This window comes from Stenella coeruleoalba (assembly GCF_951394435.1).
Source record: "Stenella coeruleoalba genome assembly, chromosome: 21".
In the NCBI taxonomy this organism is placed as follows: domain Eukaryota; kingdom Metazoa; phylum Chordata; class Mammalia; order Artiodactyla; family Delphinidae; genus Stenella; species Stenella coeruleoalba.
The window spans coordinates 3,383,604-3,527,782 of NC_137167.1; the positions used below are offsets into that span (position 1 = coordinate 3,383,604).

The window sequence follows — 144,179 nt, forward strand, 5'->3', positions numbered from 1 at the left end:
TAATTCCAGTTCTCCAGCACCTATTCCTATTCTGTCATTAGAATCAAATAGCCTATAGAGGATGACATATGGCTAGCCCAGTTTGTCCTCCGTAACTGTGTGTTGAACGAATCAGCTGGCTCCCTGTAATATGCTTTGGTCCCTTCTCTCTCTCTTTTATTAAAAAATAAAATTTATTTATTTATTTATTTATTGGCTGTGTTGGGTCTTTGTTGCTGTGCGCAGGCTTTCTCGAGTTGTGGCGAGCGGGGGCTACTCTTCGTGGTGATACGCGGGCTTCTCATTGCGGTGGCTTCTCTTGTTGCAGAGCACAGGCTCTAGGTGCGTGGGCTTCAGTAGTTGTGGCACACGGGCTCAGGAGTTGTGGCTCATGGGCTCTAGAGCGCAGACTCGGTAGTTGTGGCGCATGGGCTTAGGTGCTCCGCAGCATGTGGGATCTTTCCGGACCAGGGCTCGAACCCGTGTCCCCTGCATTGGCAGGCGGATTCTTAATCACTGTGCCATCAGGGAATCCCCCTTCTCCCTTTAATTATATTTTCTAAGATACATTTATTCTTTATAAAAATTTTTATTTTATATTGGAGTATAGTTGATTTACTATGTTGTATTAGTTTCAGGTGTACAGCAAAGCGGTTCAGTTTTACATATACATATATCCATTCTTTTTCAGATTCTTTTCCCACATAAGTTATTACAGAATATGGAGTAGAGTTCCCTGTGCGATACAGTAGGTCCTTGTTGGTTATCTATTTCATATATAGTAGTGTGTATATGTTAAACCCAAACTCCTAACTTATCCTTCCCCCACCCCTTTCCCCTTTGGTAACCGTGTTTGTTTTGTAAATAAGTTCACTTGTATCATTTTTTTAGATTCCACATATAAGTGATATATGAAATTTGTTGATTATTTTATATATAGTACTAAGATACATTTATTCTTAATATCTGAAATTATTTTTATTACCATTTTCTCTCTTATTTTTACTCAATACTTAAATATATTTCTGACAGTACAGCAATTTCACCCTAAACTCTGCATCTCGTTTTCTGCTGAATCCTATCAGGAGCTCCACCTGAAACGGTGTGGGGTCATTAGCAAGCATCTGTGCCCCTTGGAGCAGTGGGCTGGGCCCAGCTGTGCACCCAGGGAGGCTGCCCCTCCATGCTTACCGCAGAGCATCTTATGCAGTTAAAGAGAGAAATGAGGAAACAGAGAACACAAGTGTTACTGACCTGTTTATTAGTCATGCCTTTTTTCTTCCAAAGAAAATAGTTCCATCAAACCCTTGGTGGATTCAGGGGCAGAAGCAGGACAATAACTGGTGTCCCTTTGAAGTGTGGCTGCAGGGCATCCCCTGCTTTCCCAGCTCAGCTGTGGAAGCAGAGAAGAAACTTCAAAGGCGGACTTGCTGTTGATCCTGCTGGTGGAGGCGTGACTCCCATCAGCGGGCTTCAGAGAAGAAATGAGGAATCTTCCTCTCTCACTTGCCAGAGTTCCACTCTCACCAAATGATCTGTGAGGTTTTAGTCGTGACTGTCTCTGTCCAGTGGATGCAAATAAAAAACCATCACCGTCCATTTCGTTGTGATTGATGTTTATTTAGGTACACTGTACAAATCAGCTGAGATAGCCAGTTTTCGTAATTTGTCTAGATCTGTGCCACACATCAGGGACAGCAGGTAAACCGCCCCCGTTCCTGATTACATGAGAGCAAAGCAAAGTTTAAGAAGATTGTCCCCTTGCTGCTCTGCTATCCCCAGGCCATAATTGTAACTGTTTACAATCCTTCAGTCCGAGTATTCATTCTACATACAGGCGGTACGTTCAAACTCATCTGTGAGTTAAGAAATAATTATTCCATTTGGTCAACAATTCACCTTGTACAATATATATATATATTTGAAAAGATTTAAATTTTAAAAGTAAATGCAATTTCCCTGAAATGATTTTATTTGGTCTAAACCTTTTCATTTATATTCTTTACTTCATAATTATAAAGGAAAAGGCAATAATGCTTGAAATATTAACTCTAACTCTTAAAATTATAGTTTTGATTCAAAAACTAATTTATGGACAGTTACATGGACAGTTGAACTTCCCTGCCACTATCCCCAACCGGCTTTTATTTAAATAAATATGAAAAACTGGGTGAAAACATTTCAATGTACAGTACAAAATGGTACAAGATATGAGAGTCTGCAGGGAAGCTTATTATGCTAAAAAAGCCTAAGAAACCATACAGTTACATTAAAGACTGATGGTCACATGACCCCAAAGCAAGCCGCTGACACCAGTCAGAGGTGCCCATGTATTCCGCAGTATAGCCCCAGCACGGCCGAAAGAAGACTCTTCTGGTGGAAGAAACTCCTGGGAATACAATTAAGGGGAACAAACTCCAGTCACAGAAAACTTCTACAGTTAGCAGGGGGGTGCGCATCACAATTTCACAACGCAGAAAAGATAGTTTACTGTGCAAATTCTGAAGTAGCAAAAACGGTTAATTCGGTTAGAGGTAACAAGAGCCATAAGAACATACGTTAGTCTGTTATCCTTATTATATTTATCCCAGAACACAGTCGAAGAGGAAGTTATTCCAATGATTAGATTTTTATTTTTTAAGTTGGCAAAGAAGTTCCAAAGTGGCATCAGCTCCAGACTCTTGCTTCCAAAGATGTGTTTTTATTTCCTGACTGTCTCCTGAAGGGATCAAAGTCTTCACAAGGTACAGTCACCATCTCTGGTGATAGTCTATCTTCCTAGGTACGTGCAGACTCTCTGTGTTCAGGCCTTTTGAGGAATTTCTGATTTGTGGAACAAATGATTTGGAGATGAGGTTTAAAAAAGTGAAACAAAACACACCAAAAAATTGGGGAAAAGTCACAAATAAAATGATTTTATGGAGACAGAAGTTTAAAAAAATTGCTGCTCATGACTTGGCAGCGCGAGGAGACTGCACTCTTGAACAACGATCATTCCTGCTGCTCATTTTCTGAGATTTCATTCCAATGAGAGCTGCACGCTGTCAGCCTGGCTCTGTGGCTGCTGATAATCATACTTTCTGGCTATTGAAAAACAAACAAAACAATAAGCAAGAAAAAAGGAGATATGATTAATAAGATCGCAAAATAATTATGAGCTCACATCATTAAATCACAGTCAAGTCATGATTCTCAGTAAAGAATTAGCTTAGAATTAAACTATTTTTTATTCATTAGAGGAAATTTATTATACTTCATGATCCTCTAATTTCTCAGCAGTGCTGATATCCATTTTCAGATGTTTATTATTATTGTCTTGTACATCAGGATTATTCAGAGCATTGAAATATAGGGTAAACACTAATTAAGCTACTAAACTTAAATTAACATTTTGTAATGTCCTTTCTTATTTCCCATCTCCACCTCAAGATAAGTTAATAATAATGCTTTTGTCCACATCATAAGGAATTTGACTATATTTTAAATGAGAAGCCTAAGAGATTTACTGAACATTGTCATTAATATAAACTAGAAGAAAAAACAGACTTGCAATTCTGTGTTCTTTTTGTGCTTCTGAGAAATATTTATTGAAGGTCTTAAACTGAAACTAGAGAGAGTGCAGGGCTAAAGTCTTTGCAAATGTCGTTCACTGCTTGGCTTTCAAACTTTCAGTCTCTTCATTAAGTTTTTTACCAGCCAAGGAAGAAATACTGTTTGTTTATATACTCAGGGTGGATCCAGATTATTGTGGCTGAAAGCTTTACAATTTTGGGAGTCCTCTTTAAGGAAAAGAATTTTGTTTGCTATTTCCTCTTGAACTTCCAGACTAAGTCAGGACTAGACATGCCATCATCAGCACTAAGAATGATGCAATGTGATGGGACTCTTTATTTTTTAAATAAATTTATTTATTTATTTATTTACTTATGGCTGCATTGGGTCTTCGTTGTTGGGTCTTAGTTGCTGGGCATGGGCTTTCTCTAGTTGCGGCGAGTGGGGGCTACTCTTCATTGCAATGCGCTGCCTTTTCACTGCGGTAGCTTCTCCTGTTTTTGGCTGTGTTGGGTCTTCGTTGCTGCACAGGCTTTCTCTAGTTGCAGCGAGTGGGGGCTACTCTTCGTTGCGGTGCACAGGCTTCTCATTGCAGTGGCATCTCTTGTTGTGGAGCACAGGCTCTAGGCGCGCGGGCTTCAGTAGTTGTGACACGTGGGCTCAGTGGTTGTGGCTCACGGGCTCCAGAGCGCAGGCTCGGTAGCTGTGGCACACGGGCTTAGTTGCTCCGCGGCATGTAGGATCTTCCCGGACCAGGGCTCAAACCCATGTCCCCTGCATTGGCAGGCAGATTCTTAACCACTGCACCACCAGGGAAGCCCCCCCCCCCCACCCCCCACCGCAGGCGGATTCTTAACCACTGTGTCACGAGGGAAGTTCCTGTGATGGGCCTCTTTAAATGTGCAAATACTCACTATTTACAAGAACAATGGTTTCCAAAGATGTCCACATCCTAATCCCCATAATCTGTGAATATGTTACCTTCTGGGGCAGAAGGGACTTTAAAGATGTTTTTAAGGTAAGGACCTTGAGAAGGGGAATTACCCTGGATTATCTGGCCCAACCTGATCATAGGGGCCCTGAAAATCAGAGAACCTTTCCTGGCAGAGTTGAGAGAGAGAGGGAACTATAAAAATGGAAGAACGGTCAGAAAGATGCAGTGCTACTGGCTTTGAGGATGGGCGAATGAAGCCACAAAGCAAGCAGCATGGGTGGTTTCTAGAAGCTGGAAAAGGCAAAGAAACAGCTTCTCCTTTAGAGCATCCAGAAAGAAACAGCAGAACTCTGCCAACACCTTGATTTTAGTCAGTGAATCTGCTGTAGGACTTTTAATCTCTAATTGTAAGATCTGTGTTGTGTTAAGCCACTGAATTTGTGATAATACAGCAGCAACAGAAAGCTACCATGCCTTACAAACACAGGTGTCCTGATAAATTTCATTTTATGCCGTTCTCATCAAAGAAGAACAAGAGCTGTACACTGGCTTTATAATTGTATATGCTATACTACTGAATATTTTTTGATAGGATCTAACTTCTGATTTTTGTTTGTTTGTTTTTTGTATTTGGCTGTGCCTCCAGCCATGTGGGATCTTAGTTCCCTGACCAGGGATCGAACCTGGGCCTCTGCAGTGAAAACACCGAATCCTAACTGCTAGGCCACCAGGGAACACCTACAAACTTCTGTTTTGACTAGGCATCAATGAAAACCTAACTCTTTACTTATAATTTTCTATACAGAGCTTCTGGTTCCCTGTTTTTGTTTTTTAAATACTTAAATTTCCTTAAGGATATATTTTTTTGAAGTGAAATACAAAAACATAAACTTGCCATTTTAACCATTTTTAAGTGTACAGTTCAGGGACATTAACTACATTCACACTGTTGTGCTGCCACCACCACCACGCTTCTTTTGATCACCCCACACTGACCTTTGTCCTCATTCCACAGTAACTCCCCACTCCCTCCCCCACTCCTAGTGACGATTCTGCTTTCTGTCTCTGTGAATTTGCTACACAGAAGAGAAATCACACAATATTTGTTCTTTTGTGACTGGCTTCTTTCACTTCACAATAAAAATAATTACAAAGCATAATGTCTTCAAGGTGCATCCATGTTGTAGCATGTGTCAGAACCTCCTTCCTCTTGGGACTTCCCTGGTGGCGCAGTGGTTAAAAATCCGCCTGCCAATGCAGGGGACATGGGTTCGAGCTCTGGTCCAGGAAGACCCCACATGCCGCAGAGCAACTAAGCCCGTGTGCCACAACTACTGAGCCTGCGCTCTAGAGCCTGCGAGCCACAACTACTGAGCCCACGTGCTGCAACTACTGAGCCCGTGCTCCACGACAAGAGAAGCCATTGCAATGAGAAGCCTGCGCACCACAACGAAGAGTAGCCCCCACTCGCTGAAACTAGAGAAAGCCCGTGTGCAGCAAAGAAAACTCAATGCAACCAAAAAAAAAAAAAAGAATTTCCTTCCTCTTAAAGGCTGAATAACATCCTATTCATGTATAGACCACATTCTGTGGATCCATCAGTCAAGGACACTTGGGTTGTTTCCATCTTTTGGCTACTGTGAATAATGCTACTCTGTAACATTCAGTTTTACTTCTTATTCTGAACTAGTAAAACATGAATGCAAAAGGGACAAAAGAGGAAACAGGGAAGGTGTACCTTCCTCCCACCTGATTAGTCCTGCAGTTCCTTTCCCCAAAGGAACTGCTGTTACTACTTCTCAGGATAAAATTTATGCTGAAGAAATTTCTAGAGGTTCTACTTGTGTAAATATATATATATATATGGTTTTTCTACTTTTCACCTGAAATTCCAGCCCACCCGAGACACATACCAGTAACATCTTGCTGATCACTCTTTCTTGCTTCTTTCTATGCGAGCACGCAAACACACAGACATCTATCTTTCTTTTAAAAATATCCACTCTTTTCCCTCGAGTCCCACAGTGTTCCCATCAAGGTAATGAATGTTAATAATCTGATGTGTATCTTTCCAAGCCTTCCTCCAGACTTGTGTAATTATACAGAACATTTTTAGAAACAACCCAATCAAAAAATGGGCAGATGATCTAAATAGACATTTCTCCAATGAAGACATACAGGCACGTGAAAAGATGCTCAACATTTTTATTAGAGAAATGCAAATCAAAACTACAATGAGGTATCATCTCACACCGGTCAGAATGGCCATCATCAAAAAGTCTATAAATAATAAATGCTGGAGAGGGTGTGAAGAAAAGGGAACCCTCCTACACTGTTGGTGGGAAGGTAAATTGATACAGCCACTATGGAAAACAGTATGGAGGTTCCTTAAAAAATTAAAAATAGAGTTACCATATGATCCAGCAATCACACTCCTGGGCATATATCCAGAGAAAACTAAAATTTGAAAAGATACATGCACCCCAATGTTCATTACAGTGCTGTTTACAATAGCCAAGACATGGAAACAACCTAAATGTCCATATACAGATGACTGGATAAAGAAGAGGAGGTGTGTGTGTGTATATATATATATATACACACACAATGAAATATTACTCAGCCATAAGAAAGAATGAAATAATGCCATTTGCAGCAACATGGATGGACCTAGAGATCGTTGTACTAAGTGAAGTAAGTCAGACAGAGAAAGACAAATACCATGTATCACTTACATGTGGAATCTTAAAAAAAAAAAGATAAAAATGAACTTACTTACAAAACGGAAATAGACCCACAGACATAGAGGACAGACTTGTGGCTGCCAACGGGGAAAGGAGTTGGGGAGGAATGAATTGGGAGGTTGGGATTAACATATGTGTACTACTGTATATAAAGTGGATCACCAACGAGGACCTACTGTATAGCACGGGGAACCATACTCAATATTCTGTGGTGACCTATAGGGAAAAGAATCTGAAAAATAACATACATATATATATATGAATCACTGTGTTGTATACCTGAAACTAATACAACATTGTAAATCAACTATACTTCAATAAAAACAAAATTCTATACTACATTTTTATTACACGTAGATAGGGATGTTTTGGTCATTTGATTTTAAAGGAGCAGTACCCTAGCATATATATAATTACATCTTGCCTTTTCTCATTTAATGATACACCATGGAAACCACACCTCATTTTTTTAAATGGTGGCATCAAAGGCTGTGGCTTGGATGTACAATTCATCCTGGCTCCTTGCCCTTTAACCTTTGTTTCTTCTCCACCACTTACTCACAGGGTTTAGTACCACAGGACATGTTAATAACCTCTGGCCTGGAAGCCGTTCCTATACTGCTATGGCTGCAGCACATAGTAATTTAATTGTCAAGAAGTGGCTGCAAACTCTATAAACACAAAATTTCAAACCTGAACTAAAGTAGGTTCAACTCAATGTCCCCTCAGCCAGATCCCCCAAATGCTCTTGGCCACCTCAACGCCACTGCACATGAGGGAAGTGCAAAGGAGGGAAATTAGAGAAGGATGAGACAGGAGCCTCACCGACTGTTAAGGCATCTAATTTCTGCCAAATTTTCAAAACGTGAAACACGTTGCTAGGGCTCCTCTCAGGGTCTTGGAAGGGCCTCAAATAAGTGAAGTGTCCTGAAACACTAACTTCATGCAAACCGGGTTTGCTGATACTGTGTTGAGCATCTAAAAAAGGCCCTACATTTTCATTACCAGCTATTTCTTTCTTAAAAAAAAAATTTTTTTAAATTGAAGTATAGTTGATTTACAATGTTGTGTTAGTTTCTGGTGTACAGCAAAGTGATTCAGATATACATACATATATTCTTATTCATATTCTTTTCCATTATGGTTTATTACAGGATATTGAATATAGTTCCCTGTGTCATTATCAGCTATTTCTGATAACCTTTGCCAACGAGACTCAACCCCAAAGAGTCTATTTTAAATATGCTTATGTACGTAATTAAGCACAGAATACTTACAAATGGAGTACATTTCCAGTTGCTGTCTTAACCGAATTTTGCTTATTGTGTCATAAAAGTTGGGCTCTGACAGAGTGTCTGTTGGAGGTGGCACACTGAATATCCTCATAATTCTCCTTTTATTTCTAAAACACAAAACCAATGCAGAAAAGAGATTTGTATTCATAGCTGTAGGACTGTAACATTCAAACGATCGTAGTAACCAGAAGCTGCATTAAAAGGACGTAAGTGGCCCTGAGTCCATCTTCTATTTTGTCCCCGTGAGATGCTTCCTGGGCTCAAGTATTCTTTCTTTCACTAGAAGTATGAAGCTGTACATGTACAGTCACAGGGTTATAAGAAAGAAAAGAAAGTAGCTGAACATGCCCACTTCATACAACAAAGCGTCTCCCCTCAATCCCCACAAAAAAAGCCCTGTTGTATGGAAAAATGCTCAGACAAAAAACGTATGACTATTTTTCCCCTCCCTCTCATGTCACGCAAATAAAACTAAGTTATTGCAGGCAGAGAATAAACAGAATGTGAGCAGACCTTAATTTTGAAAAACAATGAATAAACGATTTCTTAAATAGAGTAGCATGGCCTTAGTGGGGTCATATAGTTAAAATTAACAACAGCCTGTCTCTGCCTTTAAAACATTGGGGTGGGGAGGAGACGGTGGCTATTTTTAGGGGAAGGCTGTTACCTGCCAGCGGCTCCCCCATGCTCTGTGGAGGCCTCCTCTCGCCTGCCCCCCCCACCCCCCAGCCCCGCTCCCCCGAGAGTCCAGGCGGCCAGCTGGCCAGCAGCTCAGGGGTCTCAGGGTCGGGAAGGGCGAGCCTGCAGGTCCCGTGGCAAGTGTGGGTCTGAACTTTTCCCCGGGCAGAGCATCAATTATTCTTGGTTGACTAATTATCCTGAACTGTCTAATGCCTTTGACCTTGGTAGAGGACGCCACCGAGCACATGGCTATGGGCAGCAGCAGCTCAATCCAACTACTGCTGTTTTTCCTCTTCAAAGCACGCCCCTCACCGTGCATTTGTTTTTAACTGTACTTGAAGGAAAGGAGCCAGGGAGTGTGGAAAAGAACAGCTGAATTACGCTACAGCATCTGGAATCACAGCAAGAAATATTTATTGAGGATTTACACCATGTGGCACATCAGGGACACAAAGGTTAAATAAAAGTCCTTGTTCTCAGGGGACTGAGTTTTGGGGGACGGACAGACAAGTAATTGGATCATACCAATATTATGCACAAGAAACAGAAGAGAAGGCTTGAAATTTGCGAAGACAGAATTGCTGAACACATAGGAGTTAGAGTTTGTGCATTTCAGGGACATTGGCCCAAAATATGTGCTCATCCAAGGGTGACAGTGAAGCTGGCTGAATGAGAAAACTGAGCTATATCAGAAATGATAGAATAGGAGTATAGAGCATCTGGTCTGGGTGCCAAGAGCTGCACTTAAATCCCCATCTCTCAGAGCAACTGGGTTTTCCAAGCCAAATCCTGGTGTCCGGTAATGTGAGGGCTGACCCGACTAGACAGTGATTTCATAGCAGGAACAAAAATGCTGATGAAATTATTTTTGTGCATTTAACTTAGATCAAACAAACAAACCTACAAAACTTATAAATGGCTGGGTTCTTATCAACCCTGAGAATCTAAAGCCTTTACCTCTTGGCATACATGAAGAGCCCAAAGCTGACAAGGATCACTACCAGGTACACGTTGGTGGCTTCATTCCAGGCCTCGTGAACACTGTAATCGATAGAGCCCTCGTCACCCATCACTCCGTAACCGCCAGGCATGGGACTGTAAGGCAGCAAAGAGGGCAGGGTTTCTTTCAGTTAGTGATGGTGTGACGGCTGGACAAGGGCTGGCAAACAGAGGGCCTGCTGGCCAGTTCCAGCCCCCTGCCTGCCTTTGTATGGCCCAGGAGCCAAGAATGGTTTTACATTTCTAAACGGATACATTTTAAGCAGAGCATCTTCCATTTTTGCCTCACAGCCCTCAAAGCCTAAAATGTTTACCATCTGGCCCGTTAAGAAAATGTTGGCCAACCCTGGTCTAGATCACTAAGGCATGGAACACATTTTCGCCTATTTCTGACTTTGAAACATCACAGTTCCTACATAAAGGTTCAAACTTGGGATTTAAAAATCATATTTCTAAAAGGATATGGGTTGAAATGTCACTGCACAGTTTCCAAACTGTAACTATCACCCAGATGAAAGCAACTGAATACTTAAAACAGAGGTCCACACAAATGGCTGGGATGCTAAGAGAGAAGGACAGCGTTAGACCCGTGACAGCAGTCTGGATGAGATGCGCCAGCCAGGACCGTGCTCTTCCACAGGCCCCTGACACACCTGGAAAACGAAAATGTCTGGAGCTTTATCTAGTTTTGGCCTCCTGGCCCACTGTGGAAGCTATGGGATAAAAAGTTATTTTGCTATTTACACAGCTGTGACTTCTATTCAAGGAAATGCATTCTTTGGACATTCCCACAGAAAATGAATGGTAACAGCAAGTATATCAAGTAGCAAGGGAAAGAGTACTGGTTTCTTATTTGCACTTGGGAAGTTCACTGAATTTTTCCTTAAAGAGAAAGTTCTGCTCTTGTGTTAAATCTAAACTAGGTAAGTCTAAGTAAAATGACCTAATATGTGAAAGAAATTCGGAAGTGTTGTTTTAGATACTCTATCAAAAGGAGAAAAACTGGGCTTCCCTGGTGGCGCAGCGGTTGAGAGTCCGCCTGCCGATGCAGGGGACACGGGTTCGTGCCCCGGTCCGGGAAGATCCCACATGCCACGGAGCGGCTAGGCCCGTGAGCCATGGCTGCTGAGCCTGCGCATCCAGAGCCTGTGCTCCGCAACGGGAGAGGCCACAACAGTGAGAGGCCCGTGTACCGCAAAAAAAAAAAGGAGAAAAACTGAACAAATGACAGGTGATAACTGTACTGTAGTTTCTACTAAGATAGCCATTTTCTAATACCAAGAAAAAAGGTATCTGGAATGTCCAAGAAATTGTTTTGCAATTTTTTCTAGACACCCTATAACAGTGAAGGCATTGCAGAAATTCCTCCACTGAAATATCTTGCAATCTGTCCTGTGAGCCTCCAAAAAAATTTTTTTTTTTTTTAAGGTAAGTGGGCTCCTTAGGTGCCTCTCCAGGGCTCCTTAGTTGCGGCTCACCGGCCCCTTAGCTGTGGCATGCCAACTCTTAGTTGCAGCATGCATGTGGGATCTAGTTCTCTGACCAGGGATCGAACCCAGGCCCCCTGCACTGGGAGCGCAGAGTCTTATCCACTGTGCCACCAGGGAAGTCCTCAAAATGTTCTTTAGTGTAGATTTGGCTCAGTAACTTAATAAGTGTATATTAAGGGCAGAGTCTGTTTTCTTTCTTACAGTTTGCCTCTGCATAAAATGAATGAAATTTCCTTGGGGTCTGCTCCCAGGCCAGGTGGCATGTTGGCCCCATTCTGGCACCTGAAGTCTCTGTCAGACGTTCGCGGACAGACTGTATTAAAGTGAGTATCGTGAATGGCCATTTAACTTACATTCTAGACATTGAGGGCAAGAGTCATTCCTCTGAAACATCTATTGGTGTCTGATGAGCATAAGGATTGGTCTTTTAAAAATTAGACAGAGAATAATAAAAACAGAACTTAAAACTTTATAGATGCAAGATCTAAATATTAAACATACCCAATTCCTACATATTAAAGATTGGCTATGGATTTTTGTTTTTTTTTTAAGAGAGTGGGAGGCGCAGGGGGATTTGGCATTATTCACAGTTTCAATTCTTATTCCTTAAAATTGAACTCCAGAGTTTCTCTGGATGTAACATTATTCATAGTAAGTAATCAGCCTACTTTAGGAATGGAAACTTTTGGAACATCAGAGACTATAATTGTCTTTACAATTTATGGAATCTAGCATTTTTTTCTAGATTTCCGTTGGTGCCAAAACATAAAATAACGATGACTGTTTTTGGCCATAAGAGATGACTTCAGAGGTCTGGTTTGAGGTGCTGTGGAAAGGCCGGCACGGCCATGCAGTGAGGGTGGCAGGTTTCAGGATTGGGAGTTACGAACAAATTGGAAAAGAAAAGGGGAGCAGACTTAACAATGGCTACTGAGACATTTTGCAGGTGCCCTTTATCTGACACACTTTTAAAGTATTTCCTACGTGTTTTCTACCGCCTGACTGGATCTGAGCCAGATGAATTTCTTGCTTTAGTGTTCCACAAAATTCTGTTCATGTGCCACTCAATAAATGGTGTATTCCTACAGAGCTGTCTTCCTCCTCCTACAAATATGCCAGTTTTTCATTATATTTTAGAGAAGGATTCTGAAATTCTGCTGACCAAGAATGGTGAAATTTTACTGTGAATTACACAACTTGATTGGTACGCAGTGACACTACTGTTCTGGGGACACGCACTTGAGTTACTTTTAGTAGTATGGTTGTGAAAGACTTGCACCGGGGGTAGGCCTTTCGTGCCTGGTCCTCCATCATGACCAATGGCATGCCTTTGTAAGACTGCCAGGAATAAGGAGTGGTCCTGTACAAAGTCACAGTACAGACCACAGCTCCCATGTGGCCTGAACTATGACTGGTCCCCACCCAGCTCGCCACAGTCTAACCAAGTGTACACACACACACCTGCTGAGCGGCTACTGCACACCTCACAGCCTCCCTCTAAGTCTGAAGCACAATGCCCAGGGGCGTTACAGTGGTTTGTTCCTGGCAAGTTAATGGATGTTTCAGCAAGACCACCATGTGCTTGGATTGTCATTCAGGGCTTTTCTGAGAAAACTGCACCTTTTCCACATATTTTTCCTGTAAACTAATGCTTGAGCTATTTCAGTAAGGAGTTGCTAGGATGAGCTGAACATAACTATCCAGAGATAAAGTTGGCAAAATGTGACAACTGGCGCTTGATTTCAGTTTGACAAACTTTTAAGTAGAGAACTAGTACTCTTCTTGGAATCAAGCGGCTGTATCATTTTTAAATTATTTTCTGTATTTGGGGTTCCCGATGCCGTGTCTAGGTGGTTCAGTTTTGAGGATCACTTGTCATCGTGTTCTGAATGGTATCCATTTCGTCTCTCACTTAGAGCTTTGCTATTTTGAAACAAGTTCAGATTGGAGTCACTCGCACAGTTCTACGAGCTCCATACAACACAACCCATCGCATCAATGTTGTTTTCCCTCAGTCCTCTGAAACGCTAAAGGCTTGGGTTGCTGAAGCGGGAGGGTACAAGGTCACAGGCCTTCAACCAGCAACACGAAGGCAATTAACATCTGAGGGGCCTGTGCTGGGCAGTCCACATATGCATTTAATTGTTACCATCACCCTGCTGGGAGGCACGAAAGCTCCACCTGGCAGACGACGCGGGGTGGGGGGCTGGGTACACAACTCGCCCAAAACCACCCAGGCTAGCGAGTCGCACGCTGGACTCCCAAACGTGGGCGCTTCCGGCCCTGCCCAGACTCGTGAGACTTGCCAATCCCGGAGAGAGGAGCAGTCTAGCGGGCAGACAATGTAAACCCCCACCCCGGCAGGCGGCAGGGGCCGGAGCCGCCAGGGCTCGGCCGCCGCGGGCTGCGCGCGGTGCGATCCTGAAGCGCGCCCGCTCCACACCCCCATCCCCCCATCCTCCCAGCCCGGGTGCCCTGCGCTGCGCAGGCGGCGGCCTCCGCCTTTCGATCCGCGATTCGGGAGCTGCGGGCCTCACTGTTCCCTCCAGCCTGGGGCGCGGCGGCAGAGGAGCTGGGACGGCCGGGCGCGGGGCTAGGGGCGCCCTCGGGCTCCCTTCCCTCCCTCTCACCCTCCCCCCCGCATGGAGGGGCGGGGCGGGGCGGGGCGGGGCGACTCACGCCGCTAGCTCTGCAGGCGGCACGCGGCCCGGCGGCTCTGCTCCGCGCTCTTTCCCCGGCAGTCGTGGCCGGACGCGCGGAGCCGGTTACCGCACGGACCGGACGACCTCTGCTTCGTCATTTCCTGCCGGCCCGGCGGCTTCCGGATGGAACGAGGAGCCAGGTCTTTCCCCCCCCGCCCCCCCCGCCCCCCTCTCAGTGTGCGAACCGGAGGGACGCCGCGACGGCCCCGGTGCCGCCCCCCGGGCGCGTGAGTGCAGCCCGGCTCCCTTCCCCGGCCTAGCGGCGCGGCGCTGGCCCCGCCCCCGGCCCCTCCCCGCGACCCTGGGCGGCGACCCCGGCGGTGGGTCCGGCCGCCGTCGCCTGGAGTCCACGTGGGTCTGGCCGCGCTGCGTCCGAGCGCGCGGGGAGAGGGGACGGGTCCTCCCGAGAGCGCGAGCAGCCTCCAGCCCCACCTCGGCGCGCCCGGGCGGCGTCTCGGCGTGGGAGGTGGGAGTGTGCATTGGCCCCGGGTCGAGATTAAGCTGGGAACGCGAAGATTTTCCTTTTTCGTAATGAGGGCATAGGGTTATTTTTAATATTTGCTTAGGAAAGCACGTGCTGTCACTGGCTTTGCATTTTCCCTGTCATAATAAATGATGCGTGGCCGAGGCTATTGAAGTGTTCTAAAAACTGGATGTGCCCAGGATGCTGTAGTCTTGTCAGTTTAAGTGACTTTTGGATATTTAAAATTTTTGTAAGGACTTGCAAGATTCTAGCATGAGACAAGTAATGAATTTATGTAGGATTTCAGCATGAGTATTGAAGTAATCAGATTTCAGTGGTTGGCACAGCCTTGCAAATAAATGGCCACTTGTCCACGTGCTTGAGGTCTTAACTATTCATTTTGAGCGAGTTCTCTAGGATCAGCTGACTGCTGATTATAATTCATACTAGGCCATGTAGAGGCTGTATCCTTAATTGATAAGCAGAGATTAGAGGTAACGTTTAACATCCTACCCCTTAGCCAGCTTTCTCTGCTGCTTTGTGGATCATTCTGTTAAAATTAAACTCACCTCTGTCTGGATGAAGAGCATTGCTTGGTACATAACATAAAAGCTTTATTTCTAGTAGTAACACATATTCGTTTATATATATTATATATACATAATCACGTGCATAAATTTGTAACTGTTTAGTATGATTACAGAGTTGGAAAATTAGGAACGATAATAATGTGCAATGTTGAGTACTGATTGCTTGCCAGGCCTTTGCCAAATGGTCTACATGCTTTATCTCATTTAATCTTCCGGATAACTTTTTGCATAAACATAGGTTGCTTAGAAATACTTGAGTACACGAGTTTGATTTGAACGTGTCCAAATGCGGAATATGTACATTAATTGCTTCTGTTTCTGTTTTTTGTAAAATAAGGGTGTGGGCAATATAAAATGACTCATAGAGTAATTTAATGTGTTTTTCAAGTTGGAAGAAGGCTTTGCATTTGCACAGAACTGCAATTAGTCCCTTTATTGGGGTATTCAATAGTTTCCAAAGCCCTGTGTCTCTTTATCAGAGTTCCCATTACATGTCATTGTCACCCAATGAACAGGCTATGCTTGGATGTTGGAAAAAAGTAAATGTTGGGAAAGCCTTGATGGTCCCTTCTGAAAGGTGCCCTTTTTCCATATATAGTTTCTAAGCAACATTCCTAATTAAGGGTTAACGAATGACAGTCAAACAGGAATGTGATTTTCCAGGAAATAAAAAACTGGGTTGGCTGTTACTTTGTTGATGAGTCTAACTTTCATGGGTATGTAGATGTTGAGAATGTTAAGTAATCTACGTTGTAGGGGTTCTACCTTACTTTTCAGTTTGCCTTTACATGTCTTAAACATATTTGAGTCCAGTACTTTGTGCATGAAGAAGTTAAGTTTTTGACTGGATTTAATTGAGTAGTTTTGACTTCCTTAATCAAGAAGTTTATTCTGTGTTTCCAAAGGTACAATGTAATAATTTATGTAGGCGTAACAATGACGAGAATGATGGTGGGATCCAGCAGTTTGCATCTTGGGAGAGTAGGATTGGGTGAGAGGCCTGCAGAGGATGAGCGAAGCGCTTGGAAATGTGTCATATTTGTGATTAGAGCGTATTGGACTTAACGCATCTTCAGATAGTGGTCCATCATCGCAGAAGAAAGGAGTGAGAATGCTTTGCCAGTCGGTATTTATAAGAGGGTTCCTTTACCTGAAGGCGTTCTCTTCTGGGAGGAGATGAGTGGACGGATGTAGGAAGAAAAAGATGCATGTGTTAACACTTCCACCCATCGTGACTAACTGATTCCTGCCAACACATGCATCTTCAGGCACTTTTCTAGTAGATATTTGATATCTGTGGGCAGCCACTAGTAGAAGAAGAAGGGAAAAGGGCGGGAGGAGACAAAGCACAGGGCTTTAATGAATAGGCTTTTATTTGGGCAAGATTGAGCAGCTGGGCCTCCGCAGCCTCTATTACGAAAACTGTTCCAGTAATACTGTGTGTGTCTGAAAATCTCTTATATGTTATTTGTATCCAGAAATATGGAGAATATCTCTTTAATGTGCTTCATAAACAATGGAAGATATTTAGAATACAGTACATGAAAAGTTATTAATTTCTGTATGTTTGCCATTGTTGGAAGCCGGAGTGACTGTAATGCCAGCATTGGCTCCTGTTCACGAGACATTTAAGGGATGTTGTGTTTCATCGGGTTGGAGGACAGGCCCTTCCTCCTTACTTCAGAACTTGGCTCTCACGTGGAGTGAGTGCCCTTTTAGGTCCCAGGGTGCAGGGGCCGTTTCTGGGTCCCTCATGGCCGTATTCCAAGAGCCAAGGACAGAGGCCGGCCTACGGAAGGTGTGCAGTAAATATCTGTGGAATGAGCAGATATGCTGGAATCCTCTCTCTGTTCCCACCTGTCGTGGAAATCCAAGTCACCTCTAGGGGCAGGGCCACTGCAGGCTTGCCCTCTCCAGAGTCCCAGCTCACAGTGAGCCCTTTGAATGGTAGCTGTTTAAACCACATACTTTGGCATTTAATCATTTATGGCTTTATATTGTTGCATGACCATTTCCTGTGTTTTGTTTCCCCACCCAAAATACAGGCTACTCGAGGGCAGGGAATACATGTTTACACAGGTCTGTGTTTGAGAACTTCCTTGTTCATCCAGTATAATAATTTGTACCGAGTAGGTTTATTTTTACCTATTGAGTGAATATTAGGTGCCATGGGGGGAACATCAGAAATATTCAAAATGTGGTCCCAGTCCTCGAGTAGGTAGTATTTCAGTTGGGCAAACATCGTGTACACACGTGGAACAATAAGGGAATTTGGAGTTACATAAAGCACATAATGATAGCTAACGTTGATGTAGTGCTTACAATGTGCTTTTACATGTAAACATATTCGACTCTCACAACAGTCCTTTGACGTAGGTACAGTTATAATCCCACTTTTCACATGAGGAAGCTGAGGCACAGGGAGGTAATTCAGTCACCTGCCCGAGACCACAAAGTGAGTAGTAAGCAGGGAGGTGGCATATGAACCCAGGCAGCCTGGCTCTTGAATCAGTGTGGGTTCTCTGGGGAGTTTTACTTTATCAAAGACAGAAAAGAGAGCTAAAAGTTGACCCTAGTTTCTCAGCTGTAAAGGAAGCTCTTTAAAAATTTCAAAGTAGCATACATGGTGGCAATGACTTTGAGCTGCAGAAACAATGCTGGATTTTCCAGGCAGAAGAGGTTGATAACGAAATGGTTGAGGGGACTGTATTTTGAAATGACTGAAGGCAAGAGGAGAAAAACCAAATTTTGAACCTCAAAGCTGAGGGAGACTAGGACTCTTGGTAGCTGTTGAATTCTAGGACAGTGATTCACCAGGACAAAGGGCAGTGACTGTTTAAGGTACTAATTCTGTGTCAAATAACTCATGTGAAAGAACCCCTAGTGAATGTAATTTACCAGGATGGGAGCATTACTAAAGGCTTCCGGTGCCCATCTGTCCGTTTGCCTTGTCCTTTTGTGAAATCTTGACCCACTTTTTCAGCTTGTCTTGGACAGTAGAACACACTCTTGGGGCCCGGAGGCCTCTTCCAACCAAGTAATATTCATTTGGTGGAAAAAAACTTAACGGCACTGTTGGTTTGGTGACAAACCTGGAGTGAGGTCACTTTGAAGCCATGTGGACTTGGATGAGGGCCTGCAAACAAAATCCAGCAAGATGAAGCAAAGTGGTTTACTCTGAAAGCCCAGTTTTGTATCCCTTTAGTCGGGAGCTGACAATATTATATTGGGGGTGTTGGGCACCAACAGAGCCCATTGAATCCACATGACTCGGCCGATAGGGGAGCACACACGTCACCATACCCGCTGTCCAGGAATCACAGGAGGAGGTGCCCTGGAGTGAAGCCTGGGCCACAGCCCCGGTTAGCAGCTCTGCAGGTACGATGTTCTGCGTGACATGTCGCTTCTGCTGGGGAGGGGGGTGTGACCTTTGTCTTGGGGGCAGCTTTATAACTTGAGTAAGAAATGGCATGTTGCTGCTATCATTTTCACATCAGCTCATGTTTTGGGATGGCCTGTCAGAGCAGCAGCTTATGACTATGAATATCGTCCTGCAGTTGTGTTCTATTTAAATATCTGAGGATATAGTTGGGACAATTTGGGCTAAAAATAATCTCCATTGAAGTGTTTATCCATTTGGCACGTTAGCCTTAATCTTAGTTTTGGCATCTTCTCTGAACGGGGGATTTTTAGGGAAGCAGAAAATGACACAGTGATTTCATTTGTCTTAAACCTGTCAAGCTGGAGTAATGGCATCCCTACTGCCCTGTTTTATGACTCTTAGGGCTGTAGAGCTGCATCCCGAACGTGACCTAGTGTGGTGGTTCTTCAAGTATGAGTGTAGACAGAATGACCCAGGGTTCGTTATACAGTAACAGGAGCAGATGCCTTAGCCTAATCCCAGAGGTTAGAGCTCTTTAGAGCTGGAGCTGGGCAGGCATCTGTATTTTAAGCCATCCTCCGGTGACCCTAGTACCCATCTCCTCATGTAAGAAGAACCAGCCCTGTATTTTAGAGTTTTTTTTTTTTTTTTGCGGTACGCGGGCCTCTCACTGTTGTGGCCTCTCCCATTGCGGAGCACAGGCTCCGGATGCGCAGGCTCAGCGGCCATGGCTCACGGGCCCAGGCGCTCCGTGGCATGTGGGATCTTCCCGGACCGGGGCATGAACCCGCGTCCCCTGCATCCGCAGGCGGACTCTCAACCACTGCGCCACCAGGGAAGCCCCAGCCCTGTATTTTATAGATGAGAAAATCAGGGAAAAGTCAAATGGCTTGCCTACAGCTGATTCAGTGGTGTCAAGATTTTATCACCAGATAGTATGCAATTTCAGAATTTTATGGCTAGAAGAAATTTTCCAGGTCATCAGTTCTGTAGCTCACTTTATAGCTCAGTATAAATCATGCTTGTTCATACCATTTCCAAATAAGATATGAACGCAGAGAAATAGTGTTTTCTCAAAGCCCATCTTCTATCCTGGCCATGGTAAACATCAAAACGTCAGTCACCAGAATTTCTTTACAATTTTAATGGCTATTTTTTGTTAATTTCAGGAACAGTCAATTATTTGCAGTATTTTTAATTGTATAACCTGTGATGCCCTATAAAATTTTTTTGAAAATATATTTAGAGTTGAAGGGAAGGATTGAAATTTTTTATCTGAGTTACTTATTTTTCAGTCTTAGCGAAAATATAACACTATGTGAGAATTTTCAGTACTTTATTAGAGTTTTTTTGTTTTTAAAATCTGATTGATTTTTAGCTTTTTTTTTTTTCAAGGCATCTTACCTTGGAAACAGCACAGCTTGGCTTCCGTGTCATCGCTGAGTTCAGAGAATCCTAGTTTCACCGTGTCCTCAGTAGAGACCAGAGAACCAGGTTTGTTCCTTCAAGAAGTGTCCCAGTGCCTTGGAATTCAGCAGCTGTTTCCAGAAGTAAATAATCATGTCAGATGCCTGTGAATGGACTGTATGGCCAAGTGACCCGTTACGATATTCATGGAAGAATGGTTTAAAAAAAAAAAGAAAAAAACTGAAGAAAAGGCAAATTTCAAGAATTGGCCCAATGCCATTTAGGATTTTTGAGCAGCTGAAAGAAGATAGTTCTGCAAATATGAGCAACAAGACTGTAGCATATTTCTTTACATGTTTCTTACATTGTCTTTGTTACCCCATTGCTTTTATGTATAATATTTGAGTTATTTTTCCCCTGCTGCTAAAGCTGGTAATCTGCTTACGATCAGAGTTTCAATCTGTGTGGATAGAGAAACAGTAGATACAATAGGAGGAATGGGAGCTTATAATAGGATGTTGGCCCTCAGAAATTGACTTTCACTGAAGAATTCCTCAAGGCGCGGGATATTGAGAAACTGCTTCTTCTCAGTGATTGTTCAAAGCTTTGGGGCTTTAGGTTCATCTTCCTTTATCTTCCTCTCAGCCTCTGTGTGTGCCTGCTTTTTTCCTTGCACAGTTTTTTGGACTGAAAATCTGATGACTATATTTTTTCAGCTTAAAAATAAGAGTTATACGAATTACAGCTTCATAAATAGACCTTTGGTACGGTAGCTCTTCTACCCTTGGTTATTTCCTAGGATTAAGAGTAGAATAATTTCCCTTCTTTTTCAGAATAGCTCTTCCTTATTGTTTTTATGTTCTTGTTAAGTGTTTTGTTTTCTTCTATTGTTTCTAGATGGAAATGAAGGATGATCTCTGTGTTCTGTTTTCAGTTATGTAGGAGTCCAGAATAAGGTGGGTCGTAGAAATTTATAGGAAATTTGCATCTTTTCACTGTTATTGTTTTAACCTTGTGTTAAGCTTCCATCAGACTTTTTTTTTTTTTTTTTTTTAGCAGTATTGATGTAAATGTCACCTTCTTACTCTGCCCTTTCTTTTTTAGGGCAGTAGTAAGAAGCAGGGATTTCTCCAAATACTGATAAGCACAGAGGGAGAAAAAGTGAGAGAGAGAGAAAGCTTTTGTGATTAGTAAATGAAGCAGTTGGTCACTAAGGTCATTGATGTGTATGTGTCAGTGTGAAAATTAGTTTGTGGAACAATAAATGCTGGAGAGGGTGTGGAGAAAAGGGAACCCTCTTGTACTGTTGGTGGAAATGTAAATTGATACAACCACTATGGAGAACAGTATGGAGGTTCCTTACAAAACTAAAAATAGAACTACCATATGACCCAGCAATCCCACTACTGGGCATATACCCTGAGAAAACCATAATTCAAAAAGAGTCATGTACCACAATGTTCATTGCAGCTCTATTTACAATAGCCAGGACATGGAAGCAACCTAAGTGTCCATCGACAGATGAATGGATAAAGAAGATGTGGCACATATATACAATGGAATATTACTCAGCCATAAAAGAAACAAAATTGAGTTATTTATAGTGAGGTGGATGGACCTAGAGTCTGTCATACAGAGTGAAGTAAGTCAGAAAGAGAAAAACAAATACCGTATGCTAACACATATATATGGAATCTAAAAAAAAAAGGTTATGAAGAACCTAGGCACAGGACAGGAATAAAGACGCAGATGTAGAGAATGGACTTGAGGACACGGGGAGGGGGAAGGGTAAGCTGGGATGAAGTGAGAGAGTGGTATGGACATATATCCACTACCAAATGTAAAATAGATAGCTAGTGGGAAGCAGCCGCATAGCACAGAGAGATCAGCTTGGTGCTTTGTGACCACCTAGAGGGGTGGGATAGGGAGGGTGGGAGGGAGACACAAGAGGGAGGGGATATGGGGATATATGTATATGTATAACTGATTCACTTTGTTATAAAGCAGAAACTAACACAACACTGTAAAGCAATTATACTCCAATAAAGATGTTAAAAAATAATAGTAATACAGGAGGGAGGAAATAGGTATGGATGAAACAAGTTGACAGAAAAAAAAGAAAGAAAATTAGTTTGTGGGTTAGAGCTAAGATGGTTAACTGACATAAGTAAATTTTATTGTTTTCAGCTCTTCTTAGTTTTGCTACTAAGTCAGTTGATCTCATCAGTACTTTTCTCCTCTGGAGATTGTGGAAACCATTGTTCACAGTCAAGTTTTACCCAGCAGCGAGAAACAGAAACAAAAGAACAGGTTTAAAAATTTAATTTAATATAGTGAAATTCCAGAAACCATTTGTCTTTTTTTAATATTTCCTTTCCCAGAGGTTTCTTTTACTTTATCCTTTTTTTTGCCTTTCTACCCTACCTATTTATCACCTGGTCTCACTTTTACATTTTTCCTCATTTGTCCAGAATTTCTTGTTTGGTATCTTTGCATTTTGCCTCCTTCCTTCCTTTTTCTATGACTCAGTCTCCCATTAAAAATGCTGTCTGTTCCTTGGGCATGCCTCCTTCCGCGCCGGCCCCACCGTTCTTTCTTGTCCCCTCTTGTAATTTAGTTCCTGTCCTCTCACCCCTGCCTGGTTCCTCCTCGCCTCTGCTCACTTCTGTCACCTTCCGTCAGTGACGACCTCTCCTCCACCACCTCCCGTCCGCTTCTGTCTGTAGAGCTCACTGATCTGTCACGGTTTCATCGTGACAGATGAAACAACATTTATGCTGTTTTCTTCCTGTACCTTTTGTGCATTTGCTCCGTGAGCTCTTTTTCTATTTTCCTTGTCCCTGGGTGGCAGGTATTACTAGATGCATTTGTTGTCTGTACTTGCATAGAACACAGGTCCTTGCTGTGTATTTCCTGGGTAGCCAGGATGAATCAATTATTATTAACTTTTCTTGGAACATTGAGCTTCCTGTGTTTTCTGCTTCTAAGAATTAGATTGGTATTCTAGAAGACTAATACTACTTTAAAGAGAGGAGAGTCATATGATTTTAACATTTTTAACTCTTTATTCAAGAGTTCATGCCATTTCACTTCACTGCCTTGTCTTGAAAAATTAAAGAAGACAGATATCCAAAGCAGGTTTGGGGGTAGGGGCGGGTGGAGGATGAGAAGAGAAAGATAAATACCACAAAAGGGCTCGCAATCAATTTCTATAGATGGAAAACGGAAACCACAAACCGCAGACTCTAAGATTTAGTAGGTAAAAGGTCCCCTAAAAGAATAAAAAGTATCAGTAATTCCGTTAACTAATCTGAGTACTAAGTCATCTATATTTTTATATGTTCCTTGAAGTTCCAGGACTTTAATAACAAAACAGAAACTTAATCTTGTAAATATTCATTTTATTTTGAGAGACTTGATGTCTCCTTAAGTATTAACCTGTGTCATTTTGTAATTATACCGTACCAGTCTCCAAATGTCATGAATAACCAACCCTGTTAGTTTCTTGTGTGGGAAAGCGTATAAATTGTGTGGTCTTGCCCCTCTGGACTCTGGAGTCATGTTGTAATGAAAAGGTAGCTTTTTGGGAAAATCTTAACGTTCTGCTGTTGATGGTTTACCTTGTTGTAGATTTTTCCTTCATTCTTGCATGCACTATGCGTGTCGTGCTGTCCTGTAATTGCGTTTTGTGCAGTGAACTACTGGAGGTGGACTAATGTGAGTGCAGATGCAGCTTTATTAAACGTGAAAAAGAAAAACCCTATATACCGCATAATGTAGTGTCTAAATGCTATGGTAAGAACAGCCCTACAGATTCAAGCTGATCATGTTGGATCTCCTTTCTGCCTGCGTCTGCCCTCCTTGAGGTGGTGGTTGGCAGGTATCTTGAAGCTGGTTCTGTAATGTTCACCACCCGTGAGCAGCTAGCAGAATCAACATCAGAACCGCTGTTAAGTACTAACAAGAAATGCATGCAGATGTGCTAAATACAGGACTGTGTTCTGGGATTACAGAGATGAGCAGGGTGTGAGCCGTTCTCTCTGGAAGCTCATCGTTGAGTAGGGAATGTTGATAAGTGACAACTGCAACACAGTAGGGCAGATGCAAAAATATACGTAAGTAGCTGCTGTCATAGGAAGAGATTAATTGGGAGAGTCAGAAAGTAGAGGTCAAAAGCCTCAAAAAGTCAGATGTAATGTGTAGGTAATGGGGGATGTGCGTGTGTGTGTATTGCGATTATGAAGTAATTGCTGGTCTCTCCTTATTACCTGTGTGAACTGGGCAAGTTACTGAAAGCACTCAGGCTCAGTGTCTTCACTTTGAAATGGTGATAATTGTCTAGTAATGTTACATGGATTCAATGAGGTAATATATACGAGGTGCCAGTATGGTCCATTATTCAGTTATCATTTAAAAATTGGAGAAGGAAACACCCGGTAGAGAACATGGCAGATGAACATACTCTTATTATGTAGATAATGTTGCTGCCCCACATGCCTGGAATTCCCATTTCAAATTTGGTTTTATAGTTTTTAGGAAAACTTAACCTTAGTAAAAACCTTGTAGTCAATCCCCTTTTTTTTTTTAACCAAAAGAAGTTTATTTCGCTTAGTCTACTTGCCAGGTGTAGTTGTCAGTGACGGTGATTTCTTCCCATACATCACATCCATTCTCAAATTTAAAATTTGCTACAGTTAAGCATATTTGACAGAAATATGCCACAGGTTTTAAAGTGTTCAGCTAGAATGACATCACTGGGCTAGGTCTCCGTAACAACTGCTCTCAGGAAAATTAGAGTAAGATTTACTGGATGCAGACACTTTGGAGTGTATTATAAAATCAGTCTTTGTAGAGTTGTAATCACAACACTGGGTTATATATACGAACCTAAATTTAGTTCCTAGATTATATCTATGTTTTTGTTATTTTAAAAGCGTTTAAATTAACTTCTTTTAACAGAACCATACTGAACAGTCTGCATTTTCTAGTGTAGTAGAAAAAATTGGCACAGTGATTTAATATTATTTTGCTTATATTATGGTTGATTGATTTCTTTAAAATCTGGGTCTATGTCCTAGACCATAGGATAACCCTGCCGGGTAAATTTCTCACTTGAAACAAATGATTCTTCTGTTCTGTGTTGTTGAGTCTTGTTATAAAAGTCCACTAATTCATAGCATGATTAGACTTGTCTATTCTGTCGTGATTTTGTGTATTATAAGTGTTGTATTTGGGGTAATTTTTAAATATCAGTATTGGGCTAGAACTACCAGCCCAGAATTTTGATGAAAATATATGTCTTGTCTAAAGCATCTTTAAAGTTCCTTATTTACAGTCAAGGGATTTAAATCCGTTTCATTTGTATTTTATGGCTGGTGTTAATTTGTATTGATGTTACATTCATTTCCACAGCAAGGGAGACTTGGTGCATTAATATTCCAAAGTTTAGTTTAAGCCGGCTGTGATTAGACAAGTGGCTTTCACTTGTATTCTCTGGAAATTCTCCACAGCAGTCCTCTGGGCATGTTAACATGTTTAATCACCCTAATGAATGTCTAGTTAAGTTAGCAGAGGGCTTTGGGACATCACAGCAGATGGTGTAGGACGAGCTGAGGTGTTGGTTTTGTCTTTCAGTGCTCCTTATTATATACTTTGAGAAATGAAATTTTTTTCTGATAGTGTTTTATTTTTTCTTGGATTTTAATAATCAATATTATTATTATTAATAACAACAACAGTTACCATTATGGAGCCTCAGTAGGGCCAGGCTCTTGACATACATCGAACTCTTTGCTTCTAGTCAGGTAATTTTCTAATAAAATTTGAGGTTATGAAATACATTTATGTATTATGTGCAATATGTGTTTATATTGATAAATAAATAGGCAGATAAATGTTAGGGCAGTTCTGCAGATGCATAGGTTTGTGGTGAGCGTTACATCTCCCCGCTGTGAAAGTAAGGATGTTGAGGGAGGTTTTTGAGCTGCCCAAGGTCACACAGACAGCAAATGGTGAAACCAGGATTGTACTCCAGGTCTGATGAAATCCCATGCTTTCAATCACTTTCCTGTTCCGCCTTTAAAATATTTCCCCTTGAAAAAGTAAAGTTTAGCTGTTTTATAAATGCATCTTATTTTGAGCTAAGGTGGTTTCTATTAATTCTATGCTGTACAGCTACTTTTTCCCCAAAAATAAAACAACTGTGTTCTTGACCTGGGAATAATGAGGCTCAATGTTAAAAGTAACCAATGCTTAGTGGAAAAACAAAACCAAATACTATGGAAAAGTATAAAGGAGGTGGTGAAAATCACTAGGTATGTGGTTTGATGTATAGTTGGTCTTCCAGACTTTTTGGTGTATAAATACACATATGTATATTTTTAAAGCAAAAATAGATCCATAACATTCACGTTGTTTAGTAATTCTTCTTTCATTTATTATATATTGGCCATCCTTCCACAGCATTATAAGTTTACATCTTCATGAAAATTTTTCTTTTTTTAAAAATAATCCTTTTATTTTAGAACAGTTTTGGGTTTATGGAAAATCGCAGAGCTGGTGCCAAGAGTTCCCTGTTTCCCTGATCATTAACGTCTTACCTTAGTGTGGTGTGTTTGTCAGAACTAATGAGCCAATATTGATACATCGTTATTAACCGAAGTCCATGCTTCCTCAGATTTCCGTAGCTTTTTTACCTCCTGTCTTTTTGTGTTCCAGGATCCCGTCCAGGATTCCATACTTCAGCCCTCAGGTCTCCTTCGGCTCTCCATGCCTGTGACAGTTTCTTATAGACTTTTCTTGTTTTTTATGACTTGGACAGTTTGGGGGCGTACTAGTCAGGTGTTGTAGGGTGCCCCTCAACTGGGGCTTCGCAGATGTTCTTCTCATGGTTCCACTGGGGTTGTGTGTTTGGGGGAGAGAAACCCCTGGGGCCAAGAGCCGTTTTCATCCCATCGTTTCTAGGGTGCCTTCTGTCTGTGTGACGTTGACCTTGGTATCCTGACTGAGGCGGTGCTTGTCAGGTGTCGGTACTGCGGAGTTACTCTCTTTCTCCCCTTCGCATCTGTGCTCTTGGGAAGAAGGCAGCACCCGTGTCAGGAGTCGGGGGCCATGCTCCACTTCTTTGGGGCAGGGCAGGGGACCTACCTACAGTATTTGGAATTCTGCAGCACAGGAGCTTTGTCTGTTCTCCGCAGGTATTCATTTATCCAGTCTGTTTACTTATATCAGTGTAGACCAGTGGGTATTTATACTTGTGTTATAATCTGACACAACACTACTGTCTGGCTCAAATTGTTCCAGCTTTGGCCATCTGGAGAGCTTTCAGCTGGTTCCTGCCTCCCTTTGCCATACCCTGTTATTGTGGGTTAATGTCTTCCTTTTTTTACATAGCTCCTTGGTATTCCATTGTAAGAGTACACCATAATATATTTAATCCCTCTTTAATGATAATTTAGGTATCAGATTTCTCACCATTGTAAACAAGCTGGTGATGAACAGTCTTCAAAAACTGTATTTAGAAAATATTCTTTGATCCTTCAGGAAAAGTTGCAGTGTTAAAAGGACTGCCCATTTTACATTTTAGGTGTCCCTGACTCTTTCTTAAGGATATTTAAGCAGATTTCTGAGGAGTGAGCATTTCCACCTGACCTGGGAAAACAGTGGTGTGTTTATCACTGTAGCTGCCTCCCTTCTTTTTTGCTTTTTTTCATGTGATCAGGGCTGGTGGTGCAGGTGGCACCAGTGGCCCGAAAAGCTGCTTTGAGAATTAATCTCCGTGTCCCTATCACCCAGCTTTATCTGTCAGCTTGTGGCCAATCTTGTTTAAAACTGCCACCCACTACCCCCCCACACTTATTATTTGCATTGAATTTACGGATGGAGTGATAAAGGGCAGAAAGTTTCCTTTTGCTTTTTCTAAGCCATACTGAAGCCAACCTTAACTGCATTACTGCATTTAAAACTATTTTATTGCAAATAAATATTCATCCTGCTAGCCCCTGTTGTTCATTGTATGAGGATTCTGGTTTTATTCTAGCCTCATTCAGACTGTCCTGCCTGGCATTTGACGAGGTTGCAAGCTTTCCCTTTTCTTTCCTGAATGGGCTTTGTGACAGTCGATCAGCTCTACTTCCCCCACCTTGAGTGCCTCGTTTGTATTATTTCCGAATTTTGGCTCCCTCTAATCTACCTGTTTCCATTCAGCGAGCACCTTTTAAAGAGGAGAAATCAATGTTACTCTTCTTCTCAATTCTAAGCAAAAGTTTAAAAGATAAAAAAATAACCACACTTTCAAATACATCTCTGGTCACGTGCATTCAGTTATCCAGGGCTGATGTGTATTGTGGATTTAAGTTCTTGGAAGACACACTGTTCAGCAGGTATGCTGTGGGCGTATTTAAGATTTTACATCTGTAGTATTTCACCTACTCTGCCTATATTAAGCTACTTCTTAAACCCTTCTTGATACAGTAATCATCCTCTTTGCTTTGAGATGGTCTTTGACATCATTGCTACTTGCCAGCTGTGTGACCTTGACTGAATTTCTTACCTTTCCGTTTACTCATCTGAAAAGTGAGGCTGTTTAGCAGCCACCACCTCACTGGACTGAGTGTTGAGTTGAATGAGATCAGCTGTAGTGCCTGGTGCGTGATAAATGCTCAGTAAATACTATTCGTCATCTTTTCCTCTCCAGCCATCTGGTATATCTCCCCTTACTTGTTTATACCTTCACTTAGATGAAGAAAAACGGTTTATTGTAAGTAAGTCACCACCTTCATGTTTCCCTCAAACTTGTTTTAAACTTTTTGTTTTGAAATGGTTACAGATTCACAGGAAGTTGTAAAAATACAGAGAGTTCCCGTGTATCCTTCACCCAGTTTCCCCCAGAGGCAGCTAGTACCAGAGCAAAAGTGGAAAATAGACCTCGGTACAATCCACAGAGCTTATTCAGATTTCTCCAGTTTTACATGCACTGTGTTTGTGTGTGTGTGTGTGTGTGTGTGTGTGTGTGTATATGTGGGGGTGTGTGTGTGACTATGTGTGGGTGTGTATGTATATGTGGTGTGTGTGTGTGACTGTGGGTGTGACTGTGGGTGTGTGTGTATTATATGTGGGGTGTGGGTGTGTGTATATGTGGTGTGTGTGGGTGTGTGTGACTATGGGTGTGTATGTGTATGTGGTGTGTGTGGGTGTGTGATTGTGTGTGTGTGTGTGACTGGTGTATATGTGGTGTGTGTGTGTGTGTGTGACTATGTGTGTGTGTGTGTATATGTGTGGGGGTGTGTGACCATGTGTGGGTGTGTGTATATGTGGGGTGTGTGTGTGTGACTGTGTGGGTGTGTGTGTATATGTGGTGTGTGTGTGACTATGTGTGGGTATGTATGTATATGTGGTGTGTGTTTGTGTGTGTGTGTGTGTGTGTGTGTGCAGTTCTATCGCGTGTAGATCTGTGTAGCCACCACCACAACCAGGACACACAACTGACCCATCAACTCAAGGCTTCTGCTTGCTACCTCTTTATATCCTTCCCTCTACCCACCAACCCTTGGTAACCACTAACGTGTTCTCCAGCTTTATAATTTCGTCATTTTGAGACTCTTATATAAATGGAATCATGCAGCCTGTGACCTTTTGAGATTGGCTTTTTTAACTCGGCATAATGCCCTGGAGATCCCTTCACGCTGCTGCGTGTATCAAGTTTGTTCCCTTTTATTGCTGAGTACTGGCATGGTATGGATGTATCACAGTTTAACCTTTTGTCTTTTGGAAGGACATTTGGGTGGTTTCCAGTTTGGGGCTATTGCAGATAAAGCTGTTGTGAGCATTTGTATACAGGTGTTTTGTGTGGACCTGAGTTTTCATTTCACTAGGATAAATGCTTAGGAGTGCAATTCCTGGATCAAAACTCATGTGATGGACCGTTGTAAGCTTCTTTGAAAATATATGCTAATGCCGTCCACACTTGTAGATACATATATATATATATATATATATATATATATATATATAGGCAATTATTTGTTAATACCAGCCATTATAAATCATATAAATAATATACATTGTCCTTTGTTTTAACTATCTTTCTGTATAAATTGTGGCATGCGTCCAAGTATAGAATTCTGTCTTTTTTGTACTGTAATGTAATATGTACTAAATAAATATTTCATTTTGTTAATGAATCCCCTTTCACACTTTATTAAAAATTTTCTTGGACATATAATTGTTCTCAGATACTGAATTTGAATGGGGGAAATAGTTCATGCAATGGTTTTTCTTTTTATCAATTTTCTACGATGTGGTAGAGCTGAATTTTTAAAAATACTTAGATTAGCGCAAAAAACCAGGAAGTCCATTAATTGACTAATATGTGGCAAAATTTCAGATAATCGGTAGAATAGTGCTGGCACTTTTGCTTTCCAACATAATGTTTGGCATCCTAAGATGTTTCATAAAATCATTGTCTCCAAAGTTTATAATAAATGATGTTATTATTCAGATGAAGCTACAAATACTCTTTTGACATGTGAAGGGTCCTTAATTGTGGTAGCCATGGATTTACGTAACTTTATTTAATTTGGGCATCAAAAGTCCACATAAGGACGATGTGAATTATAGACGGTGGACAGGGTCAGCTGGTTAATCGGTTTTGGCTTTCCCAAATGTAGCCTTGAAATAACCGATAAAGAAAAAGCTCTTTGTAAAAGATTGGGAGAAAGGAAGGAAGAGGATGAACTGTAAAAAGCAGTGGTTCTTAACTCTGTCTGAATTATCTAGTTAGCTTTAAAAATGAAACAAGTACCTACACCCAAGCCAGTTAACTTAGAATCTCCGGAAGTGGCGCCCAGGCACTGGTATTTTTAAAAAATGCTTCCAGGTAATTCTGATGTTTAGCCAAGGTTCAGAACCCCTGAACCAACAGGAATGGCGTCTCTGCTCATATGTCTTCACCTTAGAATTTGCTAGTGTTTGTGCTTCATGCGTCCATCTCCTGCATATTGGACTAACGTGGATTCCGCATACCTTTTATTTACGGCTCTGCTGAGGTGCGTATTTTCCTAAGGGGGGAAATAATCACACTTGTGAATTGTGGACACATTTAATCTACAAAACACAGCTTTACTCTGTATTACAGAAGAGTGCCTGTGACATGGAATCAAGTACCCCAAACAGTAAAAAACTCAGAATCACTGAAAAGTCAAAAAGGAAGTTAGATTTCGTCCAAGGTATACCGTGGGTGGGAACCTTTGGGAGAAATTAGGCATTTAGAAAACCTGCCTGGGACTTCACTGGCGGTCCAGTGGTTAAGACTCCATGCTTCCACTGTGCGGGGCACGGGTTCAATCCGTGGTCCGGGAACTAAAATCCTGCATGCCGTGGGGTGCAGCCAAAGAAAAAGAAAACCTGCCTGGAGTGCTGGGATGAGAGAGCTGAGTCTATTTATAGATCCTATTGTCGGCTTTATTTAGTTTCTTTTCTTTTTAGAATTTATGACTTTGCAAAAGCAGCATTAGCTTGTAACAAGTGAAAGTATACAAGGATGAACAAAGAAAAAAAGAATTCATCCCCCACCCATGTTCACAGATGTGAATTCTTCCACACCTTTTCCTGTATTCAGAAAAGTATGTCTAAGGATGTAGGGTTTGTCGGGTTTTTTTGCTTTTTAAGTAGGATCATACTCAATAAATTATTCTGAAGCTTGCTTTTCCTCCTTAATATATCATGGGTATCTCTCCAAGTCAATAGATCAGCTCTAACTCTTGTTTCCAAAAAATGAATTAAAATTTTCAACACACCATAATTTATTCAACCATTGCCCTGCAGATGGATATTCAGGATGTTTCTCCCCACACACGTTTTTTTTGTCACTACAAACAGTGATGCTACACGTATCTTTGTATGTATAACTTTAGGTGCTTGTGCTTTTGTGTCTAAAGTATTCTTAAAACCTGTGGTTTGGTTTTGGGCAGATTTCTTAGTTTCTGGATATCTTCTCTGATAGAATTAGTGAGTTAAGGTCTGTTGAATTCCAGTTGATTGGCTTCTTCTGGGTATTAAGTTGGGCATTAGATAGGAGAATCAATTATTTTAGAAATGGATCTGAATGAATTCCAGTGACCGTAGGTGTTTTTCATAGGTCCTAGAATTCCTAAGGTTTCACCTTAAACAGGCCAATGGATGGGCTTCATGGGGGTCCAAGAATCATTTGATATTGATTGCAAAACTGTGTACATTTTATGGCTTTCATCAGATTTTCAACAGGGCTGTTTCCTCAAGGAAGGCTGACAGCAACCTAGGAGAGATGACTAATACCACACATAGCAGACTGGATTCAGAATAATCTGAACAGGTTGTGGTAATGTTCTAAAACCAGCAAGATGAAGTGGCCTCAGGAGGAACCATCTGCAGGAGTTGAGGACTGCCCCACATGCATCTGAGACAAAAACGAGCTATGAGTTTATTTGGCCACAGGCTTCTGTGAGCCTCTCTGTGATGCGGCTGCTGAAAATAGATGTTAGACCACACCTGGTGAATGTGTTTACTCCTGTGACCCATGCTTAGGTGAGACATTAGCAGGGGAGGGAGACCGGTGGTGGGCTGAGAAAAGAAGTCGCGGGAGGAACCACCGGAGGAGGAGTTGGGTCGTTGGAGCAGGAGAGGGTGTTGAAGAGCAACGTGCATTAGGGACTGGCAGGACCGGAAGGTGGTGTGGAGAGCTTGTGCGCGTGGACACACAAGTGCTCAGTAAATACCTGACGGAGTGGACATCACAAGGCAAAGGATTGTGACCTGCTCTGAGCTCTGGTGAGAGTTCTCCAGTGATGGGGTGGGCGCCCTGGAGAGTAATGACTTCAAGCCTATGATGGGGGGACCAGGACAGGGGCTGTAGGAAGGAATTCCTGCTCTAAGTGAAAGATTGTACCATAGGACTTCAAAACCCTTTTAATTGGATTGTCATATTTCTTCTCTCAGGTGCTTAAATTCCAAAACAGGAGAGAATTCTAGGATAATATTGTCGGCTCTTTTAAAGTGCTTTTATAGAGGCGATGGTTTTAACTCAAAGGCTACATGATTGCCAGTACAGGTGTTTGAAAGGTGCTGAAATGTTGAAATATAACAGGTTTTTATCTGAAACTTGCGGCGCGTAAGTTATTCCACTGCTAAACCTGAAGTAACTAGTCTAGGCCTGTAGTGTGTGGTTTAAGACTTTATTTTTGTTTCTTTAGAGAGGAGAAAAGCCACATTCTTTTCATGCTGCAAAAAGAGAGTAAAAAAGGAAATTTCACCACTTCCTGGCTTCATTGTGGCCTCCGGAAACATAGGACACTATCTTCATTAGACTAATTGTTCGGAATCCTGACTCAGATGATAATAATACTGCCTGGAATTTGTGTCTTGCTTGTTGTCTGCACAGGCCTGCATCCAGGTCTGCATACCGCCCTGTGCAGATGTAGCTCTGATATTTCACTTGGGTGAGACACAGATATCTCTTATCGCCCCTCAATAACTGAAACAATATAAAAATCCTTTAGGTTGTGGAAATGGATGAATACTGTCAAGTTTTTTTTTTTTTTTTTTAATTATAAAGCTTTAAAAAAAAAGAAAAACCCTGTATCTCACACTAGTGGTCTTAGAACAGCTTGGGGGCTGCTGCCACTTCCGACCATGGGTTCCATTCCTTTTTATGGTGCCAGAGAGGTTTAGGTCAGGGCTTAAGGAGATGGGCTCCACCACGCGCTGGCTTTGGGACCTGATCTCCCAGTCTGTTTCCTTGTAGAGGGAAGGTAACGATAGTACTTACACCCCAATAGAAGCACTTAGCATGGTGCCCGGCTCATGGAGAGGACTCCCTAAACATTCTGCTGCTATGTTCTGCTGTCCCCTCTTGAGCTCCTTTCTATTTTTTTCCTGATGTAGCAGATAGTGCCACTGATATGTCTTATACTATCTGGAACACAGCATGTCTAAAACTAATTTGTGTGTTCCCTCCCCTCCCCCTTCCTCCTCTCATCCTAAATCTACTTCTGCTCTGTCCTGTCTCCTCTCCACCCTCCAGAGGTGCTGGGGGCACCGCAGGCTCTGGAGGATTGAATTCCTGCTCCACCACTTAATGCCGCATGACCTTGGACAAGCGCCTTAATGTCTCTAAATCTCAGTTTCTTCAGTGATCAACCTGATTGCAATCTGTCTTCTAGAATTGGGAAGATTCCCTGAGAGGAGTACACGTTAAGTGCTTAGTGTCATTCCTGACACTTAAGTAAGTGCACAAATACATGTTTATCACTAACAATTCTAAAGCTAGAAGTGGTGGTGTCAGCCTGAATCCCTCTTCCTTCCCCTCACCTGGGAATCATCAGTGCTATTGATTCTACCTCAGAAGTCCCTCTCTCCTCTTTCTATTCACTGCTTTTAGGTCAGGGTTTCTTCACTTGAGTCCACTGCTCAAAGAGGTTCATAATCCCCTGAAATTTTGACATAGGTGCATTTTTCTTGAGGAGAAGGCATCTAACCTTTATCATTGACTTTCACACAGGTCAGTGACGCAGGAAAGGTTACTACTAACTACTGGCTTAGACTCTTACCTCTCGACTGTATTTGGTAACCTGTCCATTGACATTCCTCCCCTGGTCTCTGTGCCTCTGATCTACTCTTCCCACTGTTGCCCAGTTATTTATTTATTTATTTAGTGTTCTTACACCCCCATCCTATGCATACAGTTGTGTTGACTCTCTGTTGCCTGTAGTGGCTGTTCTCACCCCAGCCACATAACAGAGTCACATGGGAAGACTGTTAAAAAACACCAATGCCCAATCCCCATCCTGGACCAATTAATTGATACTAACAAATACCAGACATCAATATTTTGTTTTAAACCTTCCCAGGAGACTTTAACGTGTAGCCAGAGTTGAGAGCCTCAGCGGTACAAGACAGTGGACCACCGCGTTAGCATGGCACATAGGGACCGCAGCAGTCGACTTTTTCAGCCTAATCTTCTGCCTCTTCCCCCATTCACATCCTGTCACTTACACTCTGGGCACATAGTTTTTGCTATTCTCAGAACATGCTCCAAGCTTTTGCCTGGACTGATCGCTCTGCCTCAAATGCCTTTCGCTCTTTCTCTGCCTGGTCATTTCCGTCGCAGACCCTCCCCAAGTCCCAAAGACAGTTGCAACCTTCCTTTTGTGCAGACTTCTATTATAGGCCTTACACTGTATTACAATTATTTGTGTCTGTCTTCCATACCACACTGAACTCCTAGAAGGTAAGATCCTTATTTATTTCACCTTTCTCGTGCTTGGCACCAGCTTAACAAGTTCCCTGAAAGTCTGATGAATAAGTAAATGAGAGGGGAAAGCAGCCTACTCTGGGGAATCAGAAAGCCCATGGGGTTGGAGCGTATAAGTAAATATGCTGTACCAGATGTGGTGAGGAAGGCTCGGCAGAAGTTCATCCTCTACTGTTGCTTTTTTGTACTTTTATAAAAAGGAAAGATGGAAGTATATGAGTTTCTCACCTGGGACTAGGAAAGTCGAGACCAGCTTTGACAATAGCTCCAAACATTGTTGAGCTTACAGTCATGTGACGTTTGGCTCCTGAGATGGTGCCGAGGTTTCTGAACGAGAGACGAAGAATCAGCCACTCCGATGGTGGCAGCTGTTTGTTTTGCCCAGTGGACTATCCTAACTTAGTTACTGATTTAAAGATACCCTTATATGGACGGTTCTCCAGACATTATATGTTTCTAATTTTGATCTCATCTCTGACCCTTAAGTTTTAGCCGCCGTCTTCTCTTGGCTGTTGTTAATACTTTTTTTCTCAGTGTGTCTCAGAATTGTCCAACACATTCTAAAGAATCGTAACTTAAATGTGACTGATTCCTCCTTTTCTTCAGTGCCCAGGATTAAATCTTGAAAGAGATTGCTTTAGTGAATGATCTGAGAGATTCTTTTGGGTATTGTTTGGGGCTTTATCTTAATCATTCTTCCTGTGCACTGGCCTGCCACTACACTCTTAGGAGAAGGTGTGGCTTATTTAACACTTTCATACAAAGAACAGTAAGTACGAGTCTGACATCATGATTTGCATGTTTTTCTGATAGGCTGTGTATGAACAACTAGAATACCCTTTGTCTAACTGGCTGTTTATTATCCTATAATCCAATATCATATCTTATCCTTATTCAAAATCAAAGTGTTAGTTGGACTTTATTAATATGCTACTCTTTTACATGTCCATCATCTTATTTAAAAAGAGGGTTTTTTTTTTTTACTTTTTAAAATTGAAGTATAGTTGTACAGTGTTTTATAAGTTACAGGTCTACTATGTGGTGATTCACAATTTTTAAAGGTTATGCTTCATTTATAGTTATTATAAAATATTGGCTGTATTCCCCACGTTAAGCCTTAAAGAAATCTGGATTTGTCAAGAACTCCTCCTTTCAGTGTAGTTGACATGAAAGGATCTTAATTAGTGAAACTAAAAAGAATAATTTTTAGTTATTTTTTAGGAACACGTTTTTAAAAACAGATCTGACTCAAAGAACTGGGAGCCGGGCGCGGTGGCGCGCGCCTGTAGTCCCAGCTACTTGGGAGGCTGAGGCAGGAGGATCGCTTGAGCCCAGGAGTTCTGGGCTGTAGTGCGCTATGCCGATTGGGTGTGTGTCCGCACTAAGTTCGGCATCAATACGGTGACCTCCTGGGAGCGGGGGACCACCAGGTTGCCTAAGGAGGGGTGAACCGGCCCAGGTCGGAAACGGAGCAGGTCAAAACTCCCGTACTGATCAGTAGTGGGATCGCGCCTGTGAATAGCCACTGCACTCCAGCCTGGGCAACATAGCGAGACCCCGTCTCTAAAAAAAAAAGAACTGGGAAATGCACCCTTTCCTGGCAATTAGAGAGACAGGAAGAGAATGTCAAGAAAAAGAAGAAACCGAGTCTTACAATGTGAGCGCTAAGGTCTAAAATGGGTAATTGTTTCCTGTTTCACAGTCTACAATCAACCCCAATACCCCGGTACCATTTGTCCACGCTTCTTTTTGTGAACCAGGGTCTGTGTAAAGGAGCTGGTCTCTATGTTTCTGAGAATGGCCTCTTGGATTATTATAATTTCTGGGCTATTACAGTTTTAAGAGCTGAGTTGTTAATCCTTCTGTTTTTTTGTTTATTGCTGATATTCTGAAAAATGAGCCCTCATTGGAGCACTTTTTAAAATGAAATATACAGTACTTAAGAGATAGAATCATGTACATTTATCTCAAGAGACTAGGCTCTTTCCCCCCCATTGAAACCAGCCACCTACTGGATTCTTGTAGCTAAGTGAAGTTAGAATCTCTTATGAATATTTCAGCTCTTCTAATTTGAGGTTGATTTTGAACTGCTTACCCCCGAAGTGACCACTTCTCAGTGTGTCTGGTTGAGAACAGACCACATCCATTTACAAAAAACCTGTTAAAAGTTAGAAAGCAAATCCTTGATTTCCCAACTGTTTTGGTAAACTGGTACCAAGTGTCGTGTTTTCCCACACACTTAGGCATCTTACAAATGCTCGGCGACTTGAGAATGGAACACAGGAGCCATGAGAACTTACTTGAAATTATTATTAGTAAAACTGGCAGCCTTGGGCTGCTATTATGAGGGTCCTTTCAGATTTACCCTGCAAGTTTCCTGTAAAAACCCAGAGCCCCAAAGTAGATTCTCTACTATGTACAGGTGGTTCAAACAGGAATTCCCCTTCATCATTATTTTACATAGGTAAAATAAACATTTTTTAAAAAAATCCATGCCAAGTACTGTTCTGAGTGTTGTATGTCCATTGACTCATTTTTACAAGTCTGTTAACTTGCCTGTGGTTGCTAAGCTAGTAGGCAGTGAAGTTGGGATTCGAATGAACCCAGCAGCACGGCTCTATTAAAGAGCTCACCTACAGCCCTCTTTTAGTCCTTACCCTGAAAAGAGATTGTAGGAGCTGTTGAAGTTGGCTTAATTGCTTGTGAAACAGTGTGGCTGAAATAACAGAAATGAATACTGAATGCTAATGTGCCAGAAGGTTTTGGAGGTTAATAGCTTGTTGTCTGATTCTTAATAGTTTTCCTATAATTGGATGGAGTCAACTGAGAAGTGGGCATTTACGATTAGCAGTTCAGCATAACTTGTTAATTCACATTCTGTTCACCAGTGCAGAATTGACAATACAGTTTGATCTGTGGTGGGTGAAATTTTCACTGCTGCATTATCTATGAAAAAGAGGTTTTGAAACAATAGTGTAAGATTGCAGGACATTTTTACTTATTTCAACACGACAGAATATTTTCAAGTACTTTTAGCAGTATTTTTTTAATATAATCTGTATTTTCATCTTAAAAACAGAGGGAACTCAGTTTAATATTTGTTAATAGGTTCAAGTAATACAGCTGCATTTAAAAGTGTTTTCAGTTTGGATATATAACTACTTGAAGCCAAATTAGACTAGAATTAGTAAGATTTCATTAACCTACCTTTTGAATCATGTGGCTTTGTCTACTTTTTTCCGCCTGAAATCTCAAATTACAGTACATTTAAGGCTTCTTGTTTTAGATTAGCTTGAATACTAATAAATTATAGAGGTTTCGATTGTACTTAATGAGCCTATGCTTATTTTTCCAATGAAGGTACATTTATTACATGAGACATTACTACAGCTTTGTTTGAATCTGGCAGCCGTGCTGTGTCTGTCTAGCAGTTTAAACCTAGCATCTCACGTGCACAACGGTTGCCCCAAGAGAGAAGGGGAGGGACAGTCTCTGATCTTCTGAGTGGAGGCTCATGTTGAGGCACGGGAAAACATGGCTGACCCTCGTGTTCTAGTACAGTGCTCTGTGAACTTCAGACAAAGGAAAAAATTAAATATATCTAGCACCTACTACATACATGTTCTGTCCTTGGTGATATAGCTATATCTGTATCTCTGTATTGATACACATCTGTCTACTGGTCTAGCTATCTAACTATCTATCTTGCTATGTATGCATAAACATGAGTTTGTTTATTTAACAAACTATTTATATATTAAGCACCAGGCACTGTTCTGCATGCTTTACAAATATAAACTTACTTAATCTTCATAATCACCCTATGAAATTTGTATATTGTTATGCCCATTTTAAAGATGATGAAACTGAGACACAGAGAGAGTAATTGCCCAGGGTCAACAACTATTAAGTGTTGAAACTCGAAGGAACCCGGGCAGTCTTGCTCTGGACTCCACACAATCATTGGACACTTTACAGCATAAACTTGGAGAAATTAAGGAACTTTATTAGTGATCTAAACAGCTATTAATTGATAGAGCTGAAATCCATTTCCCAGACATACATTCTACAGACATGCATCACAGCCTCCCTTTTTCTCGTGTCTTTGCTCATGTTGTTGGTTCTGTATAATGTTCTTTCCACTCCTTTTACTGTTGAAAGCTTATCAGCAGGCAGAGGCTCAGTTCACATGCCACTTTCTCCAAGATGCCTTTCTTGACTAACCCAACTAGAAGCCTCTTCTTCTTTTCTTAGATTCCTATTGGAAAGGATTTTCACCCTTTGGGATGCTGACTGATTACCCTCTTATATGGTAGAAAGGTTTATATATATACTGTCATGTCTCCTATCAGATTATGAGCCTCTTGAAGGTAGAACTGTCATTAACACCATTTTCTGCTATAGTCTTGGGCCGCCTGCCGTTTGTTCAAATCTTGCAAATGCTTGGGAGTTTCTTAGTGGCAGGAAGCAGCTGTTTAACGAGTGTTTGTTAAATGGATGTGACTATTAGGAATGTATGGTGAGGATAAATTTTCCCCAGAAAATTTAGAAATTTTAGAATTTTTAAATTTGAAATTTAAAAATTTTTAAATTTAAAAATTTAGAAATTTTAAATTTTCTAAGATACTTAAAAAATTAACTCTGTTAAAATAAGTATTCAAACAACAGCAGTAATAATGCTGCCTTTATTTTCATAGTCCTGATATAATTATGTTATAGATTATGCAGAATTAGCTGTTTATCAAAGGCTTTAAAAAGAACTGTCTTGAACTTGCTACTATGTGTATATATATTTTTAGCTTGCAAAAAATGCTGGAGAAAAAGTGGTTTATTCTTTGAGTCAGATTTTTCTGCTCATGTGTGTGTAAATGGTACTCTTAATCCATTTCTGAAGTATTAAGACAGACGGAAAGGCTGTGAACTCTGCCCATGTAATCACTCTGAAGGCCAGGATGGAGAAGTCATTACTTTAGCACAGGGAGTTGTAGCATCGAAGGCCACTTATATTTGTTTCCAATTATAAGATGAAATAAATAGAGCACTTACATTTTAGCAGTTTTATCATCAGACCATATCACTATTTCATTTTAGTTTGATTAACGTGATAGTGGAGATGACAAAGTAAATGTAGTAATCAGAATTGTGGATTTTTTTTAAGCTACAATTGTGAATTTTTAAGAGTAAGATAGACGTAGATTAGTCTTAAAGGATTTCGTTTGGAAGTAAAGGGATGGACTGTTACAGACCTTTTGAAGATTGTATATTTGTGAGCTTTTGCTATATAACAAGCCACCTAATTCTAGCAGCTGGGAAAAGGAAACCTTCTGTCTCGCAGTTCGGGAGGTCACCCTGGTGGCTCTTCTGGTTGGAGCTAGCCCGGCTGGTCTTTGCAGTTAGCTGGTGGCTTGGCTGGGGCCGCAGGCCTGGGGTGGCCTCCTGGCCCGTCGGGCCATCGTTGGGCTGCCTGGGGTGAGGCTTCAGTGGCAGAGGGCAAGCCTGTGTCCACGTGGTCTCATCCTCAGAAGGCTATAGCCGGAGTCTCCAGGTGGTGGTCTCAGGGCTCCGAAGTGCAGCAGGAGGCGGCAGGCTCCCCTGGGCCCGCCCTTAAGTCTTTGGGTGAGGTCTGCAGGCCAAGCCCAGGTCAGTGTGGGCAGGGGCTCCCCCAGGGTGTGGGTACAGGGAAGCAGGAACAGATAGGGGGCTGTTACTGCACCGCCTGCCGGATATGAAATCTGTGCGTACTGTTGGTCAGTGTCCCTAAACTGATCCAGCCTGAGGCTTGCGGCCTGAGCTGCTCTAATGGAGGAGAACTGAGCAGGCTGTCCAGGCCGCAGGGTTTTCAGAGACAGTTGGCAGACCCTGGCTTCCCTGAAATACTTAACAATTGTTTGAAGCCCCTTTCAACTTTTTCTGTTTTGAAGCTTCGAAGAATGAAAGTCGGGAGGCTTTCATCCTCACTCAGTAACATCCCAAACCAGTCTTCAGCGAGGACTGCACTGAACGTGGAAAGGGTGCGACCCTAAAGGCGCAGTGGTTTACTGAGAGCGCGTGCGTGGCCGTGCCTGACCGGGTGCCTGGCCGGCCCGGAGTCCTCATGCTGCCCCTTGCTGTCGCACCATTGCCCCTGTTTTATGGGTGGCAAGGAAGCAGACTCACAGGCCCGCTGAGCTGCCTGGGGTCATACAGTTGGTGGGTGGGGCTGCCTTTTGAACCAGGTCTTACTGACTCCCCAGCTATGGTCCAAAGAAGACTTTCTCCCCAGTGGGCTGGGGATGTTTTTTTCAGCACGAAGTTTTTGAGTACTTTATGCCATCCTCTGAAAACCTGGGGACCGTGGTGAGATGTGAATTTTTTCCCCTTCCTACCTTTCTCCTGCCCTGTACCTTCACTAGTTAGGCCAAAAAACCAGGTGTAATGAAGATGATAAATAACTCAGAGGGGAAACTTTACTGCTGGTTCCAGATGTCATTTTTAAATATTTTGGAATAATCTATCTATGACTGTTCTAGAGTCCAAAATAAAATTCAGAATCCTGAAATATTCTAGGACATATATTTAAAATTTCAGTGGGGGGGGATAAATTAGGAATTTGGGAGTAACATGCACACACTACAATATATAAAGTAGATAAACAACAAGGACCTACTGTAGAGCACAGGGAACTCTACTCAATATTTTGTAAAAACCTATATGGGAAAAGAATCTGAAAAAGAAATATCTATATGTATATAACTGAATCACTTTGCGGTACACTTGAAACTAACACAAAATTGAAAGTCAACTATACTTCAATAAAAAAATTTCATTAGAAATAACCTTCATTTAAAAATGAAGCTGCCCCCCTTCCTTGTGCTCCCATGGCCCACAGCACATAACTGCATCGCCCTATTTACCAGAACCGTGTATTTGCCAGGTTGGGGCTGGGGGGGGGGGTCCGTCCCTCTCACTCAGCCGTGAGCTCCTTGACATAGAGACCTTGTCTTTCCTTTCTGTATCCCCAGCAGCACGTCCCAGAACGGCAACATTGCAGTATTCCGGGAACAGTATTTGTTACATGATTCTATAACTCGATTCCATACCCTGGGAGAAACGCTTTTCTTCTTTTCATCTCTCCTCCTTTTGGTCTGTTTGTCCTCCTTTTAGTCCTTTCTCTTTTCTGAGTCATATTCTTCCTGTTTGTCTGAGTTCCTCGGCTTTCCATGTCTCCCACCCTCTCACTGGCGATATTTATATTCATTACATGTTGAAATGACGGCATCTTGGATGTATTGAGTTAAGTAAAAATGTTATTAAAATTAATTTCACCTGTTTATTTTTACTTTTTTAATGTGACTAGAAAATTTTAAATTATAGAGGTAGCTGCTCTGGAGGGTCGTGATCCAGGCCAGTCCAGTAACGTGAGTTTGTCAGAACAGTTGTCTTTGTCTGGATTTCATGGGTCTGTCGGACTGAAGAGCCCCGAGGCGCCGGCCCCCACGCACATAGCTCTGCCTCTGCCTCATGCCCACCACCCACAGTTCATGACAGCGAACGGGAGGCTTTACCTTGCTTTGAAATGAGGCACAGAGATTTTTCTCTGCTGTCACAGGTATGCCTGGAACAAGAGTCCAGATGACTCTCACATTCTTTTCACTCATGAAAAGGAAACAGCAGGGTGACTCGTACATTGGAGGATACACTATTTTCTTTGGAATGTTTTAGTTCTTGCATTTTGGAACAGGTGTGGCCTCTGTTGAAAGCAACAGTGGAGTCATACTCAGCATATTTGATACGTGAAGAACTGGAAAGCTGCTCGGCGTCTCCTGCCTTCAGTGTAAGGGATGTGGGCCCATCATCCTGACCCTCTCCGATGGCAGATCCTATGCATAAGTATTTACGATGTATTGGCTTTTTTCTTTTTTTCAGTTTAGGCTAGAAATAATGTTTTGGCTTAGAAACTCTTTGAGTGAACTGTGACATAATAGGATAAGGATAATTGTGTCAAAAATAGCGTCTTGATGTCCTCCTTTGGCATTAAGAATTCCAGAGTAAGTTCGCTGTGGATCACTGAGAAGTGATCATGTTAATCAGAGGTCAGCCATCTGCGATAAGTTCTTTCCTTTTGGCGCAGAGTCGGGGGGCCCACTCCAGTGACGGGTTGGGATGGTGAATGCAGGGCAGCTACCATCTCACGGGGGTGAGCACGTGCTGGCTGTAGCCGCATAAGGCTGGGCCTGGGGGTGGAAGCCCGGACTGGCAGCCAGCAGTTTTTGTAAACAGCCGGGAGGGGGATTGTGCTGGTGGCTCCAGCTCATGCCAGTGAGAACCAGCCCGTTCGCCACTTTGGGTGACGTGCCACAGGTGGCCAAGTGCTTCATAAGGACACAGCCAGGTCTTACGGGTCCATGTCACCTGCCTGTACCAGGGAGTTGGGGTGTGAGCCTCAGAGCTCAGACCTGGGATCTGGGAGCTGAGCAGAATAAATCTCTTGAAATCTAAACTGACACATGACATTTTAAAATTGGGAAAACAGACAGCTCTGAAAAGATTTGTAGGATTATAGCTGAATAGTTAACATGGAAGACATGTCAGAGAGAGGTTAGGAGCAGAGGTGCAATAATCCCGTGTTGATTCAGTGAGAAGCGTTGGACAAGGCATTGAATTTCCCTGTTTACCCATCTGTTTAAAAAACAAAATGGGAAAATGACATCTCCCAGAGATGTCTGGAGATTTGATTGATGTTGGTAGTGTGCCTGGATAGTTCTCATGAAGTGTCCAGTAAGAGCAAAATATGTCATAAGAACTTAAATATCTACACAGACTAGTCTGAACCATCTTGAGTAGATAAGCAGTTCCGTGTCTTTGATCCAAGTTGTACTTATTAAGGCAACTTGTATTTTTCAAAGAAAGTTCCGTGTTACTTCCAGTTTTCTTTTGAATATCAGCTATGTACTTGGGGTCTTTAACTGTCAACTTGAGCTTCAACATGATTTATAGGTGGTCTGTCACCTATAAAGGACAGTTTACCAGTCCAGACAGCCAGGCAGTTAAATACACTTCAACATGCTTCTTGCTAAGGACGATGCCTTTTGCAAATATTTGAGATATTTGTTCTCAGTTGTAATTTATTAGTGAACCTGTATCCTCACAGCGGCTCGTTGGGAGATGCAGAAGACAAAGCCAGAAGGCAAACGAAATTCGTTCATTATATATCAGAAAAAGAGCTTTCACTTACCGCTCTTTGTTGGTAGACTTACTGGTATGTGTCTTTGATGCCTGTTTAATTTCACGTAGTACCACGTCTAATCATGCTGTGTAAATAATCTGACAGAATATCCCTTTACTTGGTTTTTCCTTGTGAAGAGCATACAGCACTGCCACCTTGTTGCCAAAGTTTTGTCTGATTTGAAAGTGCTTAAAAATCAAGTGAACGCCTGCTGTGAAAAAGAGCTTGCTCTCTCTCCCTCTGTCAGTACTTTCGAAAACAGGAAAACAGCGTAAAAGGAGATAGCACCATGGGACTGAATTCAATAATTAGCATAATCATGATGCTCCGTATTGTTCCCCAGGGCACGCCCCTTGGCCAGATCTCCCATTAAGAGGACACCGATGTTGTCCCAGTGAATAAATCCCCGCACACATGATGCAGATCAGCGAGTTCCTGCCCGCTGCGCCGGTGCAGTTAATTTTAGCCAGGGTTCGTTCTATGAGTTGTAAAACTGTTTACCCAAGTAGAAGTTAGCAAGCTGAAATGTGACTTCTCCGCCCCATGTGAGAGGCGTCTATTTTAGACTCAGGTTGTGTCGGTGATCCCCAGAGAGCAGTCTTTGAAGAACTGCAGCCCCGATTTTCTTTGAAAGTACTTGTGAGTACTGGGTGAATCTTTCAGATTTCTCTTTGTTCTTTTCTCCTTAAATCTTCCTAATGTTGCTGTCATAGTAATTTTTTATCTCTTGGGAAAACTGGGAACTCTGGGGTGGGCACTTTAGAGGCTTCTAAGAATGGTGGCGAAGGGGCTTTCCTTAAATGTATCCTAATGCAAGAAACCTGCCTTACTCGAGTTTCCCAAGAGAAAGTATGTGATTCTTACTGTTTTTATCTTTGCAAAAGCAGTCTGTGGATTGTTATATACTTTATCTGCTCAGATATTTGCTTAATGGAATGGTGTGTCATTGAGCTCTATTTTCAATGGTTACCTAACTCTTAGAGGGGAAAAAAAATGTTGAAAGTGGATTCCTGTTACACTTACTGTGAGCTACAAGTTTATGTGCAGAAATAATGGGAGTGTCAAATGTAATTTTGTAAAACGTGTAGATGGACAGTTTTTGTTAAAGGACGATTTGGTGCTTAAATCCATATACTCCTAAAGAGAAGCCCTTAAAAAATAAAATGAATTTAGGAGGAAGCTTTTGGAAAGTAATTGAAATTATCTTCTGGAAGAACTCCCTAATCTTAACTGCTTTTAATGTAACAAGTCACCGGCTTAAATTCGGACTGAAGAAAACTAAAGATTTTAATGTAGAATATTTTCAATTAAGTCTGAATCACCTTGCTTAGTTCAAAGTGTGTTTTAATTCAGAAGACTCTGACTTCATGCCAAACAACTTGCTTATGACACAGAACCTGGCAGGAATTTCTTTATCAATTAATACGTAAATTATCTCCCCCCTGGGAATGTTGATTTTAATGAAACAGTTCTAACGGGGTAGTAGCTGCTCCCAGGCGTTAGGGCTCCATCATCTGTGGGCCCGGAGGAAGGCTTGCCCTCAGATGCCATTTTCCATTTGGAAAGCTGCATTTAAAGACTTCTTTGTTAGTATGTATTGTCTGATTTTAAATCCGAACAACCCAAGGTGCCAACAATGAAAGGAAATGTTTCAGTGGTACATTTAGTAGGAAAAGAATGTAAGACGGGAAAATAGAACTGAGTTCTTGGGCTATTTTTAGAAATAAACTTTTTTTTTTTTTTAACTTAAGTCTTTTTATTGAGTAGAAGAGAAACTTGCCATCCGGATTCATTGTAATTATAACAGAGAAGTCTGTAATGTCATCTTCAGCAGTTAAAGCGACTTTGTTCCAGGATATTCTTCAGAATATATACTTTTATCCAAAGAGTAACTGTTCTTACTTTTGACTGTTAATAAGGCACCATCAGAGTCTCAGTGGAGTGTTTCTAGAGGTATACTGTGGTTGGGTATTAGATCCTTTTCAAGCTATTATTCATCCGCTCAATTGTAGTTTAGTCCTGCAAAAAAGAGAAGCTGTTTAAGATTTATCCATGTTTTTAATTTAACAGAAGGAAGTTTCCCAAGGTGTTTTTACTACAAGGAAGCGTATGTTCTTTTAGGAGGAGTTACTAAAATGCTCGTAGACACTCTCCGAGTGTTTGCTTTTGTGATTTATGCGCTTTGAGAGAGTGATCTAGGCCAGGAGGTGATGTCAGTGTCAGGGTGGGAATTTCTTCTGTTTGCTGGAGCCTCGATTCTCCTCCTGCGGCTCACCCTGGGGGGGCTGGTAAAGGGACAGTGGTCTCGGTGCCCTCCTGAGAAGAGGCTCTGTTGACTACTTGTGACCTTGGCCGTGACCAATCACAGTGAGCTCAACCTAGAGTCACCAACAGGGGGTCCAGATGCTGAGAAACATGGGCAGCTTTGTGGCCTGTGGAAGGAGCCCGGGACCCGTGGTTTCAGCCATGTGCCGGGCACACCTGAGCCTCCTGCACTTAACTTTGTGCAGGTGTGACCTCCAGCCCTGTTTAAGCTGCTCTCCCTGGCAGCCAGCCCTTCTGTCCTAGTCCTTTCCCCCTTAAAATAGTTACAGCCCCAGAGGCTCTGACAGAGTAACTCCTGATCGCAGTAGATTTCTTTTACTGTGACCTCATTCCTAGAGAAGAGTCTTCTGCTCTGAAGCTTTGAGGGGTTTTCAGGGAAGTGGAGAGGAACGTTTTCTCTGGCTCCCCTTCATCCACATGCGGTTTTTAATAGGTAACTGTGTGGCTAGACTTACATTATCTAACAGGTTGCCTTTTGGTTGGGAGCCTAATGCATGTGCTCAGTGATCACACTTCTAGAATGTTCTTTCAGAAGGGACTCTTGCAGGAATAGGATTTGATACATTGAGTTCCGGATGAAAGGAGCAGTGAGCAGAGGGGTGTCTTCAGCGCTGCCTGTCTTGGGCACAAGTGTATGGTAATAGGATCTGGCCCTCGGCAGGAATGCCGATTGCTTCTGGAAATGCTGGGACGGCTGTTACTATTTAGCATGTATTAAGCACCCCCAGAGCCATACAATGCACAAAGAAAGCATAGTTCCTACTCTCAAAGAGCCCACATGCTCAAATTGGGCGGGACAGAGCCTGGGCCGCGACTTGCACACTGAGTAAACCTGCAGAGCAAGGAATAGAAGGAGGGAAAGGAAGACAAATGGGGAGGGTCGGGGGTCACCCGTGGGCTGCTTTCAGTCCATCTGGGCTTCCGCCTTGTAGGATTCGGGCAGCCGGCAGTGCCACGGGGCCCTGCTTCCCTGTCTCTTCCAGCAGCTGGGGAAGTGATGGAGGTAAGAGGGGGATGGCCCCCAGGGCCTGATCCACGACCGCAGGTCTCTGGGACGATTCCCCGCGCAGGGAAGGAGATCAGGAGTTTCACCTGCACCTGGAAAGGGACTGTTTATTAGTCTATAAAGGAGGAAACTTGATACCGCATAAAAACAATACAAGTAAGGGGCATCTTTCTCCACAGAGTGATGTCTGGATGGAAACCTGAATTTGGGTTCCCGATTTTCTCTCCCTCTTAAACTGATACACGATTGAACAAGTTACTTCATCCCCAATCTGGCTGGGGATGTCGAGTCAACAGTTGTGTTAGTTAGAGAAGTGCTTTGAGCTTCTCTGAAGAAAGGCATTTCGAAGGTCAACTCAGCATTACTGCAGCCTGTAACGGTGTCAGAAGGGCAGGAATCAGAGGGAGCTAACAAGGCAAGCTCGGGTATTGGAGGTTAATAAAAGGAGGATGTGGTATGAATCTGTGAGTCATTTTCCCTTTATACTCAACCTCATCCCATCTCTGACTAAGGTTCCGGGTCTAGTTCACGGCTCCACAACTAAAAGGGACTTGGAGAGATCCCAACAGAAAACCTCACAAATGATTAAAGGGTTGGAAAATGATGCCTCTAATAAGATGTTAGGGAACTTCTGTTATTTAGGCTGAAGGGAAAAAAATGACCAGGGGACTCTTGGATTGTTATTCCAGTGTCTGTGTGCCTCTGGACCAGGGGACGATGGCCAGCTAGTATCCAGTTCTGTTGAGGATGTAAGGGTTCGGTCCAGTAAGGGTTCAGTTAGAACCGTGGTCCTCAATGTGTGGTCCTAGTACCCTCAGCATCAGTACCACCTGGGAGCTTGTGAGAAATGCACATTCTCAGGCCCCACCCAAGACCTGTTGATTCAGAAACTGTGCGGGTGGGACCCAGCAATCTGGTTTTAGCTAGCCCCCCAAGTGATTCGGATAAAGTTGGAGGACCACTAGATGAGGTACAAAGACGAGTATTACAAAATGGGGAACTTGGGTACTGGAAAATGTGAACGATTTTCCTGAAGTCATCTAAAAATGGGTTTATATTTGTCTGCAGTGTTTTCAATATTCTGTCTGAAGTCAGGAGTTAAATGACCTGTCAAAGCCCCTCTAGCCCTGACTTTGCGCTGGATTTCCTCTGTCACTGAGAGAAGACTAATAATTACCCAGGATAATTTTGCAATTACTTTTCTGAACTCAGTAGTTAAGACAGTGCCCGTTTCAGATGAGGAACAGATGAGATGTTGTGATAGAAGTCATACTGTGTTTTATCTCCTGCTTTTGCTCTGTCACAGTGTCATTAGATAGACGGTCTGCTCCCCGTGTGACTTCTCAGCAGCCACCTGGGGGCAAGTTTGGGCAGCGGTGAAAATGGGGAGCCCCTTGATGTTGGCCCATGACCCCTCTGTGCCACAGACTGCTGTGACAGTCCCCATTTCAGGGGGGACTCTTCCCCATTTCAGAAGAAGCGTGGGGACGGGGCAGTGTGATGCCAGCCCCTCTTCCCAACTCTGTCCCTTCTGCCTGCAGGATGCCATCCCCTCGTGCCTGCACGGGGAGTTCCACCTGCCACCTGGAAGCTGGGGACAGGGGGACCTAAATATATTGTGGTAGTGGGTCTCCCTTAGAGCCGGAGGATAGGGGCCTGTTTATCCTGTTGTTTTGTATCCGCAGCAGACAACCAACGGGACACCTAGTAGGCACTTAACACAAATACCTAGTGAATTATTCTGTTGCACCGTCCAAGGCCACAGGTGCGCCGCCCTTGCCCATGTAATTAATGATCTCGAATCGGGCAGCTGGCAGTTCTGACCCTCCCCAGCCCAGGTACTTATTCCTAAGAGTCCCTCTCCTCCCCCCGCAGCCCCCCATTTTGCACATAATAAAAATGCATCTTGGGCTTCCCTGGTGGCGCAGTGGTTGGGAGTCCGCCTGCCGATGCAGGGGACGCGGGTTCGTGCCCCAGTCTGGGAAGATCCCACACGCCGCGGAGCGGCTGGGCCCGTGAGGCATGGCCGCTGAGCCTGCGCATCCGGAGGCTGTGCTCCGCAACGGGAGAGGCCACAACAGTGAGAGGCCCGCGTACCGCAAAAAAAAAAAAAAAAAATTCATCTTAATTTAGTTGTCTTTGCCCTTTTGTGTATTTTTCCTTTGTACTTTTGCTTGAAGGAGTTGTCTGGGGTTGAAAACAAACTACGGAGAGTGTGTCTGTTACACTTTGTATAGCGTTTAGGACAATCTGAGCTTCCTGTGATCAGAGTGAAGAAAGGGTTCTCTGAGGACATGTTTTGCCAGTGTTGCCTAGAAAGTGTCACACCTGGATCACACTGTTGTCCCCAGAGAGGCCACGTCCTGCCTTAGCCAGGCTCTGAGGCCCTCAGAGCTCAGCGCTGAGAACTGGGATAGTGGCATCCTTAGCTTTCATAGCTGCTCTTTATCACACATTTGCAGAGTATTCAACATTCCTTCAAGTGAGGGCAGTCTGGTGCAGACTTGTTTGCCTTGTCATGGGAGACAGAGGGTGAAGGTGGCAGGTGAGTATTCCAAGGCTGTCACTGAGTCTTCAGACCTCGTTATGTTGGAAAAACCTGACTTCTCAGACATGAGGCCGCGTGTGCTGTCACGTTCTACATCTACGCACAGAGTATGTGAGACCTGGTCCCTGTGGTGGTTGCACACAGAGAGGACAGGTTTGTCTTAGTGATTCAGAGAGCAGAGACGACTGACTTCTAACGCCCTGTATCAGTCTCTGAATAGAAAATACTGTCTTTAAAACCCCTGAACTCTCAATAACTATATATCCAGTAGAGGAAATCCAAATGGCTGCTTGATTTGGTTCTTCATGGTAGCAGGCAAAAGGCTATTTTCATTTCTGTGCAAAGAGAAATGACAAAATAGTCTTCTTGGGTATTTCGCCCTGGCAAAAGTAATTTTGTTTCTAAAATCAGTCATATCTAGTCCTCAGATGTGTCATTAAAAATGAGAGTGGTGGGACTTCCCTGGTGGCGCAATGGTTTAAGAGTCTGCCTGCCAGTGCAGGGGACACGGGTTCGAGCCCTGGTCCAGGAAGATCCCACATGCCGCGGAGCAACTAAGCCCGTGCGCCACAACTACTGAGCCTGCGCTCTAGAGCCCACGAGCCACAACTACTGAGCCCACGTGCCACAACTACTGAAGCCTGCGCGCCTAGAACCCATGCTCCGCAACAAGTGAAGCCACCGCAATGAGAAGCCCGTGCACTGCAACGAAGAGTATTCCCCGCTCGCCACACCTAGAGAAAGCCCGTGTGCAGCAACAAAGACCCAACACAGCCAAAAGTAAATTAATTAATTAAAAAAATTTTTTTAAAAATGAGAGTGGTTAAGTGGTTTGGGATTAACTTTGTCTCATGGTAGTTGTTGAGTCAAAAAATTTAACTTCTTTGAAAGGAGAGGAAAAAAAAACTCCTTAGCTGGTTATTAGACTACACAAGAATTACCTAATAATTCATAAAAGATCCCCAGAGACAACCAAAAAAGGTACAGGTTAAATAATTTATGGTGTTGCTATATAATGCAACACACTGCAGCCATTTGAAATGAAGATGTTGGATGTACATGGAGTAAAACTAGCAGGTTACAGAAAACGTGTATCACCTCATTTTTTGAATGGAAGGCATTTTTAAATGGGCTAATGGCTTTAATTCCTGTTTTAAAAGGAAGGCATTTATATGTACATAAAAAAAGAACGCAGTGCACCAAATATAAACAGTAGTTATCTGTAGGAGATGAGCTCATGCATGATGTTTCTCCCCCTGGCTTTTTGGTTACCTGTATTTTAGACATTTTTTTCTTCAACAAGCATATATTACTTATGTAATAATGAAAAACTTTCTTTTCAAAAAGGAACTGTTGTAATTAATTTCTTTTTAATAAATTTATTTATTTATTTATCTTTGGCTGCATTGGGTCTTCGTTGCTGCGCACGGGCTTTCTCCAGTTGCAGCAAGCCTGGGCTGCTCTTCGTTGCGGTGCGTGGACTTCTCATTGAGGTGGCTTCTCATTGCGGAGCATGGGCTCTAGGCACACGGGCTTCAGTAGTTGTGGCACAGGGGCTCAGTACTTGTGGCTCACGGGCTCTAGAGCACAGGCTCAGTAGTTGTGGTGCATGGGCTTAGTTGCTCTGCGGCATGTGGGATCTTCCCGGACCAGGGATCGAACCCGTGTCCCCTGCATTGGCAGGAGGATTCTTAACCACTGTGCCACCAGGGAAGCCCTGTAACTCATTTTTATTTTGACTTCTATATTTTATTTAATTCACCAGTGGCCTCCCAGTGGCTTACATAATTAATGCCTACCCCTGTGGATAAAACTAGTACAGCAAAATGTACACAGAAACAATGGTCATTTTGCAGTGGTGGGCTAGGAGCATTGTTCCTTGCCTTACTTTCTCCTTTTCCGTATTTACCAAAATTTTTATATGCATGCATATTATTTTTACAGTGGAAAACTGTAAGGCAGAGACTTGAGATCTTGTTTCTTGGGAAGAGGCCCACATAGGCTGATGTGTAGCAGGTACCAGTGAAGGTTGATCCTGTTAATTCTGCAGTGTGAAGGGCATTCGGCAGGGGTCTGCTGTCACTACTGGGTGCTCTGGAGGTTCTGTGAACTCTCACATGAATGTCAAATGGGCCAGGGTCTCAGGTTCAGTGTTATGTGGGGAGCAAAGGCAGGGAGCTGGGGAATCCAGCATATTTTATAAAGTCATTAAAATGGTGTGCCTAGTGTTACGATTACCCACTTAAGTTTTGTCAGGGGCCATCCTTCTGGATCATAGATCCATAGTAGTGGGTGGTAGAACCATGTGCTGGGGGCCTCGGGTAGCGTTTCCACAGTACTTAACCGTGTGGTATCTGCGTGTGTCTCAGCAGCGTTTACTGAGGTGAGTGATGGCCCTGTAGGAGAGCACCGGCTGTCCTAGCTACTTCTGCCACAGGCTGCCAGGATGTCCCTGTGGCCTTAATCAGAAGGCTGTTTTGGGGAGGTGTTTTGGTACGGGTGGCCGTTGATTTAAGAAAGTCTTGAGCGGAAGCAGGAGACCTCCCTTTCTACCCGCTTTGTATGGTGAGTCGAGAGGGTAAGTCTTTTGATGGTTATGTAAAGGGCCTCTCATTTCGGTCTATTCCTAAGCCTCGGCCCAAATGAGTGGATCCGTCCCCACGTTCACTTGAAGATGGAGGTCTGGACTGAGATTCAGTTGAATCCACTTTCAATGGGACTGATACCTTAAGCTTAATTTAAAGCCAAAGAGCTTTGAGAAACCAGAAGGAATCTAGGATCCTGTACAACCATGTTTTGACCTAGTCTTTGGTTCAGAACCTTTGTTACTCATCAGGAGTGTTTCCTGGAATCCTGAGAACAGAGAAAGCTGGTTTTTCAAGTTTCCTTCCTACTGTTTTTTTTTTTTTTCTTTTTTTTGCGGTATGCGGGCCTCTCACTGTTGTGGCCTCTCCCATTGCGGAGCACAGGCTCAGCGGCCATGGCTCACGGGCCCAGCCGCTCCACGGCATGTGGGATCTTCCCAGACCGGGACACGAACCCGTGTCCCCTGCATTGGCAGGCGGACTCTCAACCACTGTGCCACTAGGGAAGCCCCTTCCTACTGTTTTTATCCTTACAAGGAGCATTCTTCTCCTCATCCTCTCTTTCCTTTCTTCATCATCTTTGTCTCTTTCTCCTGCACTTACACAGTAGGAATAATCTCGTAGTCCTTCTCCACACTCTTGCCTCCCCGAGGAAGTAAAGGCACATCTCCCATGGGTTTATCTTCATTTTTGCTGGGCAGGGGAGGGGAAGAGAGCAGTGGGTGAACCGTTTAACCCAGATAGTCAGACACTCAGTGGATGGAGCCCTGTTCCCAGTGAGGACCGTGGAGGCCACTTACGCACATCCTTGCCACCAAGTGGTTCCAACTTCAGTGAGACACAGAGCTATCCGCACACAGCGAGAGCACAGATGTGTATCAAGATGAATAAGCAGGTGGTCACTGTTTGATTAATAGAAGGCTTTGCCAGTTGAGTGGCACGAAGGAAGAAAGAGAGCATCTTTTTAAAAGGGGTAAAGCAGGGACTTCCCTGGAGGCGCAATGGTTAAAAATCCATCTGCCAATGCAGGGGACACAGGTTCGAGCCCTAGTCTGGGAAGATCCCACATGCCGCAGAACAAGTAAGCCCGTGCGCCACAACTGCTGAAGCCCGTGTGCCTAGAGCCCGTGCTCTGCAACAAGAGAAGCCACCGCAACGAGAAGCCCGCGCACTGCGACAAAGAGTAGCCCCCGCTTGCCGCAACTAGAGAAAGCCTGCGTGCAGCAACGAAGACCCAACACAGCCAAAAATAAATAAATGAATTTATAAAAAAATAAAATAAAATAAAATAAAAGGGATAAAGCAGATAAAAGTATTTTGTGAAACTATAGGCTACATTAGAAAAGGCAAGAAACTGGTGGCTGTCGAGGGAAAGGGTGGCTTTTGTAAGAGCAAGAGAATGAATCTTGGCTTAAAAATTTGGACTGAGTTTCTTCCTTTTTGTTTGTTCATTCCCTTTTTGTTTTGTTTGTTTTTGCCTTTACTCTGAAGATTAAAAGCAAAAATGAGAGTAGCGAGGTGGTTGGGAGTTATAAATGAGCTCATCTACTGTCGTAAAGGTTTAAAAAAAAAAAAGAGGGATTGCTTTCAACTTGACCTGAAATTAAAGTGGCGGCTGGTGTGGGAAGAGAGGCTCGCTGAGCTGTTCTGTCACTGTGTGCCTCAGCCTGCTGTGCAGACTTGGGGATCCCTGGGGACCCGGCAGGCAGCGCGTCCAGCCTCGCACCCCGTCTGTCAGCCCCGATTTTTGCCATCTCTACTTTTGTATACATTCGCTTGATTTTTCTGGATCTTTAAGTCTCAGTGTCTTCAGGCTCTGTGGGCCTTGTCAGTAACAATTAAGGAAATCCAGAATTTTTACTTGAAGAAAAATGACGAGACCTAATCCAGAAGAGACTTCTTTGGTCAGGTATAAAAGCTCGACCTTATCATACTAACTATTAAGCATTAGAAGGCTATGGATTTTTAAGTTTAGTTTGTATTGTGTTCTGAGAAGAAATGACCCCCAGTAGGCAATAGTATAATAAGAAAGATTTTGTTTTCTGTCCCCCTATTAATTATTAAGTACTGAACTTTTAAGAACCCAAGTGATCACATTGTATTCAGCTGTGTAAGAGCAGTACAGGTGTCGAGGTATCTTTTCTTAAAAGGCAAATCCAGTCACTTAAAAATTTACATACAGTAAAGTTCGCTTTTTCTGGTGTTCAGTGGTATGAGGTTTTACACATGCTCAGGTTTTTATGGCCACCAGCACAGCCAGGATACATAATAATTCCAACTCCTCTGCAGCTCCTTTATATTCAGACCTTCCCACCGTCCCTTGCTCTCTGAACTGTGAAAGCAGTCTCTAAGCCCCAAACGTCACGGTAGAGGGTGAAAATCTAACCAGCTAAGGAGACTTAAGCACAACCTTTGACCAGTAAGTGTCTTATGCTGTCCCATGGGTGATCCCTAGCAAGCCAGACTAAAGTATATAAAAGGGAGAAATATCTGAGCAGAGCCATCAACAGCTGTACCCTGTAGGGAAAGCAGACTTACACAGAATTAGTCCAGCCAAGTAAACAAACAAACAGATAACCTCTGGTGGGGAGGGAGTAACCAGTAACCAGAGTTGCTACAATATATTATCTAAAAATGTCCGTTTTTCAACAGAAAATTATGGGACATGTTAGAGAAACTGGGCAGTAGAGACTGCTTTTGGAGGGGCCCGGTTACTGAACTTAGCAGACAAAGACTTCAAAGAAGCTATTATTTTATTTTCTTAGTTCAAAAACTAAAAGAAACCATTCTTAAAGAATTAAAGGAAAGTGTGGGAGCAGTGACTCATCGCATAGATAGAGACTATCCTTAAAGAGAGGGAAATGATAAAAAAAAAAGAACCAAATGTAGATACTACACCAAAAGCAAAAGCAGCAAAAGTAAGGACAGATAAACTGGACGACCTCAAAATTAAAAGCTCTGCACATCGAAGGACACGATCGGTAGAGTGAAAAGCCAACCTAGAGAGTGGGAGAAAGCATTTGTAAATCATGCATCTGATAAAGGGTTATTATCCAAAATACAAATGTGTAAAAAACTCCTACAACGACAGCAAAAAACAACCTGGTTCAAAAATGGGCAAAGGACTTAAATAGACATTTCTCCAAAGAAGATTTACAGATGGCCAGCAAGCACATGAAGAGATGCCCAACATCACTAATCATTAGGGAAATGAAAAGCAAAATCACAGGGGGACATATCACCTCACACCCCTATTAAAAAACAAAATAAAATAGAAAATAATGTGTTGGTGAGCATGTGGAGAAATTGGAACCTTTGTGCACTGCTGGGGGGAATGTACAGTGGTGCAGCTGCGGTACAAAACAGTACGGCAGTTCCTCAAAAAATTAAAACCAGAATCGCCATACGACCCAGCAATCCCACTTCTGGGTGTATACCCGAAAGAATTGAAAGCAGGGACCTGAAGAGGTATTTGTACACCCATTTTAATAGCATTATTCACAATAGCCAAGAGGTAGAAGCAACCTAGAGGTCTATCAGCAGATTAATGGATAAACAAAATGTGGTCTATACATACAATGGACTATTACTCAGCCTAAAACATGGAAGGAAATTCTGACACATACTACAGCCTGGGTGCACCTTGAAGACATTATGCTAAGTGAAATGGAGACCGTCACAAAAAGACAAATACTGTATGATGTCACTCATATGATAGAGTCGTCAGATTCATAGAGACAGAAGGTAAAATGGTGGTTGCCAGGGAGAATGGAAGAGTATTGTTTAATGGGTACAGAGTTTCCGTTTGAGATTAAAAGTTCCGTAGATGGGTGACTGGGATGTTTGCACAATAATGTGAATGTACTTAATGTCGCTGAGCTATACACTTAAAGATGGTTAAATGGTAAATTTTATGTTTATTTTAACCACAATTAAAACACTTTTTTAAAGTGGAAAAGTACAGTAGCCAAAATGAAAAACTCACTAGGGGGCTGCACCGTGGATTTGAGTTGTCAGAAGAAGGAATCAGCAAACTTGAAGATAGAATGACAGAGATTATCTGGTCTGAGGAACTGAAAGAGAGAAGAATGAAGAAAAATGAACAGAACCTCAGAAAAAGATAGCCCACTGTTAAGTGTCACAATGGGAATACCAGAAGCAGAAGAGAGAGAAAGGGGCAGAAGAAACACTCGAAGAAGTCATGGCTGACAACTTCCCCAAGCTGATGAAAAACACTAACCTACACACCCGAAATGCTTAACAAACGCCAACGAGGATAAACACAAAGAGATCCACACCCAGACATATTCTAGTCAAAATTTTGAAAGTGAGAAAATCGGAAAGCAGCAAGGGAGAAGTGACTTGGGGAGTATGAGGGAAGCCCACCAAGACTACAGCTGACGTCTCATCAGGAACAGTGGAGGCCCGCAGGCAGTGAGAAGACGTGTGAAAGTGCCGAGAGAGTCCTGCATCCTGCAGAGCTGTCTTTCAAAATAAAAGCATTCCCAAGTAAATGAAAACTGAGAGAATCCCCTCCTAGCAGATCTGCCTTACAAGAAATGCTAAAAGAAGTTCATTAGGCTGAAAGGAAGTGACACAAGACAGCAATTTGAATCCACACACGAACTCCAGTAAAGGTAATTAAGTAGGTAATGATAAAAGACAGTATAATTACATATTTTTCTTCTCTTAACTGATTTAAAACATCACTAAAGAGTAGCTTATATCTGGTTGCTTTCTGGTTGTTTTAAGAAAGCTCTTTATGTTCATATCAAAGCATCCTCCCCAGCTCTAAGTTTTCTGAAGGAAAAATTGAGGCAAAGGGAGCTAGTGACTTGCCCAAGAAAGTTTATCTTAATCATGCACAAGGAATGAAGTGCCGAGAGCATTCTCAGAATTGGGAAATAATTTTCAAAGAAACCTTATAAGCTGTCTTATCTCTCTTATATTTTTTAACTTCTGTCTCCGTGGTTCTTTGAAGGTGATATCAAGTAAATGCTTCTGGTTTCTTAATTTAGTAACAAGACTTTAATTTCATAGTCTCAGAGATATGAAGAACTGCTAAATTTTCACCTGACTTACCAACCAGATGAACGATTTATGGCCTTATTGCCTTGTTCAGGCTGCTTACACTGTATTTTGCACTTGATGGTGGAAGTGAATCGTTTGCAGCCTTCTGATGAGGCACTTCAGAGCCTTGAACAGACTTTGCTACATCACAAAAAGTCCGACTAAATCATTTTAATAGTTATCTGTCCTCTCTTGCTTCTGCTGCCTAAGAACTATTGCTTAAGAACCTCTGGAATGAGAACAAGAAATATGGGGCTATAAGTTGAGCATGGAGAATACTTAAGATAATAATCTTCATCTATCAACTCTTCTATTTATACTAATGTTCCATTAATAGAAATAATACGTAGTGGTATCAGGAATCAATGTTTTTGTGTCATTCACATTTTTATTGAGCTTCCATTATACTTGGAACAGAATTAGCAAATAAATATGTAAGAACCAAGATATCTATTTATATACATAGTTCCATTTTAAACTGTGGCTGAAGGGAAAGTATTTCCCTAATATAGTTCCTGGAACTTAGCCAAGCAGCCCAACACTTCAGGGCACAGAACTGGAACAAGTGATCCTAGGTTTGCCAGTTGATAGAAGGGATGTTAAGTGGTTTGTTCGTGAAAATGCATCTATTTTTGGTTATGAGTGAAGAAAAAACTTTACCTAGAATATTTGGAGGGAATCTGTCTATAGTGCCTACAGAAAGGGAAAAACGCTCAGGAGCCACTTCTGTCTTGGAGTGGGAGAAAATGTGTAAAGCTCAGCTATTCTAGTCCCTGCCTTTCAAGCACTATTGCACCTAAAACACTCTGCAAGATGGTAATAATCTATTTTTCAAATCTTCACTGCAAGTAATTCCACATTTCCAGTGGGAGCTTATTGCAGTGTGTGGCAACCCATTCAGTTACAAAGTTTTTTCCTCCTGAGCGTAGTTTTTCTTACTACAATGAAAGACTTTTTTTTTTTTAATTGGGGTATAATTGCTTTACAGTGTTGTGTTAGTTTCTGCTGTATAACAAAGTGAATCAGCTCTATGTATACCTATATCGTCTCCTTCTTGGACCTCCCTCCCACCCCCTAGCCCCCATCCCACCCTCTCGGTCGTCACAGAGCCCTGAGCTGAGCTCCCTGTGCTATACAGCAGATTCCCACTAGCTATCTATTTTACTTACACATGGTAGTGTATTTATGTCAAACCTAATCTCCTAATTCGTCTCACCGTCCCCTTCCCCCTCTGTGTTCACATGTCCGTCCTCTACGTCTACGTCTCTATTCCTGCCCTGCAAATGGGTTCGTCTGTACCATTTTTCTAGGTTCCACATGTATGCATTAATATACGATACTTGCTTTTCTCTTTCTGGCTTACTTCACTCTGCATGACAGACTCTAGGTCCATCCACGTGTCTACAAATGACCCAATTTCGTTCCTTTTTATGGCTGAGTAATATTCCATTGTATGTATGTGCCACATCTTGTTTATCTATTCACCTGTCGTTGGAAAGAGTGTTTGCTGTATCTCCAACTGGGTAAAGAGTGGCTGATAATGTATTTCCTTTTGGTAACCTTTTCATGGAATCACTGAATTATCCGTTTAAAATGGAAATAATAGGTAGGGGCTCTGTTGCTCTAACCCACCACTCAGTCATTCAGATCCCATTTGAACACCTCCAGGAAACTAACACTTATGCCTCCTGAGGCCGTCTTTCCGTTTCTAAGAAATATTTTTCATGTAAGTCATGTAGGACCTCCTAAATCTTCCCTTCTTCTGGCCAAATCATCCTAACTCCTTTAACTTGTAATTCATTTGAATTAATTTTGCTTTTATTTCTTCATCCTTTAAAAAATATTTTTACTGACTAGGTTTAGACAGTGCCTTCCCAGGGAGCAAAAGGCTGTGTGGAAAACATCTGAATAACACACACGCTTTATGAGCCAACAAGACATTTAAATGTCAGAATGACAAAAATGCAGGAGGGAGAGTGAATATATCCGGAATGAGGCCTGGTACAGAAGAGCTGAGCCCACAGGCTCTGCAGTGGAAACTGTAGCTAGAGGACCAAAATAAGTTTGTTCATGTTCCATAAATTCATGAAGGCCGTTGACTGCACTGCTCAGGAGAGGGTCAGAAATTTCCACTCCCTCTCCCCACAGGACAATCCTGTGGTTCATAGTTCCAGGCTAAACTGCCTCTTCCCGGTCCTGTGGTCTCTGGATGATGTAAAATAATGGAGCTGGACAGCACTTGAGACATCAGCTGACCCTGAAAACGTTCCAGGGTGCAGGCTCTGCAGCCTTCTTGGTAGCCCGCTCTCTTTATCACCCTCTGCTCTTTCCCCATGGTCTCTGCCTCCCACCCCTGGCTGAGGCCAGGACCTCAAGGTATCCCACCCCCCGGGGTCAGGAGTAGTGTCATTAAGAAAGCCCGATGCATGTCAGCCAGGGGCATCACTTCTGCTGCCTTCACACGGGTTTCGTTTGAGCGCCGCCTACACAGTAAGTGGGCAATCACAACCTGTACTCTCAGGACAGTCACATCTTCAGAAGGACCAAAATTGGAATAGATAACTTCTAAAAGTCCCTTCAGTTCGAATGTTTTATGATTCTCTAATTCTGTGAACCAAGACAGGCTAAAAGAGTTAATCATAGGTTGTTTCTTGTAAACTAAAAGTCCCTTCAGTTCGAATGTTTTATGATTCTCTAATTCTGTGAACCAAGATAGGCTAAAAGAGTTAATCATAGGTTGTTTCTTCGCCTCCTTCCTCCCCTCAACTACTGTGAAGTACTTGGACCATCAGGAAATTGCTTTATTCTTTGGGTTAAGTTCAGTCCTGATGGCCAAAACCTCCAGAGGAGCATGAGAAGGATGAAGAAAGAATCCAGAGAAAGAGCAAGTGTGACCGAGGAGGAACCTTCAGACTCCTGCACATCGAGGCCCCAAACCATGCAGAGACCTATTCACCGAGGGCTCAGACACCAGAACGAAGGGACAGCCTTGAAAGTGAAAAACAAAGATAAGATAAATGAAGAGAACAGAAGACGTATTCTGCATCTTAAGTTGTGGGTTGTAAGGAAGAAAGAATTGTCTGAGAGGCCTAGGCTGAAAACAGACAGATTCATATGAAATTCATTTTCTTTACTAGGAAAAACTAAGCATATTTTGGTTGTACATGCCTAACTTTTAAAAAAAAGTACTTTTCTTTGTAGTGTTTGAAGGTTTTTTTTTTTAATTGATGAAAGTAGTAATTGCTCATTGTAAACAGTTTTCATAATATCAAAAAATGTAAAGAACACCTAGAGAGAGTTGCTCTTATTGGGCCTGTTTCTTTAGTCCCTTAGCTCCGGACGTGCAGGCTCAGCGGCCATGGCTCATGGGCCCAGCCGCTCCGCGGCATGTGGGATCCTCCCGGACCGGGGCACGAACCCGTGTCCGCTGCATTGGCAGGCGGACTCTCAACCACTGCGCCACCAGGGAAACCCCCGGTGCATTCTTAAACATGGTTGAAATATGGCCCAGGCCATTTTGTTTACGGATTTTTCACTTAGGATTATTACTATGTTCCGATGTCATGTAAAACTCTCAAGTTAACACCATTTTAGTGACTCCATAATATTTCATCTTTAGAAGTCACCCATGTTTCTGCAGCCATTCTCCTGTCCGGGGACAGTTAGGTGGTTTCCTCTTTTTCATGATCATTATAAATGACCCTGTTAATAAACATCTTTGTACATGAGTGTTTATTCACATTTTAAATTATTTACTTGTTTTCTTGAACTTTTGAGACTGATGTCATAAAGAACACCCCTTCCCTACCTGAGTCCTCCTCCTTCAAGGTAGAGGACCGGGATGGCCCTGCCTCTGGCCCAGCCTGGCAAGCGTACAAGCACCATTCCTCATATGAAAATAAACACCGTTGCTCAGAACTGTGTAAATCATTTCTGACTGTACTTTGGGGAGATGACATTACTGGACTGATTTTCGAGTTTGGTATTGGAGTTGCAAACAAGGTGACACTTTTATTATCTCATGCGCTCATCTACTGTAACTGACCTCCTGGAAGCTTTGGTACGTGAGATGTCCACAAGTTCAGATTTAAAGTACCTGCAGTCTGTGGCCCTCCACAGAAGTGATTTTCAGCTGAAATGCTTATATTTGCCCTAACCTTGAATGCTCTCGAAGGGTACCTCTTTTTGGGTCCTACGGAACTGATGGAGACTTACCTCCACGGGAAGGCCGGCTGTTCTCTTCTCTGTGGAAGCACTAAGTGCCCATCTTGAAGGGCGGTCAGTAGGCTCTCCCAGCAGCAGGCCTTCCTCTCTCGTCTCTGGCCTCAGAAAAGCCAGAGACTTTTCTGTGTGAGTCCCTTTCTGTGGGCCTTTCCCTGTGCAGTGCAGCGTCCTCCTCTGATCTGGTGTGCTTTTTGCTTCTCGACACCATTGTTTGGAGCAAGGGTGACAGCCTGTCCCTGACCCCTGGCTCCATTGGTTGCACTGGCTGGTTTTACTGTGTCTGAGTGGAATGTTCCTTCTTTCCTCAGGTAAGGGAGTGGCTCTTTCTTTCTGTTTTTAACTATTTAATAACTTTTGTACCTTATCCTAGGGGACTTGGGGGTTGGGGGGACAGTGTGGCAGTACAGGAAGGGAAAATATCAAAGATGACCCTGTCGTTTTCCTTCTTTTTTTCCTCAGCTCTGTTGAGATATAATTGACAAATAAAATGGTAAGATACTACCATTTAAATGTTACAATTTAAAGTGTCGGGCTTCCCTGGTGGCGCAGTGGTTGAGAGTCCGCCTGTCGATGCGGGGGACACGGGTTTGTGCCCCGGTCCGGGAGGATCCCACGTGCTGCGGAGCGGCTGGGCCCGTGAGCCATGGCCGCTGAGCCTGCGCGTCCGGAGCCTGTGCTCCACAACGGGAGAGGCCACAGCAGAGAGAGGCCCGCATACCGCAAAAAAAATAAAGTGTACTCCGTGATGATTTGATATGTATCTGTACATCTACATTGCAAAAGGATTCTTGTCATCTCGTCAGTTAGTGCACCCATCACCTCACCTATTTATATATTCCAGTGTTATTTTCTAATCGCTTGATTGAGGCATAATTTATATACAGTCAAGCCCACCAGCTGTAAGTGTACAGTTCCATGAGTTTTGACACACATGCATAGTAGTATAACCACCACCATACGCAAGAGAGAGAACAGGAAGTTTCCTGTGTAGACGTGTGTTTCCATTTCTCTTGGGTAAATACACCTCAGAATGGGATTGCTGGCTTGTATGCTGTATTGTATAAGAAACCACCAAATTGTTTTCCAAAGTGGCTTTACCATTTTGTGTGGATTTTTTCTCTTAGTACCTTTTAGGGTGTTTTTTTCTCTACCTCTTCGCCTCCTTCCTCCCCTCAAAGAAGTTCCTGCACCTTACAGTGTATGTCAGTCTTCAAGCAAAGACAAGGCCAGAGTCGGTACATCGAGGAAGAAGAGCCGCACTGGAGGGAGACGGAGGCATACGAGTCAGAAAGATCCTTCTAGAAGGATTTGGGAACCTCACTGTGTTACAATTCCTGTGACTACAGTGATACCATAACTTCAGGTTGCCTGAGGCTACCCGCAACTTACAAAACACTTTGCATGCATTAGATTTGCTATTCCTGTCCCCGTTAGCAGATGGTGAGACAGGACTTACCCATGGTCACGTTGCTAGTTAGTAGCAGCGCCAGGCTTGGGCTTCAGGTTTCCTGACCATTGCCCAGGGCTTTATCTGCCGGTAACGGCAGGTCGCCATGTGTGGATCCCTGGCGCTGAGCTGGGGGCCTTCACCCACCACCATGCTGTGTGCCGTTCTTCCCACTTTTCAGATGAGGCATTGATATGACTTGCCCAGGGCTGTGGAGCCAGGAGGAGGCTGGAGTGGCATGGACCCGGGGCCCTGACTGGCCCTGTGCTCTTTCCCCTTCTCCGGGCAGGAGAAACATATGCTCTTTTCTAACAGCAGAGAGAAAAGGAGGAGGCGAAGGACACACAGGGCTGGGCAGGGGCCGCATCTGTTGGCTGATGTCCAGGCCACTTCTGTTCCAGTTTGCGTCGTTCCCTTTTTTTTTTTTTTAATTTATTTGGTTGCACTGGGTCTTAGCTGCAGCAGGCGGGCTTCTTAGTTGCGGCATGCCTGCAGGATCCAGTTCCCCGACCAGGGATGGAACCCGGGCCCCCTGCATTGGGAGCGCGGAGGCTTAGCCACTGCGCCACCAGGGAAGTCCCGCGTCGTTCACTTTGCACGTCGTACGTCATTGTTTCCAGGCTCTGTGTCCGTGCTCAGTCCCCAGCGAGGACACCTGCTTCTCCTGCCTCTGTTATCTGCATCCTCTGCCTCCAAACCCCTGTTCCAGGTGGTGCCTGACCTCTGGCTGCGTTGTCACCTTGCCTTCTGACGTCATTTTCTCCCTCTTCTCCCCTCCTCGTCCCCTCTGCCCGTCCCCCTGCCTCTGCCGTCATCAGAACAGCATCCACCTGCCTTTCTCCAGGCACCTCTGCTCCCAGGGCCGCTCCGCTTATCTGTGAATATGCTGTTTAAAGGGGGCAGAGGCCAGTTTCAGACCCATTCTAGTAATGTTTCCATTTTTTATCATTCGTGTGAAAATATGAAACTCAACGTTTTCTACCCTAAATATACTATTACTTTTTAAACTGTCTTTTTAACATTTAAGCGTTTGCAGTCGATGTTTCTGTGAGCTATTCAAGAATGATGCTGTAGGCAGAAGCTAACACACCATTGTGGAGCAGTTGTACCCCAATGAAGATGTTAAAAAAAAAAAAAAAGAATGATGTTGTTAATAGAAACTCCTTATGACAAGATCTACATCCTGAATGGTGAAAGAAAAATGTTTCTGCTGTACTGTTCTCCGCAAGTCATAAGATTCCAAAAGTGAATCTTCCGTTTTATTTAAATATTACCAGGAAAAGCTAGTAGTTCTTTGTCTTACTAGTCAGGCTCACCCACATGTAGCAGAGGGTTACTGGACTTTACATCGTGCCCCTGAAGAGATATTTCGACTTAAGTGTCAGAATTCAAGTTCCAGCCCCGGTTTCCGGGAGAGCAGGTGGTACATTTTCAGAGGGTGTGTGTGAAGCACTTGGGCCTCAGGGGAGGTGTTGGAAAATAACTTCAGAGCCCCAGGTTCTCTGCATGGGGGACCTGGCTCTTTCCCGTCATCTGTCAAAGGGGGGGCCTGGCCTGGCTGTGGCCCGTGAGTGGCAGGGAAAAGAGCCGCGCAGCCCAGAAGCAGCACAGTGGATGCCCTCCTCGTATCTGCTTTAGCGTGTATCAAGCTGGAGGATGTAAGCAGCTATCAATTATTACTCAGCTCATGTCAGTAAATGAGATTAAGCCTCATCAAGTAGGACCTTGCCCTACTTACACTGTTTCCTAGCAGACCCAGGAAAGAAGACATTTTATAGATGTATTGAATTCCTTCTGCATCATAGGGACAGGAGAAGAACTGCGAAGTTATTGGGTGAAATGTAAGGGCAGCTCGGCAAGCATCCTTCAGGATGAGAGGTGTTCTTTAAAAAGCTGAGTTTGAAATTGGCACATGAATTGATGAAAATAGGTGTGTGCTTGGGGAAAAAGCCAAAAGTCATCTTTGGGATTCTTTTCTGCGTGGGTCTGAGCTCCTGAACAGGCCACAGTCTGCCACCGACCTGGTTGTCTGGGGCTGGTAGCCGGACTGGGGAGATGGTTAGACCCCAGGCTGGGGGGAGGGGTGTGCAGGGGGGAGGGGGGCTGGAGCAGCACCTTTGCTGGAAGGGTCAGGGGCCTCCTCGGGTGTCGCCTTTGGCAGCGTTTCAGAGCAGGACCCTCCCACCCAAGCTCCTCTGTGCACAAATGTCTATTAAGTGCTACAACTCAGCAACATTGCTGTTTTAAACAGCATACAAACGTGACTAGAAATATCCTGAGAACGTTTGTTTTCACCCTTCCTTTAACATTCCTGTTTCTAGGGTGGAGAAGAGGGTGTTAGGGAGAGTTGAGGCAGATGCTCGTGGAAGTAGAGAATCTATAAGCCCCAGCTCAGGATCCCTGAGGAGGGCTCATTCAGAGCTGAAGGCCTAGACACGAGGGCAGCAGAGCCGAGCCGAGCAGCTTGTTCAGAAGCCTCTGAGGAAAGACAGGATCTTGTGAGCAGGGCGCGTTTCGGACACAGCTTATGAGACCCTCAGTACCTCCTGCAATAAGTCAAACCGTTGAAGGGCTCTGTTCTTCCAGTGCAGGAGGTTGACGGCATCTGAAAATTGACGACTGTCTCGTAACGTTCAGTCCTGTGAATCCTGACCACGTAGGGGCTTTCACACTCGGGGAAGGAGAGGGAAAGAGGAAGCTTGTTCCAACCTCCCCCCACCTCGTCCTGACCTTTTTCAGAAAAGCCCTCCTAGGAGAGTTAGAAGGAACAAGGCATTTGCTGGAGGTTCCAAACAGCAGTGCCCCTTGTTGAGAACCATTGCTGAGGACGAGAAGAGGCATTTCCAAGTGATGCTTCCACACCTCAGACTCCTCTGTCTCCAGCTGCAGGATCCCCGTGAACTCACATGTGTTGATTCTTTCCATCTTTAACTTGGTGTGAGGTAGGGGTCTCACTTTTTTCTTCCCTTCCAGATAGTTAGCAGCTAGCACGTTGTCCCAGCATCATTTATTGAATAAGTCAGATTTCCCCACTGATGTGATCGCCTCCCTTCAAAATCCTACTTTCAGACACCAGCGCTCCCCGACGGCGTCCTGGTCGGGCCTCAGCCGCTCTGAATTTGGGCCGTGTTCTTGGCAAGCTTCCACCGTGGCCTCCTGCACGGTGGTCCTCTGGCCCGCCGAGGGCTCGGTCTCAGCAGCGTTGCTGTCTTTTTCCATAGAGCAGATTGTGTGGTTATTTAAGCTCTGTATTTTGCTCACATTTGATAAAAATCAATGGAGAAAGTCAGGGTGTTGGTACTTGCAATAAGAAACTGGCCGGGTAAATATCATGCAAGATAGAAATCATCTGGGCTCAGAAAAGGGGCAAAAGCTTTTCTCCTCAACCAGCTGCTTTTGCACTTCAGCCGGTTGGCTGAGGGTTTGAGTGTGAAGGAGAAAACATAGACACAGTTGTGGAGATAAGTTATCTAAGGTCATCTAAGTAGGAGAGGGAATCCCTGCTCTGAAATGGTGCCAGGGGGACCATAAAGACAATGAGAAGCCTCACTCCAAGCAAAGCTGGGCTGAGGGCATCGCTGCTGAGCTGCCTTCACCCCTGTGTGTGCCGTGTCCAGCCACGAGCTGTGCTCAGACACCATCCTGCCACTGACAAACAAAACCAAGTACAGTGCAGAAGGGAAAACACACCCTGCTCAGTGACTTTTCAGCCCAGCTCCACAGGTAGGCGCCAGCTCTCCTCTCTCCACCGCTGTTGACAAGCCAACGCCATGGTTGGCTTCTTTGCATCACTTCTCTTCCCCTGTCACCACCCCTGCCCTGGGCCCAGGACACCCCATCTGTGCCGAGCAGGGGCCTCGTAGGCAGTCTCCCCACATCCACCCCGGCCTCCATCCTGTTCTCTCTTCCCACTGTGGCCAGGGGGCCTCCCAGAAGGAGGGTCTGAGCATGACAGCACCCTTTCAGCGCCCCCTGTTGTTAGTCGGTGACCACAGTCTTTAATATGGTCCAGCTCAGCTTCCACCGTGGGCCCCTCACCCCGGCTGCCACCGGTCCCCTCCCCTCATCCCGCTCCTTCCCAGCTGGGAACCGCCTGGAATGCCTCCCCCAGTCGCAGGTTGACCCCCCGTCCTTAGATGGCAGGGGACCCTCTCCTGCCCGCGCAGACCAGGCCGTGCCCCCATCATGTGCTCGTGATGCCACACGTGCAGCGAGAGCCTCCTGCTTCCGCAGCATCGGCTGCAGCTGATGGTCTGACGTGTGTTTGTCCATGAGCATCTGTTTCCCTCCCTGGAGGGGAGCGCCGCACGTGCAGGACCCCGTCCATCATCACTCAGCATCTTCCTCGTGATGGGCAGGCGGGGGCCTGCAGTAAATATCTGTTGGGCATTGTCCTTGTTGGCCCTCTGTGCCACCTAACCTGACAGATGAACTTTCATCTAGAATTCTCTTATATTTTAAGATAGATGATATTGGTCCAGAATGGTTTAATTTTGTATTTTCATTTATAGAACGTTGTCTCTTGCCTTTAGAGTGGTCTTTTCCCGCGTCTCCGTCGGGCCCAGAATCTCCAGAATTGCGTGGACCACGAAGCTTAGAAAATGAGAAGGTGGTCAGGGCACATTTTTTATTTCATCGTGTGCCTTGTAGCATTGCCTACACTGCCCTCCCAGCACGTGTACTCACCACATTTTAGTGAATTATATTTTTTAAAAAGATGGTTCTCAATATACGTTTATTGATTTGTTTTTTATGTATTATTTTAATTTGAAAAGCACATCACCATGGTATACAGTTTTTGGAGGAAAGGAAAAAATGATCTCTGACACTGCTTCTTAAACTCAACCACTGTTACAATTTTAGTGATTACCTTTTGGTCTTTCATATGCCTTTTAACGTTGCCACAATCACAGGTACATAAATTTTATGTCCTGCTCTTTTCCCTCTAAATAACCTTGATGTTGATTGATCATTATGTTGTGTATGACGTGGTGTATGAGCCTGTTTCATTCAGTTCAGTTAGCATTTATGGGCACCATTCCCGATGCCTAGAACCGCTCAAAGGAACTACACAGATGTGGTACTTTGACCATATAATAATAGAACACCACCGTTCTGAGGCTTTTAGTGACCTTTTTACTTCACATATGTATTAATTCTGTGATGTCACATCTTCATCCCAGGAGGAAGCCTATGCAAGAGTTATTTCATTTGTTTAATAGCTTCTTTCTTCACTTATTCAACAACTTGATTAGGGCTTACCCCGTGCCAGGCGCTAGTCTGTGTGCTGGAGACACAGCAAAGTCCTTGCGTCCCGTGAGGGGCCGGACAGGAGTGAGTGAGTGAATGAATGAATGAGGTGGTCAGTAGAAAAGACAAAAGGTCAGGTGAGAGGGAGGGATAATGGCATGGGGGGTGCTCTTCGACAGGGTCAGGGAGGGCTGCTCTGGTGACATCTGGGCAGAGAGGGACTTGGAGCAGGTGATGAGCTGTGCAGCCATCAGACAGGCTGTTTCTGGCAGAGGGACCAGAAGGTACAAAGGGCCTGAGGTGAGCGAGCCAGTGAGGGGAGGGGGTGGGCAGGGGCTGAGGTCAGTGAGCCCGGGCGGGGTTGGGGGGGCAGCCCGAGGAGGTCAGGCGGGGAGCCCGAGGAGATCTGGTGGGGGAGCCTGAGGAGATCTGGTTGGGGAGCCCCGAGGAGATCTGGTGGGGAGGCCTGAGGAGATCTGGGGAGGCGCCCCGAGAAGACCTGGTGGGGAGCCCCGAGATCTAGTGGGGGAGGATCCCGATGAGATCTGGTCGGGGAGCACCGAGATCTGGTGGGGGAGGAGCCCGAGGAGATCTGGTGGGGGAGCCCGAGGAGATTTGGTGGGGGAGCCCGAGGAGATCTGGTGGGGGAGCCCCGAGGAGATCTGGTGGGGGACCCCCGAGGAGATCTGGTGGGGGACCCCCGAGGAGATCTGGTGGGGGAGCCCCACGGAGATCTGGGAGGGCCTCCCAGGCCATGGTCAGGCCTCTGACTGTTCCCCGAGCGAGGTGGGAAACAGGGCGTAGTGACCTGATCTGCTTCTTGCTCTGACAGGGTCGCTTCGCTCCAGCTTCCCTGTCCCCCGGGAGCCCCTTCAGTTCCCACCCTGTCACCTTTTGAAGGAGTCACTTCGTGTCTGACCCGGGTCTGCCAAGCTCAGGGTGTGCAAGTGGTCAGGTAGACAGTTGCCACACCCCACGGTGTCACAGCCACATCGGGTCATCCTGTTCCAGGCGCGGTCCACGTATTTGAGGAACGCGGTAACTCTGAATTTCTCGTTTCCTTATCTTTTGCTCATCCAAGGCAGTTTTTTCTTTCTAAAATAAAGACCGCATATATTTTTCAAATTGCATAAAAATGTATCCTCTTAAGACGTCCTACCTGTGATCATAAAGCAGCTTCACCCTGGGACGCTCTAGAATCAGCTTTTCCGGGGGTGGGCTGGGCAGGTAGCCTGATTATCATCTTCCTTGCGTTGCTTTACGGTCAGATCTGCCACATGCCAGCGTGAGATCCTATCAGCAGTTTCCAAACATTTCTTTCTGAAAGAACAAACTGTTGTCACCGGTTCCTCAGGGTAATTGATCTCTTTTGTCTCCTTCCTGTTACAGGGGGAGATCTCACAGCTTCCCCAGACTGGGAAGGAAAATATGGAATGTGTTTTACCGCTGACTGAACACAACCCAATGAACTGTCCTGACAGTAGTTTGAAAGCCAGCAGCTAGCAGTTTGTGCAGCTCCAGCATCATCCGGCACTTTCCAGCGCAGACTCATTGTTTACGAGAACTCTCGGCCTGACGACGTTTGAACCTCAAGCTCGGCACCTTTCAAATACTTCTGCAAAAGAAAAGTACCCGGAACCCCCTTTCCAAAATGGCCGCAGATGAGTATCTGTGGATGGTCATCTTGGGTTTTTTCATAGCTTTTATCTTGGCATTTTCCGTGGGTGCCAATGATGTTGCCAATTCGTTTGGTACCGCCGTGGGCTCGGGCGTGGTGACCCTGAGGCAGGCCTGCATCCTGGCTTCAATCTTTGAAACCACCGGTTCGGTGTTACTGGGGGCCAAAGTCGGAGAGACCATCCGGAAAGGCATCATTGACGTGAACCTGTACAACCACACTGTGGAGACGCTCATGGCCGGGGAGGTCAGTGCCATGGTCGGTAAGTAGCCTCGTCTTTCCACCTGTGGGAATGTGTCCACTGACCCATTTCTCATATACATAAATGAGATTTTTGTTTTAACTTTTCAAAAACTGGTTTGATGGTTCTTTTTTTTTTTTTATTGAAGTCCAGTTGATTTACAATGTTGTGTTAGTTTCAGGTGTACAGCAAAGTGATTCGGCCACATATATATGTATGTATACTTTTTCAGATTTCTCATTTACTATACCTTATTTGTGCTCTCTGTGTTTTAATTCAGTTATCATTTTGGTCAGTGTTCAAATATCAAGCAACCATTTCTTTCCTTGAATGTATGGCAGACTTGCTTGTCCAAATAGATTTTGGTTAAGTCAGTGCTTTTCATAAAGTCCAGAAAAAGATATTTGTAGCATAGCTCTTTGTCATTTTAAAGCTGTTTGAAAGTTATTACAGAAAGAACACGTCTAAGTGAATGTGTTTGAGAGGTTTACTTAGGTTTATTTATAAACCTTGAAGGTTCATTTCTATTTTTTCATAGATTTTCCATCAGTTAGGAAGTAATGTTTTGAAAACTTGGTTGCTCCAAAACAGTGTTTATTAGCTTAACTTCTGTATTCTCCGTTGAAGTTTTAAAGCAGTTACCAATTGACTCTTAAGTGACTGTGTTTTCAAGAAATTCTGGTCTTCTCTGTCATTTGTCTTCCTTTTGTTAGTGTTTGTTTGGATTTTCTGATTCCACCCCTGGGAGCTCCATCTAGTATGCTTGTTTTTTTTGTTTGTTTTTTGTTTGTTTGTTTGTTTTTGTGGTACACGGGCCTCTCACTGTTGTGGAGCACAGGCTCCAGAGGCACAGGCTCAGCGGCCATGGCTCACGGGCCCAGCCCCGCTCTGCGGCATGTGGGATCTTCCCGGACCGGGGCACGAACCCGTGTCCCCTGCATCGGCAGGCGGACTCTCAACCACTGCGCCACCAGGGAAGCCCCCACTGCGCCACCAGGGAAGCCCTAATATGCTTGTTTCGTTTTCCACCGGAAGGTCACTTGTATGTCACCTGTTTGCAGTAGGACCTTTTATTGGTGGTGTCGGGCATGTGGTTCCTCCCCTGCCTGAGGCGACTCCACACTGGCAGCACCGTGGGCACTGCCCTCACTGAGCTGGAAGATTCGGGCAGCAGGGCCTTAGGTGCAGCCGACAAGCTCCTCCTCTGCTTGCCTCTAGGTCGAGGTGATGCACAGCAGATGGCGTGTCTACACAGGTAGTGGGGGAGAGGTGGGAGAGGGGAGTCCTGCCACCTTCTGCTTTCAACAGGGCATGTGCTTTTGTGGGGAGAGCCCTGCACCGGGAGGCCGGATGCCGGTGGACCAAGAACACGGCTACATCCCACGGATCCCCAGGGGTTTACCACCGCCAGCACTTCTTAAGCCCCCAGAATGTGCAGGTCATTTGCCAGGTTTAAGGTGGCCCATCATCTTTTCTTTACAGCGGGTTAGTTTGAGAAGTAGAGTAGTTGAGGCCTTTGGTTGGAAGATGGACGTCCTCAGTAAGGAATTAAATACTACTAAAGCACAGTAAGCTGGTCATACGTGCTGAGGAGTTCCTCTTTGTCAGCTGCACATGTTGTGTGAAAGATGTAAGGCTCATGATGACTTTAATTCATCATTATTTTTAAGAATTAAAAATCATTTACTACAACAGCTACTGTAATGATTTTTTTTTTAACATCTTTATTGGGGTATAATTGCTTTACAATGGTGTGTTAGTTTCTGCTTTATAACAAAGTGAATCAGTTATACATATACATATGTTCCCATATCTCTTCCCTCTTGCGTCTCCCTCCCTCCCACCCTCCCTATCCCACCCCTCCAGGCTGTCACAAAGCACCGAGCCAATATCCCTGTGCCATGCGGCTGCTTCCCACTAGCTATCTATCTTACTACGTTTGTTAGTGTGTATATGTCCATGACTCTCTCTCGCCCCGTCACTGCTCACCCTTCCCCCTCCCCATAACCTCAAGTCCGTTCTCTAGGAGGTCTGCGTCTTTATTCCTGCCTTACCCCTAGGTTCTTCATGACATTTTTTTTTCTTAAATTCCATATATATGTGTTAGCATACGGTATTTGTCTTTCTCTTTCTGACTTACTTCACTCTGTATGACAGACTCTAGGTCTATCCACCTCATTACAAATAGCTCAATTTCGTTTCTTTTTATGGCTGAGTAATATTCCATTGTATATATGTGCCACATCTTCTTTATCCATTCATCCGATGATGGGCACTTAGGTTGTTTCCATCTCCGGGTACTGTAATGATTGAATTTTCACCTTCACTGAACATGTACTTCTCATCACAGTCCGGTATAATTGACGTTTCCCTGACAGTTTGACAGTTGTTTGTCAAATTCACCCTCAATAGTCATGATCAATATCTAAGACATAATCATATCAAGAGGAAATTAAGATTTTGCCAGTCGGTATGATGCGGACAAGATATATTGAAAGTAGAGGAGAAATGAAGAAAAACACTGATGAAGTTCAATCTTTTTTTTTTTTAATTTTATAATTGGAGTGTAGTTGATTTACAATGTTGTGTTAGCTTCAGGTGTACAGTGAGTCGGTTATACATATACATATATCGGCTCTTTTTGTAGATTCTTTTCCCATATAGGTCATTACAGAGGATTGAGTAGAGTTCCCTGTGCTATACAGTGATGAAGTTCAATCTTAACAGAGGTTCCTCCTTGAGTTGGATGAGCCCTTTGGGGAGTGGTGGTGCTTACTGAGGAGGTTTGTTTGTGAGGCTGCCCCAGGGCCCTGGGTGGACGGAAGGCCTGCGGGCTGAGCTCCACGTCACCACTAACTTGCCATGTAGACAGCATAAGTTGTCCAGTTTTTGGGTTTTCCCACCCCTGGCCTTGGTCTCTACACTCAAAGAATGAAGGATACTTACCTCCACTAGAATTTAGGTCAACCAAAGCATTTGGGGATTTTTGCTTGAATAACTTGATTTGGTTTGCTTTGGTGTCTTTTTTTTTTTTTTTTTTTGGTGTGTGGCTAGAAGAATCTCAAAGCCTATTTTGTTGGGAATTGGTGAGAGTTACCTAGACTTTTAAAATTGGGTTCCTTGTACATGGGAACTGGGGGAGTTTAGGATGGTGGTATAATCATGATTGGCCCAAACCGAGATGATTCTGTTCAGATGCCTGAGTTCTCCCAATCTTCCTCTTTTAAAGGCAACATCCCTTTCTTTGTCCCTTTTCTCCCCATCTCTTTATTTTTTTTCTCTTTTTTCTTTATAATCTTCACCCCAAGCCCATGAGTCTCTGTGCTTGCTGGTAAAGTTGCGGTAGTGTTAAGCTGATTGGGTAGAAGAAATTGTTCATGCCAGCCACGCTTCCTGAACAAGGCACCTCTGGGGACTCTAGCTCAGCCCTAAAGCAACAGTCGATCCACTTAGTATGAAACCGCCAATGGTTCCCAAAATCCACTGAGAATTCAGAATGCGCCATCTTTTCGTGGAAATACCCACGACCGCACGACCGAGCCATCTCCTGGAACCACCCTAGGAAGTGCTGAGTCTTCTTTGCCTCCGCGTAACCTGTACCTTCTCTGCCGTTCTTTCATCCTCCAGGGGCCTGTGGCCTCAGACACCCATCTTAACCTCCACTTTCCCCAGGTTTTGTCTGGCAGCCTCATCCTGTGCTTAATCCCCTCCTTCACTGCAGGACATCATTATCTTAGGTTAAACTCTCTCTTTTTCCCACTGTTTGCCTTCACGTTAATGTAATCGCATTCACCTCCAGGAATTCCCAAGGTCAAGGAGGGCCTCTGGCCCACTCTCGCCTTGCAAGGCCCCGTCCTCCCCTGCTCCCCAGTGCCCACCCCCCATTCCTCCCTCTCTCAGGCAGCCCCATCCCCCTACCTTTCCTTACAAACCCTCCTGTTATAAAGTCAGCCAGAGAGAGGAGAGTGGCTTTCAGGATTGAAAACCTCATGGTCTGCATTCACGTGGGTGAGTTTATCCCATTCTCTTAACATCACTAGGGTGTTTTACTTTTTGTAAGAATATTTACTTTTTAAGTTCTGGTTCTGTGGTGTGAAACACGCTCCAAAGTCTGGCTTTATTTTTAAAACAACTAGTCCCTGAGGAGCCCAGGGCTTAGATGTCCGGGCTTGCAGGACTGCCCGTGGGGGAGCCTGGTTGCTGCCATCAAGCCTGTCACCGGTTTGGCAGCCCAAGGCTGGCCCTCCTCCGCCCAGCACACGTTTCAGGGGGTAGGTTCGGGGTCACGGCCCGCTGCGGCGCAAAGGTCAGCCTGCCTGGCGCTCCCAGAGCAGCTGTCAGCCTTGCTCCGCAAATGGGGACCTGCACGACCTCTCACGAGCCTCTGTGACGCAGATGTTTTTGGAGAAAATGCCAGGGGTCTGTTTAAAAGTGCTGCTACCAAGCAGCCAGATTTCCAGAGTGAACACTTGGGATTAAGGCCGCGCCCTGCTCATCAGCCAGGCCCTTCGTCCCCCGCAGCCCTTTGTGAGCTTTTCAACAGCTGTTTCTGAAAGTGACCTCTCCCCAGCCAATGCTTTTAACACTCCCTGCAAAACTTGATCTGCTTATGAAAATATCTGAAGTGAACTGTAGCCTGGAAGAACAGGAAGCCTAGAAAAGGGTGGCGAAATTGAGGTAAAAGGACACAAAGCTCAAACCCAGGGATCCTCTTAATTCCTGAGAATTAGAAGGCCTGGAGGGGCCCAGCCGCCTGGGCAGGGGCTGAGGGTAGATGCCCAGCGTGGGGTTAAATATCATAGTTACTTCTCACAGGAGAGGCAAAACTGCGAAAAGTAATGCGGGATTACACACACTCTCTCTTTGTTTTTACTGAGGTATATTCGACGTGACATTATATTGGCTTCAGGTGTACAGCATTGTGATTTGATGTTTGTATTCTATGCTCTCTCTTGTACCGACTAATATACGTAGGCGGTATCTAGCCTCCTCATGATGTGACTGAACGGCGTAACTACAGCAGAATCTTTTCCAATACGCAGCCTTTCCTGTTTCTCCATGTTCGTTAGTCCTCAGTCTCCTGCTTGGTCCTGGCCACACTTCACATCAGAACTCACCTCATCACCCGCACCCTTGCTTAACCATGACAAAGGCAACTAGGAACTGACATCACGGGGCTTTTCTTTAAATACTTTCAAGTACTTTCCTTTGAATAAGTCAGCATTATCCCTTCAGTGTTGAAGAATGTTCCTTTGGCTAAAGTTATTTGAGTGGTTTCTCTCAGGGCTTTGTAAAGAAACAATCCAGAGACAATTAACCCCAGGGAGGCATTGGGAAGGAGAATGTAATTTGGCTTTCTTCCATCTATGGCTGTTTGAGACATCCCGCTGTATATCTGACATTTTCTGTCTTTGTTTTTTATCTTCAACCTGCAGGCTCCGCCGTCTGGCAGCTCATTGCATCCTTCCTGAGGCTCCCAATCTCGGGGACTCACTGCATTGTTGGGGCCACCATTGGATTCTCCCTCGTCGCAATTGGTACAAAAGGTGTGCAGTGGATGGAGCTGGTCAAGATTGGTAATTGCCATTTTCTTTCACTTATAAGCAGGAAAGCTTACATTTTCTAGAGTAAGTGTTATTAAAAGTCACCGTTATACTTTTTTCTTTAAGTGTTAACGTTTAGAAGACCTATATGGATAGGTCTGTGAACGTTTTCCCTTAAAATTTCTGTTAGCAGAGATTGTGGACTGTTATGCAGTTTTTAACTCCAGATGCTCTTTTCAAATGCTACATTGTCATCCAGCTTTGAAAATCAGTATCTGTTGTTCACAGGGCATTTAGAAATTTATCTGGTTGAAATCAGTGTGTAGGCAGAGAAAAACTGGGCCCTGGTCCAGGAGTCAGAGTTCCTGGTGATGCGGAAGCGTGGAAGTGAGCCGAGTGCTCCTTGCCCCACTGCATCCAGGAGACCCCCAGTCTGCCTGGTGCTGCTTCTGGGTTGGGGGCTGCCCAGTGGGGACTGTTAAGAGGGGTTTGACGACCTGCTTCCTGGGTCTGACTTCTTCAGTAAGGGGGAAGTCCTTTCAGCCCCCTAAGTAGCAACACACCCATTGTGAAAAACACTCTCTCTCGCCCATCTCCATCCTTCTACGAATCATAGTGGCCTTAGGAGGCCTAGGATAAGCGGATCCCCGAACTGCGAGCAGGACACAGATTGCCAGGGAACTCTGCTGACCCCAGGAAACTCACCTGACACCCCAGGAAACTCACCCGAGGTCCCAGGCTTCTAGAACAGTGGTGCTTCATTCTGGCTGTACTTTCGAATTACCTGGGAGAGCAATTTAAAGATATCAGCGCCCAGACCCCATTCCAGACCTTTTAAATCAGTCTGTGGGTGGACCCAGAACGTAACTAGTTTTTGAAAACTCTGCAGATGTTTCCAGTGTGCAGCCAGAGGCTACGGGGTGACAGTACCAGGCTGGCCTTGGAAATGGAAAGGGAAGGTGGTCCAGGGATGGCGCTGCACGAAGGGCAGGCAGAAGGGGCTCAGTGGGAATCAAAGGAACCGTCGTCGGAGGCCAGAGCTGGGAGGTGGTGTGTGTGCCGTGGCCTGAGGTCTGTTTGTGAGGACGGTGACCCCTATGTGGAGGTCAGTCTGCCAAGGCAGTGGGTTTGTTGGGTTCTGAGTCAAGGTGAACAATTCCAGGAATGTTGACTAATGTATGTGCTATATGTTGGTTATCACTGTATTATATAAATAGGACCTGAATTATGTAGAATTTTAACATTCATTAGATTTTCTTTTGATTATTCAGTTGCTTCTTGGTTTATATCTCCGCTGTTGTCTGGTTTCATGTCTGGCGTGCTGTTTGTACTGATCAGAAAGTTCATCTTAAGAAAGGTAAGTGAGGCTATTATTTTTTAAATTAAGTTTTAGACCTAATTTTGGTTCTACTCAATAGAAATTAACAGTGAGGGGGTCAGAGGAATAATTGTTAAGGCACAGCCCCCTGAAATTGGAATTAGACGTTATTCAAAAGTAGGCAGGAAGAGGTGGGTAGCATGCCCAGGGGCTCCCCCAGAACCAGCACTGGACATGAGGTGTCTTGCCGTACGACTTAGTTCATTGGTCAGCATTCTTGGGCACTGTGCTCACACCTCAAAAAAGGAAAGATCATTATTTTGTGAACAGTAAACAGAATAGAGGAAGATAGTGTTATGATTTTGAAATTAACTAGCACTAAAAACAGCTGGAGAATTTCTTTACGCAAGTGTAAGGTGTTTTCTGTTTTTTAATGGAGAAAGGAAGCTTCAGACACTGGTTTTCTTCCTATCCTTGAGGATAGGATAAAAAGAAGGAAATAACACCTACGGGGGCGGGGGGTGTGTGGGTACATTTTTATCAAAAATAAAATGAGGTGAAAATGGAAGCTTACTGAGATCAGTATTCTCGGCAAGAAACAAAAAAAACCTTGGTTACGTTTCGATTTGCCCGTCAAGGGGCTGTTGCGTTTCATAAGCCCTGCTGCTTGCCTTTGGCTGCTCCGCACACGCGAGCACATCGGGACACGCCTGCCTTCACCCGTCTCCTTGCTTGAAGACACAGGTCTTCTTCTAGGCGGGCTCAGTCTCTTGGACGGTCACAAACTCACCAGCCCTTCTCCGGGGTCCAGCTGTCCTAGGACCCAGTAACATCTTGGAAGGTGCCACCCATTTTTGCCCCCCCTGCACCCCCGTCATCTGCCCCCCCGCCAGGAGTCACTTCCCAGGTTCTCCTGCCCCAGCCTCCGCTTGGGTACGTCCCTCTGTATCCCCACACGCTCACTGCCTTCTTATCATTGCAGTCGCGTCGTTGTGCAGCAATTTATCTCCTGCTTGGCCCCCTGTTCGCTATTTGACCGTAAGATCTGTGAGAGTAGAAACCATGACTGTCTCTTCGCATGCATAGACGGCGCCCAGCGCTGCTTAGGCCCTTCAGAGACACCGGTTGAACATCTGTTAAGAGAGAGGGATGGCTGCTTGGATGGGGGGCAGGTGATGGGTGCAGAGAAGGAAGGAAAGGAACGAGGGAGGGAGGGATCGAGACAGGAGGAGGAACGGAGACAGGTCTCAATGAGACAGCTGCCATTTGCATTTTAAGAATAGGTTATTTGGGGCTTCCCTGGTGGTGCAGTGGTTGAGAGTCCACCTGCCTATGCGGGGGACACGGGTTCGTGCCCCGGTCCGGGAGGATCCCACATGCCGTGGAGCGGCTGGGCCCGTGAGCCATGGCCACTGAGCCTGTGCATCCAGAGCCTGTGCTCTGCAACGGGAGAGGCCACAACAGTGAGAGGCCTGCGTACTGCAAAAAAAAAAAAAAAAAGAATAGGTTATTTGAGAAAACATAAGGTGATTCAGTTACAACACGCAAACTGAAGACTTTACGCCTTCAGGAGTTACTGGTTGGGAGTCTTTCTGTAGCAGCCGTCATCCCCCAGAAAACAGCATTTTGGAAGCGGAGGCAGTAGGCATGTGAGCATCTCAACGTTTCGTTTTCAGTTCAGCCTGGGTTCCTGTCCCAGGTCCACGGCAGATCGGGAGGTGATGTGCCTCGTCCCAGGCTCCTGCCCATCCCTTTGTACCTGTTCCTCACCTGCCCTCCTGTGACTGTGGCTGGGGCTCCCATGCGGCTGAATCACCTTCCACCCCAGCTCTCCCTTTCCTGACATCTCACTTCCATTCACCTCAGACCTCCTGACAAGTGCTGGTGGCCGCTTGAGACATGGCAGGCGGGTTCTTGATGAGTTTACAGTTCCGCAAACGTACTTGATTTGCACACGTTTGCATTTGACAGTAGGAACTGTCAACTAGGAACTGTGAGATAGTCTGTGCTTATCCTGACTTCTGTAGCTCGCGTCAAGCTTAGACCTAATTTTCCTTTTATCCTGGGTGGGTCATAGACTCACACCAATGTACAAGAGTGTCTTACATGGTCATCAGAAATTAGCCCGTGTTTGAATTATTTAAGCAACACCATGTGCCAGTTCTGCGTCGAGGAGTTCCCGGTTCATATTTTTCCTTCAAAATCCTCTGTAGATCTAAACCCTCAAACTCTATATTTTTCCTCTGTAAACTCTAAATTTCGAATATTCTCCCAGGTGTGACTTTGCCTAAAACACGTGCAGTACTGTTCTCGCTGAAATATTAGATTTCGGAAGTGTTGTACCAGAAGCCTAAGGTTGTAAAAAAATGTTTTCTTAGACAAAGAACCCACAGTTCTTTTCACTTTTTAATAGTTGAAGGTGGAATGCTCCACCTCGTAAAAGGATTCTGAAAGTCATAGCACGTGGTCCTGTATTTCCTTGCTTTATATATTTCAGCACAGCAAACCCGGATCGTGTCACGGACTACCATAAAATCTAGTAGTAATGCTGTGGTGTTGAAGTCATTTGACTTTCTCAGGGCATCCTCAGAGGGTCAGGCCTCAAAATATTTGCTGAAAGTGGATTTTTGGGCCAATGTGAATGTAGCTAGAATAGTGAGTGCTCCGGGTCAGGGCTTTGGTCCCAGAAGCTTGGCCTCACCAACAGCCCTTCTCTGTCCCCACATCTGTCACCACCTCATGTGATCCCAGCGCATTAATGCGTCTGCTGGTCACCATCATGGGCCCCTTGCCACAGCACTCGTGTAGGAGGAGGGTCAGCCCAGGTCAGCGCCGGGTCTGGAGGTGCACACAGCCCGCGGCAGGGACAGGGCTTTCCCGGAAAAATGACTTGTGTCATTTTGCCTGTGCTGCCTGCAGATGCCCCTGGAGTCCTGACCTGCCCCCTTATCTCCTTACCCCACAGGAGGACCCCGTTCCCAACGGCCTCCGGGCGCTTCCCGTGTTCTATGCCGCTACCATCGCGATCAATGTGTTTTCCATCATGTACACAGGAGCCCCAGGTAAGAGCCCTCGGAAGGTCACGGCCAGCAGGTGGTGTCAGAGTCCAGCGGCGGTGGTGGATTTGTTGGCCAACAGTCAGAAGCACTACTCACAATCGTTACTCATTACGGAGCAGTGAAAAGAGTAGGAGATGCCTTTACTTGTTATAAATACTCAAGAGAGATGTGAAGTACACAGGCAACAGACTTCAGGTTAAAAAAAGAAAATTGAAATCCCCCTTGTGCCTCAGATTCCTGGTGCTGAGTCGCAGAACATGATCGGACAGCCTGAGCCTCCCTGAGCTGGGGGGGCCCCTGGAGGCAGGGGGGAGCTCGCTTAAGCAGTAGGCCGCCACCTTGGGACAGTCCGGGGCGGGGCTGTCACGTGGTCCACAGCACAAACATCTAACCCCCCCGGAACTCTTCAGACCTGTGAGTCCAGGGACTAGAGCCCTGCCGTTCTGGTTCTGCGTTTCAGATACTGGAACCAGTGATGACTTTCTTTTCAGAATTGCTCCTTTTCTTCCCATTCTGATGTCTTTCGTTCTTTCTTTTCAAGGATTTGGGGTGGAGCAGGGTTAAAAGTTCCTTTCTTTTACGTTTTCAGTGGGTAAAGAAGAACTTATAACATTCCCGTGTGGAGGAGGTGGTTAACTGTTCTCACTCACCATTTCCATGCGTATCTTGGTGGAGAGGGTCCCCCATTCCTCTCTGTGAGATGTGCCTCTTGCAGCTAGATCCTGAACACGTCCATTGCTGTGGGATGGCCAGAGTGAGCAGAGATGTTTGTGTGTGTCGTTTTCCTTCTTGTTAATGTCCTTTAAGGATTAAGATTCAGTTACGGGCCATATCTGATTAAAACCTCCCTCTCTCTGTTCAAAAGATAAAGTTTCTGCTAAATGGTGTGTCGTATTACAGTTGAAAGCGCCCTCTTCCCAAACAGGGGAAATCCTTATTAATTTCTCCAACCGGGTTTTCTCAAGGCAGTTTTTCTCGGATTATATAGCCATACCTAATTCTATGTTTGTGTGCTGGGCTTTCAGACTCTGGGTGAAGGGAGGGGGCGTGAAGCACCACAGCGGCTCTAAGTAATCTGAAAAGCACAAGGCTGCACGTCACGGTGAGCTGGAGGGAGATGAAACCCTGGCCTCAGATGACAGCGGCCTGACGGCCCTTTGGGCTTGATCATTCACGGAATATGAAGTGTGTTTGTCACAGACTGTTTTCATGATCCATAACAAAAACACAGAGGCAGAGTGAAAGCAGTTGCGTCCCATGAAGTTGAAGCTCACCCCACCCCAAGTCTGTGAATCTCAGGAAGCTTCCATGTGGTGCTGGGCGGGGCCCGGAGCGCCAGGTGGGAAGTCAGCCGTAGCAGAGAGATGTCTTGTCCACCTGAGCCCTTGTTCTAAGTTCTGTGCAGGCTCTCAGAGCCCAGGGTAACGGAACAAAAAGCCTACCAGCCGTCAATAGCCAGACACCTCCCGGGCTAGTGATTTAAGAGATTAAACAAATGAAGGCCGGGGTGCGAGTCCTGGAAGTGGGAATTGGTGTAAATGACAACCATTTAGTTCTGTTTCTGCATTTTTTTTTCCTAGCCTCTATTCTTCTTGCTCCCTGGTTCTCGGTCTGAATGTCAGAAAACCACAACTGTATGATTTTTATTAAAATTTGACTTTTCCCATACTTACCTATTTTTTCCATCACTTGTTTTTCTCATCTTTTGCTGCAGTTTTATTGCAAATTTGCTAGAAGAATCAGATTACTAAGGGACTAAATTCTAGAGAAGGGCTTCCCCGGTGGCGCAGTGGTTGAGAGTCCGCCTGCCGTTGCAGGGGACGCGGGTTCGTGCCCCCGTCCGGGAAGATCCCACATGCCTCGGAGCGGCTGGGCCCTTGAGCCATGGCCGCTGAGCCTGCGCGTCCGGAGCCTGTGCTCCGCAACGGGAGAGACCACAACAGTGAGAGGCCCGCGTACCAAAAAAAAAAAAAAAAATTCTAGAGAAAATGAAACTAGAAAATGGATGAGGCAACTAAGGATAATATAAATACTTCATAGAGAAGTTGTGAAAAATAAATAATAAACGCGTTTACTGAGCTGAGTTTTACACGAATTAATCCTTTGTGTCCTCTGAACTCCACTGGGAAATTGGTAATATTGCTAACGCCCCCTGCCAGGTGGGCAGCAGGCACAGTGATGCTGACTGAGTGCCCAAGGTCATATAACTAGTCAGGTGCAGAAGCAGACGTTAAGTGGGCAGCCTGGTCCCGAGCCCCAGTTATATGACATTCTTCTGACACACGATGGGGCGGGGGTAAGACACGCAGTATCTAGTGCCTGGTACCTAATGTCACTGTTAATGATGATCAGAATACACTCAGTCAGAAAAGGACTTTGCTAATGTCTTGGCTCCTGGGGAGTGTTTATGGGATGTTCAATAGGTGAGTCTAAATCCTATTTTTATTTAAACGTCTAAGGTTAAAACTAGACATTAATTCCATCCTATGGTCATCTGTAGCTGTGGCGTCATAGTTGGGGATAGGGTTGGGCTGGGAAGAATCACTTCCCCAGTGACTCGGTCCTCTGCCCCTTTTAGAACTTGCCTGCCTTTCTGCCTGTGGGAATTTATTCTTGCTAGTCCTTTTCTTTCTTAGAACGCTTCTGTTCAACACATAGGCCCCAGAGATAAAAGGAAAGAATGAAAAGTTTGCTAACAAAAAAGAGTGGCAGCATTCACCTTACCCCGTTTCAACTTTCAGAGATTCTGATAAGTAGCCTTTTTCTAGATGGACGTGAATTCAGTGGGGACCCGTGGGCTGTTGAGTTACAGGGTTCTGGTTTGACTTCCTCTGTTCCTCCTCTCTAAGTTATTTTGAAGTTGTTTATATCTTGAGCCTAGCTTGATTTGTTTTACTTTGCGTTTGACATGAATTTTCTCAAAAGTCATCCTTCAGAAACTGAGTTGCACTTTAAAAAATTGTCTTTGCATTTTTGTCCTTTAAAAAATAATTTGCAAGCAGCAAAAATAACTTGAGGAAAATAAAGTACTCACTTGGGTTGGCTTAGATAGAAGCCTGAAGTTTATTTTTAAGGAAAGTCTTCAGCTGTACAGGACCTGTTTTTTGTTTAGCATTTAAAGAACAAACGCTGAGGTTCATGGCACACGGCTTTGAGGCGTCAGAGCAGATCCGCTAACGAAGCTTTCTAAGTCAAAGTGTGGTCCCTAGACCGGCGGCATCAGCGTCACATGGACACTTGCCAAAAATGCAGATTCTCAGGCTCAGCCCTAGACCCGATGAACCAGAAATGCAGACCAGCAGCCTGCGTTTACCAGGGAGACCCTGGGTGATCGGATATATGTGCATTTAGAGGACCCCTGCCCTCACCACCCCTTTATCATAACCTTTTACCGTAAACGCTGCTGCCTTATCACGGTTCTCATGTAAGGGGTGCTCTTCAAAAGCTCTAGCTAGCAACCTTTGCTCACTCCTTACTAGCAGACGAATTCTCAGACTTAACCAGGCCTGGTTTCTGGCTTCCCCAGAGTGGTCTGCACCTGAGATGGGGCTGTCTCCCCCTCCTCCTCCATCTCCTCTTCCTCCTCCTCCCCCCTCTCCCCTCCCCTTCTCCTCCATCTCTTCCATCTCCCCCTCCCCCTCCTCCTCCCTCCCCTCCCCCTTCTCCTCCATCTCCTCCTCCCCCTCCCCTTCTCCTCCATCTCCTCCTCTCTTCCCTCTCCCTCTCCTCCTCCTTCTCCCTCCCTCCATCTCCTCCCCTCCCCTTCTCCCTCCCCTCCCCCTCCTCCTCCCTCCCCTCCCCCTTCTCCTCCCCCTCCCTCTCCTCCTCCTTCTCCCTCCTTCCATCTCCTCCCCCTCCCTCCCCCTTCTCCTCCATCCCCTCCCCCTTCTCCTCCATCTCCTTCTCTCCTCCCCCTCCCTCTCCTCCTCCTTCTCCCTCCCTCCATCTCCTCCCCCTCCCTCCATCTCCTCCCCCTCCCTCCCCTCCCCCTTCTCCTCCCTCCCCTCCCCCTTCTCTGCCATCCCCTCCCCCTTCTCCTCCATCTCCTCCTCTCCTCCCCCTCCCTCTCCTCCTCCCTCTCCCTCCTCCTACATCTCCTCTTCCTCCTCCTCCTCCCTCCCTCTTCTCCTCCCCCTCCTCCTCCTCCTCCCTCCCCTCCCCCTTCTCCTCCATCTCCTCCTCCTCCAGTGGCAGCTCTTCTGGTCCAGCCCCCTCGAGGGAACCAGAGCATCAGCCACCCCTCAGGTCCCCACTGACTTGGGAGAAGGAGCTTTGTTCCCAGAGGACCTCTGTGTTCCGTCTTAGCTGTAGAGAATGTTCTGGGCTGTAGAGAAGCTGGGCGTTGGAGCTTCAGTGATTCCCAGCCCAGGGCCCTGGGTGGGGAAGGCCTGGGCTGAGAAGATTCTCCAGTATCACTGAGAGCTTGATTCAGAACAGAGTGATTTAAACTCACTTCCTTCTCAGAATTATTATAAATGAACCCTGGTTTGAGAAAGCTGGTACCATATGCATAAAAAAAAATCCCAACTATAGGACAAATTAGGAAATAGCATTTTTGAATTTCAAAACAATGCTTCATTTTCTTTCTTTCTTTTTTTTTTTTTTTTTTGCCGTTCGCGGGCCTCTCACTGTTGTGGCCTCTCCCGTTGCGGAGCACAGGCTCCGGACGCGCAGGCTCAGCGGCCATGGCTCACGGGCCCAGCCGCTCCGAGGCATGTGGGATCTTCCCAGACCGGGGCACGAACCCGTGTCCCCTGCATCGGCAGGCAGACTCTCAACCACTGCGCCACCAGGGCAGCCCCCACTGTGCCACCAGGGAAGCCCAGTGCTTCATTTTCTTAAAGTTACCCCAGGATTCCTTTCAGATAGGGAGCTCCTCTAATGCTTGAGCGTGTTGATCTAAAACAAAACAAAAACTAGAAACTTCATTTATCAGGGAAGGGAGGACTAGTAAAAAGTAATTCTACAAATGAGGCAGATGTGTGTCTGTGTGTGCGTGTTACTGTGGAACGATGTCCATAATATATTGTTATGTGAGAAATGAAGGCACAGAAGAATATATACAGTGTGATTTACATCTATTAAATTTAAGGAAAAGAAAAAAAAATTCTCACAAACACTCTGCACCATATGTTTATGTCTAGAAAATGCCTGAAAAGATACACACCAAATAGTTAACAGTGTTACTCTGGGAAGTGGGTTCCAGAAGGATGGACGACGAGGAATTTCCACAGTTGTACGTGATACGGTTCTATACAGCTGATATTTTTATTTTTAATTTTTATTTTATATTGAAGTATAGTTGATTTACAGTGCTATGCTAGTTTCAGGTGTACAGCAAAGTGATTCAGTTATACATATATATCTCTATTCTTTTTCAGATTCTTCTGCCATATATGTTATTACAGAGTATTGAGTAGAGTTCCCTGTGCTGTAGAGTAGGTCCTTGATGATTATCTATGGATGATCTTTTTATAACCATATTATTATTTTTAAAATTAAACCCGAGAGAGAGAGAAGAGAGGGTGCAGGAGAGGCTGATGAGTAGTGTAAGGGAACTAATATGGGCTAAAAAGCCTTCCTGGTTTTACAGAAGCTTAATTTATTTTATTAGATTCTAACAATGATTGTTATATATGAAAAACAAGAGATGTAGCAAAGTAATAATGACTCCAGGAGACTGTGTTTCTAAAAAGTTCTCCGCTTTTCCTCATGTCACTTGGATATCCTGATCTTCGGGGGATTTGGGAGAGAGTTGCAAGGATGCTTGTGGTTAGAGCTAAATCACTATTCATCATATCTTTGCTGTTCAGAAAATGAAAGGGCTTGAGATGAAAGGCCATTTAGGGGCTGGAGTGAGGCCTGGGCTTGCGAGCGCCCAGTGTGGGCTCCTGGCAGCCGCTCCTGGCCGCGGGGACCGGAGCAATGCAAGCCGTGTCCTACTTCGCCTTCCCCGGGGTGACGGCGTCGGGCCTCAGTGCCCTCTGGAGTGCTGTTACCGGAAAACAATTTGAGATCCTCGCAGGAAGGCTGATCAGTGCGAAGTATTTTTGTCAAAAATTTTGTTGTGAAAAGGTCAACCTTGAATTTTCAGGAGGAAAAAAGTTTTCCCCTGGAGGTACGTTGATTCAGAGGCTTTTCCGTGCTGGATTTTTGTATTTAATTGTTTTTTTATCCATGAAAGTTGATTTTATGTATTTAGTACAGTTTAGAGCTGCATCCCGTAACTGTCAGTCTGCATTTCTTATATGCAGGCTTTAAAAGTAAATCCTGGTGCGCTTTTTTTTTTTCACGTGTACAGTTTCAGGTGTCAGTTATACACACACACACACACACACACACACACACACACACACACACACACACACACACATATATTCTTTTTCAGGTTCTTTTACTGTAAGGTTTAACCTTATAGGTTATTTCAAAATACTGAGTATAGTTCCCTGTGCTCTACAGTAGATCCTTATTTATATATTGTAGTGTGTATTTGTTAATCCCCAAACTCCTAATTTATCCCCCCACTTTCCCCTTTGTAACCATGTTTGTTTTCTGTGCCTGTGAGTCTGTTTCTGTTTTGTATGTACGTCAATCCTGTGCACTTCTGATGCTCTGTTAATTTACTAAATTGGCATAATAATTTGGTAAGACCCAAGTCCTGTCCCCGTTCTGTTCCTCTCTCCTCTCTTACTCACCATGGATGACTGCCCCCGCTTTCCTGGTTCCTTTGCTGTGCTTCACACCCTTGGTTTTTCCCTCTGTCTCCCACCCCTTCCACCCTCAGTGATGTGTGGAGCCCCTGACCTCCCGTCCAGTTCTTGTGACTCAGAGGGTGGCTTTGGACCTTCTTGGCCACTTCCCAGGCCAAACCGATGGTGAAGGTAGTTGAGATGGTGAAGGTTCAAGGGTCAGGTGACATTGTGGCTTAATGTCTAAGAGAAGCATCAGAAGTCGTGTAGCCGGCCTCAGTTCCTCCCTTTCGGATGTGGGTCCTGACACCCTCCAGAACTCACGTGACCTCCGCGGAGAGCGTGGAGACGGGCCTGGAAGGCGCCCGTAGAGCAGCCCCGCCCTGCCTTGTCGTGAGCTCTGCTGGCAGGGAAGGAAGCAAACGGGGCCTGGGGGCAAAAGTATTCACTCGTTTAAATATTCCTATATCCAGCTCCCAAACTGCATCCCCTCCCCAGAGTACCCAGAGCTCGCCTGTCTTCGATCAAGTTCACGCAGTGAAGCCAAAAGTAGCCCAAGTAACAATTTTATCATCAACGGAACCAGGAACCACCAAGGACACCGTGAAACCTCTTCAAAAGCCAAGTGTTTCTAAGCTGTAGTTGGTGTTGATGTTCATCAGTTTGATGTTGGTGATTAACAGTTACCACTCGGTTAGCAAGAAACAGCTCTGGAGTGGTCTTTTACCACATGTATCAGACGCTGGCACGGAGACATGAAGCAGAAGCAGGAAGCCGTGGCCGTGAGCGTGGCCAGTGAGGTCAGCCTGAGTGGTTCTACAAGCAGTTCCAAGCCTCGGGTCCGAGGCCACAGCGGGGCCTGGAGCAGGGCTGCCGGGTGCCTCAGTGCAGCCCTGCACGGGGCCGTATGCTTTCTGGTGTAATCGGGCGTTGGAGGGTGGAGCGGCCTGACCGCTGAGTGTCTGCTGCCACCAGTGGCCCCTCCGCTGTACTAAGGCTGGGTGATCTTGGTTTTTTGCTTTTTATATTTATATATGTTAATTCTGACTCCCCAGTTAGAGTATTAACTACCTGTTCTCCCTCTTACCATTACCAAGATGTCTAATAATACCTTACCTGAGTAACTGTAAGTTGGTCTGTATGTACAGAGTGGCTAACGGTGTAACTAACAGAGCCTGTATCATTAGAGATTTGTTTAAGAGCAAAGGTTTAAATAGTTCACTCCTTTCAAACTTCGAAAAACAGTTTAACAATTTACAAAAGTGTGTGCCCATTATAAATTTTCAAAGTTAACAGTACAAAAGTATATGTAGTGAGAAGGGAGAGCCCCCTCCAATTTCTCATCTCTCCACAGGAGGAACCACTGATTCTTTCCAGAACTTTTTCTGTCTATTCACACATATGGTAGGAGTGTATGTGTGGGGTTGTTTTCTCTTCTAAACATAAATTGGGTCATGGTACACACACCATGGTCCAGATGGCCTTTTTTACTTAAGATCGCGGGCCTCTTTCCTCATGAGTACGTTTAGACCGACCTCATTTTTACGCTCTGCACCACACTGACAACGTTTCCATGGAATGATGCGTGTATCAGTCGTCTTGCAAATTCTTCCCATTACAAATAATGCTGTAGTGAGTGTTCCTGTGCCTATATCTTTGTGCCTGTGCAAGGGTGCACCTGTGAGTGTGTGTGGGTCACGCCTGTGCGGCCGGGAGAGCTGGGCTCTGGGGCCCACGGGGCTAGGAAGCCTGATGCTTCTCCACCCTCTGTACTTTCACTGGCTGATGGAATGGCCACTTCGTGTGCTGGACTGGATAGTAATGAAAAGTTTTTCTATGTTGTAATTCCATGAGTTGACACTTCAAAGAAGAGTTGAGTTTCAAAGTCAGTGTCCTTTTAAAAAACTTTGCTATCTAAGTTTTTATTTTATTTTATTTTTAACAGTAGAAAGGGTTGATTTATGCATATGGAGGCCTTCACAGAAAAGACACGAACACGCAAAGAAGCAGTTAGACTTTGGGACTTATATACCATTTTGACAAAGGGTGATCAGTTATGGAAAGTGACTAGGAAATACAGGAGGAAACAGAATAGAACGGTTATTTTAGCAAGGTCTGTTTGTGCAGACTTATCTTGGTATTGGTGCCTTGTTTCCAGTGGTGAGGGTCACTTTGCTCTTCCTGGAACAAGGAAGGCACGTTTCTCACAAGAAATTTATGCCCTGCTTTCAGGCACTTACGAAGGGGGCAGCAGACTCTTCCTGTGTCTGCTGTTTCTCAATTTAATCTGACGTTAAAAAAGGTTCGTGTGTGTGATCGGAGCGTCCTGTCCATTTAAAGCCGGGCTGCTGACTATTGAGAAACCAAAGAGGCAGCTGCCCGCCTTGCTGTGCCTGCTGCAGCCCGGGGCTTGGCGCTGCCCGGGGGCGGGGGCGGGGGCACTAGGCGGGAAGACGGACCCTTTGTTACCCCTGTTTGTCCACTCAGGAATTTAGATATTGAGATAATACTGTAAATGGGTTTATTCCCAACTTAATATGCCGTTTGTGCCAAGTTGGTCGATTTTTAATAATTAGGTTACTTACTGATTTAACCACATATTTGCAAAGCTGTGTGTCTTAAACACACAGCTTTGTACGCCCTGAAAGCCTAGCACATCTTTTTTGGTTGAGAGTTTTATTAAACACGGAATCCAGGTGGTTCGTTTCAGGTTTGGGGAACGGCAGGTATGTGGACGTGATGCCCAACGTTTGAGAAGTATCCCCTTTATCCCCAGTGCTGGGCCTGGTCCTTCCCATGTGGGCGATTGTGCTCATCTCCTTCGGGGTCGCGCTGCTGTTCGCCCTCTTCGTGTGGCTCTGTGTGTGTCCGTGGATGCGGAGAAAGATAGCAGGTAAGGGCTTTGCCGTTCTTCTGATCTGCAAGAGTGCTCTGACTGCTGAGCCCTCGCTGTCGTCCACGGTGATCCTGACTGACAGAGGGACGCACACCGAGATCAGGCCAGTCCTTGGCTTGTGGCTCCTGACGGCTTTCTGGCTCAAACTTTTCCTTGGTAACTTGGGACCCAGGTGACAGTGAGGTCCTAGTTGCCATGGCTAATGGAAGGTAACTGCCTGCTGAGAAACATGAGATTATACAGATCAACACCACAGTCAGGTAGCACTTTCCTCCCTCAAGAATGGCTAAAGGTAGAAAGACTAGATTACAGGTGTGATAACTGGAATTCTCATATATTTATGGTGAAATAAAAACTGGTACAGCCATGGGGGAAGTTAGTTGAGCAGTTTCCTGTAAGCTTAGGCAAACATTTACCATGTGGCCCATTAATTCCACTCTTAGGTATTTATCCAAGAGAAATAAAAAGACTTGTACACAAATTGGTCAGTCATACTAGGCAAAAAACGGAAACAACCGGCATGCTCATTAACAAGCGAATGGATAACCAAATTATGGTCTATTCATACAATAGAAGACGAATTAGCAGTAAAGAGGAGAAGTACCGGGAGAAGCCAGACACAAAGGAGTACAGACTGCGTGATTCCAGGGAACGGTAATCCACAGCGGGAGAAACCACTGGTTGCTGGAGACCGACTGCAAAGGGGCACAAGGGACAAGAGGGAACTTTAGGGACAGGAGGGGACTTTGCAGGGACAGGAGGGGACTTTGCAGGGACAGGAGGGGAACTCTGTAGGGACAGGAGGGAGCTTTGCAGGGACAGGAGGGAGCTTTGTAGGAACAGGAGGGAACTTTCCAGGGACAGGAGGGAACTCTAGGGACAGGAGGGGACTTTGCAGGGACAGGAGGGAGCTTTGCAGGGACAGGAGGGAGCTCTAGGAACAGGATGGAGCTTTGCAGGGACAGGAGGGAACTTTAGGGACAGGAGGCACTTTGCAGGACTCTGTTAATTGGGGAGTAGTTACAGGCTCTAGTCATTTGTCACGGGTCATCTACCTGAACATTTAAAATGTACAAATTTCACTGTATGGAAATTATACCTCAATGAAAGCAAAAAAAAAAAAAGACGACGACTGTGGCTTAGAAAATTGCAGGAGGTATTTTCCTGTCAGTGGCAACATGATTGAATTCCAAGTCTGGAGGCCACACAGAGCCTTTTACAGGGCTCTCAAAAGAAAAGAAGTATTTAATTTTGGCCTCAGAGTGTACCTTACAATCGCACGTTCATACGGATATATCTGAATTTGAGAAACCCATATTTCAAAGAACAAAACAAATGAGGAGACATACCATGCTCATGAACGCAAAGACTCAATACCGGAAAATGTCAGTTTGTCTCAAATCAATCTATACATTTAACACAATTTAAATAAAAATCCCAGCAGGATATTTTGTAGATTTAGACAAGTCACTTTAAAAATTTATATGGAAAGGGAAAGGAACTGGAATAGCCAAAGCAATTTTGGAAAAGAGTAAATTTGAAAGACCTGTACTGCTTGGCTTTAAGAGCTACTATAAAGCTACAGGAAAGTGTGGAATTGGTGAAGAGACATCTAGATTAACAGAACAGAGTAGAGTCCAGAAACAGAGCCGCAAATATATGTGGACAAATGATTTTTGACAAAATACAAAGTCGGTTCAATGGAGGAAGAATAGTCCTTACAATAAATGGTATTGGAACAGTTGGATATTGAATGCGAAAAGGAGAACCTTGACCTAAGCCTTACACCTTGTAAAAATTAACTCAAGATGCATCATAGATAAAAATGTAAAACAGAAAACTATAAAACTTTTAGGACAAAAAAGGGAAAACTTTGGAGACCATTGGTAAAGCAAAGAGTTTTTAGATATGATACCAAAAACAGTTCATAAAAGAAGTCGGTAAATCGCACTTCAAGGTTAGAAACTGTTGCTCTGTGAGAAACACTATTAAGAGAATTTAAAAAGACAAGTTACAGACTGAGCAGCAGCTGGAATGCTCGTGTGCTCCTGGTGGGAATGCAAAATGGTGCAGCCTCTCAGGAAAGCAGTTTGGCTGTTTCTCATAAGGTTAAATATACACTTACCCATTCCTAGGTATTTACCCTAGAGAAATGCAAATTTAAATTCACACAAAAGCCTGGCTATGAATGTTTATGGCAACTTTATTTGCCATCACCAAAAACTAGAAACAGCACGGATTATCCGCAGAACGAATAACAAGCACGTATTTATGTAAATAAATACATCCATGTATTAGAACACTACTTGGCAGTGAAGAAGAGTGAGCTACTGAAACCGGCAACAACTTGGGTGAGCCTCAGATGCACTAATCATGCCAGGTCAGAGAAGCCAGCCTCAGAAGCTCGTGTCTTATGGTTCCGTTTATATGACATGTGGAAAAGACAAAACTGTAGGGCCAGAGAGCAGATGAGCGGTTGTCACAGGCTAGGGGTGGGCAGAGGGGCTGACTGCCAGGGAGGCTTCAGGGGCTGAGGGAACCCTTCCCTATCCTGCTTGTGGACTGTCTGTAGGAGTCTAGACATTTGTTAGACTCAAGGTTCTACACACACAGACAGAGCCAATTTACTGCATGTAGATCTAAAAACTAATAATAAAAAACGGCATGAATACATACAACTTGAAACTGAGTAGTGAAGCCAGATTGATAACCAGCTGCTGCTCCGTCTCCTGTGTAGCCGTTCCCGCTCCAGGCTGAGAAGGAGCCCACCTTAAACACCCTGCTTGGCTGACTTAACCCCATGGGAAGTGATAAACTAGACTTAAATGCTCTGATGTCTAAAGGCTTTTTCTAATAGCTGAACCTTAATGTGAAATGGGCCGTAAAATCTTTTCTTCCACATTTAGGCTATAATGTTACAGCAGGAAACTGACATCACTACCCATACTGGCTTCCCAGGAGATTTTTTGGTCAATGCCATGTATTTTGACATTTCAGTATATATATATCTTTTTCTATTAATTTAAGTACAGACTGTGGTTAAGGGCGTGGACAGAGAGTAAACCGACTGCATTTTGCTACCTATGTGACCTTCGGCAAATGACTTAATCTCTCTGGGCCTCAGTTTGCTGTTTATAAAGGAGAGAAAATAATAATACCTGTTTCATGTGTTAACAGGTTTTTTGGGGAAATCCCTGGCCGTCCAGTGGTTAGGACTCCGCGCTTCCACTGCAGGGGGCACGGGTTCAATCCCCGGTTGGGGAACTGAGATACCACAAGCTGTGCAGTGAGGCCAAAAAAAAAAAAAAAGTGTTTTTTAAAAATTGTTATTATAATCTTTACAAATATTATCTTTTCTCATCTAGAGTGTAAGCAACTTGAGGTCAGAGATCTGTATGCACACTTTTTTGTTCCTTGCAGTACATAACAAATTTAGTTTTTAAAAAATCTATCTTGTATCTGACTATCTAGGTAAGTATAGAAATAGAGGTGATGCTGAGTGTGTTCAGCAGAGGAACCGAGAATGTCTCCATTTCAGTTGGGTAGGTAAGAGCTTAGACATCCGCTCAGGTGAGGAAACAAGGTCATAAGTCACCAGCACCACACACCAGATTTGATTAAAAAGAATGCTCTCGGGCTTCCCTGGTGGCGCAATGGTTGAGAGTCTGCCTGCCGATGCAGGGGACACAGGTTCGTGTCCTGGTCCGGGAGGATCCCACATGCCGCGGAGCGGCTGGACCCGTGAGCCATGGCCGCTGAGCCTGCGTGTCCGGAGCCTGTGCTCCACAGCGGGAGAGGCCACAACAGTGAGAGGCCCGTGTACTGCAAAAAAAAAAAAAAAAAAAGGAACAGAGAGATTCTGCTTACTTTTAGAAATCCTTTACTTTCAAAAGAAACCAGGGATTTTTGAAAAGCAGTTTAAAGCTGGAGAGCATTCTTTTTTTTTTTTTTTGCGGTACACGGGCCTCTCACTGTTGTGGCTTCTCCCGTTGCGGAGCACAGGCTCCGGACACGCAGGCTCAGCGGCCATGGCTCACGGGCCCAGCCGCTCCGCGGCATGTGGGATCCTCCCAGGCCAGGGCACGAACCCGTGTCCCCTGCATCGGCAGGCGGACTCTCAACCACTGCGCCACCAGGGAAGCCCTCTCTGTTCCTTTTGAGGAAAATGATTTACTTGTTTCCGAAGATTTGGTGGCCTGAAGAAATCTGAGAGCAGTCATTTACTGAACAGAAGAAAACCAAGCAGACTATAACAGTATCTTTGAAGACAAAAAGGATAAACATTTCAGGGATTCTGAGGTTAGTTTAAGAAAATAGAAGGCCAGTCTAGATGGTTGTAGTATTTACAGAATGTTTACCTTGGGAATCAATCTAATCCTGTCTTTTTTGTTGGTCTTGGATGAGATAACTCAGGCCTAAGCCTCCATCTTTCCCTCCATAGCTAAGTTTTCTAGCCTGTGTTTCCCAGATGATTGAACTCTCCACTTTATTTTGTCTAACTTTTTTCTTCATTCCCAAAGTAAGTACATAACAAGATAAATATTTATTTTTATATTCATTTGTCAGTAACAAGAATTCTCTGACAAAATTTTCAGTTATGCCTCTATTTTCTTTAGGCAAATTACAAAAAGAAAGTGCTTTATCGCGAGTCTCTGATGAAAGCCTCAACAAAATTCAGGAAGCGGAGTCCCCAGTATTTAAAGAGCTACCGGGTGCCAGGGCTCATGACGACAGCACCATCCCCCTCACTGGGTCGGCCGCGGAGCCGTCCGGGACCTCAGAAAGCACGACAGGGGGACACCACCCCCGCGTACCATACGGTAAGACCCCGGGGGCCGAGGTGGCGCTGGGCCTGCCGGCCTGCGTGTGGCACTGAGCCTCCAGTGCACACAAGTGTCCCCCGGTTTCTGCTTTGAGAAAACCCAGGCGCTAAAGAGGCCTCAGGGACCAGGCAGTCGCAGAGCAGGCTTACTCGTGTCCTGTGATTTTCCTCCAAGAGCCATTTACCTACAGTCTCCCAGCGGCACCCAGACCCCCCGTACCACCCCTCTGAGTGCCTCACCTGCATCTTCCACGTGCAGTCACCTAACTGCTGGAGATGGAAGGTCGGTTTATCCAGCTTAATACAAACACCTTCCTCCTGGAAGACGCAGAGCAAAAGCTGACATTGGAACGGGAGGGGGTCCCACTAGAGAATCACAGAAACCATCAGGACCATCTTGGGGGGGCGGTCCTTTGTCCCATAGCATCTCTGGACAGTGATGGGCAGGCACCAGCGTCTGCCTGGCCCACCTCCCTGCAGGGGCACTGGTACCGATTTCCAGGCTGCGTTTGGGACTTGGCCAAAGAAGGCAAACAAACTGCCCACTGATCTGACAGATCCGCCTTTGACTGCCCAGACTGGCCTCTTTTTAAAAAATTGAAGTATAGTTGATTTACAGTGTTGTGTTAATTTCTGCTCTACAGCAAAGTGACTCAGTTATACATACATATACATTCTTTTTTTTAAAATATTCTTTTCCATATGGTTTATCACAGGATATTGAATATAGTTCCCTGTGCCATACAGTAGGACCTCATTGTTTATCCATTCTCTATGTAATAGCTTACATCTGCTAATCCCAACCTCCCACTCCAACCCTCCCCCAGCCCCTCCCCCTTGGCAACCACCAGTCTGTTCTCTATGTCTGTGATTCTGTTTCTGTTTCATAGATGAGTCCATTTGTGTCATATTTTTAAGGAGCACCTACAGCGTGTATCTCACAGGGGTCTGGGTTGGGTCCCTCTTATATGAAGTTTTTTGTAAAATGAGCTCCTTACAGGGAATCCTCCTTTTACTGGTTCCTAGAAAAGGAGAGAATGCTACCGCAATTTCTGGAAGACGCATTTTAAGAGACCGTAACATCATTTTTTAACTACCATATTAGTTTTACTTACCCTTTGTTGTATGTTTCCAAGTTTCCCTTTTTATTTGAACCATACTGCAGGGCCTTCATAGTCAAGTTAGAAAATGGAGCACGTGGGAAAAAGCAAAAGCACCCGCCACCCCGCCTTCCCCAGATGACCTCGGCTCTCAGTCTGTCCCCTTGTCCCCCTGCAGGCCGGGCGCTGTCCATGACACACGGCGCCAAGTCGCCCGTGTCTAACGGGACCTTCGGCTTCGACGGCCCAGCGCGCGGCGACGGCCACGTGTATCACACGGTGCACAAAGACTCGGGTCTCTACAAGGACCTGCTGCACCGCATCCGCGACGAGCGGCCGGCACCGGACGGCGCCCCGCGGCTGCTGCGGCGCAACAACAGCTACACGTGCTACACGGCGGCCATCTGCGGGCTGCCCGGCCTGGCCACGCGCCGCGGTGACGCGCCCGCACCCGAGGACAGCGAGAAGCTGGTGGCCGACGCCGTGGCCTACTCCCGCCGGCGGCTGCGCTACGACAGCTACTCCAGCTACTGCAACGCCGTGGCCGAGGCCGAGATCGAGGCCGAGGAGGGCGGCGTGGAGGTGCGCCTGGCCACCCCGCTGGCCGAGCCCGAGCCGCCACGCGATGACGCGGCGGACGACGAGAAGGAGGAGAAGGACTCGGCCGAGGTCCACCTGCTCTTCCACTTCCTGCAGGTCCTCACCGCCTGCTTCGGCTCCTTCGCGCACGGCGGCAACGACGTGAGGTCAGTGCCCAGGGCGCGCGGGCGGGGCGGGGGGAGGCGCACGGCAGACACACGGCCACCCTGGAACCTTGCGGGTCTGCACTGACCGGGTCCGCCGACATGGGCTTTTCCCCCACGAGTGTAGCATCCGCATCTTCACTGCACGGATCTTTAAATGAACTAGGTGTGGGGGAAGGTTTGTGTTGGATCGGAGATCACAACACGCGGAATCAGAAGACGTGGGGTTTGAGCCCTGACTCTGCCCACGCCGTTCCAGCTTTCTGCCCTGCCTGAGTCATTCATCAGTTCCTTTTGGTTTTGAGTCAGAGAGAGCAGTACCCGGATTTCCGCCGAGTTGTTCAAGGGTCACCTGTGAATAAGTAGCTCCTGTAGTGTGCCAGACGGTGACACGCGTTAAAGGGAAGAGAAGAGTAGAAAGGGGTGTGGGACCCCTGGAGGGCTGCCGTGTTGGACGGCTGCTCAGGTCAGGAGGGCTCACCGAGTGACACCTGCAGGGGCTGAGGGCGCAGCCGTGTGCTCGTCTGTAGGAGAACATTCCGGAAGAGGGGACAGCAGATGCGAGGGCCTGAGGTAGGACATGCCTTGGGGGTGGGGGTGGGGTTCCGGGAAGAGCCACAAGCAAGAGCGTGGAGACGCTCAGGTCGGCGGGTCGTGGAAGCCCCGAATGTGTAGTCTCTACCCCCCTCTCACTGGCTGGGCAGCTCCGGACCAGTCACTGAATTTCCCAAAGCCTCAGTGTCCCAATCTGTGAAGTGGGAGTAAAGCTAGTACCAACCACATGGGATTTCTGTGAAGATTAAGTGAGATGCTTTATATAACAAGCTCAAGACAGTGCTCTCCCATAATCAATATCCCTACATTTTCACTCTTACTATTATTATAGTTATCACACAGGCTAATGTTTCTGTCCAAATCAGGAAAACATGCCGTTGTTGCTTTTGTGTTTTTGCTCAGTTATATGACTCTGTTTTACACTGTCTACCCACGTGCACCAGCGTTTCTGTTCTTTTTAAAAGAAGTCTTTGTGCCAGAGGAGAGGCCTGGACATCTTATGTTCTGCTCAGTGTCGTCTAGGGGTCGCCATGTTATTTAATTGGGGGCACCATGTTCTGTCTCCTCTTAATAATTTTTTTTCTGCCCTCCCCCACCAGCCCACTTCCTCCTCTTTATCCACAAATTCTTTATTGAAAGCCTGGTACTGTCAAAGTGTTATGAATTGGGTCCCTGTCCTTTAGGAGTTTAAATTCCAGTTAAGGAGACAAGAAAGACATACACGTAGAAAAGTAACAGAACACCTCAAAACAGCATTTAAAGGCCAGAGGAAGAGTCTAGGTGGTAGCTGCTATAGGTGACCAGAGTTTAGAGCAACTGTTTGCAGTTTGGGGGCTGCTTTTGAGGCTTTTGAGCAGGGATATGGTCTGATGAAAGCAAGGTTTTAGAAATAATAGTGTGATGTGAAGAGGGGGCTTCTGTTCGTTCAGGAAGAAGTTACCAAGTCTGTACCAGGGCTCAGAGCTGAACCACTTGTAACTTACCCTAACCCTCCTCAGAGCAGTCCTTTGCAATCCTAAGTGGTATCCTTCAAAGACAGGGAATCTGAAGCTCAGAAATGTGACTTTCTTGCCCAGAGTCACACAGCTGGAGAGAAGCGGGCTTGGGAGCTGGCTCTTCGTGACTCAGTCTGCAGAGTGGAGGGTGGGCTGAGAGCTACAGAGGCTGTTGAAAGCCCATAGGGAGCCTGGAAGTTGTCACTCTACCCTAACAACAGGAGAAAACCGAATGGACTGAAAAATCAACAACTCTTCTTGGATCCAGAAAGGAGAGGAGGACACAGGACAAACCACTGCCCCCAAGACTGGAGGGACAGACAGTCCTGGAAGAGTGACTCAGGAGTGGAAGCTGCCATGGAACCAGGGAAACCTGGACTGGAATGATGGACCCTGGAGGTTCAGGGGGGACAAGTAGAGAGTTAGAGGCTCCAGGGAACCCATGGTAGGGGGACCCCATGATATTGTGAGTTTTACGTCCAAGAGCTGTACCAGGTCCTCACAGTGAATGTCAGGGAAGAGAAATCCCCTCCTGCTCCTGTCGGGGGAGGGAAAGCATTTGACAGAAGAGAGCAACTGTGTGCTTAACCAGGCCCGCTCCCAGGGGAAACCAGGTCACCAGAGCCCAGCCTGCAGGGGGATTACCACAGCCTAACTGACCTGGGGAGGGGAAATACACTCCAGACTTCCCTCGCCTTCCGCTTGGGCGAAGGGAAGCACCCACCTCGAGCCATCCTGTCCCACTTAAGGGGGAAGCAGAAACTGAGAAACACTTGTGAAGTTCACAGTCCAGAGGCACAGGCTCACTGAGAGACCGAGACCTCATCAAAGGACTACAGAAGGCTTCTCCATCCCCAGACCTCCCACCACATCACTAAAGGCCTATTTACAGCAGTTCCTTCTACCCAGGAGATCATGTCTGGTTATCAAGAAAAATTTACAAGGCATACCAAAAGGCAAAAAACACAATTGGAAGAGACAGAGCAAAATTCAGAACCAGACATGGCTGGGATGTTGGAATTATCAGATGAGGAATTGAAAACAGCTACGATTCATAGGCTGAGGTCTCTGATGGATAAAGTAGGCATCCATTAGGTGAGCAAGGTGAGCAGAGAGAAGGAAATCCTAAGAAAGAACCAAAAAGAACACTGGAGATCAAAACACTGTAACAGGGCTTCCCTGGTGGTGCAGTGGTTGAGAGTCCACCTGCCGATGCAGGGGACACGGGTTCGTGCCCCGGTCCGGGAAGATCCCACATGCCGCGGAGCAGCTGGGCCCGTGAGCCATGGCCGCGGAGCCTGCGCGTCCGGGGCCTGTGCTCCGCAACGGGAGAGGCCCGCGTACCGCAAAAACAAAAACAAAAACAAAAAACAACACACTTCTAAATAACACTTGGATCAAAGAAGGAATATCAAGAGGAATTTTCAAATATTTGAACTAAATGAAAATGAAAGCACATCAAAATTTGTGGGAAGCAGCAAAAACAGTGCTTAGAAGAAAATTGAATTGAATTGCTGCACACGGACTTTCTCTAGTTGTGGCGAGCGGGGGCTACTCCCGTTGCAGTAAACGGGCTTCTCATTACGGTGGCTTCTCTTGTTGCAGAGCATGGGCTCTAGGCATGTGGGCTTCAGTAGTTGCAGCACGCGGGCTTCAGTAGTTGTGGCTCGCGGGCTCTAGAGTGCAGGCTCAGGAGTTGTGGTGCGTGGGCTTAGTTGCACCGTCGCATGTGGGATCTTCCTGGACCAGGGATTGAACCTGTGTCCCCTGCGTTGGCAGGTGGATCAACAAACTATTAGCAAATTGAATCCAACAATGTATAATGAGAATTATCCAGCATGACCAAGTGAGCTTTCTCTGAGGTATGCAAGACTGGTTCAAATTGCATTGAATTCATATATTAGGAAAGAAGGAAGATATAAAATCAGTAAATAATAAATAATAATATAAATAATAATAAAATCAATCTAAGTTTCCAGCCTAGAAAAATAGGAAAAGAAGAGCAAATTAAATCCAAGGTAAGCAGAAGTAAACAAATAATAAGAATTAGAGCAGAAATAAATGAAATTGAAGTCAGGAAACTAATAGAGAAAATCAATGAAACAAAAAGCTGATTCTTTGAAAATATTAATGAAGTTGATAAGCTTCTAGCCAGGCTAACTCAGAGAAAAAGAGAGACCACAAATTACTAATATCAGAAAGGGAAGAGGGACATCACTATAGATCCTATGGACATTAAAAGGATAATACTACAAAATACTATAAAAGGAATACTATGAATAACCAATTTGATAACCTAGGTGAAATGGACCAATTCGTTGAAAGACAGAACTGCCCAAACTCACACAAGAAGAAATAGACTATCTGATGGGCCTATATCTATTAAGGACATTGAATCAATAATTAATAACCTTTCAAAACAGAAAGCACCAGGCCCAGATAGGTTCACTGATGAATTCTGCCAAATATCTAAGGAAGAAATTATACTTGTCTACAAATTTCTTTCAGAGGATAGAAGCAAAAGGAATACTTCCTAACTCATTCTGTAAGGCCAGCATTACCCTAGTACCAAAACCAGTGAAAGACATTATAAGAAAACTATAGACCTGTGTTTCTTATGAACTTCGCTGAAGAAAAAACTCAACAAACGATTAGCAAATTGAATCCAACAATGTATAAAGAGAATTATGCAGCATGACCAATGAGCTTTCTCTGAGGTATGCAAGACTGGTTCAACATTCGAAAATTAGTTAATGTAATCCATCATGTCAATAGGCTAAAAAGAAAAAGTCACATGATCATATCAATAGATGCAGAAGAAAGCATTTAACAAAATCCAATACCTATTCGTGATAAAAACTCTTAGTAAACTAGGAATAGAGGGGAACTCCTCAACTTGATAAAAAATACAAAAAAACTACAGCTAATATCATACTTAATGGTGAGAAACTCAAAGCTTTTCCACTAAGATCAGGAACAAGGCATAGATGTCCCCTTTCAGCACTGCTTTTCAAAACTGTACTGAAAGTTCTAGCTAATGCACTAGGACAAGAAAGGGAGATAAACGTATACAGATTAGGAAAGAAGAAATAAAACTGTCTTTGTTTGAAGATGACATGACCATCTATGTAGAAAATCTGAAAGAACTGACCAAAAAAAAAAAAAACTCCTGGAACTAATAAGCAATTATAACAAGGACGCAGGATACAGGTTAATATACAAAAATCAATCACTTCCTACATATTAGCAGAGAACAGGTGGAGTTTGAAATTCAAAAACACAATAGTACCATGTACACTGGCACCTTGAAATACTTAGGGATACATCTAACAAAATGTGTACAGGATCTATATGCGGAAAACTGTAAAACTGATGGATGAAATCAAAGAATGGAATAAATGGAGAGATTTTCCATGTTCAAGGATAAGAAGAATCAATATTGCCAAGATGTCCGTTCTTCACATCTTGATCTATAGATTCAATGCAATCCCAATCAAAACCTCAGAAAGTTATTTTGTGGATACTGATAAACTGATTCTAAAGTTTATATGGAGAGGCAAAAAAACCAGAATAGCCAATGCAAAATTGAAGGAGAACAAACTTGAAGGACTGATACTACCCGAATTCAAGCTTGCTAGTAAAGCTGCAGTAACAAGACAGTATGGTATTGGTGAAAGAACAGACAGATAAATCAATGAAACAGAATAGAGAGCCCAGAAATAGACCCACATAAATATGACGGTCAACTGAGCTGACAACACCAAGTGCTGGCAAGGATGTGAAGAAATAGGAACTCTCATTCATTTCTGGTGAGAATACAAAATGGTACAGCTGCTTTGGAAGACAGTGGGACAGTTTCTTACAAAACTAAGCATACTCTTATTGTACCATCCAGTAGTCGTGCTCCTTGGTATTTATCCTGATAAGCTTATATCCACACAAAAACCTGTACATGGATGTTTATAGCAGCTTTATGCAAAATTGCCAAAACATAGCAACCAAGATGTCCTTCAGTAGGTGGATTGATAAAAACTGGTACATTTACACAATGCTATTCAGCACTAAAATGAGTTATCAAGCTATGAAATTACATGCAGGAACCTTAAATGCATATTACTGAATGAAAGAAGCCAGTATGAAAAGCTGCATACTGTATGGTTCCAACTATATGACTTTCTGGAAAAGGCAAAACTATGGAGACAGAAGATCCGGGGTTGGGGTGGGAAGGAGGGATGAATAGGTAGAGCACAGAGGATTTTTAGGGCAGTGAAAATTCTCTGTATGATACCCTAATGATGGATACATGTCATTTATTATACATTTGTCTAAACCCATAGAATGTACACCACCAAGAGTGAACGCTACTGTAAACGATGGGCTTCAGATGATTCTGATGTGTCAGTATGGGATCATCGGTTGTAACAAATGTTCCACTCTCGTGGGGATGTTGATGATGGGAGGCTATGCATGTGTGGACCAGAGGGTATATGGGAAACCTCTGTACCTTCCCCTCAGTTTTGCTATGAATCTTCAACTGCTCTAAAGAAATAAAGTCTTAATTTAAAAAAGAAAAAAAGCTGTGGCACCCCCCAGGAAAGTCAGTGCCTGCCTGCCAAGGGCCTGAGTGATGAGAGGGGGCCTGGGGGAGGGGTGAGCACCTGAGTGAGTCCTCAGCTCACATCCCAGTTCTGCTTCCTGCTAGGGACATGACTTTGGCATCAGTTTTCTCATCAGTAAAATGGGAGTGACAATAGCCAGTTTAAGGGGTGGGCCTGAGAACTAATGATTAGCAATAATGTTTGTGATCCCATAGTGTGGAGGCTGGCACAGCTGCCCCACATTGGTAGCTAATGTTAGTAGCTGTGCTGGCAGTGAAAATGGAAAGAAATAGAGAAAGAAAGGAAGAAAAAAAAGAATTTGTATCCACTTCTTGTGATTTTTCAGTACTTTAAAAAAATTAGGGACTTCCCCGGTGGTGCAGTGGTTAAGAATCCGCCTGCCAATGCAGGGGACATGGGTTCGATCCCTGGTCCGGGAAGATCCTACATGCCGCAGAGCAACTAAGCCCTTGCACCACAACTACTGAGCCTGTGTTCTAGAGCCCGTGAGCCACAACTACTGAGCCTACGTGCCACGACTACTGAAGCCTGTGTGCCCTAGAGCCCACATGCCACAACTACTGAAGCCTGCGCACTCTAGGGCCCGCGTGCCGCAACTTCTGAGCCTGTGTGCTGCAACTATTGAAGCCCATGCGCCTAGAGCCCATGCTCCGCAACAAGGAAAGCCACCGCAATGAGAAGCCCACACACTGCAGCAAAGAGTAGCCCCCACTCACCGCAACTAGGGAAAACCCGTGCACAGCAACAAAGACCCAACACAGCCAGAAAAAAAAAAAAATTAACAAATCACACAACCATTAAGATGGCTACTCTAAAAACAAAATAAGTGTTGGCAAGGATGTGAGAAATTGGAACTCTTGTGCACTGTTGGTGGGAATATAAAATGGTGTAACCACTGTGGAAAAGTCTGAAGATTCCTCAAAAAATTAAAAATAGAATTACCATATGACCCAGCAATCCCACTACTGGGCATATACCCAAAAGAATGGAAAGCAGGGTCTCAAAGAGACATTTTCACACCCGTGTTCACAGCAGCACTATTCACAATAGCCAAGACGTGGAGGCAACCCCAGTGTCCATCAACAGATGAACGGCTAAACAAGATGTGTGTATGTGTGTGTGTGTGTGTGTGTGTGTGTGTATGTGTATGTGTATGTGTGTGTGCGTATGTATACACATACACACACAGTGGAATATTCCACCTTAAAAAGGATGGAGGAGCTTCCCTGGTGGCGCAGTGGTTGAGAGTCCGCCTGCTGATGCAGGGGACGCGGGTTCGTGCCCCGGTCCGGGAAGATCCCACATGCCGCGGAGCGCCTGGGCCCGTGAGCCATGGCCGCTGAGCCTGCGCATCCGGAGCCCGTGCTCCGCAACGGGAGAGGCCACAACAGTGAGAGGCCCGCGTACCGCAAAAAAAAAAAAAAAAAAAGGACGGAAATTCTGTTATATGCTACAACATGGATGAATCTTGAAGGCATTATGCTAAGTGAAATAAACTAGCCACAAAAAGACAAATACCATACACTTGCACTTAAGGAGAAACCTCGCAGAGCTACTCCAACTCAGAGATGAAGTTAAACGGTTGTTACCGGGGGTGGGACAGGGGCAAAGGGAATTCTTATTTAATGAGTACAGAGTTTCAGATTTCCACAATGAAAAGTTCTGGAGGCCTGTGTCACAACAGTGTGAATATCCTTCACACTACTGAACTGTACACTTAAAAATAGTCAAGATGGTAAACTTTCTGTTTTTTTAAACCACAACCAAGCAAGTTACTAAATCATTTTTATCACCTGTAGATTACATAGGCAAGCCCCAAATGCGACAGATGGGCTGTTCTCAAGAAGAGAAGTCCCTGCATGTCATGTACAGCGTCATCTGTATGCATGTACGATGTTTGTACAATTAACCTCTTTTTTCCTCCCAGTAATGCCATTGGTCCCCTGGTAGCTCTGTGGCTGATTTATGAACAAGGTGCGGTCCTACAAGAAGCAGTGACTCCCGTCTGGCTGCTGTTTTACGGAGGGGTTGGAATTTGTACAGGCCTCTGGGTTTGGGGGAGAAGAGTGATCCAGACCATGGGGAAGGACCTCACCCCCATCACGCCGTCCAGGTAAGCCGCCGGGGCGGCGCGGAGTGGGTGTGTCTGGACGTCCCAGCGCGGCTCTCTGCACAGCCGGGTCTGCAGCGGGCTCCCCGTGCGCCATCCTCACCCGTCCCTCATGCACTGCTCAGCGGTGGCACAAGATGAGGGTGGGAGTGGGAGGGATGGGAATGGAGGGAGAAGCAGGAGGGGAAGAGAAAAAGCGAATCCACCTGCAGCCACACCCGCACCCTGTTCCCCTCCCACACTCCCACTGCCCTTACCCCGCCTGAGGTCCAGAGAGCAGGCGAGGAGGGAGAAAAGGGCTCTTGGGCCTGCCTTTCCCGAAAATCCTCTGCTCACCAGCTCCACCTGCTGGCTGCAGGCAGCTGTCCGCTGCTGCCCTTCAAGGTTTACTCTACATCCTTCCTTTGCTTCCTGGGCTAAGCCGGCAGGGGGGGTGCCCATGCCCTGGGGTGGGGTTTGGAGACTCCCACGTTGTTTCCTATGGTCCTTCTAGTGTGTATCCTCTAGAGCAGGGGTTCCCAACCCCTGGTCCGCAGACCGGCAGCGGTCCGTGGCCTGTTAGGGACCAGGCCACACAGCAAGAGGTGAGTGGCGGGCGAGGGTGAGCCAGCCAGTGAAGCTTCATCTGCCGCTCCCCGTGGCTCCCCATGGCTCCCCCTGGCTCGCATTACCGCCTGAACCATCCCCCTGTGGAAAAATTGTCTTCCACCAAACCGGACCCTGGTGCCAAAAAGGTTGGCGACCACTGCTTTAGAGCTATTGGTTAAATAACAAATTCACAGGAGAACTTTCCAAATACAGATAAAACTTGGAACTACCTATTGTAAGAGATCTTTTCCCCCTTGAAAGTCATTTTAATGAATGATTCTCTTACAAGATTGATTTGAAGAAAAATTAGTGATCTGAGAAAAAATTCACTCCTTTATGATACGTACACATTTTAAAAATGAGAGCGTAGTTTCCCTGCGCCACTTTAGACATGACAATTCACCGTCTTCGGCTCAGCAGGAATTTCTGACCCAGCTCCTACAGGGTGTGGTTTTTGGAAACATACCGGGAAAACGAGGCTCCTTAGGGCCGCAAGCAGCCTCATGCCAAGCGTTGGTGCCATGTTGCCGCCATGCCGCAGTCCCTGGTTCTGCTGATGCCGTGGGACGCAGTCCACCCAAGGAGCGTCCTGGTGAGGCCTGGGCACCCAGGGCCGGCGAGCCACCGGCGGCGCCCGTGACGCATCCCCTGTCTCCTCCGCAGCGGCTTCACCATCGAGCTGGCCTCAGCGTTCACCGTGGTCACCGCCTCCAACGTCGGGCTGCCCGTCAGCACCACGCACTGCAAGGTAGGCCGGCGCCCGCGCGTCCTGCCCGGTCACCCGGGGCCGAGGGGAGCTCGGGCAGCGCTCGGCACGCGGTCGGTGGAAGAGTCACGGCGGGGTGTCCCGGGGGCAAATCCCGGCCCTTACCGCCGGCAGCGGTTCGGATCGCCTCCCGTCCCGCAGACCTGGCCGCTCCACGCGTGCCCGGCGGGAGCTTGCCCTCCTTCCACATGCCCTGGTTCTCTCGTTGTTTCCACAGTGGGTTTTGCATTGAGGTTGTGCGTCCACGAACCGTGTTTGTAGGCCCAGGGGCCCAGGATTTGACAGGGGGACAGAAGTAGGCAGAAATCGTTTCCATGGAATCGTAAGACACGGTTGTTTCAGTTCTTTTTTCTAATATAAGGTGGCCGAAGTGACTCAATTGCCTTCGAGTGAATTCCGGATGATATTAACCACTGTCATGTGCTCTAGAACTCAGTGGGAGAGGGAATTCCTTGTCTAGTACCTGGGCTGTTGGAGCCACAAGGAACCTTAAAGATGAAGGAAGAGGAAACAGGCCCCGCGAGTTTCAGGGAGTTACCCAAGGACCCCCGGGGTGGGCCAGGGCTGGAACCCAGGCCTTGTAACCCAGGGCTGCCCAGTACCTGGAGGAATTCTAAAATATCTCCAATGGGCCCCCTGTATACAAATATACCCACCAACAACTTCAACAAAGCAAAAGCGGCTTGCAGATTTTCCTAGGTTCATAGATTCCTGTCATTCCTGAAAAGCTTGTTTATTCCCACTCTGGGCACCAAGGGTACCGCAGTGACCAAGACAGTGATGGGCTCTCCATTTACACACAGCCTGAAAACTCCAACCAGTGTGTCTGTAAACAAGCACCGCTAAATGTGAAAGGCTTATAAAAAAAGAATGAAATCATGCCATTTGCAGCAACATGGATGGATCTAGAAATGATCATACTCAGTGAAGTAAGTCAGACAGAGAAAGACAAATGCCGTATGATATCACTTATATGTGGAATCTAAAAAATGATACAAATGATCTCATTTACAAATCAGGAACAGACTCACAGACATAAAAAACAAACTTATGGTTACCAAAGGGGTAACGGAGGAAGAGGGATAAATTAGGGGTATGGGATTAACAGATACACACTGCTATATGTAAAATAGATAAACAACGAGGACTTACTGTATAGCACAGGGAACTATACTCAATATCTTGTAATAACCTATAATGGAAAAGAATCTGAAAATATATATATATATATATATGGCTGAATAATTTTACTGTACACCCGAAACTAATACAACATTGTAAATCAATTATACTTCAATTTAAAAAATAAGTACAAATAGGGCCACTAGCCTCTAGGTTTCAGTTTCTAATCTGGAGATGAAAGGGCTACCTTAGATGACTCGTAATATCGACGCTGTCTGGTTCCCCTACTTCTCAGTAATTCTGTTGCTGTTAGTGCCTGGTGGTGGACTTAATCTGGAAACACACTCAACTTATTAAGAAGCAAGTCAGAACGCAGCAAAGAATACCACCTTATATCAACAAAAGACCTCATCAGTAGTGAAGACATGGGACTCTGGGCCCCTTGTGATCCAAATAACATAACAACTAAAAACATAAGGCAAAAGCTGTTAGAGCTCAGAAATTAATGTGTCTAAGTCTGTGACAAATGAAGAAGACAGAAGTACTTAGGAATATAATGGATTTGATTTATAGCAGTATAATTAATAAATATATATCAAATTTTTATGCCTTCTTGTCAAGTATCATGAAACGTTTATAAAAATTAGTCATAAATTCAGAAGACCATGATAAAAATCACAACTAAATTTATAAAATAAGAACAGATATTCTACACAATCTCTAATCCCAAATAAATTAAACTAAAAATATATGTTGAAAAAAGGAAGTATCCCCTTGGACATTTTAAAATGCTCTTTTTAAGTAACAGTTGAATCAAGGAGTTTAAAAATTATAATCATAGATTTCTTGGAAAAGAGAAAAAAACAAATTGTGTGTCCGTGTGTGTATATATAGCAAACTTATGCTCAGATAAAAATTCATATATTTACATGCTTTAATTGAGCAAAGGGAAAATAAAAGAACCAAACATTCAGATTAGTATTTTATAAAAAGTTCAGAACAATAAAAATTCTCAGGAAACAGCAAGAAGGATATAAAAGCAAAATAAATTTTAAAACAAAACTAGTGAAGGAGAAGGGGAGAGGAAAGTGTTTACTAACAAAATAACATCAAATTCTTAGAAAAGGAAGGGAGGGGAATTAAGTTAGAAAGAAGAAAGTCATCATAACAGATTTGGGAGAGAATTTTAAAATATAAAACCATATAGCTGTATGCTAAGGATTTGAAAACCTCTGTAAAATGAATTATTTTTTGCAAAAATATACATGTCAAATAAATGTGACACAAAAAGTAGAAAAAAAGTGGAAACACTGACCAGAGCAATAGGAAGAAATTAAGGAAGTTCTCCAAAAACAATTCTTCTCACCTGAAAAGGCAAAAAGGAGGAGGCCACTGCTGACTCCAGTTGTAGATGGATTCACTGGCTAATCTTTTCCATCTTAAAAGAATAGATAATTCTCACATTATATGAACTTTCCATAATGTAGGAGAAAAAAACAAAATAAAACAGGAAACTCTCCAGTTTGGTCTATAAAACATATACTGAATAACCCTAATACCGAAACCTGATTAAAAACATCACAAACAATGAAAGCTGTGTTTACATATGAATGTTGATTTTAAAACTTTAAGATGCTAGTAAATGACATCAACAATATCATGAAAGAACATTTCAGCAGGACCACATTGATCTGGATGATCAGAATGCAGGCTCCGAACAGGGCAGGGCTGGTGCCTGTGCAGGGCTGGCCCCTCACAGGGCTCAACAGATGGGTGTTTACAGACGTCTTCAATAACACACGGCTCAGCGATCCATTAGAAAACAACGTACGGTCATCTGTTGAAATACATGCCAAAAAGACATTTGAAAACCCTAGTAAAGTGAATGATGTACATGAAAAAGGCACAAAGCTTTGCTCAGAGGTAAAAGAAAACCTGAATATGAGACACACTGTGTCATTGGGTGGGAAAGTCCTCAAACACTAGCCCAACCAAATTTTTCTCATAACTTTCCAAAATAAGGCTAAAGTTAATTTGGTGGGTTAAATTAGCAAGAATATAAAATGATCTACAGAGAAAAGCGATGAAGAGGGAGTAGCCTCAGCAGATAGGAAGTCTGCTATAAGGAAACAGGAGGCAGGAGGGTGGGGAGAAGGAGGGCTGATGGGCAGAGAGTTCCAGTTTGGGATGACAAAAAAGTTCTGCAGATAAATGGTGGTGATGGCTGCCAAACAATGAGGATCTATATGCCACTAAATTGTATACTTAAAAATTGTTAAAATGATAAATTTTGCATTATGTATTTTACCACAATAATAAAAAATTAGATACTTGTATAAAAAAGTAGATAGACCAGAGATAGAACCTAGTATATATGAGCATATAGTTTGGGGCAGGAAAATTTTAACTAATAATTGAAGTTGAGTAACTGGCTATCACCCTAGAAAAATAAAAGCAGACCCACAGTTCTCAAAATACGTGAACATATGTCTGATGGTTTGATGTTTTTAAACTATTTTAAAATTTAGAATAAAATAGAATTTTATTTTAGAAAATTTAAAATAAATGAGAATTTATCAAATATTCAAGCTAAGGATAAATCACAGAAGAAAAGCGTAGCGTATTATATTGCATGAAATTAGAAACTTAAAAGTGAAAGCAAAATACTGATTGAGAAAGTATTTGCATTAAATGTCAGAGTTAATATTTATTTAGGGCTTCCCTGGTGGCGCAGTGGTTGAGAGTCCGCCTGCCGATGCAGGGGACACGGGTTCGTGCCCCGGTCCGGGAAGATCCCACATGCCGTGGAGCGGCTGGGCCCGTGAGCCATGGCCGCTGAGCCTGCGCATCCCACAATGGGAGAGGCCACAACAGTGAGAGGCCCGCATACCGCAAAAAAAAAAAAAAAAAAAAAATTTATTTAAACACCACATAAACAAATAAGAGACACATTTAGATTCCAATATGTAAATGGGCAAAATACATGAAGAGACTTTTTTATGTTATCATGATGTTATTTTAGCTGGTGTTTATTAAATTGAATTATAGTTGACTTACAATATAGTAGTTCCAGGTGTACAACATAGTAATTTGATATTTTTATAGATGATACTCCATACAAAGTTATTATAAAATATTGATTATATTCCCTGTGCTGTATATTATACCCTTATAACTTATTTATTTTATACCTAGTGGTTTGTACCTTTTCATCCCCTTCATCTCTTACCCTTCTCCCCACCCCTGTCCCTTCTGGTAACCACTAGTTTGTTCTCTGATTCTGTGAGTCTCTTTCTGTTTTGTTATATTTATTTGTCTTATTTTTTACATTCCACATATAAGTAAAAGCATACAGTATTTGTGTCTCTCTGACTTATGTCACACAGCATAATACCCTCCAGATTCATCCATGTTGTTGCACATGGCAGCGTTTCATTCCTTTTTATGGCTGAGTAATATTCCCTTGTGCCACAGTACTTCTCCTTTATCCATTCATCTGTTGATGGACACTTACGTTGCTTCCATGTCATGGCTCTTGTATGTAAATAACGTTGCTGTGAATATTGGGTGCACATATCTTTTCAAGTTAGTGTTTTCATTTTCTTCGGAGAAATACCCATGAATGGAATTGCTGGATTATATAGTAGTTCTATTTCCAATTTTTTAAGGAACCGCCATACTGGTTTCCATAGTAGCTGCACCAGTTTACATTTCCACCAACAGTGTACCAGGGTTCCCTTTTCTCCACATCCTTGCCAACATTTGTTATTTGTGGTCTTTTTGTTGATAGCCATTCTGACAGGTGTGAGGTGATGTCTCATTGTGGTTTTGATTTGCATTTCCCCAATGATGAGTGACGTCAAGCAGCTTTTCATGTGCCTGCTGGCCATCTATACATCTTTTTGAAAAAATGCCTATTTAGGTCCTCTGCCCATTTTTTAATCAGGTTGTTTCTTTTTTTATATTGAGTTGTATGAATTGTTTATATATTTGGATATTCCCCCCTTATTGGACATATCATTTGCAAATATCTTCTCCCATTAAGTAGGTTGCCTTTTCATTTTGTTGATGGTTTCATTCACTGTGCAAAAGCTTTTTAGTTTGATTAGGTCCTGTTTGTTTATTTTTGCTTTTGTTTCCCTTGCCTGAGGAGACGTATCCAAAAAATATTGCTAAGACCAATGTCAAAGACCATACTGCCTTTGCTTTCTTCTAGGAGTTTTATGGCGTCATGTCTTGCATTTAGGTCTTTAACCCATTTTGAGTTTTTGTATATGGTGTGAGAAGATGTTCTAATTTCATTATTTTACATGTAGCTGTCCAGTTTTCCCAGCACCACTTATTGAAGAGATTGTTTTTTCCCCATTGTATATTCTTGCCTCCTTTGTCATAGATTAATTGACCATAAGTGTGCGAGTTTATTTCTGGGCTCTCTTTTCTGTTCCCTTGAACTGTTTGTCTGTTCTTGTGCAGTAACATACTGTTTTGATTACTGTAGCTTTATAGTGTAGTCTGAAGTCAAGGAGCATGATACCTCCAGCTTTGTTCTCTTTTCTCAAGATGGCTTTGGCTATCCAGGATCTTTTGTGGTTCCACAAAAATTTTAGGACTGTTTGTTCTAGTTCTGTGAAAAATGTCATGGGTATTTTGATAGGCTTTGCATTAAATCTGTAGATTGCTTTGGGTAGTGTTGACATTTTAACAATATTATTCTTCCAGTCCATGAACACAAGATATCTTTCCATTTATTTGTATTGTCTCCAGTTTCCTTCATCAGTGTCTTCTAGTGTTCAGCGCACAGATCTTTCACCTGCTTGGTTAAATTTACTCACAGGTATTTTATCCTTTGTGGTTTGACTATAAATGGGATTGTCTTCTTAGTTTCTCTTTCTGATAGTTCATTATTAGTGTATGGAAATCCAACAGATTTATTTATATTACTCTTGTATCTTGCAACTTTACTGAACTCATTTATTAGTTCTAACAGTTTTTTGGTGAAGTCTTTAGGGTTTTCTAAATATAGGATCATGTCATCTGCAAACAGTGACAGTTTTACTTCTTCCTTTCCAATTGGATGTCTTTTATTTCTCTCTCTCTCTCTTTTTATTTGATTGCTGTGGCTGGGGTTTCCAATACGATGTTAAATAGAAGTGATGAGAGTGAACATCCTTGTCTTGTTCCTGATCTTAGAGGAAAAGCTTTCAGTTTTTCACCATTGAGTATGATGTTAGCTGTGGGTTTATCATAAATGCCTTTATTATGTTGAGATATGTTCCCTCCATACCAACTTTGTTGAGATTTTTTTATCATAGAAGGATGTGGAATTTTGTTAAATGCTTTTTCTGCATCTATTGAGGTGATCATGTGATTTTTATCCTTCATTTTGTTAATGAGGTGTATCATGTTGATTAATTTGTGGACATTAAACTACCCTTGCATCCCAGGAATAAATCCCACTTGATCATGGTGTATTATCTTTTTTATGTATTGTTGAATTCAGTTTGCTAATGTTTTGTTGAGTTTTGCATCTGTGTTTATCAAGGATATTGTCCTGTAATTTTCCTTTTTTGTAGCATCTTTTTCTGGTTTTGATATCCAGGTAATACTGGCCTCGTAAAACGGGTTTGGAAGTGTTCTCTCCTCTTCGATTTTTTGGAATAGTTTGAGAAGGACAGGTATTAATTATTTAAATGTTTGGTAGAATTCCTCTGTCAAGCCATCTGGTCCTGGACTTCTGTTTATTGGGAGTCTTTTGATTACGGATTCAGTTTCAAAACTAGTTATTGGTCTGTTCAGATCTTTTATTCCTGACTCAGTCTTAGAAGATTGTATGTGCCTGGGAATTTATCCATTTCTTCTAAGTTGTCCAGTTTGTTGGCATATAACTGTTTGTAGTTGTCTCTTATGCTTGTTTGATATTGGTTGCAACTTCTCTTTCATTTCTAATTTTGTTTATTTGTGCCCTCTCTGTTTTTATCATGAGTCTGGATAAAGGTTTGTCAGGTTTTTTTTTGGAAGAAAAACATCTCTGATTTCACTGATCTTTTCTATTTTTTTTTTTTTTTTTTGTCTCTATTCCCTCTCTGATCTTTATTATTCCTTATTTCTGCTACTTTGGGCTTTGTTCTTCCTTTTCTAATTCCTTTAGATGGAAAGTTAGGTTGTTTATTTGAGATTTTTCTTGTTTCTTGAGGTAAGCCTGTATCACTATAAACTTCCCTCTTAGAACTACTTTTGCTTCATTCCACAGATTTTGGACAGTTGTGTTTTCACTTTCATTTATCTGTCAAGGTATCTTTTTATTTCCTCTTTGATTTCTTCATTGACCCATTGGTTTTTCAGTAGCAGGTTGTTTAGTCTTTTGTTGTTTTGTGTTTTTTTCCATTTTTTTTCCTGTAATTGATTTCTAGTTTCATACTGTTGTGGTTGAAAAAGATGCTTGATATAATTTTAATCTTCTTAAATTTATTGAGACTAGTTTTGTGTGATCCATCCTGGAGAAAGTTCCACGTGCACTTAAAAAGAATGTATATACTGCAGGTTTTGGATGGAATGTTCTGTAGATGATCATCTGATCTAATGTTCATTTAAGACCAGTGTTTCCTTTCTAATTTTTGTCTGGATGATCAATCTATCCATTGATGTAAGTGGGGAATTAAAGTCCCCCACTGTTATTGTATTATTGTCAGTTTCTCCCTTTATGTCTGTTAATATTTTCTTTATATATTTAAGTGTTCCTACATTAGGTGCATATGTCTCTAAATGTTATATCCTCTTCTTGGATTGACCCTCTTATCATTATATAATGCCCTTTGTTATCTTTTGTTATAGACTGTGTTTTAAAGTCTATTTTGTCTGATATGAGTATTGCTACCCCAGCTTTCTTTTCATTTCCATTTGCATGGAATACCTTTTTTCATCCCTTCAGTTTCAGTCTATGGGTGTCTTTAGCTCTGAAGTGAGTCTCTTGTAGGCAGCATATAGATGGGTCTTGTTTTTTAATCTATTCAGCCACCCTGTGTCTTTTGATTGAAGCATTTAGTCCATTTATGTTTAAAGTGATCATTGATAGGTATGTACTTATTGCCACTTTATTTGTTTTCTGGTTGTTTTTGTAGTTCATTTGTTCTTTTCTTCCTCTTTTAGTCTCTTCCCTTATAGTTTGATGCTTTTCCTTAGTGTTATGCTTGAGTTCCTTTCTCTTTGCTTTTTGTGCATCTGTTATAAGTTTGATTTGTGGTTGTCATGTAGTTCATATACATCAACCTATATCTACTTGTTTTAAACTGATAGTCATTGAAGTTCCAACACATTCTAAGAGCTCTACGTTTTTTTACTCCTCCCCCACCTCCCATGTTTTATATTTTGGTGTCATGTTTTGCATCTTTATGGAAAGGACAATTTTTATATCTAAAGACTAGAGGGAGTAAAATTGGTATATAAATAAAGTTCAGCCTTAGTAGTAATTAAAGATATGCAAATAAAAGCAACAGTAACACATGTTTTGTTGATTGATTAGCAAAAAGAGAACAATTCACAGGATTGTTATAGTGTGCTGAAATTCACAGATTAGGGATGCCCTTGTACATAAGGGGTGTATGAGAGTTCTTGCAGATTTTCTCTAAGTTTCCACATTATTTCAAGATATTTTTAAGATGCCCCCTGTAACTAATAATCCATTTCAGGGAATATTATTTTTTAAAACCTAAGTATAAGCTATATGAATGAGTATATTAATCATGAAATTATTTCTAATAGGGAAAAATTAGAGGCAAATTGGAAATGTTTAAATAAAGGTACATCCACCTATAGGGTGTACCATTTTACATGATACTCAGGAAGTCTGTGAGCACTATGGGAAGATGCTTATTTTCTTAAAGAAAGGAAATAGTAATGTACCCTATTGTTTACAAATAAAGGTATATTTATAAAAAATAGTAGAAAGGAATATATAAACATGACAATAGTGGTGTTTTGGGGCAACCCACTAGTAGTGGGTAATTGTCCACTCCTCTTACCTAAACTTGCTATAATACGATTATATTACTTTTATGCTTTTTTAAGAAAAGTGTTTTAACAAAGGAAGAGGGCGGAGATAACCTTGAAACTTGAGCACGTTCTCTGTGTGTGAGCCGAGCTGAAGTGCGCTGAAAAGGGACAGGCCCTGGAAGGATGGTAACAAGGAGAGTCTAATCTCGGAAACTAGTGTTAGTGGATTTGACCGTATTCGAGGACCAGAAGAACCTAGCTAGTCCTTTTGCAGTAGAAACGTCTCAGTTGGCTGGCGTGTGCTAGGAACTGCTAAGCAGGATAATCAGGTGCGTGCAGTACACTGGTTATAGACAAAGGGTTTACGTAGAATGATCATTTTGATGCCCCTTCGATGGGTTGTTCATTGCTACCTGGAGATGTATGGAATCGCTGGTTAATCACGGCTTGGGTTGTCAAAATGTCAGATTAACTGCCTTTAAATATGCTGCTGGTTTTGGTGTTCCAGTTTGCTTCCATAAACAAGTGTTGGATTTTATTTTTTCTGTTGACCCCAGAAGAGACCCCAGTTGCTCTTTGAACCTCATTGGCCCCTTCTGACTGAAGTATTTGTGGGTCAGTAGAGACGAAGCCTGTTTCCTGGACATCTTCAGGGGCCACCTCCCAGTGGCCAAGGGCACCGTCAAGGGCATGTCTCTGAGCTTCACCAGAGCCTGAGTGAGGCGTGAGATGCTACAGGATTTGTACTTTCTTATGATTTCCATTTTTAGATACTTAAAATTGTGGGGTTTTCCCTTGTACATTTTCAACAAATCACAAAACGAACTGCGAGTGTACAGAAGAATATCTTAATCCAGGTTAACATTCTGATTTTCAAGTATCTCTATCATTTTGTGAGGCATGATTGACAGATCCAATTATATTTATGCTCCATTTAGTTAATTAATTAAATTTTGTGTGTGTGTGTGGTACGTGGGCCTCTCACTGTTGTGGCCTCTCCCGTTGCGGAGCACAGGCTCCGGATGCGCAGGCTCAGTGGCCCAGCCGCTCCACGGCATGTGGGATCTTCCCGGACTGGGGCATGAACCCGTGTCCCCTGCATCGGCAGGTGGACTCTCAACCACTGCGCCACCAGGGAAGCCCATTTAGTTAATTTTTTAATCAGCTGAAGTACAAGGACTGCAAGGCAGTTGGAGATAGTGGAGAAAACCAGTTTAAGATCACGAGGCCTCAGCTCTAGTTCTCAACCTGCCGTGATTTACAAATCTCCTCATGCCCCAAACCCTCTGGAAATGTTTTATTCTCTGCAGACTGAGCCACGGGGATTAGATGGATTAGATATTTGCAGAGGTCTCCAGCTCCAACATTTTATGATGCTGTTATTCCAGGAGAAGGATACTTTATCGCCATTTCCTTGTGTACTTATAGCAGGTTCACATACTGTAATAAGCAGTATCATGCCTGGGGAATCTTTAAAACGAGGGCGGTCATCGCTAGTTGATAAGGTGCAGGGGGAATAGAAAACATTTGGTTGGCTAAGCTTCCGCTCAAATAGAGCAGAATACAGGTGGAAAAGTGCATCAGAACCTGAATTCTGAATGGAATAATCCTAAAATAATTGTACCTAAAATCTAAAAAGTATTTTTAAAAGCTTTTACCCAATTTAGGGGAAAGAATTGGGAATCCTGTGATGTAGTTTATTTCTGAGATTAGCCAGTTAACATCGGTCGAGTGTGTAGACTGTGTCTCGCCTCTGGTTTGACTCTGAAACGCCTGTGCCCCTCCAGGTCGGTTCGGTGGTGGCCGTGGGCTGGATTCGCTCGCGGAAGGCCGTGGACTGGCGCCTCTTCCGGAACATCTTTGTGGCCTGGTTCGTGACCGTGCCTGTAGCAGGGCTCTTCAGTGCTGCTGTCATGGCTGTGCTCGTGTACGGGATCCTTCCGTTCGTGTGACCGGTCCTCTTCCAGCCGGTAAACAAGGGATGGGCCGGGCTGCGTGTGGGCGCTGCGTGCTGTCTCCCGCCAGCGCCTCCACGACCCTCTGTGATGTTCCAAACCACACCGTCCACCTAGGTGTAGTCGTCCTCCAGAGCTAACTTGACTACTGTACATAATCATGTGCACTAAACTGGTATCGTGGTGACATAACATGGTGCGGTTACTTATATATTAAATATATATGGTATACATAGAATAATAGGTAGTGCTATTTCAGACGTACTCGAAATGGGAGTGGAGACACTTGCCTAGAAGTCGATATTCAGCAAATCTTTGTACATACTGATTTCAGTGGCAAATTTTAAGAACCTTTGAAAAGGAAAGTGTAGATTGGAAAATGGTATTTTTTTCCCATGTAATATACTGTAACGTAAGTGAGATACAGGATGGATGATACCCATTTGGGAAGGTGTATGTGTGTCAGTGTGCTACTGAATACTGGAACAGGAGTTCACAAGTGCTTTCACTGAAGAATTTGTTCATATACTGTGTATTGATTATGTAATATATCATAATTGCTTCTGTAAATACTTAAAACTGTAATTTTTTAATGGTGTGCTTCCCTTATCCTTTTTTGATCAGAGAAGTTTGGAAAGTACCAAAGAAGCAGGGGAATAGTTTGCCAGTATTATATTTTCATACTGTTTGTCTCCCCTTCTCACTAATCCTACCATTAGCCTGGGATGCGGCAGGACCACCATGCTCTGAGCTGCCCTGGAGCAGGGTGTATGGTGAGGCACCAGCCCCCCGCGTGTGTGCACATCCCACTTCCGGTCCCCCTCCCCGCCACCACGCTGCCACTGCTGCCCCGTGCCAGATCTTGGCCCTTCGTTGTTGTCAGTGTAGAGAAGGTACAGCGGCGAGGACGTGTGACCGAGCACTACATATCAAGTCCAGTTTGAATTTCCGCCCCCTCCTCCCCTGCAGCCTGAAGGATGGACCTCTAACCTCAGACTCGGAGGCAAGTGCTCTGACATTCTGGAAGCTCAGGAGTGGGGAGGGCTGAGCTGTTAGACAATACACTGGACTTGACTTCCTTGAGGCCTTCACTAAGTGGAGCAGCACGATGTTCTGCTGGAGCTCCACTGGCGTCTTCTTTTTCGATAGCGGGAGGAAGTGTGACTAATGCTAGAGCCTGAAACTATGGAAATGCTGCTAAAACTTTTATATTGACAAACATTTTCTCGGTACTTCATTGTGATTTTTCATTAATCAAACATATTACATTTATAATAAAAACATGCCCCTCAAAAGTTTTGCCTCTGAAGTCTTTTTCTAAATGCCTATATAATGTTTCTTATTGAGTTTCCACAAAAATAAAAGCTATAATTTGTTTACTTCTATTTTTCAAATACCTTTTTTTCTCTTATTTTACTACGAGTACATGTCTGTGCAGAAAATACACATGAGGGAGAAAAGGAAAGAATGGCCCGCACAGCCCGGCATCCCGAAACTGCCGTGCGTTCACACACACTGAGCCTTTGGTGATGAGCCGTCTGCCAGGAGAGCTGGTCCCCCATGGGACCTTTGTTAAAGGGACTGTCACACTCTGCTTGGTCTTCCCGCTTCGCTCTTAAGTCAGTCAGACTCAGGGGAGTTGGGGCCACAGCTCACACGTCCAGAGCTGAGGACCCAGCAGGAATGCACGTCCTATCTCCCTTCTTGCTCAAGCAGCTCAAAAACCCAGCTCCGTGAAGCATCAGGAGCTTCAGAAGGAAACTCGTCCAGTCTCTGCAGCAGGAGTCCATCTCCTTCTGGAGCCGGAAAGGTAAGAGGTGAGGAGAGCTGGCCAGGTGTAAACAGTTATCCAACAAAGAAACCTGCCCACCCTGATTTTTAAATGGCATTTTAAGCCTTTCATGTCCCTGCTTTTGTTAAAACCATGCATTCAAGAAGTTCTCTTTCCTCCTAAACTTTGTAAGAAAAATAACAGCACGACACAGTGGCAGTCTGCAAGCTGTGTCCTGGGAGAAAGGCTGCTGTCTCAGCCCCGCAGCCAGGGTGGCAGAGGCCCTGGAGGTGAAGTGGGACAAAGGTCACACCCACACTGGGCCCTCAGTGACTGCCTACAAGAGAATCATTTAAGATCTAGAGACACAGACTTAAAGTGAAAGGATGGAGAAAGATATTCCATACAAATGGAAACAAAGACTGTAACAGAAGACAAGGACATTACATAATGATCAAGGGATTAATGCAAGGTCAATCCAAGAAGATATAACCATTGTAAGTATATATGCACCCAACATAGGCGCACCTAAATCCATAGTGCAAATATTAACAAACAGAAAGGGAGGAACCGACAGTAACACAATATTTGCAGGGGACTCGAACACCTAACTGACGTCAATGGAGAGATCAGCCAGACGGAAAATCAGTCCAGAAACACTGGCCAGTCCATTGCTCTTTATAAAACATTCTATCCCAAAGCAGCAGAATACACACCATTTTCAAGTGCACATGTAACAGTCTCCAGGATAGATCACATGCTAGGCCACAGATCAATTCACAGTAAATTTAAGAAAATTGAAATCATATCAAGCATCTTTTCAGAACACAACACTGAGACTAGGCAATGACTAAGCTGCGTGCAGAGACAAGCCTTCCCCGCTGCCCCTCCCTGCCTGTTACGTGACTGGGATGAGGGCAGAGGAGGGATTCCCCCCGAGGGGAGGGGACGCCTGATAGTCTTTCCATTGAGTTAATCAGCCTCTTCCTCTAAAAATGCAAACAAACACTCCTCGGACAAGGGACCCTCCCGCATCCGTGGCACCTTACTGTGACTCTGTCACCAGATACTGCACTGTGCAGAGACAGCGGCGTGCAGCTCAGGAGCGCCTGGGGACACGGCCTCCCCTTGGGGCAGAGCCTGCATGCAGCACAGGCTGCAGAAGGAGCTCGAGCTCCGGGACAAGGTTCTTGTACTTCATTCTCTGCTTTTCCAAATGAACTAAACTCCTGAGCAAATATGTAAACACATTTGTTCATTTTCTAGAAGATAATTTAAAGAATCAATCTCCCTGTCTCCTCAGAATAGGCTGCACAGTAGAGATTTAAAACCATCTCATCCCTCAGAAAATGGGAGAGCGTAAAGATCTGTGGCATCAGCGAGCTTATTCAAGTACAGAGGGAGGCAGGAGAAGGGCGCCTGAGGGAGATTACACAGGCTCTGCGGGGCCTCACAGGAGGCTGTGTGCAGGCCGCCCCGCCCACTGCCTCCAGGTTCTTCGGGGGGCACCGGGGCGCACGTTCCTCACGGGGCAATGGGACCACACGGGCCGTGAGGGTCCCTGGGACAGTGGCAGGAGAGGGGCCGCTCCGGGCCTGGCCCACAGTAGGGCTCTGTAAACAGGGGCCTGTTCTTCCACTTTTCAAGGATGATTTCCCACAGGAGTGCTCAAAGGGCAGCACTGAATTAGGTGATGAAGAAAAGGAGTAGATTGGGCTTCCCTGGTGGCGCAGTGGTTGAGAGTCCACCTGCCAATGCAGGGGACACGGGTTCATGCCCCGGTCCGGGAAGATCCCACATGCCGCAGAGCGGCTGGGCCCGTGAGCCATGGCCACTGAGCCTGCGCGTCCGGAGCCTGTGCTCCGCAACGGGAGAGGCCACGACAGTGAGAGGCCCGCTTACCGCAAAAAAAAAAAAAGAAAGAAAAGAAAAGGAGTAGATTAATCGCGGTTAGCTGAGCGAGGCAAAACTAGAGGCTAAAGAACGTGGAGAATGGCTTCTCTGCAGGCTTGGGGACACCGGTGGAATGTGGTTAAACTCTCACGAGGGGATGTAACTCTGTTCTCGGACTGTCACCTTCCTAAATACCTTTACAGCGCATCATCCTTTATTACTGAAAAGACAATGAAACGCCCCCGAAACGTGTTAAGAAAAAAATCACCTACACTCCGTCATCCCACCACCATTCCTTTTGAAACATTGGCCTTTGAAACCTGGAGCTGGCCAGCCACTGGGGAAACTGAGGCACGGGATGAGAAAAAGTTCAGGCAGCCCAATGGTAACAGGACAGAGCGGCCCCAGGCCTGACTGGATCGTCTCCTCCGGTTCAGCGGCTGTCAGACCATGTCCACAAATGTGGTCTCTAGATAAAGGACGGTGCCATGGCCAAGAGAGGAAGGGTCAGAGAAGGAACACGATTAAGACCTTGGAAAGGAAGCCCAGGAAAAAGGGTGAGAGGGTTATTCTGTTTTTATAGAGAAACACGAGGAATCAAATCTGATTTTAAGTAGGGAATTTCAGACTCAGTAAGGGTGAGCAACTGCTCTCTATCTCCACTGCCTGGAACAAAATGAGACCATCAACAGAGCCAGAGCAGGATGGATTTGCTGCCTGCTCCCCAAGGCCTGAAATTCAGAGGTTAAACCAAACCCGAAATGTAGATTCCAAACTATGAGTTGGGACGTGTTGGGGAAGGGAGGGAGGAGGTCAAAAGAAAGGAGACAGACTGACCTCCAGGACAGAAGGCAGGGACCCCACCTCCGGGCCAAACATCTTCCATGAGCAGCGACAGCAGCGGCACCTAGTGGGGTCAGATGTAATTGCGGTCATGGCCCTCTTTCCAGAACTTTTTAAATTGCAGCAATGAAGTCACCTCATGGAATGTTCATTAGGTCATAATTCAAAGAGTTCCTAGAAATGTCAGGAATTACCTGTGCTGCTTTGATGGCAAAAGGTAACTATGAGTACCTGCCAAAGGAGGACCTCAATCCGGATGCAGAAACTCCAAACCAGGCCCACCCGCCTGACGGCTCACTTTCTTCACTCAGTAAACGACCACTGTATGCCCATCATGTGCCATGTGCTGACCTGGCCACAAGAGGCTAGGCGACGGGGTAAGAGGACAGAGGGTAAGAGGACAGAAGGCAAACAGGACAGAGGATAAGAGAACAGAGGGTAAGAGGACAGAGGGTAAGGGGACAGAGGGTAAGGACAGAAGGCAAACAGGACAGAGGATAAGAGAACAGAGGGTAAGGGGACATAAGGATAAGAGGACAGAGGGTAAGAGGACAGAGGGTAAGAGGACAGAAGGGTAAGAGGACAGAGGGTAAGAGGACAGAAGGCGAAGAGGACAGAGGGTAAGAGGATAGAGGGTAAGAGGACAGAGGATAAGAGGACAGAGGGTAAGGGGACAGAAGGATAAGAAGACAGAGGGTAAGAGGACAGAGGGTAAGAGGACAGAAGGCTAAGAGGACAGAAGGATCGGTCTCTGGGAGATCATCTTCAGGGGCAGTTGGGAAAGGAAATCTGCCGTAGGGTGTGACTGCAGCCGCCGGAGGTGGGGAGTGGGGGCTGTTTCTAGAGGCTGGGGAAGGGAAGCTTTCACGGAAGAGGCAGAAATTTGGCGAAGACTCCCAGCGCAGAGTGGCAGCGAGAGCACTGGTTCTATTGGGAAATGGCACCTTTTAGATGCCGGCAGAATAGCGGAGAAGAGGCGTCTGACAGGCCGCTTGCAGGAAAGGTCGGGAGAGGCTCAGCAGTCCAGGCAGGAAGATGGGCGCGGTGGGCGGTGAGGGATGAGAAGCAGCTCGAGGCCGTGGAAAGGGCACACGCCCCACTCTCCGCCAGCCGGGAGCTTGCCTGGCCATCCCTCCGGGGGAGGGCGGGTTAAAAGCGCACACTGCAGGCGTGAATATGCCGGACGTCTCCGTGTGATGGGCCACTGTCAGCATCACACTCCGGACTCTCTGTGCCCTTATATTTTATACTCCCGAGGGAGTGAGTGTGTCTGATTGCTGCACTGGGGAGAAAGACCGGTCGGAGCACAAGCACCCCTCTCCCCCGTGCCACCCAGGCTGGGCAGCCCGGCCCAACACTGCTGTCACTGTCGCCCCGAGCTAGTGTCAGGTAGCACTCACAGTGGTGAGGACGAAGCCACCTTGTCCTGACCCGCAATCTGTTCACAGCCCCAGGGAGGGAGGATGGAGCTGTTGCCCTTACACTGAGGACAGGCCAGGGCATTCGAAAAAGCTCCTCACTCCAACATACCCCCAGGGCGTCGAGGTAGAGAATAACCAAGGCTGAGGGCAGAACCTGAACGTCAAGTTTAAGTGGAGGGCAAAAGAACAGGGGTCTTCTGCCCATTTTTGGATTGGGTTGTTTTTTTGATATTGAGCTGCATGAGCTGCTTGTAAATTTTGGAGATTAATCCTTTGTCAGTTGCTTCATGTGCAAATATTTCCTCCCATTCTGAGGGTTGTCTTTTGGTCTTGTTTATGGTTTCCTTTGCTGTACAAAAGCTTTGAAGTTTCATTAGGTCCCATTTGTTTATTTTTATTTCCATTTCTCTAGGAGGTGGGTCAAAAGGGATCTTGCTGTGATTTATGGCATAGAGTGTTCTGCCTATGTTTTCCTCTAAGAGTTTTATACTGTCTGGCCTTACATTTAGGTCTTTAATCCATTTTGAGTTTACTTTTGTGTATGGTGTTAGGGAGTGTTCTAATTTCATTCTTTTACATGTACCTGTCAAGTTTTCCCAGCACCACTTATTGAAGAGGCTGTCTTTTCTCCATTGTATATTCTTGTCTCCTTTATCAAAGATAAGGTGACCATATGTGCGTGGGTTTATCTCTGGGCTTTCTATCCCGTTCCACTGACCTATATTTCTGTTTTTGTGCCAGTACCACTGTCTTGATTACTGTAGCTTTGTAGTATAGTCTGAAGTCAGGGAGTCTGATTCCTCCAGCTCCGTTTTTCATTCTCAAGATTGCTTTGGCTATTCAGGGTCTTTTGTGTTTCCATACAAATTAAATAGACATTTCTCCAAAGAAGATATACAGATTGCCAACAAACACATGAAAGAATGCTCAAAATCGTTAATCATTAGAGAAATGCAAATCAAAACTACAATGAGGGCTTCCCTGGTGGCGCAGTGGTTGAGAGTCCGCCTGCCGATGCAGGGGACACGGGTTTGTGCCCCGGTCCGGGAAGATCCCACATGCCGCGGAGCGGCTGGGCCCGTGAGCCATGGCCGCTGAGCCTGCGCGTTCGGAGCCTGTGCTCCGCAACGGGAGAGGCCACAGCAGTGAGAGGCCCGCGTACCGCAAAAAAAAAAACTACAATGAGATATCATCTCACACGGGTCAGAATGGCCATCATCAAAATATCTACAAACAATAAATGCTGGAGAGGGTGTGGAGAAAAGGGAACCCTCTTGCACTGTTGGTGGGAATGTAAGTTGATAACAGCCACTACGGAGAACAGGATGGAGGTTCCTTAAAAACTACCATATGACCCAGCAATCCCATTACTGGGCATATACCCTGAGAAAACCGTAATTCAAAAAGAGTCATGTACCACGATGTTCGTTGCGGCTCTATTTACAATAGCCCGGACATGGAAGCAACCTAAGTGTCCATCAACAGATGAATGGATAAAGAAGATGTGGCACATATATATAATGGAACATTACTCAGCCATAAAAAGAAACTAAATTGAGTTACTTGTAATGAGGTGGATGGACCTAGAGTCTGTAATACAGAGTGAAGTCAGAAAGAGAAAAACAAATACCGTATGCTAACACGTATATATGGAATCTAAGGGGAAAAAAAAAAAGGTCATGAAGAACCTAGGGGCAAGACAGGAATAAAGGCACAGACCTACTAGAGGATATGGGGAGGGGGAAGGGTAAGCTGTGACAAAGCGAGACAGAGGCATGAACATACATACACTACCAAATGTAAGGTAGATAGCTAGTGGGAAGCAGCCACACAGCACAGGGAGATCAGCTCGGTGCTCTGTGACCACCTAGAGGGGTGCGATAGGGAGGGTGGGAGGGAGGGAGACGCAAGAGGGAGGAGATATGGGGATATATGTATATGTATAGCTGATTCACTTTGTTATAAAGCAGAAACTAACACACCATTGTAAAGCAATTATACTCCAATAAAGATGTTAGAAAAAAAAGAAAAAAGAACAGGGGTGCTGTTTCTAAAGGGGAAGAGGCCGAGGGAACTGACCCAAGAGCACACAGAGCTGTGGGCTTAAAGGGAAAGGGGGCTCCACGTGCATGTGCGTGCAGAGAACACAGAGGGGGCGCCCACAAACAGCCCCGGCTCTCTCTCAGGGCCCCTTCTGTCCCAGGTTCTAGAACCTGAGCATGGCCAAGTTGGCAGTGAGCTTCCAAGCACAGACACTTAGTAATAACTAAATGAAGCTTCAGGACATTGACTGCCCTCTGCCCTTTGAGCAGTTACGCTCAGACTATGATGATGGATTAGCGACGCACAGTCTCTTGCAGAGGGAATTAATATTTAAAATATGGTGTGTGAACTTCCACCTCTTCTTACAAAATCTAATAAAAACCTCATGCCTATGAGTTTCTCATCACGAGCAACACCAACACGTTGCTCAATGTCTCTGTCTGGGTAACTTTCCCAAGGGGAGCAAGCAGGAGCCTCTGGTGTTTCCTGCCTTCGCTGATGGCCAGCCTCGCGGACCCTGGGACCGGGGGGCGCGTCCTCTGCTGAGCCCTGAACGCACTCACCACTGCCAGATACGCTGCCTGCTGTGGCCCGCGAGGAGCCCTCTGCCTTTTTCACAATAACATTGATTAGAAGAGCTTGCCCCTGGTTACAGAAATAACAAATTCACTTTAGAAAACCAGAAAAATTGTAGTAAAACATAAAACAAATAAAAATTAGTTATGATTCCACCTTCCTGAGGTAATGAACATTAATATTCTGGAGTATTTTCTCCTATATTTGCATAAACATTTTTCTTAAATAAAACAGATTAGTTTTTTACCTCGCTTTCTCTGTGTAACATTGTGAACAATCCTCAATGATTCTTACTCCTCAAAAACATGATTTTTAATGGCTGAGTAATATTCCACTTAATGGAGAGACATACCATCATTCCCCGTTCATTTCATCATCCCCATTTGAACAGTTATGAATGTCTCTATTATAAAGAACACTGCAGTTAGAAATCCTGTACATCAATCTGTGTGCATCTCTGATGATTTCCTTAAGGCAAATTCCCAGGCATGGAGCCACCGAATCAAAGAACCACCTGACATAAGATGTGTCTAAACCAGAATGTTGGTCCTCTGCTCCCAGGCTGCACTGAAGGGCAAATAAGCTACCTTGAGGGTAAGGCTCAAGAATGAGGATCCCAGCAGGGTCCTGAATGGATCCATTTTTCAAATTAAATAAGATCAAATAAATGAGCGGCCACAGGAGTTACAAGGCTGAACTGGAGAGACGGAGGCGGCAGCGGAGGGGGCAATTGCTCAGGTGCATTTTACAGGAGAGAAGAGCTAGTACTGAGAATTTCCACATGCGAAACCACAAGGAAGACCTCTGTCCCAGGACCCCTGGCATGGCTTCCACTCCCGGGCGACTGCACTCCAAGCTGTTTGTGTGAGCAGCCAGCAGATTACGTCACGTAGGTGACCAGGACAGGGCCTGGCACAGAAGCTCAAGAAATGTGCTTTCCTTTCTGCTACAATGTAATGACGAGGGTACTCAGAACACAGCCCAGCCAGCAATATGAGTCAGTAAAACTGCGGAATAAAGGCTGAACTTCACGTCCCTACGCTCATGTCTGGGTATTGGATCAACACAAAGTATGGCTCTTTAGCTCTGTAAGAACACGTTACTTAAAAGGGAAGCACAAGGAAGGATAAAGCACCGACCTACAGCAATCGCCTTCCCATCTAACTCAGGCCGTAAGTACAACCAACCTCACAGGTAAGTAACGAAGCAGTTAATTAGGGGAGTACCTCAGCAGCATTTCCTTGCACCTCCTCATGCCCCAGCCCCATTTCCATCCACCGCCCCCAAACACCACCAGACTGAAGAGACGTGTCCACAGCCACACCCCTCTAACCCGAGGAGCTCCCGGTGCAGCTGCCAGCCCAGCCCAGCATCCCATCCCCGTTCAGTCTGCACAGAGTTCTCCCTGTAAGATACAGGTGTCAACAGCACAATGAATTTGTTGTTTACGCCCCTCATTCCCTTCTCCTTTTCTGTTATACTTAATCTCCTGTAATGGTGGCTCAACCCACAAAGACAGTGAGAAGATAAAACTGTATCATGTGGCTGGTATCACAGATATCTTCTGACATAAGAAGTGGTGGTTGGAATTTGGATTCTAGTAAAGATAATCTTTGGTGGTGGTAGGGAAATACCTTGCAGCACGGAAATTTTCCAAAAGCAATCGTGTCCAGTTGTTTTTAAGATGACTCATTTGGAAGCTGAGCAAGGAACTTGAATAGGCAAATCAGAGAATTACAAATGATTAGTAAACATACGAAAACAGCTCTATCTCACTGGCCATTAGGGCGATGCAATTAAAGCAAGGTATCATTTTTCACCTCTAAAACTGGTAAAAATCTTGAAGTCTGATAACATTCAGCGTTTTTGCAGATATGGGGAAATGGGTACTCTTCACCACCACTGGTAGAAACAGATTGGCACAAAATTTCTGAAGGGCGATTTTGTACTACTTATCTAATGTGCACAACCTATGACTCAGCAATCTCACTTCCAGAAACCGATCCTGTAGACCTGCACCTCTCATACAACAGCCCCTACTGTACATGTGGCTATTCAATTTTAAAAGTAATTTAAATGAAACAGAATTAAAAACTGAGTTCTTCCACTGACCTACTTACATTTCAAGTGCTCAACAGCTTCACGTGGCTAGTGGCTGCCGTGTGGACAGTGCAGACATACCTCATTTTCATCATCACAGCAAGTTCTACTGGGCAGTGCTGCCATGGGAATACGCACGGAAGTGGAGAAAGAGAAACGGACAGAGATACTCAAGGCAGCGCTCTCTGTAAAGCAGACTGGATATAGGAAAAAGCGGAATAAACAAAGGCCACATTTATACAAAAGTGCAAAAATTAAAAATATGAGGGATATTTATACAAACAGAGGACTCTGCTGTTAACTTTGTAAGTATGTTGCAAGACAAGATATGCATTTTAACATTTTATATAGATAGATATTTATATAATCTCTAAAGACACTGAAAAATATCGCAAGGACACATGTCAAACTATTAGTGGCAGTGGAAGAAGGAGGGACTGGAGAGAGGAATGGGAATTTTCACTTTTATTTATGTCTACATTGACTGAATCTGTAGCAACCAGAACATATTTTGTTAAAAAAAAAAAAAGATTTTCAAAAGGAGCTCTACTCTTAGAAAGATGATTTACCAGTAAGCCCTGAAGACATCATAGTCTACTCATTTCTTTTCTAAACTGGTATTTCCATCCTCTGGCCATCACTCTTCTAGATCTAGTCATCAAAAGCGTTGTCCTGAGGCCCGGGGGGGCCATGGATGCACCCCATCCAGCTGTGACCCCTCCCAACAGCCTCTCCCTGGCAGCATTTCCCCCAGTTGTCCTCTTTCCTTTGCCCTCTTTTCATCCACTCACACGCTCACTATCCCTCAGCAGCTTTACAAAACTACCAACAGGATACAGTCTCTCACACTGCAACAGGTGGCAAGGACCTCGGCAAATGTGCTTCTAACCCCCAGAACAAAGCGCGCCGTCTGACAACGCGGCCTGACCGCAGAAGAGCAGCAGGAGAGCGGGGACGAGCGGCAGCACAGACGATTCAGACACACATCCCACGGGTGAGTGCTTTTCACAACAAAATCAATCACGCCAAATATAAGAAACCAGCACTGGCAAGTGAGATGACCAATTATGTTCCAAATGTGATGGGTTTATTTTATTTTACTCTGATGCAAAACGAAAGATTCCACTACCGCAGAGACCGATATATTACAAGGTCATGAAAAAGTGGTGTGGGACATGCAGGACGTGATGGACACCTGGAGGGTCGGGTCATCTCCTTTGTAACATGACACTACATGTCGCTGAGCAACACATTGAAAATAACACTGCAGAACTGAACTGAAACGTGGCACGAACATGACAACTTCCGGGCATGCCTTCAGGCACACCTCCCTTAGGCTGGACTCGATATCTAGGCTTCTGTGTGAGGAGGATTACAATTCTTTGGAAGAATAAGAAGTTCACACCTTTGAAATCTCACAGAAGAATTTTAAGGCCAAAACATAGTGGGTTGACTTCTCTTCACCTCCAGGGACAAAGCTGATGCTCTATTCAAAACCACATTAAGCTTCTAGTTCAAATCCCAGCCCGACCTTGTGCCCTCCTGCATTGAAGTTCTTTCCATCGATTAGAGCTGACAGGGTCAGTTTCACTCCTAGGAAGAAGCAAACACCACAATCACTTGTAACAAGCATTACAATCAGATCTGCATTTCCTAGAAACAATGGGTGGAATCAATGGCATGGGTTACAGCTGGCTATGAGATTACCTCTGTTACTAACTCCATGCCAGGTTATCCACAGCCACCTGATCTGTAAAGCAGTCATGGCACACTTTATTTGGAGTTCACGGTTAAGAATGATGAGTGATCAACCAAACTCACAAGCCACAGTAACCAAGTTATTATTAGGAATACAGTAAGTCCCCTATATACAAACCTCCAAGCTGTGAACTTTCAAAGATGCGAACGTGTGTTCACACGTCCAGTCATGGAAGTTAGTTCACGTGTCTGGCAAACATGGTCACATGTGTGCATCCTCTACAAGTGGCTGTGCTTTTGTGTACTTTACTGTACAGTACTGTATAGAATACAGTAGTACGGTATCTCTATTTCAAGCCCAGGATGTCCAGAAGCAAGCACAAAAGCAGTGGTGATGTAGCTGGTACAGTACTACCCAGACATCACTAGATCGTCTCTTCAAGAGGGTAGACAGAATTGAATCCAGCAAGGAGCCAGAACCTGTGCCATCAGCGTCAGCCATGAGTGAAATGGCAGCTTGCGCTCCATCTCCTGTTGCTGACGACCCTTCAGCTCTACCATCTCCCACCTCCTCTCCCTCCTCCAGTCAGTAACTCTTCTTGCCTGTCCACTCGATGCCAGCCCCTGTGTGCCAGCTGTTGTACTGGACTACTGTACTTTTTAAGGTAGTGTACTGAAAGATTAAAAATGTTTTATTTGTTGTGCTTGTTTTTTTATGTATTATTTGTGTGAAAAGTATTATAAACCTATCACAATACAGTACTATATAGCCAATTGTGTTAGCTGGGTACCTAGGCTAACTCTGTTGGACTTACGAACAAACTGGACTTACAAACGCGCTCTTGGAACAGAACTCGTTTATATGTAGGGAACTTACTGTACAAAAATTTTTTTTTTTTTTTTTTTTGCGTTACGCGGGCCTCTCACTGTTGCGGCCTCCAGGCTCCAGACGCGCAGGCTCAGCGGCCATGGCTCACGGGCCCAGCCGCTCCGCGGCATGTGGGATCTTCCTGGACCGGGGCACGAACCCGTGTCCCCTACATCGGCAGGCGGACTCTCAACCACTGCGCCACCAGGGAAGCCCCCAAAAATATTTTTTTAAACAGAAGTGCTCAATCTGTTTTACTTCGAACAACCAAATGTTACAAAACGGTCTGAATCAACCTAAAGTGATTGCAGGTTGTCTGTAGGTTCTTTTCATTATTCCTCAATCACCTTCTACCCCTAGCCCATAGTTATTCACTCCTTTACTCACCTGGTCGAAGGGTCTGAGTATAACCCAGTCCAATCAGGCTGGCATTATTCACTTTAGCCTAAGATTAGGAGATGAAATAGAAACAGTTAGAGAACAATCAATTTCATAATATGTAAGTCCAACATAACCACTCCATGCATCAGATTTCCAAAGCTGAAACACCTTAGGACCAATCCAGAATTAGTAAAACTGAAAACTTAATTAATAAAAGATAAATCTTTTAAGAAGTCAGTAGAGGACAGAGGGGACCTTGAGAATGCATGCTTAAAGGCCTCGAGCAAAATTTTAAAACACTGTGCAGCCAAACATCCCTCCTGTGAACTGAATTCTTTTGAGTTACCAGTTTTACAGCCTCCGACAGTGGTATGAGCATGAACTCTGGTGAGAGACAGATCTGGGATCAAATCTTGGCACCTGTCTCTTATTGTGTGACCTTGGGCAAGTTACCTGACCTCTCTAAGTCTCAGCTCCCTCATCTATAAAATGCAGATGAGGGTAACACTACTCATCCAATAATTAGTTGTGAGGGTTAAATGAGATAATACACATAAAGTCTTAGCATAGGGCCTGAAATTTAAGAGCTCAATTAGTGTTATTAACAAGAATTACCAATGGCAACAGGAATAGTAATTGAAACCCAGGAACTTACAGATAAGAAAATTTTGAGGCCAAAGAGATAAAATGACTTTAGGTCAGACAACAAATACAGAAGGAACTAAGATTAGAACCCACAGCTCCTGACTTCAGGTATATGCTCTTTTCACTACACAATGCGTAGCTCAAAGTTAATAAAGAACATGCAAACTACAACCACATCACAGCATCCATTTACGACTTAGACGAAACCCTAAGAGCAGACCCAATCTGCAGCACATTCTTACACACAGAGAAGTTCTACAGTCCAGCTTGTACTTAGCGGCGATGCCGAAACGGGTGTTGTTACTGCCAGCCGTCCACGCGAGGTTTATTGATGTTTCAATCTTCTCGTTCACCTTCTGGTAGATCGACCCTCCAAATTCAGTGCCATCGTTCCTGTTTTCACAGCGTAAGAAAAGTCATAAATATCTAGTTTGTTACAATATGGAAACAAATTCGAAGACTAACTAAATCGGGTCTTATTTTACAGCTACAGACTTCAGCAGACTTCTAGCACAACAGACTTCCAAACAAACCGGTTATGTGATTTATAGCCACCTAATTAAAGCACAGTAACATCTGACTCATTTACTTGGCTCCTCCACAAGACATGAATTTCTTAGACACAATTCAATTATGCACAAAGGCAGACACCTCAAGTAAGTATGATCTGTATGTCTCTGACATGTTCACAGTATTTAGAAACTTCAAAGTAGAGTTATATAAAGATTCTGCAAAAAAAAATATATAGTAGTACAAGCCAATTCTGGATTTCACTCAAAACACAATCTTAGCATTAGAAAGCACCCTCCAGACAATAGCTACAGTGCATGGCCCCAGGGAAGTACACGACGTATTGCTTCAGAGCACCTCAGCAGTCAGTCCCTGAGTTTTCATAATACTGTTGCATCAATTTCAATGCCTCTTTCTACACCACTAGCGACTTTATTTAAGTGGAACAGACTGTCTAGTGGAAAGCAATCTGTAACACTTCAAAAACACAGAGCTGATCCTTTGCTTTTCTTCCTGGGACAGCAGCAGTGCCCAGTAGGCCAAGACATAAAATACAGTTTATAAGTTCAAATTCATGTAACCACCAGGCTGCAGCCTACAGACTTGAACCCAGGACTGCTCTGAGGACTTCTGCTACTTCTGAATACAACCCAGGTAACTGGTTCTGACCAGGGTACCTGAAAACCTCCAGAGAATTACACTGGGGATGCTCCAGGATGCTCAGACCAATTAGGGGGTTGTTCATGATCCTAACAGACCTGCTTCTAGAAATTGACAAGATGAACAGGGAACCAGAGGAAGCAGGAACGCCTCCAAAGGATCCCTTCTACCAGGAGGTGACCCCTGCCCCGGGCCCTCTCCATCCCAGTGGCTGGGGTACAGGCTCAGAGGCCAGCAACTGCCAGCAGCACAACACCAGCGCCAAGTGCACTAACTCTGCAGTGCTTTGCCGACTACGAGCGGCACACTGTAGCTGTATGTCCACCAAGGCATGACGTCATGCCAGCACCACCCCATCCAACCTTCTCCACATGCTAATGGCTACCATCCTCTAGGCGACTGTGCCGGCACTAAAGGAGGAACTCTGAACTGTGAATACTCACACGTGAGTGTGCAGCTGGAAGTCTGCAGCCTTGTAACCCAGGGCGAAATTATTCTGTGACAGTTTGGATTTGGCTGTATCAAAACTCATCTGATAGCCAGCAAGCCAACCTTCAATGGCCAACACAGCCCAGCCATAGATGGTTGGTCCAGAAAAATCTATATCAACATTACTGCCAAGACTGAAACAATCCCGTTTATAGGAGGCCTTCAATTTCCCACTCTTCTTTCTGTAAAAAAAACCAAATGAAAACAGCACAAGTTTTCACTGCTGTCCAGAAATTTTTAGAGTAAGATCCCTCCTCTCCCATAATGTAAATACTGTTTTGGCAGGTGGCCCATATACAGTAAAAATGTTTCAAATGACAGCTCTACAAATGTAATTTTGTTAGGATTAGAAATATATATACTATTTTTTACCTATTCCTCGCTGTAAGTTCAAATGATAGGGTATTTCATGATTAATTTCATGAAAGCATAAGTATAAAAAGGTGTAAGATATTTCAGTACCAAATTAATAATCTGAATGTATATGTATACAGACATATAAGAAACCAAATTTCTTTAAATGTTTCCAAATGCTACAAAAGGTAATGCCCGACAAACTTCTAAACTATTAACCTGTCATAGAGAGAAGTGTACTTTTTTTTTTTAATAAGCATATTTATTTTCCTTAGGCCAGTGTTTTCTCCCTGGACAATGTTAGATGGATGGAACAGAAGTGTACATTTTTGAAGGACAATACTGAAAACACGAAATCAGTTCTTAATAGTCCTGTGCTTGTCCTGAAGACAACACAGGTGTGTAGCAGGAAGGACACGCCTGCTGTTACAGTGGAGGAGAAATGCCACGTGGCCCCCATCGAGCACCTGTCCTTTAGAGAGAGGCAGGTAGGAAACAACATAATCCCCATTTTTCAGATGAAAAAACTGAGTCAGAGAAGTTGGGGGATTTATAAAGGCTAAGAAATCAAGTAAGCAGAACTATTCTTTGCAGTGTTCTGGTGCCAGGAGACTACACTCTTCTCTTAAGATGTTAACTTCTCAGCAAGACATCACATCCGTGAATCTTCAGGACAGCTTAAAAAATATCTCGTCTCAGACCCCTCTAGCTCCTACATTTTTTCTACTAGGTGCCTCTTTGAGTGTCACATAGGGAGTGTCCTCAGGGAGGGTCCCTCCCTCCCTCCTGCACACACAGGTCTCTGTGCCCCTCACCTCCAGAGCTCCTCCTGCAGTTCCCTGCCCTAGACCCCTCTATCCCTTCAAGCCACAAGACCATTTCAGAAAATGGGGTTGGGATAATTACCCTGTGTTCGGTACAAATATGGTATCAAGAGTCAGTTTCAACCCTTCAGCCAACTGAAAAATAAAGATTTCAAATTAACAATCAGCAATTTTTGATTCTTCTCTTGACTTGAAAAACCAATTCTAAAGTTTTCTCTAACTTCCTAACAAATAAGAAAGTCATTAAAGAAAGCCAAATATTAAATGATTTAATAAATTTCCTCTTCTTCCTTCCCTGCCCCCTATCCCACTCCCCTCACCCCCAGGCTTCATCATGATTCTCTCACCCAAAAAAAGGCTAAAACATACAGGTCAAATCCTGTTATAGCCAATAATGTAAATTAGAGTACAAAACCAGAAAATCCCAATACAACAAAATAACTGTGATACTCTCTTGAAATTATTGTAACTGGACATTTAACAAGCCAACCTAAGTAATTTATTCAGCTATGTATACATAAGCATTATCTATATATGGTAATGTGCAAATAAACATACTTCAAAAACTAGTGCCCTGAATGTAGCAGGCACTTGACAACTGCTGAAACATTTTCTCTTTGAAAACATTAAAGAATTTTAGAAACATTTTTCTGTGGAGTCAATTTTGCAATGATTACAAAACAAAATTAAATTAGATCACTACAAATAGCTTGGTCTACTCAGGAGAGGCTCAGCTGTGTAACAATAAGTATTATAGAACTGGTCAGAACAAAAGATATCATAATTACGTACACAGCAACAAAACCTTACTTTCTAGAAACATAAAACATACCAAAGAAGGCCACATGCAGAGAAAAAAATACGAAAACTAGACAGGGTTGCAAGATCTCAAATTATATTTGGGATTTGTTCATCATTTTATCCCCAAGATAATTTTACCCTACAAATATCTTCCAACGCTCTCTTACCTTATTCTCCAAAGAGACTTCTGTCCCAAGAGTATTGTCTGTGTTCCACTTTTGGGTGAAGGTCAGTCCATAGTTACAAATCTTGTATTTGGTCTCTAGGTTGCCTGATGCTTTCCCTGTATCAGTGTAAGCATGACCAGAAGTAGAAAATTCCTGGTAAGAAAAAATAATTACTTTAAAATCAGCTTATGAGATAAAAAATATTCATTCCAGAAAGTAATGTTCAATGTAACAGAAACCAACACAACTTACTTTTTACCACAGCCCTACTCTGCAGCAACTTATTTCCTGCTTTCCTTCCTTCTTTCCAGTCTCTAAATATTTTAACCAGTCTTGCATCTTCCCATTACTCCACCTCTCTTACTGATATTTCTGTGCCATATACTCTCTTACTAAATGGGAATCTCTCTTTTAAAAGAAAAATATCTTTACTGAAAATAAATGCCTTTTCTAAAAAGACAAAAATATTGAATCTTAAATATGTACTTTCATGACACGAAAAAGACTATCAGTTCTCTATCGTACCTTGTGAACTATTAGTTAACTTTAAAGTCCTTAAAAATCCCCAAACACTAGAAGCCCTAGATTGCCCCCTTTTAATAGGGCCAGAACTTTAATGCATTAAAAAGCCTTATTTTTATTGTGGTGAAATACACTTAACATAAAATTTATCATTTTAACCATATTTATGTGTACAGTTCACTGGCATTAAGTACATTCACACTGTTATAAAAACTTTATTGCTTTTGTCCACAAAACTATCCATAAGACTATCAGCGTACACAATTTCAATAATTGAAAGTACCCATTTTTCACAAGAAAATGGAATGTTGTAACTTATCCCTCTTCCCTGTCAAATAGTTACTATGAATGCCTTAAAATATATCCTCCTCCCAGTTAGGTGTCCCTCAGTCATATGACAATAAGCAATTAGAAATAGATCTCCTTCTAGGGGAAGCAAACAGTCAACACCTGTCACTGTCAATCTATGAACTGTCAAGAAAAAACGTTTCTGATTGGCCCTGTTTTTAAAGAACATTTCTGAAATACTGCCAACAGTAAAGAAACCCTGCCAACCCTGCCCCCTAACGCTCGTTCTACAGGCTGATGAAACAACTGGGAAACTGTGATCTGTTTATCTACACCACGCAGAAAGTTTTCAAAGAGAATATCACACTGCACACTAAGGGCAAGGCCTTGGTAAAACACGATAAAATGCTAGTCATGTTTAATAGTTCACATCACTTTCTTTTAGTAGATCCAGCTACCTAGTGTTTCATTTTTCACATTTACCTTTCATAAACTTGCAAGTATAGCAAATATAAACCTTAATTTTGGTGCAAAAAATAAAGGTAAAAGAGTATTTAGTCTATATTTCTTTCTTATCATCATCATTTCTTAGTCTGAAGCTCTGTCAAAAATCTAAAATGCCAGAGGTACAAATCTCAAAGAAAAGGCTAGAATTTTCCTAAGTTGAGTTCCAGGCTCACAATTGCTTCAGTTTTTGTCTAATTTCATAATTAGCTCAAACAGTGCAAAATATATTTATAACATCTACGGTTCTGCATTAAATGCTAGTATGCAACAAAACAATCATGAAAATGTTACTGTTATAGATGGCATATCATAAAAATACCAAGATACGATCAAGAAAATTTGGAGCAGTGGATGAAATTTACCCTGAATCAGTACCAGAGAACAAAAGCAGCCATAAAAACAAGCACACAAATACACTGTTTCTCTTACCATCTGAATGAATATTCACACACAACAGCAGCATGAAAGGGAGATAAAATTTTAGTTGTTGATTTTTGCAAGACAAACCTACCTTGAGCAAATTCTGAAGTACTAATCAAAATGAGTATAACTTTTCTAATTTATAGGTGATATAACAAAATCCCATCCTAGTAGGGGAGTTGCATACATATTTATTCACTACTAGAAAACCCAGGGAAAGAATCTTAGTGACAAACCAGGACTATATGAAGCATAAGACAAAGTACCATAAATACTCCACATGCTTCTTGCCCTTCTAATTTAATCATTATATCCAGAAATAAAATTTGCGCTGGTTTGAATAGGTAAATACCAAACAAAAAAGATGCAGCCAATAAAGAGAAATCAGAGAATAAGGTGAGGGTAAAGTTGATCTATTTGCTGAGACTTACTTAAAGAAAGCTCTGGTTAGTGACGCTTTGATAATACACTGATATATCCTTTACCATATTCTAACTTCCAGTAAAAAAGACTTTATGAACATTAATAAAAACTGTAGACTAATCTTCTACATGCATTTCTACATTTGTTTCAACTAATCATGAAGGGACAGAGACTAAAATTAATTTGTTTTTGTAAAAGGGCAACAAAATTTGCATGAACCCAATACAAGGGAAGCAAAGATTTTAGTGTCCATATACATATTCATGAAAGTATAAAGATATGGCATGGGTCAAAAATATATATATATATACACATACATATGTATACATATAAAGATATGGCATGGGTCAAAAATATATATATATATATATATATACATACATATGTATACATATATTCTGTATCTTCTGAGAATAAGACTCAGAATACTCTTATTATGACAAACACAAAGGGTCTCCCCCCAAATTCAACCTGACTGTCCTTGGGCTCAAGTGGCTGGGCAGCTCACTGAAATCTGAGAGCAGGACAAAGCTGTAGGGAAGACAGCATAGCACCAAAAGTATATGCCGTTTCAAGTAACTTGACTAAACAGTGATTTTTAAACAGGCTTCTTTAACTTAATTATGCTACATCTATTAAAAATATATTAAGGGCCTTCCCTGGTGGTGCAGTGGTTGAGAATCCACCTGCCAATACAGGGGACACGGGTTTGATCCCTGGTCCAGGAAGACCCCAGGTGCCACAGAGCAACTAAGCCCATGCACCACAACTACTGAGCCTGCGCTCTAGAGCCCGCGAGCCACAACTACTGAAGCCCGTGCACCTAGAGCCTGTGCTCTGCAACAAGAGAAGCCACCGCAACGAGGAGCCCGTGCACCGCAACGAAGAGCAGCCCCGCTTGCCACAACTAGAGAAAGCCTGCGTGCAGCAACGAAGGCCCAACGCAGCCAAAAATATAATTAATTAATTGATTGAAAAAAAAATATATATATATATATTAAGTACTTACCACTCCACTACATGATTTGGTTCTCAGATCTATTTTGACCATGCCAAATCCTAGACACACACAGAAATACACATTAATGTACAAAATGTGACATGCACTCCAGTCTTTGCAACTTAGAAATTATGAAAATAGTCCATAGTACATTCCATGGAAAGTACTCAGTATTCTTGTTAGGTGAGAGTTCCACAAGGAATTGAATTATAACAAAATAACTTAAGTTTAATTTTTAAGTTCCCTCAAAATAATAAAGACATATTTTGAAAATATAAGTTAAAAAAACAAATGGATGAAAGGAATATGTACTATTTTAAGAACCAAAATTATTAGAAATTATGCAGATATATATATACAAGCTTAAAATATATAATTAACATTACTAGTTAATAAAAAATCAAATGTGTACAGCACAAAAAATTAAAAATGCAAAGACTAAATTTTTAAAACTAAATGTCCACTTGCTTTCAAACACTGTATGTTCCTCCAAAGAAGTCAAAAGCTGTGTCTTCACCCTCGTGAAAATACTGCCATTATCTGGCGGAGGAAAGCTACACCCCCTACGTTAGCTGTCCCCAGGGCTAACCAAAGGGGGCACACATATTACAGAGTTGTATGATTTCACCCAACAGATAACACTAAATACGCAAATGCTATGTATGTGTTAATGTACACAACAGCTTTTAATGCCTGTGGGACTCTACCGCTAAAAACAGAAGTCTAGTAACCTGCTAATGGTGATCCCCTTAAATCTTGTAAAATAGATTAATGCTGACTTAACCTCATTCTACTAAGCACAGTCTCTCCCATATAGTAGGCATTCAGTACGAATGCTTACCCCCAGATTGGCAATTCACAATAGCATACTTACCATATCCTTTGTTGAAGACATCCTTGGCAGCCTTTCCTAGGTCACAGTAAGTCGGTGTGTTACACATATCTTATAAAGAAAAATGAGGACAAGGGAATAAAAGTAACTATTTAGTATTTATTCACTGTTCAGCTGTTTAGTTCTGTGAGAAGAGGTATATAGTTTTTTCTTCCTTTGTGTCATTAATGCTTATGCCCTAATGCAAGCCAAGTTAAGAGAAAGCATGCTGCTCCTTTAAAAAGAGCTTTCCAGAATGCTAGAGAATAAAAGGGTTTTTCATGAGATTCACAAAGGTCATCTTTCTGATTGCATTGCAAAGAAAAGAAATTTCTCCCAGGCTGAAGGAGATGCTCTGTTAAACTGGACTTTTACTTTTTAAAAAAATGCAAAAATGTACATTAGAAAAACATTTCTCGGGCTGTTATAAAGCCAAAGAGCTGTGTAAGATGTCAAGGTAAATTTTCTGAGGATCTGTAAAACAGATGCAATTAAACATCTTCAGGGTTACCGTTTTTGCCACTCTGACATTCAGTTCTTAAGAATTACCACACTAATTGAAATGTATTCACCCAGAGTATGCCCTCTCTCAAAACTCTTCTTAAAATAAAGTGCTATAATCTTACCTAGTAACCAGATATAGGACAGGGTCTACATGCAGCGGTCTGCTCCCCCAAATCAGTATACACTCTAAAGTTACAGCCTTCAAAACCCAAGGGGCTTGACTTTTCATCTTGCCTACTTAGTATTCAGCCAGCCTTTCTACTGTCAAGATGACCCTCACATCAAAATCTCAGGCCTATTGACACTGCTGAACATACCACTCCTTTGCCCTGTGCACCACGGGAAACCTCTTCCTGCAGCAGCCTCAACAGCCACATCCAACAGGTCATAGAACCACCTCAAGCAACCCCACTGGCCCCATTACTACACCAGAAACATCCAGAGCACCAGCTAGCCCCTGAACCACCGACACAACCGAAGGTATTTAGTTCTATTTGGCTGAGCTCTTAATCTGGCCTGCTGCTAAGTTTCTGCCTATCCCACCACACCTTAACACTACACACACTTTATGGTGCACTTCGTAATTGTGAATTCACTTAAAATTTGTCCCTTAACCTAAACCTGTCAAATATGACAGATATTAGGATATGTTAAGAGAACAGAGTATTAAAATATACATAAAGTTAAGAAGAAAGCGTAAAGGTGAGAGGAGATAAATGTACTGACTCATGGCCATCCTAAAGCTTTGTTGTTCTAAGCCACAAGGTTTCGTAGTTCACTCCCAGAGCAATTGATTTACAATTCAGTCCTCTGTATTCAAAGGATCAATTTTAGGCTTTTTACACATTGCCAACTGCAATCTGATATTACTCTTTATGATCACAACCGATGCCGGTATCTGTTGAAATGTTTCCCGAAATGCAGGCACTACGTATTCAAATAGAAATGTTAAGGCTTTACAGTCTGGTTTTTTCTCTACTGACAAGAGAAAAGATACACTTAAATGTTTAGAAACATCCATCCAGGGACCCATTACAGTCTTTTAGCATTTTCCTTCTTTTTCAAAACGACCTGCCAGACACTTTGCAAAAGTCGTGTAGGGGGTTGGACCTCAATTTTACCTAGTTCAAGCTTACTTTTTCAGGCCCAGGATCCTGATGGGAAGTGCACTGCTGGTATGATCAAGCAAAAACTCGAGAAGCCCCAGAGACGACATGTTCCGCACATTTCCATGACTACAAATGCACTTGTCCGTGGGCACGCACAGCGCACCGGGGTTGCAGGAGCCGCAGTCGGGGGATGGGGGTGACGGGTTAGTTATAACCCAGCTTCACACGATTACTAACGGGACCGTCAGCTCGCCTCGCCCCTTGAAGGTGCACATTCAGCATCCTCCCCTCGGCGGCAGGGAGTGGAAGAGCCCCCCTGATGGTGGGCTCCAATGCCAGGGAGGAAGCCGGGGGCGGGGGTGGGTTCGGGGTTCGAGGACCCGACTTCCCTCGAAACCAACCTCCCGTCCGGCCTGACGCCCGGAGAGTCCTGGGGACCGGCCGGGCGCAAGCAGGTGGCGACGCGGCGGTGCATCACCCGAGGGGCCGGTCCCCGCCGACCCCGCCCGCTGGCCCGCGCCCCGTTAGGCGGCCCTTCCTCCCGCAGGGCCCTGCCGGTCGCCCCGCCCCCGCCCGGCCGCCGGCCCGAGGCCCCGGCTGGCCTCACCTCCGACGGAAGGACCTGTCCGCTCAGCCAGGAGGGCGCGCCCGCTCCGCCAGGACACCGAAGAAAGTCTTCAGAGCAACGCCGTCCGCGCCTGCGCGGCCCCACGCCCGCGGCGCCTGCGCGCCCCGAGCCCCGCGTCGCGGCTGCGCCGGAGTGTCGCGCCGGGGTCGCGCGCGGCAGGCCCGAGGCGGACCTACATCTCCAACCGTCCGAGTGCGCGCGTGCGCGGCAGGGGCCGGCGCGCAGGGACGGGCGGAGGTTGACGTGGGGCGCGCAAGCCGGGCGACCGCACCTTTGTCCGCGAGGGGCCCACTCTCGCGAGAAGGCGCGGAGACTACTAGTTACCGTTGCCAGGGGAGGGGCCGCGGCGGCGGATGCGGCGGTACCAGCCACTCCGCAGTGGATGCTGGCACAGCCGACCCCGGCGTCTTCTTCTCTGGCGGATGCCTGGCAGATCTGTATGGGAATTTCGTGTAAGGGTGACTAAAATTCAAGAATGTGGCCCTTAGGTCATCTCGTCTTAAGGATGAGAAAAATAAGTCCCGAGGGGGTAAGTGACGTGACTTATTCAAGATGACACAGGGTAAATGATATTTCAAAGGCAGAGAGGAGATGGAGGCGGGAAAGCTCTCCTTCAGAGACGAACTGCAGCTCATAAGTGTAGAAAAAATTATAGAAATAGGAAATCACCACTTTGGAGCCACCAATAACTGATTCAAGCAAAATTCATCGATAGATGCTGGACGGTTGAGGATATTCATACAGTTCCAAAGTGTCATCCCACAGGTTACTTAGTGAAGAGAAAAGGGTACCTTCACATCAAAGAAGTCACCCTCAATCGAGTGATCAAACTTGACATCACCAGGGATGGTACAGACTGACATCACATGCTCATTCTTGCCAAAAAAGTGACTTCTCTCTATTCACAAGGAAACAATCCGATTGAGGGACAATCCAAATTGAGGGACATTCTGCAAAACAACCACCTGGTCTCTTCGAAAATGTAAATTTCATGAAATATTAAGAAAAAGGCTAGTGAACTGTTCTAGATTAAAGGAGACAAAGATAGGACTCCAAGACCAATGTGATTCTAAATTGCACCCAGGATCAAAAAACAAAAAGCATCAAAAAATAAAAACAAAAAACATCTATTGAGGATCATTCTTGGGTCAACTGAGAAAACTTGAATGTCGACTATAGTAGTATTGTAACATGTAAAATTTTCTGAGAGTGATGATTATACCTTGATTATGCAGAAATGGCCTGGTGTTTAGGAGATACGTGCTGAAGTATTTAGGCATGAAATAGCATGTGTCTGCAACTAACTCTCAAATGGTCAAGGGAAAAAACATGCAAAATGTTAACAACTGGTGTAGCTAGGTGGAGCATATGTGGATGTTCGTTGCATTATTCTTGAAACTTTCCGATAAGTTTAAAATTTTTCAAAATAAAAAGTTGGGAAGAAAAAAACCCCACAAAGTCTTTGATATTCAGTTCCTGGTACCAGGTTGCTGCTTGAATCAAGAGGCAAAGATTATTTCCCTGCTGTGTGTAAGGCATTTCAGGCTAATAAGAGATAAGATACATGCTCCCAAAGGACTCATAATGTAAGACTTGGACAAATACCTGCTGAATGAGGCAGAAGATGATAAATGTCATCAACAAAGGAATAGAACTCAGTAGGCTAAACAAAATGAGCTTTGTAGTCAAAAGAGGCTGGGTTTGTATCTCACATCTGCCAACTCTGTGGTGTTTGGCGAGCAACTTAACCTCTCTATGCCTCTGTTTCTACATCTGTGAAACAGAACTAAATAAGGTCTACTTCAGAGGATTGTAGTGAATAGTAAAGAAAATAATGTATCCAGAGCACATAACAATCTACCTGACATATGGAAAATGTTCATTAGTTAATAACACAGATGAAAATATGCT

The 144,179-nt window shown here is 44.2% G+C and overlaps 3 protein-coding genes across 7 annotated transcripts; 1 reads left to right on the plus strand and 2 right to left on the minus strand.

Annotated features, from left to right (window-relative positions):
- Positions 1-1,100: 1,100 nt before the first annotated feature.
- Positions 1,101-14,488, minus strand: SMIM19 (small integral membrane protein 19). The gene is made up of 4 exons (XM_079909455.1): positions 14,354-14,488; positions 10,143-10,280; positions 8,487-8,611; positions 1,101-3,063 (listed from the first exon to the last, which is right to left on the minus strand). Exons 2-4 carry the CDS (start codon positions 10,274-10,276, stop codon positions 2,999-3,001), a joined length of 324 nt encoding a protein of 107 aa, XP_079765581.1. The 5' UTR covers positions 10,277-10,280; positions 14,354-14,488; the 3' UTR covers positions 1,101-2,998.
- On the plus strand, positions 14,488-119,236 carry SLC20A2 (solute carrier family 20 member 2). Of its 5 annotated transcripts, XM_079909450.1 has the most exons (14): positions 14,488-18,807; positions 20,207-20,305; positions 21,116-21,174; positions 26,936-27,414; positions 70,554-71,104; positions 76,519-76,659; positions 77,898-77,983; positions 80,910-81,006; positions 90,469-90,585; positions 95,205-95,408; positions 96,689-97,256; positions 105,350-105,535; positions 106,784-106,868; positions 117,785-119,236. In XM_079909450.1, exons 5-14 carry the CDS (start codon positions 70,816-70,818, stop codon positions 117,947-117,949), a joined length of 1,938 nt encoding a protein of 645 aa, XP_079765576.1. In that variant the 5' UTR covers positions 14,488-18,807; positions 20,207-20,305; positions 21,116-21,174; positions 26,936-27,414; positions 70,554-70,815; the 3' UTR covers positions 117,950-119,236. The 5 variants fall into 5 exon arrangements, with proteins under 5 accessions (XP_079765576.1, XP_079765578.1, XP_079765577.1 ...); XM_079909452.1 differs by lacking the exon at positions 26,936-27,414; XM_079909451.1 differs by lacking the exon at positions 14,488-18,807 and having other exon boundaries at positions 19,780-20,305.
- Positions 119,237-129,060: 9,824 nt separating this feature from the next.
- VDAC3 (voltage dependent anion channel 3) lies at positions 129,061-142,546 on the minus strand. Its single transcript, XM_079909443.1, has 9 exons — positions 142,248-142,546; positions 140,031-140,099; positions 139,166-139,215; positions 135,997-136,149; positions 135,111-135,163; positions 133,805-134,032; positions 132,434-132,584; positions 131,553-131,610; positions 129,061-130,192 (listed from the first exon to the last, which is right to left on the minus strand). Exons 2-9 carry the CDS (start codon positions 140,095-140,097, stop codon positions 130,101-130,103), a joined length of 852 nt encoding a protein of 283 aa, XP_079765569.1. The 5' UTR covers positions 140,098-140,099; positions 142,248-142,546; the 3' UTR covers positions 129,061-130,100.
- Between the last annotated feature and the right edge of the window lie 1,633 nt (positions 142,547-144,179).

Bases quoted from the DNA above. Each gene is read 5' to 3' on its own strand.
- SMIM19 (XM_079909455.1), bottom strand. From the start codon at position 10,276: ATGCCTGGCGGTTACGGAGTGATGGGTGACGAGGGCTCTATCGATTAC. The intron at 8,612-10,142 runs GTAAAGGCTTTA...TTTGTGTTTTAG, and splicing joins CTCTTCATGTATGCCAAGAG to AAATAAAAGGAGAATTATGA. The intron at 3,064-8,486 runs GTAAGTATTCTG...GTTTTTCAATAG, and splicing joins ACTGGAAATGTACTCCATTT to CCAGAAAGTATGATTATCAG.
- SLC20A2 (XM_079909450.1), top strand. From the start codon at position 70,816: ATGGCCGCAGATGAGTATCTGTGGATGGTCATCTTGGGTTTTTTCATA. The intron at 90,586-95,204 runs GTAAGGGCTTTG...TATTTTCTTTAG, and splicing joins GATGCGGAGAAAGATAGCAG to GCAAATTACAAAAAGAAAGT. The intron at 106,869-117,784 runs GTAGGCCGGCGC...GTGCCCCTCCAG, and splicing joins TCAGCACCACGCACTGCAAG to GTCGGTTCGGTGGTGGCCGT.
- VDAC3 (XM_079909443.1), bottom strand. From the start codon at position 140,097: ATGTGTAACACACCGACTTACTGTGACCTAGGAAAGGCTGCCAAGGAT. The intron at 139,216-140,030 runs GTAAGTATGCTA...GTGTGTGTCTAG, and splicing joins TGTCTTCAACAAAGGATATG to GATTTGGCATGGTCAAAATA. The intron at 136,150-139,165 runs GTAAGTACTTAA...TTTTCTTACCAG, and splicing joins CCAAATCATGTAGTGGAGTG to GAATTTTCTACTTCTGGTCA.